The sequence below is a fragment of the Ahaetulla prasina genome, chromosome 4 (assembly GCF_028640845.1).
Source record: "Ahaetulla prasina isolate Xishuangbanna chromosome 4, ASM2864084v1, whole genome shotgun sequence".
Lineage (NCBI taxonomy): Eukaryota > Metazoa > Chordata > Lepidosauria > Squamata > Colubridae > Ahaetulla > Ahaetulla prasina.
The window spans coordinates 14942107-15052361 of record NC_080542.1 but is presented as its reverse complement, the minus strand read 5'-3'; the positions used below and the strand labels follow the sequence as shown (position 1 = coordinate 15052361).

The following is a 110255-nucleotide window of genomic DNA, read 5'->3' as shown; positions in this document are numbered from 1 at the left end:
GACTTGATGGGCATGGTGTGGCTTAATGGGCGTGGCTTGGTGGGCATGGCAGGGGAAGGATATTGCAAAATCCCCAATGCCACCCCACTCCAGCGGAAAGATATTGCAAAATCTCATTCCCACCCCACTCTGGGGCCTGCCAGAGGTGGTATTTGCCGGTTCTCCAAACTACTCAAAATTTCCACTACCGGTTCTTCAGAACCTGTCAGAACCTGCTGGATTTCACCCCTGGCTGAGTGCCCCCCCCATCCATCTCCAGCCTCTCTTGGGGATTGGACCTCTCAAGACACCATCAGGCTCCTCCACCCTTCATCCAGGGGTGGACTCCAAAAAGGGTCCATCCCAAATGTCACCTTCGACTCCTTTCAGGATCAGGGGTGAGGTTACCCATCTGCTGTGGGGGGGAAAAACCCCAGTGGAGCCAAGGCGGGCACCCTGTATCCAGCATAGGCATAGGTATTTGCCAGTTCTCTGAACTACTCAAAATTTCTACTGTGGTTTGGAAGGCATGGTGTGGCTTGGTGGGCGTGGCTTGGTGGGCATGGCAGGGGAAGCAAAATCTCCATTCCTGCCCCTCTCCAGGGGAAGGATACTACAAAATCTCCATTCCCGTCCTACTTCTGGGGGAAGGATATTGCAAAATCTTCATTCCCACCCCACTTTGGGGCCAGCCAAAGGTGGTATTTACCGGTTCTCCAAACTACTCAAAATTTCCGCTTCTGGTTCTCAGAACTGCTCAAAATTTCCGCTACCGGTTCTCCAGAACCTATCAGAACCTGCTGGATTTCATCCCTGTTTTACGGCATATAAGAGAGACTCTTCTTCACATCACCAGAGGTGGTAGTCAGCCAGTTTGGACCAGTTCGGGTGAACCAGTAGTGACAATCCGTGGGTGGGCCCACAATCCTGCCCTATATCACTGTGTTTTGACACTGCATCCATGTACAGACGGTGTGCATGAGTGAATTGCCGTGTTGTTTGACATCACACGCATATGCAGATGGCGTGCACGAGCAAATTGCTGTCTTTTGTGATGCTGCACACATGCGTGGATGGCATGCGCACAAGTAAAGCGAGCATGCGCGCATGTGCTCTCAAATTTCCGGTGTTGGGTGAACCGGTTGCTACAGTATGTAGAGTCTCTTTTGCACATCACCTAGGCTTTCATACCTAAGAGTTGATTAGAACGCATGGTTTTCCAGCTTCCAGACCAGTGATGAAATTCAGCCTGCTTTAACCGGATCGTGCAAATTTGCTCCCAGAAGCACGAACCTGAAGCCTGAAGATGACGAATGAGACTTCGTCAAAACGTCGCCAAGACACTTCCAATTTTACGTGGGAGAAAACCCAAATAACCAAAGACCTACATTTATATATATATATATATATATTGAAAAAGTTTTACAAAGTTTGCCCCACCTTTTCCCCCCTCCCCCCTCCCCCCCGACTTCCCGGAACAAACACAAGGTATAGTTAAAAATAAAACAAGCATATGCTAAAAAAAATTTCTCCTAACTCAATTATACTCCTACAATTCTCATCAAATCCTAACCTCCCCAAAACAATCAGAAATAATACATCCTAATCATTCAGAGGCAGCCTGATAACTCTTAGTCTGATATCTGTTTTGAATATAGTCATTCCATTTTTTCCCCATTCGTTTAAATATCTTTCTTGTGTATTGTCTTTCAAAAAAGCTGAGATTGTTGTCATCTCAGCCAAATTGGCAACTTTCAATATCCATTCTTCTATTGTGGGTACTTCTTTTTTCTTCCAATACTGTCCTATCAGTAATCTTGCTGCTGTTTTAGATTTAAAATCAGTTTAGTCTCAATTACTGTAGAGTCTGTAATAATTCCCAGCAGAAAAAATTGTGGCAGGAACTTTATCTTCTTTTTCAAAGCATTTTGTAAAATCCACCAAATTTTTATCCAAAAAGCCTTAATATTCTTACAAGTCCACCAAATATGGAAATATATAGCATCATCACAATTACATCTCCAACATTTTGCTTGCATATCTGGATACATACACAATAGTTTCTTAGGATCTAAATGCCATCTATAACCGTTATGTATATTAACTTGGTGTTCCAATATGATGCAAGGAGGAGACCCAAACACTGCCAAAATGTGAAAAGATGGAGACTGAGCTTCATTCAAGTTGTTAGGTAAAATTCAATTTTATTTCTTTGTTAGTTGCTTTTTTATATTCAGATCAGGCCTCAAAGTAATGATATAGCATTTAGGGGAAAAGATGCAACCCAGTAATCCAGCTGCTGAAGCCAAAATGGAGAAGATCTCCACAACCACCACATATTTTCCCTTGGTACTGAGATAGGTGGGAACAAATGACACCCAAACACTGCAAAACACCAACATACTGAAGGTGATAAATTTGGCTTCATTGAAGCTGTCTGGTAAATTCCTAGCTAGGAAAGCCACTTTAAAGCTGACAACAGTCAAGAACCCCATAAAGCCAAGCAGAGTATAAAACATAGTGGTTGAACCTTCATTACATTGCAGGACAATTTCTTCAGCCATGGAATGCAAGTCAGAATCTGGGAAGGGAGGAGAAATTGCGAGCCATAACATGCAAATGCAGAATTGTATCAGGGAGCAAGATAGGACAATAGAGATAGCCAGCTCTTTCCCCACCCATTTCCTGATTTTCGAACCTGGCTTGGTGGCCATGAAAGCAAGAACAACAATGGTTGTTTTACCCAAAATACAAGAAAGGGCTATAGAGAAAGTGATGCCAAATGCAGTTTGTCGCATGAGACATTTCACTTGGTCAGGTTGCCCAATGAAGAGCAGAGTGCAAAGGAAGGAGAGCAAGAGAGCAATGAGAAGAATATAGGTGAGGTTTCTGTTGTTGGCTTTGACAATGGGAGTATCCTGGTTTTTAATAAAGATCCCCAGCACCAAAATTGACATGACAGAAAAGAAGACTGCAATTATTGCCAAAGAACCACCCAAAGGATCTTGATAAGACAAGTAAGTTATCCTTTTAGGAAAACAACTATCCTGTTTTTTGTTTGGATATTGATTTTCTGGACATGAGCAACAATCATCCAAGTCTAGGGAAAAAGAAATAAAAACAAAACAAGTCATAAAACATTATTGCTTTTAAGCATTAATCATTAACCACACACTAGATATACCAAGCCAATTTAATTACATGGATATAAGGGTTTTTTTCCCCTTAATGTAATAGCAATAGCACTTCGACTTATATACCACTTCACAGTGCTTTACAGCCCTCTCTAACAGGTTTACAGATTAAGCATATTGCCCCCAAAAATCTGGCTCCTCATTTTACCCACCACGGAAGGATGGAAAGCTGAGTCAACCTTGAGCCGGTGAGATTAAATCTGCTGAACTGAAACTAGCAGTCAACTAGTCAGCTGAAGTAGCCTGCAGTACTGCACTCTAACTATTGTGCCACCTCGGCTCTTTTATATATAATTTTATATATATTGTATGTAATATATAATACAATCTGTACAATCTGCTGTAGTGCCCACTTTCAGTAAGCGCTGAGCTTTACATCTACCTCTAATGTTAATTACTTCATGTAACAGACAGAATGATTGATCTTAAGAGACAGGAGGAAGTCACTACTACTACTACTACAACAACAAAAATAGTAAGAGTAACAGTGATACCCATTGTCATCGGGGCACTTGGTACCATGTCCAAGAATTTTATAAAATACATCAAGAATTTGCAGCTTCCTGCAATAACAGCAGCAGAACTGCAAAAACCTGCGCTACTCAGAACATATTTTAAGTATATTTTAAGAAGATTCTTGGCTCGTACCTAGGATGCTAGCAACAACCCATATCAACCATTAGTGCCAGTCAATGATTTTGTGATACCATAATAATATTATTTACTTGCACGTAAAAATGCAAGTAGAAAAAATAGGGACCACCTTTGGTGGGAAGGTAATAGCGTTCTATGTGCCTTTGGCGTTGAGTCATGCAGGCCACATGACCACAGAGACGTCTTTGGACAGCGCTGGCTCTTCAGCTTTGAAACAGAGATGAGCACCGCCCCCTAGAGTCAGCCATGACGAGCATGTATGTGCGAGGTGAACCTTTACTTTTACCTAATAATATTATTATTGTTTTTGATGATGATGATGATGTTGATGATGATGGTATTTGTGATGCATTTTTGAATGTTCAGTTGACTGAGTCTCATGTTTAATGAATAAAGTATATAACGGTAGTAATAATATCCTGAATCTGGGACAATATTATTTGTGTCGCAAACATCTCCTACGGGACCTTCCTGAGGCAAACCGGTAGTAAAAAAAAAAGCAACTGGTTCAGGAAAACCGGTAGTTAGCTACCGGTTTGGCTGAACCAACAGTGAAAAAAGCTACTGGTTCAGTCAAACTGGTATTTAGCTACCAGTTCAGTCTAACCAGTAGTTAAAAAAAGCAACCAGTTCCTCTGAGCCAGTATTTCCGACAATCAGCTGTGCTGATTCCCCCTCACTGTTCTACTTACTTTCTCTTTTGGCATGTACTGCACATGTGTGTCCACAGCGCGCGGCCAGCAAACCGGTAGCAAACCAGTTCAGATTTCACGCCTGAGTCAATCCTTCTTCCCATCACATCTCCCATATGGATTACTGCATTGAGGCTGCCCTTGAAAACCATCAAAAACTGGACAAGTGGTCCAGACTACAGGAGCAAAGCATTTCTGGACACTCTACGGTTCGGCTGAGTTATATTACTTCTGTGTGAACTACACTGATCCCAGTCATTTCAACATTCAACTCAAGCTGCTGGTTGTTTATGTTTAAAGCCCTGTATCAACCAGTGCATTTGTGGGATCTGGCTCTTCTCCCAACCATTGGGGTAGGATGAAGATTGGTCTGGCACTTGATAGGAAATTGGTCACCCCACAAAGCTTGTAATGAAACTCCCAGGCTTAAGAAAGTAGCTGCATAAAAGCAGTTAACAAGAAATTTCCAAAAGTGATTAAAAAGGAAGTCTGCGAATATACTGCCCCTTTTAAAATGCTGAGTATGGTTTGAACAAGATAGCAATTCCCCCGCCTTCCAGAGCTCTAAACCTTCTGAAGACTGCTCTTGTGGTCTTGTCACCAGGACCATAAATCTGGAGCTCTCTTACTGTCCTCTTATTGTCTGGAGAGGAATTTTTTGAAAAGGTTTACTTGCCTAGCTCTTTATTCTGGCAGCTCTGCTTTTCTTCTGTCCGCCATTTCTTCTCTGGAAGCCCCAGTAATTTGTCCAAATTTTTCATTACTAAATTATATAATCTTAGCATGTTCAGGCACTGCAACATTTTGAGGCATTGCATCATTAATTGAAAATTCAGAGCCATTTATATTTATTTAAACATTGATATCTCAGTATGTTCCTTTGCTTACCCCTTTGGTCAGCTATCTTCCATTCCAGACACCGTCTGCAGTCATAGCAGCAGGATAATTTCCCTTCCACTTTTATCTTGCTATGGCCAAGAGGACATTTCTTGTTACAGATGGAAAGAGGCAATGTCTGTTGGACAAATTAAATCAGAATTCTGCTACATGACAAATTTATTTTGGGGGATTGTTTTTTTCATCGGTTAGACATACTCAAACTCTTCATGTTGAATCCAAAATTTGGTTTTTCAAATTTCTCTCTGGTTTAAATTCCCCTCTGAACCTCTCAACTACTCATAGCTCATACCTATTAGAATAGTTGTATGATTGTGCCCAATATAATAATCTTAAGATTTGTTCTGAGGAAATCAGTACCAGAAGGTATTGTGGAGAGCTTTTAATTCTGGAAATTTTAGAGCACAGATTCCTTAAGATTTCAATTTTGTGTTGGATTCCTAGTCTTCTTTGAGCTCTTTCTGTACTTGGTACAGTTCATATGTAGAATCCATGAAAATGTTGGCAGAGGTGCCAACTTTATACAGTAATTAGAGCTCATTTTCATTAAGCTTGTCCTATTTGTATATGCCTGATATGGAGCAAACTACACATAAAGACAGTTTAGAAGTATCAGAAGCTAAGAACTATGCTCTGATTTATACAGTATAATAAGCAGTTAGTGTGAGTATTAATACAGCATTTTTAGCTATATTCTCATTTTCCTTCCAAATACATTATTATTATGCACACTTCCATATTTATGTTCACATTGCACAAAAGGAAAAAAAGTACATACACTGGTTAGTAGCGAAAGATTTAATAAAAAGTGAAAATTGAACACACCTGGTTGAAATTAACTTAATCTCACAAACATAAACATTTGTCTATATAAATGATTTCATAATAGTGAAAAAAATATGTCACACCTGATTAAACATGTTGGGCCAAATAATGTCCTTGGTGGAAATGGTGAGAAGATTGTCTGGGTAAGCCATAGGTTCAATTTTTCCGATTTTAGCTCTTAGAAATGACTTATTTGGGAATGTCACCCAGTTGTAAACATCAAATCCAGTTACTAATTTTCCATTGGAGCCAAAAGAAATATGTTCCCCGGCAGTGTTATTAAAAGAGATCTGCTGCAAAAAATGATGGAGCTGTAAAGGAAAGAAAGAAAAGGAAGGAAGGAAAGAAGGAAGGAAGGAAGGAAGGGGGGAGGGAGGGAGGGAGGGAGGGAGGGAGGGAGGGAGGGAGAAGGGGGAGAGAGAGATCGAGGGAGAGAGAGAGAATGTGTGTTAATCGAATTCTTTGAAATGATTAGGAAATCTCAAATTTTTTACCCTTTCAAATTGACTTAAGGTCAATGGAAATTTATATTTTCATCATTATACTCCATTTAAAATGAGCAGAGAAATATGTTCTTTACCACACGCATTTTCTACCTTAGTGCCTAACTTTATTTACTTAACTCTATAACAAAATTGGGGAAAGAGAAATCTGATAGAGCACACTGTAAATTGAACAATCTAGGAATTAGAAATTCACTTTGCTTCCATAAAATGTAGATAAGATTAAAAACTTCAACAGAGAAAACTCTAGGCCATTTCTTCCAAATAAAAAAGGTCTTTAAAATAGAATAGAATAGAATAGAATAGAATAGAATAGAATAGAATAGAATAGAATAGAATAGAATAGAATAGAATAGAATTTTTTATCGGCCAAGTGTGATTCAAAATCTTGAAAAGATAATAAAAAAAATGTTTGCTTCATATGGTTCATTGGCAAATTTGCTATCAATGAAACTAATAATATTCTCATTTTCCCAAAATTTGCTTTTTCTCTCTCTTTCAATTTGCCTTATGGTGAGAATATTATGACGGGGGAATTGAAGTTGGAAAAGTATTAAAACTTTTATGGACACCTGGGAGATCATGGTAGCTAAGAGATTGTACTAAACATCAGGACAGTCCTAAACTGAATCTGGAGATTTAATTTACATTTCTCTAGGCATAAAAGTGCATGGGTTCATCTATAACTGCCTAGAAAATTTGTTCCCTCTGTATCTTAGTCTCTCTGAAATTAAGACAGTGAGAAATAATGCTGCTATCAAGTACATTTGAAAGTTTTACATGTCAACCTGGCAAATATCATGCATTAAATACGTACATCCACACAAACCATTTCAACCAAACTTAAAAGAGGCAACCTTTCCCCAATTTATATTTGTTGCACTAAGCATATCACCTGATTGATTACCTTTCAGAAGGTTTCATTAGCCAATATTACCTGCCATGGTGACTGAAGAAAAAACTTCCATCTCCTCTCATTAATTCTTTCCCCATATTTGAACTGGGAGGAATATAATTGCCTCAGAGCATGTGCCATAACATAGACTGCATTGTAGATGCTGTAGCTGTGGCCAGTTGTGCTCACTTCAAATATAGATTGAGAAAGAGATTCCAGCTTCTCTTCCCCAGTGCAGGTCCTGTCAGCGTTCCCATCTGTAATAGCAGTGGAAAAGGAACATTCAAATGCATCTTTCCAAAAGTCTCTAATAAAGCCATCTTCATTTTCTAAGTTTGGGTTTCTCTTCTGTATAAATTCTTGGAACCCTGTCAGTTCCTTTGAGTGAATTGCAAAAGAAAGAGCACCATGGAGAAAAGCAATGGGCAACTGTCTTTGAATCTGAATAGAGGTGAATTCCATCTGGGCTGTCATGATCCAGATTTTGGCTTTTCTTTGTTTTGGTATATCATCAGAATCTAAAACATAGATCATAAGTCTCAAAGTCACCAAGCCTGTGATTTCAGCATTCAAGATCACTGCAACGACTGTACTCCTCATGATGACTTTGTGTAATTTATCTGCCTCCTCCACCATTTCAGCAGCTAAATTACCATACATTATTTGTGGGATACTGTCTATAAAGTCAAAGCAGATTCCTCTCTCTGTAAACATGGAAAGGCTATTTTGAATGAATCTCTCTTTTTCTTCCTCAACAAAGCAAACTTTCCCAACCCAGGTCCATCCAAAATGCAACAGTAAATGTAGTATTCCATTAAACTGGTGCTCCTCAAAGGGGAACATCCATTTGACAAACAGTGCTGCTATTTCATCATTCATCAATGGAGCTGATCCATATGTGATCTAAATGGGAGTAAGAAATCAATAAAAGCAAAAAAGGAATTGTTCAAAAGAACATTGTGCAGTGCTCATGTGTTTGTTTAATCAAAATTTCTGTGCTTGAGTGCAATACAGAAAAGAAAACAATGCTACAGTTTTAGCAAACAGTTTTAGAGCTTAACATAGGGCTACTCATTGAGCAAAATAATATAGAAATTTTGATGATTTCCTTTTCATAAATTTGACCCATTCTTGTCTCAGTGTTTCAGGCTTCTGGGATCTTTCTAAAGAGAGTTATCATGAAGATCTCATACCTGAAATCATTCAAGAGCAAGGGAATTTAACATCTTGCTCCATATTTGTGTCTCACCTGGGGAAATTTGTAGTTACACAGGCTGGTTGCCATGTTCAGACAGGTCCTAGAACGGGGTCCTCCAATGACAGCTATCGTGTGGGTCTGGTCATTACATTTGTAGTTGGGGATAAATTTATCTTTTGTAGATAGAAATTCCATTGCTAATTGATAAGTGGTAGTTTCCTCATGATTGTCAGTAGCAATGTGGAAACCAAGGGTAATGTTGGGTAAGATTCCAGCATGTTCATTGATCTCATTAACAGCAAATGCCAGAGCCAAAGTGTGCTGGTAATTATGAGTGAGGAACCTTCAGTGAGAGTTATAAATTATGTCAATTCGTTTCTGCTTCAGAATCACATTTTAATTGTTATATACATTCATATACATCCAAAATGTTATGCTTATTATTTGCTCTTGATATATGTAATGTGGTCCTCAGCAAATAATAGCCCTAGGTTGTATTGCTTGGGAAGCACTAATACTGGGAATGGGTAGCCAAGATTGAACTGAGACAACATTTGTACGCATATTTCTTTTCTTCTTAAAAATGTTCTTCTAGAAGACAGTCAATCTGAGCCGGTTTGGTTTAGGATAAAAAGTGGGAGACTATGAGTTCAAGTCTCACCTTTTGGGTGACTTCAGCCAGTCATTCTCTTTCATCCCAACTCACCTCACAGAGTTGTTGTTATTGGGAAAATAACAGGAACAAGGTGAATTGGATATGTTTTTCCCCTTGAATGATTTTTATAAATAATAAATAGGATAAAAATAAATAGATGAATGAAAAAGCCATTGTACGTTCTTTCCTCATTTATGACTGCAGTATTAGTGCAGGCTAAGTGTCTTTTAACCCTGGAATTTATACATGACTAAGGACAATTTCAATGGGCTGTATGGTGAGCATTTTAATTTGAGCAGAAATGTAAAGAGAAAGAAAAAAAAAAGAACCTTTAGGTGGTGATGGAGATGAGGGTGAGAATGTAGGTGAGAGTAAAATACGACTCATATACTTTTAAAATACTTACAGGTATTGATCAAGCACATCATGAGAAGGAACACTTTGAAAAATGATCTGATTTGAAAGAAAGAAAACCTGATATATAATAGCAGCAACAATTATGTCTCCAGACTGATAGTACTTGTGAGAAATTGGAAGAGGACCTCTGAGGTTGCAGTTGTGAACAGAAGAACTGCACATCAATTTAGGAAAAAAGAATAAAATCAGTGTTGTGAACAGAAGCAACTCAGTATAAAATATGGGCATTGTAAATATCAAATTATAGTATGAATGTTACTTTTCAAATAATGATCTGGGTCATTATCGATCAGCTTTTCAGGAATATTATCTAAAACGAAGTAACACAGATTAAATATGCTTCTTTTTTGTTCTCTCTACTTGTAAACCTGTACTTCTCTGCCTGCATTAATGTAATACAGTATTTTAACCTGGGCTCATAGTTTTTTCCATCTTTACTGGGATTCCCTTGAGATAGAGAGAAAGGAACAAAGGTGGTACTTAATTTAATAAGTAATTTAGAAAATAATAGTTTACATGTAATAGTATTATTATTTTTTTGCTTTTGTGCAAAATGTCAAAATGAAACATATTGATTGAGAAAATGGGAGCAGCCCCATATGCACCAAAGAAGAAATGTTGGGACTTTTATTTTTTTCTAAAGGTGGTACCATTTTGGGCAGATACATATCTATAATCAGATTCCAAACTTTATTGATTTAAAACACAATTTTAAAAGAACCGAAGTTCATGGGTTACAGTCAATTTGTCAATCTTCTGCTTAATCTTCTGTCAATCTTAAAGCAAATTCTGCTATGAAAAGTGGCAGTTTAACGTAAGTGATTGAGATCAAAGATGGTTTGAAGGAGAGAAATAATGTTGGAATATTCCATAAGGCATGGATCCAAAGCAGGGTAGGTTCATCTTCTTGAGCCTGCCAAATATAGTTTAAAATGAGCCTTTCTAGTGAGTCTGATGGGACTTATGCTCACTTAAAACAACAGGTCTATTATTTATCTATCTACCCTGTTTCTCTGAAAATAAGACCTATCCTGAAAATAAGACCTAGCATGCTTTAAACTGTATGTTTAATCCCTCCCAAAAATAAGGCCTACTTAAGATCCTACGCAGCTGCCCACCCATCCACCCATTTCTTCTGGTTCCTCACAGCTATGGGGTATGGCGATGTGGTGGTGGAGTTACCCCATGCTCCCTGTGCAGCACGTCAGTGCCACTGCCAGGAGGTGGGGATTGGACCTGCCCTACCACCTTACGTCAGGGCCCCTGAAGCCAGGCCATCCATGCCCCAACACCTGCCTTCCGGCGACAGCACCAGGAGGCATGTGCAACAGGAGCCATGTGCAGCAGGAGCCCATGTAGCCTCCAACTCACTTCTGCTTAGTTGCGGCCACAACAGAGCAGGAGGCCGAGTGATGTGCTGGTTCTGCTGCTGTGAGGCAAGGCAGCTGTTGGGGCATGGATGGCTTGGCTACACGAGCCCTGAGGTAAGCTGGGGCAGGGCAGATGGGGCAGCTCCAACCCTCCACCTCACGGCAGTGGCACTGGTGTGCTGCACAGCTTCCTGCCTCCCCACAAGCAAGCTGAAGAAGTGGACCTCCCATACATGGGAAAAAATAAGACACCCCCATAACTAAGTCCTATGCTTATTTTGGGGCCCAAAAGAATATAAGACACGGTCTTATTTTCAAGGAAATACGGTTCTCTGTTTGTCTGTGTGTTCATCCGTCCTTCCATCCATCCATCTATCCATCTATCTATCTATCTATCTATCTATCTATCTATCTATCTATCTATCTATCTATCTATCTATCTATCTATCTCCCTCCCTCCCTCTCTCTCTCTCTCTCCCTCCCTCCCTCCCTCCCTCCCTTCCTCCTTCTTTCTCTCTCCTTTAGTTAGGATATTAGTGGAAATTTTCCTCTAAGTTTTTAAAGAATGGTTGTGAAGAATATTTGGAGGGTTTTTTCAGGGGGCAGGGGTGTTATGGCCTGTAAGAGAAAACAAAGCCTTCATTTTAAGATTATAAAATAAAAAAACCAATGCACACAACATTGCCTTCTTGAATAACAGTTCCTTTCCATCTAAAACATAAATGTCAAACTTGTGGGGTCACATTGCTGTTACGTGACATACGACAATGATTTTTCCCTTTGTGGACTTGGGGTGGGAGAGGCCTGAACAGGACACATCCAGCCTGCTTGCTGCCAGTTTGACACCCCTGATCTAAAATAATTATCTAACATTTCAAGCAAAAGATGAGGAGCAGCTTTCTAGGTTCTTATGTGAACTTGGAAGAGATCACATGCTTCTGCATTGTATGTCAACTTGATGCACAGACATGATTAAAGTATGTACAATTGCAAAGTGCAAGAAAACCAAATGGTAAAAGAACCCAATTCTGCTTCATTGAAGGGTCTGTTATAAAAACTGCTTTATCTCTTTATTAATTGTTCTTTCTTGTTCAAATTAGGTCTCAAAATAATAATGTAGCATTTGGGGTAAAAGATACAGCCAAGTAATCCAGCTGCTGAAGCCAAAATGGAGAAGATCTCTACAGCCACAATGTACTTTCCTTTGGTGCTTAGATAGGTTGGAACAAATGACACCCAAACACTGCAAAAGACCAACATGCTGAAGGTGATAAATTTGGCTTCATTGAAGCTGTCAGGTAAATTCCTAGCTAGGAAGGCCACCATGAAGCTGACAGCAGTCAAGAACCCCATAAAGCCAAACACAGCATAAAACATGGTGACTGAACCTTCATTACATTGCAGGAGAATTTCTTTAGCCATGGAATGCATGTCAGAATCTGGGAATGGGGGGAAAGTGGCCAACCAAACTACACAAATGGTGAATTGTACCAGGGAGCAAGGTAGGACAATAGAAATAGCCATCCTTTTCCCCACCCATTTCCTGATTTTCGAACCTGGCTTGGTGGCCATGAAAGCAAGAACCACAATGGTTGTTTTCCCCAATATACAAGAAAGAGCTACAGAGAAGATTAGGCCAAAAGCAGTTTGTCGCATGAGACATTTTACTTGGTCAGGTTGCCCTATGAAGAGCAAAGTGCAAAGGAAGGAAAGGAGGAGAGCAATGAGAAGAATGTAGGTGAGGTTCCTGTTGTTGGCTTTGACAATGGGGGTGTCTTGGTGTTTAATAAAGATCCCCAGTACTAAAGCTGAGATGAAAGATAAGGAGACTGCTATGACCAGCAAATAAATGCCCAAGGGCTCTTGATAAGTCAAGTAAGTTATTGCTTTTTGAAGACAACTATTTCGATCTGTGTTTGGATAATGATCTTCTGGACATGGAAAGCAATCATCTAAATCTGTGGGGAAAAAAGAAACAAACAAACAAAAAAGAAAACCATTTAAAGAAACAATATAGTTTTTCTTTAACCTCAATTAGTAATAACCCCACTAGATCCACTAAGGTTCTGTATCTTAAAGGTAAAGGTTCCCCTCGCACATATGTACTAGTTGTTGCCGACTCTAGGGGGCGGTGCTCATCTCCGTTTCAAAGCCGAAGAGCCAGTGCTGTCCAAAGACATCTCCATGGTCATGTGGCCAGCATGACTCAATGCCAAAGGCGCACGGAACGCTGTTACCTTCCCACCAAAGGTGGTCCCTATTTTTTCTGCTTGCATTTTTACATGCTTTCGAAACTGCTAGGTTGGCAGAAGCTGGGACAAGTAAGGGGAGCTTACCCCGTTACACGGCAATACTAGGGATTTGAACCATTGAGCTGCTGACCTTTCGATCGACAAGCTCAACGTCCTAGCCCCTGAGCCACCGCGTCTTTCTGTATCTTACAAAGGGATTATGTTTCCTCCTTTTTCTTAAAATAATTCATGACACAATTTACACGTATCATGAATGATACCTGTGGAATACTAGCTGCAATCTGAGCTTGGTTGTTTCCTATATATAGACAAACCTCATCAGCCCCTCATTGAGTAGTGACAAGACTAGTACTGATGATAAACCAAAAAGACAGAATACATTCTCTGAAATTTGTCTGGTTTTGTTTTTATGATTTTAAAAAAATGTTATTTGTGGGGAGGAGAGCACCCAGGGTCATTACATGTGATTGACAACTTTATAACTCGATAAGTTATAATGGGAGGATTAGGAAATAAAATAAAGCAAAAAGCCTAGGAGAATACATTGTCTTAAATGCAAATATTTTTAATTAGCTTTACTTCCAGAAAGAAGGTACAAAGGAAACATTTTGAATAGTCTATCGAGAAACTTTGGTTTTCCTGAAAAACATTTAGATTATGTTCCCAAATACCTAAGAAGGAGAATTCAAAGCTGGGAAATGGATGGATCAAGCTAGCTAGAGAAAACTCAACATCAAATACCTATGAAAATGAAATTATTTCATTTCTGAATTGTACAATATATTTTTTTTAATTTGCATTTATATCCCGCCCTTCTCCGAAGACTCAGGGCGGCTTACACTATGTCAAGCAATAGTCTTCATCCATTTGTATATTATATACAAAGTCAACTTATTGCCCCCAACAATCTGTGTCCTCATTTTACCTACCTTATAAAGGATGGAAGGCTGAGTCAACCTTGGGCCTGGTGGGGCTTGAACCTGCAGTAATTGCAGGCAGCTGCTGTTAATAACAGACTGTCTTAGCAGTCTGAGCCACAGAGCCCCTCTAATGACTTGAACCTCAAGATTTCCAACCGCCATAAGATGTTTTAAAAATTCAGCCCCATTTACGTTTATTAAATCATTGATATATTCAATACATTTCTTTGCTTACCCATTTGGTCAGCTATCTTCCCTTCCGGACACCGTCGACAGTCATAACAGCAAGATAATTTCCCTTCCACTTTTATCTTGCTGTGGCCAAGAGGACATTTCTCATTACAGATGGAAAGAGGCAACGTCTGTTCATAAATAAAGTGAGATTATTTTCAATTGAAGAATTTTTGCTTTGGGGTTGTTCTTTTCATGAGTTTCTGTAAGCAAATTCATTAACCTGAGGCTGCTAAAAATTTAATCCAAGTGTTATTGTTGTATTTAAATCATTTATTGATATGGGACAGTGACTAAAAATTTCCTAAAAAGTGGGAAAGGTGACACACCTGGTTAAATATGACGGGCCAAACAGCATCCTTGGCAGAAATGGTGAGAAACCTTTCTAGGGGAGCCATGGGGTCAATCTTGCCAATCTGGACTCTCAGAAAGGATTTGTTTGGAAATGTGATCCAATTTAGAATATCAAATCCAGTTAGTAACTCCCCATTGGGACCAAAAGAAACCTTTTCCCCAGCAGTGTTGTTAAAGGAGACCTGCTGCAGAAAATGGTGAAACTAAATTAAGAAGAAAATGAAGAAATGAGAAAGTTAATAGGTTTCCTCAAAGGGTGCTGTCAGGGTTCCAATGGATGCCCTAATTAAATCATGAGCTTTGAGCCAAGCTTCCAAAGAAATGTAGTTATTTATTAGGAGCTTCATGTCAACACATTCCAAGTGAAGCCAACGCTGACCCCATCTAATTTACACCCCAATCATGACCGTGTTTCCTCCCCTCCATCCCCCCAGGGTGTGTCATCAATCACATTCACCAATGGAGCAATTTCACAGGTTGTAGAAATCACTCCACTCTGGCCGTTGTGGGTAACCCTGGGAGACAGCCTTGAGAGAGAGATGTCTGGAATGTGCTTTTGTTTTTGGCTGCCATGTTGCTTCATTGGTTTCCCATCCACCTTGCCTATGGCAATCCGGGAGCAGGCCAGGGATGCCTTGTGAGTTGATGTATGAGGAAATCTCACTTAGTTCTTTTCAATTTGGCCTTTGCTTAATGAAAAGTAAGCTGTCACATTTTGCTTCAGTCTAGGTAAAGGTAAAGGTTCCCCTCGCACACACGTGCTAGTCATTGCCGAATCTAGGGGGCGGTGCTCATCTCCGTTTCAAAGCCGAAGAGCCAGCGCTATCTGAAGACATCTCCGTGGTCATGTGGCCAGCATGACTCTATGCCAAAGGCGCACGGAACGCTGTTACCTTCCCACCAAAGGTGGTCCCTATTTTTTCTACTTGCATTTTTACGTGCTTTCAAAACTGCTAGGTTGGCAGAAGCTGGGACAAGTAATGGGAGCTCACCCCATTACATGGCAGCACTAGGGATTCAAACCGCTGAGCTGCCAACCTTTCGATCGACAAGCTAAACGTCCTAGCCCCTGAGCCACCACGTCCCCCTTTTTGCTTTTTGTCACCATTTTGCTTCAGTCTACATACTGAAAATTGGAAGAGAATTATGCTCCTTTTCATGTGCATTATCTACTCTATTCCCTAACTAAAATATTATAATTGATATATATTTTTTTTAAAAAAAATGAGAATTCTGTCAATTCTCAATTCAAATTGAGAAAGTTAGAAACTCAACAGATAACTTTGGTCCAATCTATGGAACAAAGTAGTATAATTTACACAAACTGATGACATTCCTGAATTTTGCATTAGCAAACATTACCTGCCATGGTGATGGAAAGAATCTGTTCTCATCAATGATTCTAATTTTTTTTAGCTTGGAGAAGTGCATGGCCTTCAGAGCATGTGCCACAGCATAGACAGCATTGTAAATGCTGTAGCTGTGGCCAGTCATGCTCATTTCAAATACAGATTGAGACAGAGTGTCCAGCTTCTCTTCTCCTGTGCAGATCCTGTTAGCATTCCCATCTGTAATATCATTGGAGAGTGAACATTCAAATACATCTTTCCAAAAGTCTCTAATAAAGCCATCTCCTTTTTCTAGGTTAGGGTTTCTTTTCTGCATAAATTCACGGAACCCTGTCAGTTCCTTCGAGTGAATTGCAAAGGAAAGTGCACCATGGAGAAAATCGATGGGCAACGGTCTTTGCATAAGAATGGAGGTGAATGCCACCTGGGCTGTCATAATCCAAACTTTGGCTTTTCTCTCTTTTGGAATATCATCGGAATCCAAAACATAAATAATAGTTCTCAAAGTTACCACAGCTGTAATTTCAGCATTCAAGATCACTGCAATGGCTCTACTCTCTATTATGACTTTGTACAATTTATCTGCCTCTTTTACCATCTCAGCAGCTTTATTACCATACATTATTTTGGGTATGCTTTCTATAAAGCCAAAGCAGATTCCTCTCTCTGTAAAGATAGAAACACTGTTTTGAATAAACCTCTCTCTATCTTCTTCATACAGAGAAATCAACCCAACCCAGGTCCATCCAAAATGCAACAGTAAGTATAGTATTCCTTTAAGTTGGTGCATCTCATCTGGAAACATCCATTTGACAAAATGTGCTTCTATTTCCTTATTCATCAGTGGAGCTGACCCATATGTGATCTAAATGGGAGTAAGAAAACAACAGAGGCAAAATGGGTTTTTCCAGAGTAATCTGGGAAATATGCATGTTTGTTCATTGGTATCCTTGCTTAATTTTTGAAGATAGTCGCCAAGTCTTAATATAACCCAACTATTTGGTTTGGGTAGAAAAGACCCAAGAATTTTCTTTATTAGACTAATAACTTGGCCTCAGGAAGTTTTATACTGTATTAAAGAACAAGAATGGTTCTGATTTCCATGGCAGATTATGAATTGTTTCAGCGGTGGGATTCAAATTTTTTTTACTACCGGTTCTGTGGGCATGGCTTGGTGGGTGTGGCATGGCTTGGTGGGTGTGGCAGGGGAAGGATACTGTAAAATCTCCATTCCCACCCCACGCTAGGGGAAGGATACTGTAAAATCTCCATTCCCTCTTCACTTCAGGTAAAGGTTACTACAAAATCCCCATTTCCTCCTGATCAGCCGGGATTTGGGAGGCAGAGAATGGATGGGGGTAGGGCCAGTCAGAGGTGGTATTTACTGGTTCTCCAAACTACTCAAAATTTCCGCTACTGGTTCTCCAGAGCTGGTCAGAACCTTCTGAATCCACTTCTGAATTGTTTGCATTCTTGTCTGATGTTTTGGGATACCTCTTAGAAGAGTTATCGTGCAGATTCAATCTCTGAAAGTAATAAATAACTGTTGAACCTCAGGTCTTCTTCCAGTTTTGATCTTACCTGAGGAAATTTGTAATTACACAGAGCAGTTGCCATGTTAACACAGGTCTTTGTACGGGGTCCTCCAATGACTGCTAATGTATTGGTCTGGTCATTACATTTGTAATTGGGAATAAATTTATCTTTCGTAGATAGAAATTCCAGTGCTAAATGATAAGTTGTAATTTCCTCAAGATAGTCAGTAGCGATGTGGAAACCAAGGCTAACATTCGGTAAGATTGAGGACTGTTCATTGATCTCCTTTACAGCAAATGCCAGAGCCAAAGCGTGTTGGTAATTATGAGTGAGAAACCTTCAATGAGAGTTATAAATTATGTCCATATATTTCTACTTCAGAATTTGACAGTTGTTTTATTTTAGTTTTTTACAAACACACACACAATCTAAAGCATATTGATTGTTCTGGATATCTGTAATGTAATCTTTAGCAAACAATAGTCCGAGATTTTATGAATTAGGAATCACACTAACAAGCATTTGTAGTTTGCTTTCTTTTCTGTTTGAGATGTGTTTTCTAGAAAACTGTCAAAATTCATGATGAGATATCTCTTCTAGGATTAATTTAGAAGTTAGCAATAACAAGTCAGAGTGAACAGAAGGGGAAAGGAGTCCTAATAGCTCTATGTTTTCCCTCTTATGGACATAACATTTTACAATCAACTTGACATTTAGTCTTTGTATTCTGTGGAAACGGTCTTCCATTTCCATTTAGTTTATTTTTTATTTATTTATTTATTTTGTCAAGCGTATATAAGATAACAGGCAAAAGTATAAACATAATTAGAATACATGAAAATAGTAAGTAAGAAGGAACATTAGGACAGGGATGATAGGCATGCTGGTGCACTTATGAATGCCCCTTATAGACCTCTTAGGAATGGAGTGAGGTCAACAGTAGACAGTTTAACGTTAAAATTTTGAGGATTTTGGGATGAAACCACAGAGTCAGGTAGTGCATTCCAGGCATTGACCACTGTTGCTGAAGTCATATTTTCTGCAATCGAGTTTGGTGCAGTTTGCCTTGAGTTTGTATCTATTGTGTGCTCATGTATTGTTATGGTTGAAGCTGAAATAGTCATTGACAGGTAGGACATTGAGGCAGATAATTTTATGCACTATGCTTAGGTCAGACTGAAGTCGGCGTAGTTCTAAGTTGTGTAAGCCCAAAATTTGGGGTCTGGTGATGTAAGGTATTTTATTGTGGGTAGAGGAATGGAGGACTCTTCTTGTAAAACATTGTCCTATTACATTTCATTCCTCGGTAAGACGACAGGAAAGAAAATTTAAAAAGTACCAGAGTACGTGTAAACTATTTTCATGACAACCCCACAGTCTGGATGAGTCATGTTTTTCCTCTCAAGAAGCAGGGGGACAGTGAACGTTTGTGGAGAAAAAAGACTCATCTGTCGTTGCTGTTAAAAGGAACTGCTTCATTTCAGGAAGTCAAGGAAGGAAGGAAGGAAGGAAGGAAGGAAGGAAGGAAGGAAGGAAGGAAGGAAGGAAGGAAGGAAGGAAGGAAGGAAAGCATTTAGGTGGTGATAGGGATGCACCTGAGAACGAAGATACTTACAGGTATTGATCAAGCACATCATGAGAAGGAAAACTTTGAAAAGTATTCTCGTTTGAAAGAAAGAAGATCTGATATATAATAGCAGCAATGATTAAGTCCCCGGACTGATAATATTTGTGTAAAATCAGAAGAGGACCTCTGAGATTGCAATTGAGAACAGGAAAATTGCACATTATCTCAGGAAAAAAGAATAAAACCAGTGTTCTGAATAAAAGCAACTCAGGGTAAAATATGCTCATTGCAGACATCAAACTATAGCTCCACTTTTACCATTCCACTGATCAGCTGGGTCATAATCATAATAAGCTATTAAGAATGTTATTTAAAATGAAGTATCACAGATTAAATGTGCATCTTTCGTGTTCTCCATACATGTAACGTTGCACTTCTGAGCTAATATTAATATGACACATATTTTAATCTGTGCTCATAGTTTTCTCATGTTTATTGGGATTCCCTTGAGACAGGGAAAAAAGAACAATGATGATACCAAAGCTACAATCACTTGGTAGATAATAGCTTACTTGCAGTGCTATTATTCTTTTTTTTTAATTTGCATTTATATCCCACCCTTCTCCGAAGACTCAGGGCGGCTTACACTATGTCAAGAAATAGTCTTCATCCATTTGTATATTATATACAAAGTCAATTTATTGCCCCCAACAATCTGGGTCCTCATTTTACCTACCTTATAAAGGATGGAAGGCTGAGTCAACCTTGCGCCTGGTGGGATGTGAACCTGCAGTAATTGCAAGCAGCTGCTGTTAATAACAGACTGCATTAGTGTGTTGAGCCACCAGAGGCTTTATTGACTATCAAAAGGAAACATGTTGATTTTATCTTAGAATAGCTCTTAAAAATTTAGAACAGCTTTTAAAACTTTAAAACATGAAACATAAAATGAGGGACCAGTATATTCACAGAAGAAGAATATCTGGGGACATTTTGTTTCAAAGATGCTATTATGTTGGGAAGGTACATATCTATAATCAGGTTGATTGATTGATTGATTGATTGATTTCATTTATTTGCCACCCATCTCATCACAGGTGACTTTGGGCAGCTTACAATACTGAAAGCAATAAAACCGTATTTCTAATAAAATAAATAAATATTTCTAATAAGAATAAAAATACAACTTATAATTAAAGTTGGAGGGAGAGGGAGAAGGATGCCTTGGGAGATGTGTGATCTGTCAGCTTTGGAAGCCATACTAGGTTGGAAGCTCCCGCGCTACCACTTTCTCCTATGTGGGAAAGTAGGAGGGGGGATTTAATAGAGGGGCCCATTAGACATAATAACATTCTTCCTGCCAGTCAAGGTCAGGCTAGTCCTCCATCTGGAGAAGGAGTGGCCGGAGTAATGTCTCAAGATGGGACAGTTGGAGATTGGAGCATGTGATCGACAGAAGGGTCGGGGCGGTGTTGGAGTTTGTTTTACTGAGGGAAAAACCGGATCTCTCAGATTTGGATTTCCCCAGATGTGCCAGTTTACCTATCCTAGTAAAAGAACTTTGAAAGATGCTTGCTTCAGAGTCTTTAGTTGGCGAGGGGGTTTTCTGGAACGCTGACATGATTTTCTATTGGTATTACAGATGAGAATGCTGAAAGGATCTGCACAGGAGAAGAGAAGGTGGAGATTCTTTCTCAAACTGTGTTTGAAACCACCCTTACAGTATCTACAAGGCTGTCTATGCTTGTGACACATGCTCTGAGGACCATGCGCTCCTCCAAACTCAGAGAAGATCAAATAATTGATGAAAAGAAAGGGAAACTCTTCCTTCAATCACAGTGGCAGGTAAGGTTGATTAAAGCAAATTTCCGGAAGTTTGTGTAAAAACAAAGTGATCTGATGGATTTCTCCTTTTGTCAATATTTTTATGAAATTCTCATCTCAAAAATTTCCAACTGCATAAATTACCCCCAGCATTTAGCCTCATCTATCTCTACCCCACTTCATCTCCAAGCTGTGTCAAGCCTGAAATCCTGTGAAAAGAAATCCCAATAGAAAAAAAAAAACTACAGAAAAGAAAACAGCCACAGCCAAGTCAGCTTTGGGATTGTCAGAGAGGAGATGGAAGTGGTTACTTCAATCACCATGCATATATTGTTCACTAATCTTTGTAAGAATTAGTACCTTTGAACTGTGGTGCTGGCATAAATTATTGGGTATGCCATGTACAGCCAGAGTAACTAACAGAGAGGTGTCAAATCATATAAAAACCGAATGCTTAAATCATAAGACTACATCAGATTTACTTTGGCCATGTTATGCATGCAAATTCATTAGAAACTGCAGTGATGCTAGGAATCGTTTATGGAACAAGAAGGGGCAAGCAGAGAACGCTCTGGCTTGATAACATCAAACCTGATACAAAGTTAAAGAACTAACAATTGGAAGAAGCTGTGTGTTGTGCCTCGCTCGCCCCCCTCGCCGCAGCCAGGCCCTTCTCATCTCCTGCCAGACACTGATAATACAGGAGAATGTCCTGGCATGCCTCCAGCCCCCAGTCCTGGCACCATGCCCGGAGAAACTGAGCAAACAAACCTCCCTCCGATAGCATGTGCGCCTGAAGCCAGCCACGAGCTGGGATTACCAACAGCTGGGGATGAAATGATGCAGTGGACAGATCCTCGCTTCCGGAGAAGGGAGAGGTGATGTCAGCAAAAGGAAGGGAGGGGCAGGCCTGGATAAGTGCTGAGTCATGGAGCCACACCCCATGGCCTATATAAAGGATGTGCTTTCTGGCATTCTCTGAGTCAGGCAAAGTCTAATCTGGATTGCTGAAGTCACACCTTGGATTCCTGCCTGCCCTGAGGACTCTGATAGGACTTTGGCAGAGCTGCAGAGGCACGCTTGAAACGGACTTCCCCGCCCCGGCCGTCAGAGGAGGAGTGGGACACAACACTGTGCTTGATAGGGTAGCATGGAGACCACTTCCCTATAAAGTCACCAAGAGTCAGACACAACTAAATGGTTAAAACAACAACAATGTCACTGTTTTAATTTTGGAAGGACTGAGACTCACAGAGAATAACTTTTCTAGACAATCATAAATGGGCCCATTCACTGTTATTTCCTAGTGAAATGTAAACTAAATCTCAGGATCCAATGTAGGCTTTTCCTGAGTGATAATATTATCTCTTAGCTACTATAGTTTTCTAGGTCTCTATGAGAGTGTTAAGAATTACTGGCCGGATGCCCTTCCTGTCACCAATGCGGAGTTCGCAGCAGATATATTCTCATTGTGCCCAGAGAGAGAAATATTTGCCTTTACCTGGGATTGAACTCACAGCCTTCTGATTCTGAGGCCACTCTAGGCCACTGCACCATTCAAACTGTATGAAGGAAATGGACATATAAAATTGCTTGAAGTTATCCTTTTACTATCTTTTAAAGGAAAACCTCTGGTTTGACAGAAGGTCCACCTTGGCCTACATTTTTTTTGGTTTGTTGGAGGATTTTCTACTATTCACTTTTTATGCAAGCAGTATGAATTCACAATTCTTGGACTGATCAGAGCAAAGTGATTTGTTGGATTTCTCCCTTATTAGATTTTGTGATGGCATTTTTATCTGAAAACTTCAACTGAAAAAGTTAGGCAATAGAATAGAAAATACATGCCATAGAAATGTATTTCCCTTCCCAGTTTTAAACAGTGTAAATTAACAGCTTACTGGTTAAAATGGAAAAGACCAAACTGAGGGTTTTTTTAAAAAAAATAATTTTTAAAATAATGTTTATTTTATTTTATTTTTAAAAGACAAAAACAAAAATGAAATATTGACACTTTCTTCTTTCCAACAGTTTCGCGTTGATGATCAATACTTATACTTTTTCTCTCTCTTATCCTAATGTATCTTTTATACATATATTTCTAATAAATCATATATATATATCACTATAATAAATTATATTATTCTAATTATTTTATTTACATATATACTTAGATATACACGTGTACCCAATTTCCTTTCCACAATTTCTGTTTCTTCCTATTTGTTCTTCTATTTCTACTCCTAGTTTATCCGTTATTTAATCTTTCCTTGCACCTTTTCCTCCAAACATTTATACCATCTCTCCCATACTAAATAATATTCTGTTTCCTCTTTTTCTTATATCTCCTTTGTAAGCTTATCCATTTCTGCACATTCCATGATTTTTCTAATTACATTGTCTTCAGATAGTATATTATTTTTCCAGTTCTGTGTGTAGACTATTTGTGCTGCTGTAACTATGTGGATCATTAAATACCGTATTTCTGTTTCATGTGACCCTGGAATTATTCCCAGTAAAAATGTTTCTGGCCTCATTTCTATATGCTGATTTATAATTTCTTCTATTTGTTTTTTTTTCCCCAATATTGTTCCGCTTTATGACAGGACCACCACATATGATAATACGTTCCCTTTTGTTGTTTACATTTCCAACATAGTGGTGAAGTATTGGGGAAAATCTTTGCCAATCTAGCTGGTGGCAGGTGCCACCTATAAAACATTTTATACATGTTTTCTTTATAGGGTACAGACATTGTTAGTTTATAATTTGTATTCCATAATTTCTCCCACTTATCTAATTCAACATTATCGCCGAAATTTTTTGCCCAAATTATGTTTTCTTTGACTACCTCAGAATCAAACTAAGTTTTGATCATATAATTTAAGGAATCCTGTTAACTCATTGGTGTCTTTTGTTCTCTTCTTCATTTAGCTCCACCATTTTTTTCAGAAAGTTTCCTTTAACAACAACAACAGTGCCAGGGAAGAGATTTCCTTTGGCCCCAGTGGAGAATTAGTAACTGAATTTGATATTTTCAGTTGGGTCACATTCCCAAACAAATCCTTTCTGAGAGTCCAGGTTGGGAAAATCGACCCCATGGCTGCCCCAGACAAGTTCCCCACCCTTTCTGTCGCCATGAGGCAGGTGTTGGGGCATGGATGGCCTGGCTTCAGGGGTCCTGAAGTAAGGAGGTAGGGCAGGTCCAATCCCCACCTTCCAGCAGTGGCAATGACATGCTGCACAGGGAGCATGGGGTAACTCCACCACCACATCACCATACCCCATAGCTGTGAGGAACCAGAAGAAATGGGTGGATGAGTGGGCAGCTGCGTAGGATCTTAAGTAGGGCTTATTATTGAGGGGGGGATTAAGCATACAGATTAATGCATGCTAGGTCTTATTTTCAGGATAGGTTTTATTTTCAGAGAAACAGGGTAGCTAGATAGATATTAGACCTGTTCTTTTAAGTGAGCATAAGTCACATCATACTCTTTAGAAAGCAGAGCTGAAATGCTTCTGGTTTGGACAGGTTCGGCCGATCTGGAAGCAATAGTGGCGGGTAGTTCAGAGAACCGGTAGTGATGGTCGCCGTTAAACCTGTTTTTAACCCTCTGCACATGCGCAGAAGGGTTTCCGCACGCACAAAGGGTCCATAAATTATTAGATCTCTCAGCGGCTTTTGATACCATCAACCATGATATCTTGCTGCACCGGTTGGAGGGGTTGGGAGTGGGAGGCACCGTTTATCGGTGGTTCTCCTCCTATCTCTCCGACCGGTCGCAGACGGTGTTGACAGGGGGGCAGAGGTCGACCGCAAGGCACCTTACTTGTGGGGTGCCTCAGGGGTCGATTCTCTCGCCCCTCCTGTTCAACATCTACATGAAGCCGCTGGGTGAGGTCATCAGTGGTTTCGGGGTGAGTTATCATCTGTACGCTGATGACACTCAGCTGTACTTTTCCACCCTGGACCACCCCAACGAAGCTGTCGAAGTGCTGTCCCGGTGTCTGGAAGCCGTACGGGTCTGGATGGGGAGAAACAGACTCAAGCTCAATCCCTCCAAGACGGAGTGGCTGTGGATGCCGGCACCCCGGTACAGTCAGCTGCAGCTGCAGCTGGCTGTGGGGGGGCGAGTTATTGGCCCCAACGGAGAAGGTGCGCAACTTGGGTGTCCTCTTGGATGGGTGGCTGTCATTTGACGATCATTTGGCGGCCGTCTCCAAGAGGGCCTTCCACCAAGTACGCTTGGTGCGCCAGTTGCGCCCCTTCCTTGACCGGGATGCCTTATGCACGGTCACTCATGCCCTTGTCACTTCCCGCTTGGACTATTGCAATGCTCTCTACATGGGGCTGCCCTTGAAGTGCACCCGGAGGCTGAAGTTAGTCCAGAATGCAGCTGCGCAGGTAATAGTGAGAGCAACTCATTGCTCCCATGTAACACCAATCCTGCGCAGTTTGCACTGGCTTCCTGTGGTCTTTCGGGTGCGCTTCAAGATTCTGGTTACCACCTTTAAAGCACTCCATGGCTTAGGACCCGGGTACTTACGGGACCGCCTGCTGTTACCTTTTGCCTCCCACCGACCCGTACGCTCACACAGAGAGGGCCTTCTCAGGGTGCCGTCCGCCAAGCAATGTCGGTTGGCGGCCCCCAGGGGAAGGGCCTTCTCTGTTGGAGCTCCTACGCTTTGGAATGAACTTCCCCCTGGTTTACGTCAAGTGCCTGATCTTCGGACCTTTCGCCATGAGCTGAAAACGCACTTATTTATTCAAGCGGGACTGGACTGAAATTTTATAGGGTTATTTATATTTTAAGATTTTAAATTGTTTTAAAATTTTGGCCACATTATAATATGCTTTTTAATTTCTCTTAATGTTTATATATTGAATTTTACTTGGCTGTACACCGCCCTGAGTCCTTCGGGAGAAGGGCGGTATAAAAATCGAAATAAATAAATAAATAAATAAATAAATAAATAAATAAATAAATAAATAAATAAATAAATAAATAAATAAATAAATGCATATGATGTGCGCATGCACGTGATGCTCATGCGCACTTCTAAACCAATAGGGAAGAAAAGTGGATTTCACCACTAGAAAGACTCATTTTGAACTATATTTGGCAGACTCAAGGAGATGAACCTACTCTGCTTTGGATCCCTGTCTTATGGAATATTCCAACATTATTTCCCTCTTTCAAAGCATCTTTGATCTCAATCACTTATGTTAAACCGCCACTTTTCATAGCAGAATTTGCTTTAAGCAGAAGACTGAAAAAACTGACTGTAATCCATGAACTTCGGTTCTTTTAAAATTGTGTTTTAAATCAATAAAGTTTGGAATCTGATTATAGATATGTATCTGCCCAAAATGGCACCACCTTTAGAAAAAAATAAAAGTCCCAACATTTCTTCTTTGGTGCATATGGGGCTTCCCCCATTTTCTCAATCAATATGTTTCGTTTTGACATTTTGCACAGAAGCAAAAATAATAATAATACTATTACACATAAACTATTATCTTCTAAATTACTTATTAAATTAAGTACCATCTTTGTTCCTTTCTCCCTATCTCAAGGGAATCCCAGTAAAGATGGAAAAAACTATGAGCCCAGGTGAAAAAACTGTATTACATTAATACAGGCAATAAAATACAGGTTTACAAGTAGAGAGAACAAAATAGAAGCATGTTTAATCTGTGTTACTTCGTTTTAGATAATATTCCTGAAAGTCTGATCGATGATGACCCAGATCATTATTTGAAAAGTAACATTCATACTATACTTTGATATTTACAATGCCCATATTTTATACTGAGTTGCTTCTGTTCACAACACTGATTTTATTCTTTTTTCCTAAATTGATGTGCAGTTCTTCTGTTCACAACTGCAATCTCAGAGATCCTCTTCCGATTTCTCACAAGTACTATCAGTCTGGAGATATAATTGTTGCTGCTATTATATATCAGGTCTTCTTTCTTTCAAATCAGATCACTTTTCAAAGTGTTCCTTCTCATGATGTGCTTGATCAATACCTGTAAGTATTTTAAAAGTATATGAGTCGTATTTTACTCTCACCCTCATCCCTATCACCACCTAAAGGTTCTATTTTTTTTTCTTTCTCTTCACATTTCTGCTCAAATTAAAATGCTCACCATACAGCCCATTGAAATTGTCCTTAGTCATGTATAAATTCCAGGATTAAAAGACACTTAGCCTCCACTAATACTGCAGTCATAAATGAGGAAAGAATGCATCATGACTTTTTATTTATCTATTTTTATTTTTTTATTTTTATCCCACCTTTATTATTTATAAAAATTATTCAAGGGGAAAAACAAATCCAATTGACCTTCCTCCTGTTATTTCCCCAATAACAAAAACTCTGTGAGGTGAGTTGGGATGAAAGAGAATGACTGGCTGAAGTCATCCAAGAGGTGAGACTTGAACTCATAGTCTCCCACCTTTTACCCTAAACCAAACCGACTCAGATTGACTGTCTTCTAGAAGAATATTTTTAAGAAGAAAAGAAATAAGTATACAAATGTTGTCTCAGTTCAATCTTAGCTACCCGTTCCCAATATTAGTGCTTCCCAATCAATACAACCTACTGCTATTGTTTGCTAAAGACCACATTACATATATCAAGAGCAGATAATGTATATAAAATTAAAATGTCATTCTGAAGCAGAAACGTATTGACATAGTTTATAACTCTCACTGAAGGTACCTCATTCATAATTACCAACATACTTTGGCTCTGGCATTTGCTGTTAATGAGATCAATGAACATGCTGGAATCTTACCCAACATTACCCTTGGTTTCCACATTGCTACTGACAATCATGAGGAAACTACCACTTATCAATTAGCAATGGAATTTCTATCTACAAAAGATAAATTTATCCCCAACTACAAATGTAATGATCAGACCCACACGGTAGCTGTCATTGGAGGACCCCGTTCTAGGACCTGTCTGAACATGGCAACCAGTCTGTGCAACTACAAATTTCCGCAGGTGAGACATAAATATGGAGCAAGATGTTAAGTTCCCTTGCTCTTGAATGACTTCAGATATCAGATCTTCATGAAAACTCTCTTTACAAAGATCCCAGAAGCCTGAAACATTTGAGACAAGAAGGCATCAAATTTATGAAAAGGAAATCATCAAAATTGCTACCCTATTGAGTAGCCCTTAACATAAGGGCTACTCAATGAGTAGCCCTTATGTTAAGCTCTAAAACTGTTCGCTAAAACTGTAGCATTGTTTTCTTTTCTGTATTGCACCCAGGCACAGAAATGTTTATTAAACAAACACAAAAGCACTGCACAACGTTCTTTAGAATAATTCCTTTTTTCCTTTTATTGCTTTCTTACTCCCCATGCTGAGGAGTTTAACGGTTATCTATACGATAAAATCGTTCAGCTTCGGGATGGATTGGATCAAAATTGGGTAGATCCAGGCGAGAGTTCCGAGACCCGTCTTGTTGAGGTGGTTTGGGATAACTTTGACCCTGTGACTCCTGAGGACATGGACAGGTTGCTGGGTAGGTTGAATGCCACCACATGTTTACTGGATCCGTGCCCCTCCTGGTTGGTGCTGGCCACGCAGAAAGTGACACGAGGCTGGCTCCGGGGGATTACGAATGCTTCTTTGTGGGAGGGGGTCTTTCCCGCTGCCTTGAAAGAGGCGGTGGTGAGACCCCTCCTCAAGCCTTCCCTGGACCCAGCTGTTTTAGGAAATTACCGCCCAGTCTCCAATCTTCGCTTTACGGCAAAGGTTGTAGAGAGTGCGGTGGCATGTCAGTTACCCCAGTACCTGGATGAAACTGTCTATCTAGACCTGTTCCAGTCCGGCTTTTGGCCCGGATACAGTACGGAGATGGCTTTGGTCGCATTGGTGGATGATCTCTGGAGGGCCAGGGATAAGGGTTATTCCTCTGCCCTGGTCCTATTAGACCTCTCAGCGGCTTTTGATACCCTCGACCATGGTATCCTGCTGCGCCGGTTGGAGGGGTTGGGAGTGGGAGGTACCATTTATCAGTGGTTCTCCTCCTACCTCTCTGACCGGACGCAGATGGTGTTGACAGGGGGGCAGAGATCAACTCCAAGGTGCCTCATGTGTGGGGTGCCGCAGGGATCGATTCTCTCTCCCCTCCTGTTCAACATCTATATGAAGCCACTGGGTGAGATCATCAGTGGTTTTGGGGTGAGATACCAACTGTACGCTGATGACATGCAGCTGTACTTTTCCACCCCAGGCCACCCCAGCGAAGCTATCGAAGTACTGTCCTGGTATTTGGAAGCCGTACGGGTCTGGATGGGGAGGAACAGGCTCAAACTTAATCCCTCCAAGACGGAGTGGCTGTGGATGCCGGCACCCCGGTACAGTCAGCTGCAGATGCGGCTGTCCGTTGGGGGCGAGTTGTGGGCCCCGATGGAGAGGGTGCGCAACTTGGGCATACTCCTGGATGGGCAGTTGTCTTTTGAAGAACATTTGACGACCATCTCCAGGAGAGCTTTCTATCAGGTTCGCCTGATCCACCAGTTGCGTCCCTTCCTGGACCGGGATGCCCTATGCACGGTCACTCATGCTCTCGTTACCTCTCGCTTGGACTATTGCAATGCTCTCTACATGGGGTTCCCCTTGAAGAGCACTCGGAGACTCCAGCTAGTCCAGAATACGGCTGCGTGGGTTATCGAGGGAACGGTTCGGAACTCCCATGTAACACCTATCCTGCGCAGACTGCACTGGCTACCTGGTGCGCTTCAAGTTATTGGTTACCACCTTCAAAGCACTCCATGGCTTAGGACTGGGATACTTACGGGACCGTCTACTGCCGTCTTCTACGTCCCAGCGACCGGTGCGTTCCCACAGAGAGGGACTCCTTAGGGTGCCGTCAGCCAAACAATGTTGACTGGTGCCCCCAGGGGGAGGGCTTTCTCTGTGGGGGCTCCTACCCTGTGGAACGAGCTTCCCTCTGGACTTCGACAATTACCTGACCTTAGGACCTTTCGCCGCGAACTTAAAACCAATTTATTTCGCATGGCTGGACTGGCTTGATTGTTAAAATTTTAATTTAATTTAATGGATTTTAAATTTCTGTAATTTTATAGGGTGTAATTTGTATTTTAAATTTCTTTGGCCAATTGAATAAGTTTTTTAAGGGTTGTTCTTAATATTGTATGTGTTTGTGTTTGTATTTTATTTGGTTGTTCACTGCCCTGAGTCCTTCGGGAGAAGGGCGGTATACAAATTAAAATATTATTATTATTATTATTATTATTATTATTATTATTATTATTATTATTATTATTATTATTATTATTATTATTATTATTATTATTATTATTATTATTATTATTATTATTTAGATCACATATGGATCAGCTCCATTGATGAATGATGAAATAGCAGCACTGTTTGTCAAATGGATGTTCCCCGTTGAGGTGCACCAGTTTAATGGAATACTACAATTGCTGTTGCATTTTGGATGGACCTGGGTTGGGAAAGTTTGTTTAGTTGAGGAAGAAAAAGAGAGATTCATTCAAAATAGCCTTTCCATGTTTACAGAGAGAGGAATCTGCTTTGACTTTATAGACAGTATCCCACAAATAACCTATGGTAATTTAGCTGCTGAAATGGTGGAGGAGGGAGATAAATTATACAAAGTCATCATGAGGAGTACAGTCATTGCAGTGATCTTGAATGCTGAAATTACAGGCCTGATGTCTTTGAGAATAATGATCTATTTATTAGATTCTGAGGATATTCCCAAGGAGAAAAAAGCCAAAGTCTGGATCATGACAGCCCAGATGGAATTCACCTCCATTCTAATGCAAAGACCGTTGCCCATCATTTTTCTCCATGGTGCTCTTTCCTTTGCAATTCACTCAAAGGAACTGACAGGGTTCAAAGAATTTATACAGAAGAGAAATCCAAACTTAGAAAATGAAGATGGCTTTATTAGAGACTTTTGGAAAGATGCATTTGAATGTTCCTTTTCCACTGCTATTACAGATGGGAACGCTGACAGGACCTGCACTGGGGAAGAGAAGCTGGAATCTCTTTCTCAATCTATATTTGAAGTGAGCACAACTGGCCACAGCTACAGCATCTACAATGCAGTCTATGTTATGGCACATGCTCTGAGGCAATTATATTCCTCCCAGTTCAAATATGGGGAAAGAATTAATGAGAGGAGATGGAAGTTTTTTCTTCAGTCACCATGGCAGGTAATATTGGCTAATGAAACATTCTGAAAGGTAATCAATCAGGTGATATGCTTAGTGCAACAAATATAAATTGGGGAACGGTTGCCTCTTTTAAAGTTGGTGGAAATAGTCCATCTTAAGAAGTTACTTCTTGCTTTTTGTGGTTAATATGAAGGACAATTTGCAGAGTTCCAGAAAACCCCAACTCCAATTAAAAACTCTGAAGCAAGCATTTTTCAAAGTTTCATTTATTGAAATAGGTGTACTGGCACATCTGGGAAAAGCCGAATCTGAGAGTTCCGGATTTCCTCTCAGTAAATCAAAACCCCCAAAATCATCCCCTCACTCATCAGTCCATCACATGCTACAAACAGCATTTGTCCCATCTCGAGACATCATTCTAACCACTCCTTTTCCAGATGCAGGATTGTCCTGACCTTGATCAAAATATCCCTCCTCCTACTTTCCCACATAAGAGAAGTTGGCAGCGTGGAAGCTGCCGGGGTTAATATGGCTTCCAAAGCTGACACAGATTATTTTGACTGCTATCTGAAAATATTTTTTAAAAAAAACCATTAAGTTTTTGTAAAGTTATTTCAACATTCAGGTCAATTGTCCAGTAATGGATAGAATGGTATTCCTTCAAAGTAGATTATCTGTCTCTATCTCTCTCTGTCTCTCTGTCTCTCTCTCTGTGTCTCTGTCTTTCTCTCTGTCTCTGTCTCTGTCTCTGTCTCTTTCTCTCTCTCTCTCTCATCTCTATCTCTAATTATCAGCCTGCTTCCATTGAGGACCTGTATACTGCACAAGCCAGAAAGAGGGCTGAGAAAATATCCAGTTTACCTTGTACATAAACTTTTTTATATTCTCCCCTCAGGACATCACTATAGGAAATTGCATGCCAAAACAATCAGACATGAAAACAGGTTTTTCTCCCCATACCATCACTCTGCTAAACATATAATTCTCACAGTACTGTCTTAGAATAGAATAGAATAGAATTTTATTGGCCAAGTGTGATTGGACACACAAGGAATTTGTCTTGGTGCATATGCTCTCAGTGTACATAAAAGAAAAGATACGTTCATCAAGGTACAACATTTACAACACAATTGATGATAATATATCAATATAAATCATAAGGATTGCCAGCAACAAGTTATAGTCATACAGTCATAAGTGGAAAGAGATTGGTGATGGGAACTATGAAACGATTAATAGTAGTGCAGATTCAGTAAATAGTCTGACAGTGTTGAGGGAATTATTTGTTTAGCAGAGTGATGGCCTTGGGAAAAACTGTTCTTGTGTCTAGTTGTTCTGGTGTGCAGTGCTCTATAGCGTCGTTTTGAGGGTAGGAGTTGAAACAGTTTATGTCCAGGATGCGAGGGATCTGCAAATATTTTCACGGCCCTCTTCTTGATTCGTGCAGTATACAGGTCCTCAATGGAAGGCAAGTTGGTAGCAATTATTCTTTCTGCAGTTCTAATTATCCTCTGAAGTCTGTGTTTTTCTTGTTGGGTTGCAGAACCGAACCAGACAGTTATAGAGGTGCAAATGACAGACTCAATAATTCCTCTGTAGAATTGGATCAGCAGCTCCTTGGGCAGTTTGAGCTTACTGAGTTGGCGCAGAAAGAACATTCTTTGTTGTCCTTTTTAATGATGTTTTGATGTTAGCTGTCCATTTGAGATCTTGCGATATGATAGAACCCAGAAATTTGAAGGTTTCTACTGTTGATACTGTGTTGTCAAGTATTGTGAGAGGTGGAAGTATGGAAGGGTTTTTCCTAAAGTCTACCACCATTTCTACGGTTTTGAGTGTGTTCAGTTCCAGATTGTTTTGGTTGCACCACAAGGCTAGTCGTTCGACCTCTCGTCTATATGCGGATTCGTCATTGTCTCGAATGAGACCAATCACTGTTGTGTCATCTGCGAACTTCAGTAGCTTAACAAATGGATCATTGGAGATGCAGTCATTGGTATACAGAGAGAAGAGAAGTGGGGAGCACACAGCCTTGGGGGCCCTGTGCTAATTGTACAGGTATTTGATGTGATCTTGCTTAGCTTCACCTGCTGCTTCCTGTTTGTTAGGAAGCTTGTGATCCACTTACAAGTCTGTTCCGGTACCTGTAGCTGGTTTAGCTTAGTTAGAAGAATGTCTGGAATGATGGTATTGAATGCTGAACTAAAGTCTACAAAAGGACCCTTGCATAGGTCTTTGGAGACTCAAGATGTTGTAGGATGTAGTGCAGAGCCATATTAACAGCATCATCTGTTGATCTATTTGCTCGGTATGCAAATTGCAAGGGGTCTAAAAGCGGATTCGTGATGGTTTTCAGGTAGGAAAGCACTAGCCTTTCAAAGGTTTTCATGACTACAGATGTTAGAGCAACTGGTCTGTAGTCATTCAGTTCCTTGATGGTGGGCTTCTTGGCACTGGGATGATGGTAGAGCGTTTGAAGCAAGAAGGAACATAGCACATCTCTAGTGATTTATTGAAAATATGGGTGAAGATGGGGGCCAATTGGTCAGCACAGATTTTTAAGCAAGAAGGAGTTATCTTGTCTGGGCCTGGAGCTTTTCCTGGCTTTTGTCTGTGAAATAGGTCCTGCACTTCCTTTTCTGTGATAACTAGGGGTTGTGAACCCAATGAAATGGGGTCAGTTGTAGGAGGCTTGGCTGTTGTTGGTGTGTCTGAGATGGGGGTTGTGGAGATAGGTGGCTGTAGTTTCCTTTCAAACCTGCAGTAAAACTCATTCAGGTCATCTGCCAGTTGTTGATTACCTTCAGCCTGGGAAGGAGGTTTGCCATAGCCGGTGATATTTTTAAGAGTTTTCCACATGTTTGCTGGTTCATTTGCTGAAAATTGATTCTTTAGCTTTTCAGAGTAGCTTCTTTTTGCTGCTCTTATCTCCCTTGTTAGTGCATTTCTGGCCTGATTGTACAGCATTTTATCACCTTTTCTGTAGGCTTCCTCTTTGGAATGTCGTAGCTGCTTAAGTTTAGGTGTAAACCAAGGTTTGTTATTACTGTGTATTCGCAAGTTCCTTGTAGGTACACATAGGTCTTCACAGAAGCTGACATATGATGTTACAGTATCTGTGAGTTCATCCAGGTCTGCAGAGGTATCTTTAAAAATATTCCAATCAGTGCAGTCAAAACATGCCTGTAGCTTTAATTCTGATTCCTTTAGTCTTATGCCTAAAGATATCTAACTATGTAGTAGGACAGTATTACTATCATCTTTCTATTACCTACTCCTATTATCCTTTCCTATTACCTACTCCTACTCCTTGGTATCATGTGACTATAACTTTGCTGTTTTTATTTTATGAATTATGATCGTATCTTATGATTTATGATTTAGCAATTTGTTGCTTAATGTCTGTGGAGAGTCTAAGTCATCCAGGTCATGGTTGTCCCAAAGTTGCTTTTTCCAAGGACAACTGGATTTTGTTTTTCCTTGAAGACATTTTGCTTCCCATCATAGTCCTTTCAGCAGATCCAAGGAGGTTTCCCACCCATTTGTACTATTCATGTGACCCTGAGGGCACAGATAAACCTCCAAATGGCCTCAACTTCTCTCAAAATAAGTGCTAACAACCAAATGACTAAAAAAAAAATTATAAATCCTTCCATCCTCCACCATTCAGTCAGAACTGAAGAAGCTTCTTGGATAAGTAGGGAAACCTCTTCAAGGAAAAAAATAAAGTCCAGATGCCTTTGGAAAAGGCAGCTTTGGGATACTTCATTGTACACTTAGTATGTGCACTGAGAGCTTATTCACCAGAGACAAATTCCTTATGTGTCCAATCACCCTTGGCCAATATAGAATATTCTATAATGGGAACATGGAGAACTCTCCAAAGATATGAAATGGTTTGTGTGGATGTACATATTTAATGCATGATATTTGACAGGTTGACATGTAAAATTTTCAAATGTACTTGGTAGCAGCATTATTTCTCACTGTCTTAATTTCAGAGAGACTAAGATACAGAGGGAACAAATTTTCTAGGCAGTTATAGATGAACCCATGCACTTTTATGCCTAGAGAAATGTAAATTAAATCTCCAGATTCAGTTTAGGACTGTCCTGATGTTTGGTACAATCTCTTAGCTACCATGATCTCCCAGGTGTCCATAAAAGTTTGACTACTTTTCCAACTTCAATTCCCCCGTCATAATATTCTCACCATAAGGCAAATTGAAAGAGAGAGAAAAAGCAAATTTTGGGGAAAAGAGAATATTATTAGTTCCATTGATAGCAAATTTGCCAATGAATCATATGAAGCTTTTTTTTAAATTATCTTTTCAATATTTTAAAGTCCTTCTTTATTTGGAAGAAATGGCCTAGAGTTCTCTATGTTGATTTTTTTAATCTTATCTACATTTTATGGAAGCAAAGTGAATTCCTAATTCCTAGATTGTTCCATTCATCAAGACAGTGTAATCTATCAGATTTCTCTTTCTTAATTTTGTTTCAGTTGAAAATAAAGTTAGGCCGTAAGGTAGAAAATGCATGTGGTAAAGAACGTATTTCTCTACCCATTTTAAATGGAGCAGAATGATGAAAATACAAATTTCCATTGACCTTAAGTCAATGGAAGACTTAAGTGGACAAGAGCAGAAAACCTGGTTGAGTATTTTCAGACCTTTTATTTTTAATAAATGAACTTGAATTAAAGCAAAAAGTGATTGAATGAACTATTTTTATAAAACTTTTTCTATTCTCATTGATTAAAATGAGCTTCAGTGCCCCCTAGAGGCACTCATGGAAGGACAATGAATCGGACAAAGTAAATGAACAGAACGAAGAGTGACCTTGATAGTGTCTGCTGAATTGATAAGAAACTGTTTTGTCTCACAGACTGAGATAAACTGAAATTATTTTTAATACAAGCTGGAACAGTGTATTCTTTGAAGTTTGCAAAAGAAGAAGTACCATCTTCCATCTAATTGTGCTTTTGGGATATTTTCTATTTTTTTTTTCTTGTTGAGACAATAATGCCTAGATTTTATTTGCAAAATTTTAGTTATTTTTCTTTTCTCATCTTAAACTTTCTTTTTGGCATAAATAAGTGGCTGGATTGAGTTGTGGGTTTTTTTCTCTCCTTTTCTTCTTTGTTGTGATTTTTCTATTTTAACTTTTCATTAGAGGTAATGTGGATTAAGATAAGAAGAACCTGAAGTGTAAACAGCAAAGGTGAGAGTGGGACTGGGATTATAATATCTTTTTCAACTTTTCCTCACTAATTGTTTCCTTTTTTTGTATCCCCCCACATCCTTCTTTTCAGTTGGTTGGTCCCTTTTTAAATTTTTTTTAATCCTCCCAATGGGGGGAATAAATATTTGGATTACAAATTCAATTTGGATTACAAACCTGGTGGATTATAACACTAAGAAGATACAAGATGAAGAAAACAACAACGCAAATGTCCTCTACAGCTTTCCCAACACTTTTAGCTTGGCGGCACAGAGAACATTTGATACTATGGCTATGCAACTGGAATTAAAAAAAATATGATGCAGATGTTTCATGAAGATTTCAAAGAAAGAATAGGCAAAATAGATGAGAGAATGGAAAAGATAGAAGGAGATGATTGGAAAAAATGAACAAGAAATTCAAAAGGTGGAAGAAAACCCAGAATTGACAGAAAAAAAGTGGGAGAACTTGATGACAGACTTACAACATCTGATAAAAATCTGGAAAAAAATGATCTCCTTGGAGATGGATCGTGCAGATTATTATCTAAGATTTCAAAATGTAGAAGAAGGGGGAAAACCTAGCTGAGATAATGGCAGGAATATTGGAAGCAATGGAGGAGGCTAAAGAAAAGATATTAAATGAGATTTATGAGATATTCAGAGTACATACCAGATATGCTGGTTATAAATAAATTACCTACAGAGGTGTATGTAAGATTTACCAAGAAAGCAATAAAAACAGAAATATTACAGACAGCAATAAATACCCCAATAAAGTATAAAGGTAGAGAGACAAATACGTAGAAGAGTCAGAGATCTGAGAAAAGGATATCAGCTCCTGACAAAATGTTTAATTAAAAAAGGAGTGAATTTCAGGTGGTTAATACCAGAAGGAGTACTGGTGAACTGGCAGAATCAAAGACACAGACTAGACTCATTAGAAAAAGCGGAGTTATTTTATGAATAAAATTTGGGGTTTCAAGAGGAGAAACTGAGAGAGGAAAGAGAAATCAGATACCAGGAAGAAATGTCAAAAGAAAAAGAAGAACAAGTAAAGGAACAAGAAGAAAGAGCATTAAGAGAAGGGGCAAGACAGAAAGATGTCAAAGATCAAAGAGAGCCAAAAATGACAAGATCAATAAAAGCTATTAACAAGTAAATCACGGAAGAAGAAATAAAAGCAATATCGATAAACATAAATGGACTAAATTCATCAATAAAAAGGAAAAAAACTTTTAATAAATTGGATAAACTAAAAATGGACATAATTTGTTTACAAGAAGTTCATATTAGAAACCAACATAAAAAACTTATGCAACATTCAAAATTGGGAGAATTATCTACTGCATTGATGTATCAAAGTAGAGGTGTAGTATTATATATTAAAAAGACACTAGAACGTAAACAAATATTTGCTGATGAAGAAGGGAAATAACAATGAACTATAAACAAATACTTGTAGTAGTGATATAAGCTCCAAATGATAACCAATATGATTTTTATGGAAAATTATACAGGAAAATAATCAAATTTGAATATGAAAATAAAAGTATAATGGGTGATTTTAATGCAATAATAGAAGTTGATCTGGATTATAAAAATTACAAAGATGAATAAGAAAGCTAGGAAAACTCTTCCAAAAGCCTTTTTTACAATGGTGGAGGAATTAAGTATTCAAGATGTTTGGAGAGGAAGATATCCGAAAGGAAAGCAATATACTTTCTATCAAATAGACATATGTCATGGTCTAGAATAGACATTGTGTGGATGTCAGTTGATTTATTAGCTAACGTGCAAGATATAAACATTGAATATGGGCAGATCACAAACTGATTAAAATTAAATGGAAGGGACAAAAAAAAGAGGCTGAGATGGATATTGATTCAAACATATTAAACAAAAGAGTTTCAACAATATATGGAGAAAGAACTGAGCTTCTTCTGAGAAAATAAAAAAGACAGATACCTCATTACAATGTATGGGAAGTCAATTTGAAAGGAAAAAAACAACCTGAGATTGCTATTCCTTTCAAAGAATTCTATTAACTTTCTCCTTCCCTCCCTCTCTCTCTCTCTCCCTCTTCCTCCCTCCCTCCCTCCCTCCTTCTTTCTTTCTTTCTTTCTTTTTTTCTTTCTTTCTTTCTTTTCAGCTCCATCATTTTTTGCAGCAGATCTCTTTTAATAACACTGCCGGGGAACATATTTCTTTTGGCTCCAATGGAGAATTAGTAACTGGGTTTGATGTTTACAATTGGCTGACATTCCCAAATAAGTCATTTCTAAGAGCTAAAGTTGGAAAAATTGAGCCTATGGTTCACCCAAACAATCTTCTCACCATTTCCACAAAGGACATTATTTGGCCCCACATCTTTAATCAGGTGTGACATATTTTTTCACTATTGTGAAATCATTTCTATACACACATGTTTATGTTTAAGTTGATTTTAACTAGATGTGATCAATTTTCACTTTTTATTAAATCTTTCCACTACTAACCAATGTATGTACTTTTTTTCCTTATGTGCAATTTGAACATAAATAATATTTATAATATGGTATAATAATAACATATTTTGGGGGGATAGTGTGATAATATAGCCAAACATGCTTCTGCATTAATACTTACATTAACTGCTTATTATACTGTATAAATCAGAGCATAGTTCTTAGCTTCTGATACTTCCAAACTGTCTTTACGTGTAGCTTGCTCCATATCAGGCATGTACAAATAGGACAAGCTTAATGAAAATAAGCTCCAATTACTGTATAAAGTTGGCACCTCTGCCAATATTTTCATGGATTCTATATGAACTGTACCAAGTACAGAAAGAGCTCAAAGAAGACTAGGAATCCAAAATAAAATTGGAATCTTAAGGAATCTGTGCTCTAAAACTTCCAGAATTAAAAGCTCTCCACAATACCTTCTGCAGTGGTGGGTTGCTAACGGTAGGGTCCGGTTCTTGTAAACCGGTAGTAAGAATGGTGGGAGGCTCCACCACCCACCCAGACATCATCAAATGTGATCTACACATGTGCAGAAGCACACGCTCCCATTGCAAACCGGTAGCAAAGGTAAGTGGAACCCATCCCTGACCTTCTGGTACTGATTTCCTCAGAACAAATCTTAAGATTATTATATTGGGCACAATCATACAACTATTCTAATAGGTATGAGCTATGAGTAGTTGAGAGGTTCAGTGGGGAATTTAAACCAGGGGGAAATTTGGAACACCAAAGTTTAGGTATGTCTAACACCAAAGGTATGTGGAACACCAAAGAGTTTAGGTATGTCTAACCGATGAAAAAAACAATCCCCCAAAATAAATTTGTCATGTAGCAGAATTCTGATTTAATTTATCCAACAGACATTGCCTCTTTCCATCTGTAACAAGAAATGTCCTCTTGGCCATAGCAAGATAAAAGTGGAAGGGAAATTATCCTGCTGCTATGACTGCACACGGTGTCCGGAAGGGAAGATAGCTGACCAAAGGGGTAAGCCAAGGAACATATTGAGATATCAATGTTTAAATAAATATAAATGGCTCTGAATTTTCAATTAGTGATGCAATGCCTCAAAATGTTGCAGTGCCTGAACATGCTAAGATTGTATAATTTAGTAATGAAAAATTTGAACAAGTTACTGGGGTTTCCAGGGAAGAAATGGCGAACAGAAGAAAAGCAGAGCTGCTGTGCCAGAATAAAGAGCTAGGAAAGTAAACCTTTTCAAAAAATTCCTCTCCAAACAATAAGAGGAGAGAAAGAGAGCTCCAGATTTATGGTCCTGGTGATGACATCACAAGAGCAGTCTTCAGAAGGTTTAGAGCTCTGGAAGGTGCGGGAATTGCTATCTTGTTCAAACCACACTCAGCATTTTAAAAGGGGCAGTATATTTGCAGACTTCCTTTTTAATCACTTTTGGAAAATTCTTGTTAACTGTTTTTATGCAGCTACTTTCTTAAGTCTGGGAGTTTCATTACAAGCTTTGTGGGGTGATCAATTTCCTATCAAGTGCCAGACCAATCTTTATCCTACCCCAATGGTTGGGAGAAGAGCCAAATCCCACAAATGCACTGGTTGATACAGGGCTTTAAACATAAACAACCAGCAGCTTGAGTTGAATGTTGAAATGACTGGGATCTGTGTAGTTCACACAGAAGTAATATAACTCAGCCGAACCGTAGGGTGTCCAGAAATACTTTGCTCCTGTAGTCTGGACCACTTGCAAGTTTTTGATGGTTTTCAAGGGCAGCCTCAATGCAGTAATCCATATGGGAGATGTGATGGGAAGAAGGATTGACCCAGTCGTGAAATCTGAACCGGTTTGCTACCGGTTTGCTGGCTGTGCATGCATGCTGTGCACCAAACACGCGCTGTGGGCATGCACAGTACGTGCCAAAAGGAGGCTTGAAAAGATAAGTAAAACAGCAAGGGGGGGAATCAGCTGTGCCACGCAATTTAGTTTCATTAGAAAGCAGGCTTTCCTGCTTTCTAGCAAAGCTAAACCGTGCAACACAGCTGATCGTCGGAAATACTGGTTCGGAGGAACCGGTAGCTTTTTTTAAACTACCAGTTTGACCAAACTGGTAGCTTTTTAAACTACTGTTTCAGCCAAACTAGTAGCTAATTCCCGGTTTGCCCAAACCTGTAGCAATTTTTACTACCAGTTTGCCCGGACCAATAGTTTTTATCACTACCAGTTCACCCTAACCAGAGCAAACTGGTAGCATTTCACCCCTGGATTGACCTTGAGAGTGCCAAGGAAAAGCCACTACCAAGGCAATAGTTAGATAAAAGAAAAATGTGTCCAGGACAGAATTTCTATATTTTTAATCTAAAAGTGCATCTCTCATCCCTCCATTTATTTTTATGAGAACTAGGAAGGCCCTGTAGATGTTTGCTGCATAAATAATATTGCACCAGACTTAGGATATTATTATTATCAGTATATACTTTATTCATTAAACATGAGACTCAGTCAACCGAACATTCAAAAATGCAGCACAAATACTATTATTATTATTATTATTATTATTATTATTATTATTATTATTATTATTATTATTATTATTATTATTATTATTATTATTATTATTATTATTATTATTATTATTATTATTATTATTATTATTATTATTACTACTACTACTACTACTACTACTACTACTACTACTACTACTACAATGGCAATGGCAATGACAATGACAATGACAATGACAAAACAATAACAATAACAATAACAATAACAATAACAATAACATTGTTATTTTATCATAAATATCATTGACTGGCACTAATGGTTGATACGGGTTGCTGCCAGCGTCCTAGGTATGAACCAAGAATCTTCTTAAAATATACTTAAAATATGTTCTGAGTAGTGCAAACTTTTGCAGTTCTGCTGGTGTTATTGCAGGAAGCTGCAAATTCTTGATGTATTTTATAAAATTATTGGACAATATACCAAGTGCCCCGATGACAATGGTCATCACTGTTACTCTTACTGTTGTAGTTTTTGTTGTTGTTGTTATGACTTCCTCCTTTCTCTTAAGGTCAATCATTCTTTCTGTACATGAAGTAATTAACTTTGGAGGTAGATGTAAAGCTCAGAGCTTACTGAAAGTAGGCACTACAGAAGATTATATAGATTGTATTATATATTACATATAATATATAAAAAGTTATATATAAAAGAGCCAAGATGGCACAGTTGTTAGAGTGCAGTACTGCAGGCTACTTCAGCTGACTGCTAGTTTCAGTTCAGGAGACTGAATCTCACTGGCTCAAGGTTGACTCAGCCTTCCATCCTTCCGAGGTGGGTAAAATTAGGACCCAGATTGTTGGGGGTAATATGCTAACTCTGTAAACCTCTTAGAGAGGGCTGTAAAGCACTATGAAGTGGTTTATAAGTCTAAGTGCTATTGCTATTAAATTAAGGGGAAAAAAACCTTTTATCCATGTAATTAAAGTAGCTTGGTATATCTAGTTTGTGGTTCATGATTAATGCTTAAAAGCAATAATGTTTTATGACTTGTTTTGTTTTTATTTCTTTTTCCCTAGACTTGGATGACTGTTTTTCATGTCCAGAAAATCAATATCCGAACAAAGAACAGGATAGTTGCTTTCCTAAAAGGATAACTTACTTGTCTTATCAAGATCCTTTGGGTGGTTCTTTGGCAATAATTGCAGTCTTCTTTTCTGTCATGTCAATTTTGGTACTGGGGATCTTTATTAAAAACCAGGATACTCCCATAGTCAAAGCCAACAACAGAAACCTCACCTATATTCTTCTCATTGCTCTCTTGCTCTCCTTCCTTTGCACTCTGCTCTTCATTGGGCAACCTGACCAAGTGAAATGTCTCATGCGACAAACTGCATTTGGCATCATATTCTCTGTTGCTCTTTCTTGTATACTGGGGAAAACAACCATTGTTGTTCTTGCTTTCATGGCCACCAAGCCGGGTTCCAAAATCAGGAAATGGGTGGGGAAAGGGCTGGCTATCTCTATTGTCCTATCTTGCTCCCTCATGCAATTCTGCATTTGCGTGATGTGGCTCGAAATTTCTCCTCCATTCCCAGATTCTGACCTGCACTCCATGGCTGAAGAAATTGTCCTGCAATGTAATGAAGGTTCAACCGCTATGTTTTATACTCTGCTTGGCTTTATGGGGTTCTTGACTGCAGTCAGCTTTACAGTGGCCTTCTTAGCTAGGAATTTACCAGACAGCTTTAATGAAGCCAAATTTATCACCTTCAGCATGTTGGTCTTTTGCAGTGTTTGGGTGTCATTTGTTCCAACTTATCTGAGCACCAAAGGAAAATACATGGTGGCTGTGGAGATCTTCTCCATTTTGGCTTCAGCAGCTGGATTACTGGGTTGCATCTTTTCCCCCAAATGCTATATCATTATTCTGAGACCTGATTTAAATAAGAAGGGGCAACTAATAAAGAAATAAAACACTTTTTTTTAACCATGCCTCTTGAATGCAGCCAGATTGCTTACTTTCACCTATATATATTTGCCTATTTGGTAGTTCCACATTCTTTTCTACACCAGCAAATCAAACTGTTATGCAAGGCAGTAACTCTGACAATCACTTCCAAGTTCTCTTCAAAACCTGGATAATACCTGCTTACCTTTTCTTTCATATGTTAAATAATTATTCTGGGCTTCGTTCAGAGTAAAAGAGAATGCTTAAAACAATGGTGTGTGAGAATGAATTTTTAATCATTTAATGCACACTAATCTCAAAAGGAAAGGCTTCATATCTTGCAGATTATGAGTTTCATAATATGCCTTCTTCCCAAATATGATTGTTCACAATCATATTTTTAAAGGTTTTAAATTTTAAATGTGGAAGAAATCCAGATAAATATCCCCTGCATAAGCCTGAAAATTTGACAGCCATTTTGCTGTTGCAGGAAAGGTGCTCGATTAGAACTGGGAAAACATGAGTTTTAATCCTCCCTTAGGCTTTAGGTCTCAGCTAATACGTTGATGTGGGAAAACATATGAAGAACAGTTGCAGGAACATGGTATGGCTAGTCTAGAGAAAAGAAGGAGTAGGGATGACATGATAGCAGTATTCCAGTATTTGAGGGCTGCCACAAAGAGGAGGGGTAAATTTATTTTCCAAAACACCAGAAAGCAAGACAAGAAACAATGAATGGAAAATAATCTAGGAGAAAAGCAATCTGGAATTAAGGAGAAACTTCCAAACAGTGAGGTCAATTAACCAGAGGAATAGTTTGCTTTCAGAAGTTGTGGGTGTTTCATCCCTGGAATTTTTTAAGAAGAAACTGGACAGCCACTTGTCTCAAATTATATACCACCTCCTGCTTGAACAGAAGTTTAGACTAGAAGACCTTCCTTCCAACTCTATTCTGATTGATTGACGTATCTTGGAAGTAGGTAGTTTTGAAGAATTGCTTGTCTCTTCGCTTGATGTAATTCACCTTATTCATGATGAAAAATGTCTCACCTTTGGCAGTTTGTTTAATTATGATATTATTTGATGAGAATGTATTTACCAAATTTTTAGCCCCCACCCCGACTTCATGTCATTACACTGGATATCATACATAAAAGTATTGACTATATACATTTAAAAAAAAAACTAAATGCAATCAAATTAAGTTAGTGAAAAACAAAATGGTAAAAAAATACAAGAGAGTGAATTCCATTTAATTCTGCTTTAAACATCTAATAGGCCTAATTCTATCAAGATAGGCTTAATTCTATCTAATTCAATAGGCCTAATTCTATCTAATTCGCCAAGACACTTCCAATTTTATGCGGGAGAAAATCCGAATAACCAAAGACCTACCGTATATACTCGAGTATAAGCCGAGTTTTTCAGCACATTTTTTGTGCTGAAAAGCGCCCCCTCGGCTTATACTCGAGTCTACCCTTGCAGCTGGGCCGGCAGGACGAGCCCAAATGCTGCCGGCATACTTTGCCAGCTCGGCCGGCTCGTTTTGGGGCGGCGGCTGGCCTCCGGCGTTTTCTTCCGCCGCTTTTTGATGGCGGCGGCGGCGGTGGTCGGCGGAGGGGGCGGAGGGCGGAGGGGCGTTCGACATTTCGCCCCTCTCACTGCCCTCCTCTTGCCCGCGGTGGGGCAGAGGGGCGTTGTCACTCTCGCCTCCTCTCACTGCCTCCTCTCGCCTCGGAGGGGCGGAGGGGCGTTGTCACGAATACATCCCAATAAAATGCAAAGGTTTCAAAGCATGTTTTGGAAAAGCAGCGAGGATGGGGAGAATGCTGCCTTGAATGTGAAAGAAACGTGGAAAACTCCAACTACAGTATAAAAAAAAAACATTTGCACTCAGTACTTTTTATTTTATTTTATTTTTTGCCAAGTTTTCCCCAGGTTTTTTTTTTCCCCCTATGGAAATTGGTGAGGTGGGGAGAAAGAGGTGAAAAAGAAAAGCCTCTTGGAAAGCGGAGAAATACGGCAAGAACAAACGATTTCGCCCCTCCCGGCGCCGTCCTTCTCTCCCGCCAGTCACACGGTTCAGTTTTTTTTCAGGCTAACTATACTTTGCGTTTCACTCCCCCGAGTGAACATTGTAACCCAGATCACCCGAGACTTGCTCGTAAACAGCGAGCAAAATTACGGTAATCTCCTCTGCCAAATCTATTCCCAAACCCTCCCCCCCCCCAACACCTCCGCTCCGCAAAGGCAAGAAATGAACGCCGAATCTGAGAGGGGGGCAGGAGAGGAGGAGGAGGAGAGATGGGGGCATTGCAAGCTAGGGTGGGAAGGAGGAGGAGGAAGAAGAAGGAGGCAAAAGAAACCGACCCTCGCGCAGATCAGCAAATTAGCTTTCCTTCTCCAAACCAATTTTTTTAAAAACCTGTTCTACCCAGAGCAAATGGCAAATAAGCAGCCCGTTTGAGTCTGATTATTGTTTCATGGTGGTTGCCCTCTCTGATCTCCTTGTACATGACAAGGCACCTCTAACCCAGCGCTTTGTGTTTGTTATTGGTAATTCTCCTCTCCTTCTTCCATTGGAGTCCTCTCCTTCCTTTCCGAACGGGCGGGCGATTTACCTTCTCTGCCTCTTTTATTTTCCTGGAGGTGGAGGTGTATTCCTAAGGATGCCTTCAGTGCTGGGGAAGGAGCCGATCCATGGAGGGAGGGGGCGACGCTGCCGAGAAGCCGCTGCTTACAGAGAGCGAAAGAGCCAGGAGACCTTGGCATAGGTGGGCGGCTGGTGTAAGGAAGGAAAGAAAAGAAAAGGGGAGGAAAATAAGAGCAGTCCGAGCTCTGAACTGGGGAACGAGAAGGAAAGAAAGAGGGAGAGAGAGAGTAAGGACTGCCACTGGGGTCAGGAGCAGAGCACCAGGAAACAGGGCGCCAACGCGCATACTACACACACACAAACACAGAGCCAGCTCCTCCCTGCCGCTGTTGAATCTTACTTCACCGCACTGGGTCCTTCAGGAGAAGGGCGGTATAATAATAATAATAATAATAATAATAATAATAATAATAATAATAATAATAATAATAATAATGATAATGATAATGATAATGATAATGATAATGATAATGATAATGATAATGATAATGATGATGATGATGATGATAATGATAATAATGATAATGATAATAATAATAATAATAATGATGATGATGATGATAATGATAATAATGATAATAATAATAATAATGATGATGATGATGATGATGATAATGATAATAATGATAATGATAATAATAATAATAATAATGATGATGATGATGATGATGATAATGATAATAATGATAATGATAATAATAATAATAATAATGATGATGATGATGATGATGATGATGATAATGATGATAATGATAATGATAATGATAATGATAATGATAATGATAATGATAATAATAATAATAATAATAATAATAATAATAATAATAATAATAATAATAATAATAATATTCAGCCGTGCTTCGCTTTGATGGCAGCCTGACGAAATGGGGGCAGGGGATACATACACGTTAGGGAAAATAACAAAACAACGTTTTGGGCTCAATTGCAGTCTTAAATTGAGGACTACTTGCAATTTGAACCTTATTGGACACTTCATTCCTGGAGGGTTTTTAAAGAACAGACTGGACAATCCTTTGTCTGAAACAGTATAGGATCTCTTGCTTGAGGAGTGGGGACTGGACTAGAAGATCACTGTTAGTTTGGGATATGTTCAGAGCCCACACATCTGATGACATAAAAAAATTGGCAAAGTCATCTCAAGTCACTTTGGCCGTTATTCCAGGTGGGCTTACATCTGTATTGCAGCCCCTAGATGTCAGTTTAAATAAACCTTTCAAGGACCGTGCGAAGGATGTGGCATGAATGGATGACATCTGGTCAAGCTCGTCTGACAAAAGTTGGAAATCTGAGAAAGCCAGACATAGAACTAATAGCACAGTGGGTTCGTGATGCATGGGAAGATATTCCAGAGGACATGGTGCAACGTGCCTTCAAGAAATGTGGCATTAGTAATGCTATGGATGGCAGTGAAGACAGCGCATTGTATGAGAGTGACAGCAGTGATGATGACGACTGTGAACTCAGTGATGACGACAACGTATATGCGGATAACATCACAGAAGCTGAAGTAGCTGAAGCTCTGTTTGGACAAACAGATGATGAGGAGGAGAACTCCAGTTTTGAGGGATTTTAGCTCTCGTTAGCTTGGTTGCTGTTACTTTTAAAGATACTGTATTTTTGATACCATATTCTTTTTGGGGACCCCCTTTTGCACTTTTATTGTTTTTCGTTCAAATAAATATTCATGTTATTTTACTTGGCTCTATCTTTATTTTTTACATTGACCAGTAGCTGCCTCATTTCCCACCCTAGGCTTATTTTATTTATTTATTTATTTATTTATTAATTAGATTTCTAGACCGCCCTTCTCCCGAAGGACTCAGGGCGGTGTACAGCCTTATTAAAACACATAGGTACACAATAAATTTAAAATACATTTAAAATGAAATATTTAACCGGCCAATTTAAAACTAAAACGGTCAAACGACCGATATAAAACCCTAAACTATAAAATCACCATTAAAAACCCATAACTTAAAAAACTAACCCAGTCCAGCGCAGATAAATAAGTAAGTTTTGAGCTCATGCTAAAGGTCTGAGGTCCGGAAGTTGACGAAGTCCTGGGGAGTTCGTTCCAGAGGGCGGGAGCCCCACAGAGAAGGCCCTTCCTGGGTGTCGCCAGACGACACTGTCGCTACCGACGGCACCCTGAGGAGTCCCTCTGTGAGAGCGCACGGTCGGTGAGAGGTATTCGGTAGCAGCAGGCGGTCCCGTAAGTAACCCGGCCCTATGCCATGGAGCGCTTTAAAGACGCTCACCAACACCTTGAAGCGCACCCGAAGGCCACAGGTAGCCAGTGCAGCCTGCGCAGGATAGGTGTCACTGGGAGCCACGAGGGCTCCTCTATCACCCGCGCAGCTGCATTCTGACCAACTGCAGCCTCCGGATGCCCTTCAAGGGGAGCCCCATGTAGAGAGCATTGCAGTAGTCCAGGCGAGACGTCACAAGGGCGTGAGTGACTGTGCACAAGGCATCCCGGTCCAGAAAGGGCGCAACTGGCGCACCAGGCGAACCTGGTGGAAAGCTCTCCTGGAGACGGCCGTCAAATGATCTTCAAAAGACAGCCGCATCCAGGAGAACGCCCAAATTACGCACCCTTTCCATCGGGCCAATGACTCGCCCCGACAGTCAGCCGCGGACTCAGCTGACTGTACCGGGATGCCGCATCCACAGCCACTCCGCCTTGGAGGGATTGAGCTTGAGCCTGTTTCTCCCCATCCAGACCCGACGGCTTCCAGACACCGACAGCACTTGATAGCTTCATTGGGGTGGCCCGTGTGAAAAGTACAGCTGGGTGTCATCAGCGTACAGCTGGTACCTCACACAAGCCACTGATGATCTCACCCAGCGGTTCATAGATGTTGAACAGAAGGGGCGAGAGAATCGACCCCTGCGGCACCCCACAAGTGAGGCGCCGCGGGGTCGACCTCTGCCCCCCCGTCAACACCGTCTGCGACCGGGCGGGGGGATAGGGGGGGGACCACCGATAAAAGGGGCCTCCCACTCCCCAACCCCCCCACCCGCGCCGCCGGGTACCATGGTCGGTGGTATCAAAAGCCGCTGAGAGGTCTAATAGGACCAGGGCAGAGGAATAACCCTATCCCTGGCCCTCCAGAGATCATCCACCAACGCGACCAAAGCCGCCTCAGTGCTGTAACCGGTCGGAAGCCGGACTGAACGGGTCCAGATAGACAGTTTCCTCCAGGTGCAGGGGAAACTGATATGCCACCATACTCTCTACAACCTTCGCATGAGCGGGTTGGAGACCGACGATAATTACCTAAAACAGCCGGGTCCAGGAAGGCTTCTTGAGGAGGGCCTCACCACCGCCTCTTTCAAGGCGGCCGGAAAGACTCCTCCAACAAGGAAGCACTCGTAATCCCTGGAGCCAGTCTCGTGTCACCTCCTGAGTGGCCAGCACCAGCCAGGAGGGGCACGGGTCCAGTAAACACGTGGTGGCATTCAATCTACCCAGCAACCTGTCCATGTCCTCGGAGTCACAGGGTCAAACTCATCCCACACAACATCACCAAGACCGCCTCAGATACCCCGCCTGAATCGCCACAATTTTGGTCCAGACCGTCCCTAAGCTGAACGATTTTATCGTATAGATAACCGTTAAACTCCTCAGCACGTCCCTGCGGGTCATCCCGCTCCCCTGGTGAAGGAGGGAGCGGGTCACCAAACAGGGCAGCTGGGCGGTTATCTGTCGACGCAATGAGGGAGGAGGCGAGAACGCCTCGCTTCCTCAGTGCCACTAGGTAGGTCCTGGTATAGGATCTAACTAGTGTCCGATCAGCCTCTGAACGGCTGGACCTCCAGGAACTCTCTAGGCGCCTTCTCCGGCGTTTCATCCCCTCAGCTCCTCGGAGAACCAAGGAGCCGGTTGGGATCTGCGCCGGGTCAGAGGCAAAGGCATGACACGGTCTAAAGCCCCAGCCGCAGCCCGCTCCCAGGCTGCAGCTAGTTCCTCTGCCGTGCCGTGAGCCAGACCCTCAGGAAGTGGCCCAAGCTCCGTCCGAAAACCTCTCTGGGTCCATCAGGCGCCTGGGACGGTACCACCGTAATGGTTCCGCCACCCTGCGGTGTTGGGTAGCGGACAGAAAGTCCAGGCGAAGAAGAGAGTGATCTGACCATGACAAAGGTTCAGTGACTATTTCCTTTAAGTCCAGATCTCTCAACCACTGACCAGAGACAAAAATCAGGTCCAGTGTGCCTCCCCCGATGTGAGTGGGGCCATCCACTACTTGAGTCAGGTCCAAGGCCGTCATGGAGGCCAGGAACTCCCGGGCTACCGTCGATCTCGACCCGGCAGATGGCAGTTAAAGTCCCCATGACTAAAAGTCTGGGGGCCCCCACTGCCACCCCGGCAAGCACCTCCAGGAGCTCGGGCAGGGCAGCTGTCACGCAGCAAGGAGCCAGGTACGCGACCAGCAAGCCCATCTGACATCTATGACCCCACCTCACAAAGAGGGATTCACACCGCAATCTGAGGTACAGTGGTCTCCTCGGCTCTAGACTCTCTTTAATAGCAACCGCCACCCTCCACCCCTACCCTGGGCCTCGGCTGATGGAATGCACGGAAACCCGTGGGCACATCTCGACCAGGGCACACCCTTCAGTGCCCAACCAGGTCTCCGTCGCCTATAATATCCGTGGCACCCCCCTGAATCAGATCATGTATTAGGGGGGCCTTATTAGCCACGGACCGTGCGTTGCATAACATCAGACGAAGGCCCAGGCTCTGAGGGTCTTGACCATCCGGAAAACGGGAGAAGTCAGGGGGATCGGGGCACGCGATCGCCTGCAGACATCGAACGCGTGACCCCCTATGTCGATACGATCCCCTTCCGCCATATCTGCCCCTCCCACTTACCGTGCAAATAGACTCACCCTCACACAAAGGAACACACTCCCCCCCCATAACCTCCGAACCCATTTTATAGTCGCCACGAGCATGCGCTGGAACTGGTTTCCCTCCCGGGGAACTCGAGTCAATAGTTTTTCCCAGTTTTTTGTGGTAAAATTAGGTACCTCGGCTTATATTCGGGTCGGCTTATACTCGAGTATATACGGTACATACAAGCCCCCGCGAAAACCTCAGAATATATATATATATATATGTTAAATATATATATATAATGTTTTTATGTTGCAAGCCACCGACAGTCATTGTATATGAGATGAGCAGCAAATTTCATAATAAATAAAATATGATCCCTAGTTGTAAAACCATATTTTAAAACCCTTCTTGATGCCTACAGAATTGGAATGAGCTTTGCTTTCTGGGCAAGAATTTTTCATAGGGTGGGGCCAGGGTAGAAAAGGCTTTTCTTTATCTGACATGAGGTCATCTCCAACTGTCTTTACTTTTTCAAAATCACTCAAGAACTTGGCATAAAGACATGAGATTATCTGCAACCGTTTTAATTTTTTTCCCCAAGTCACTCAAAACTTGCCTTAGACCTGAAAGTATCAGGAAAATGGTAATATCTTGAAGTGCCTCCATGACTGATCAGAACTATTGTGTGTGGCTTTTTAAATATCACTTTATGATGCGTTTATTGTTTTTATACTTCTATTGATAAGCCACCCAAAGTTATTTCTAGCCAACTATGATCTCATAGACAATGAACTCTCATATCTTGATTGGCAAATTCTATTCTCTGTCTGTAATACTGCTGATGGCCATTACACCTTTTTCTTGTGTGAAGTCAAAAGAAACACTAAATTTTTTGTACCACTAATGTCCCACAGAACCACAAAAAATAAACTACCAATAACAATAAGGAAATTACAATCCAGAAAAAATCTCTTTGATGAAAGAACAAAATTAACTATGTAGCTAACTTCGAAAACTGCTACAAAAACCTATGCCAACAAATAAAGACTGAATGCACCAATTATCACATCAAGCAAGAAGAAAACCTTCTATGCACAAAATCCACCCATGCCTTCTATAGTTTTGTAAACAACAAACTAAAAGACTTGAGATCCATCCCACCCCCAAAACGACCAAACAACTGTATTGACGAAACCATTAAAGCCAATCTGTTTTGGAGCAGAACAATTCTGAAGCAGAATTGGGTTCTTTTACTATTTAGTTTCTTGCACTTTGGAATTGTACATACTTCAATCATATCTATGCATCAAGGTGACATACAATGCAGAAGCATGTGATCTCTTTTAAGTTCTCATAAGAACTGAGAGAGCTGCTCCTCAGCTGTTGTTTGAAATGTTAGATAATTATTTTAGATCAGGGGTGTCAAACTGGCAGCAAGCAGGCTGGATGTGTCCTGCACAAGCCACGCCCACCCCAACTCCACAAAGGGAAAAATCGTTGTGTTATGTCACATAGCAGCAAGGTGACTCCCACGAGTTTGACATTCATGTTTTAGATGGAAAAGAACTGTTATTCAAGAAGACAATGTTGTGTGAATTGGTTTTTTTTAATTTTATAATCTTAAAATGAAAGCTTTGTTTTCTCTTACAGGACAGAAGCTTCATAACACCCCTGCCCTTTGAAAAAACCCTCCAAATATTCTTCACAACCATTTTTAAAAACTTAGAGGAAAATTTCTACTAATAACCTAACTAAAGGAGACAGGGGGGGAAGGAAGGAGGGAGAGAGGGGAGAGAGAGAGAGAGAGAGAGAGAGAGAGAGAGATGAAAGATAGATAGTGTTAGATATTATGAAGAGACACGGACACAGCTCTTTCAGTAACAACAGCTCTTTATTAGTAGACCAGTACAACCCAACAACCTGCTTGACTGGCAGTGTCCCCTTTTATAGAGGGCTGCCAGACGGCTTAATCAATGAGTTTTAAGTATTTTACCACCTGTTCTGGAGGACCTGAGTGAAGCCTATAGCTCACTCCTTAACACCCCTCCCCTCCTAAAATACATTTACTTAAGTCAATATATGTACATATTTTCAGACATAATCACACAGGTAGGCAGGGCTGGTGCATGCCCTAGTTAACCTGTGGAATTCTGTTTGATCCTGGGTGTCAACTTGAGTGGGTGGATTAGTTGAAGTCTCTGGACCCGCCAATGGAAGTTCCTGGAACACGTCGCTGGGCGTGGTAGGAGTTGGAAGGCCCAACCCCTCTAGAAGTCTTGGTTCCACAGGTGGACAATCAAGCTGCACAATTGGGTTTGAGTTAGGGTTAGACATTGGATTTAACAGTTTAGGATAGTCAGGGTCTGGCCACTAGTCGGATTGAGTTTGGTGTGCAAAGCAGAAAGTTTGACATTCGGCCTCGGAGTTGGTCCAAATGCCTACACCATAATCTCCCGTCCTCTAGCTCAACCTTGTAGGAGCAAGGAGCAGATATTTCCACGACTTTGCCAGGAGTTCAGAGAGTGCCTCTGGCATAATTGTGGGTGTAGACCTTGTCCCCCATCTCAAATTTCCGAATTTCCCCAGTGGAATCTGGGGGAGGGATATCAGCAATCTAATTTGGATGCAATTGGTCCAATTGTGATTGGATTCTCCATCCCATGAGGAGCTATATTGGTGGCCCCCAAGGGGTGATGTGTTGGATCAGTAAAAACTTATCTGTTCAGGCCTGCCAATCCCCCGAACCTATTCAGGCCAATGTCTCTTTTGTAAATCTCACTAATCTTTCAGCCTGCCCATTACTGGCTGGATGAAACGGTGCCACAAGGCCATGTCTGATGCCCATGTCAGCCAAAAAGGTTTCGAAAGGGACAGCTGTTAATTGTGGGCCATTATCTGGGACTAGCCGTCAGGGAGGCTGTGCATAGTAAACAGTTTTCTAAGTGCCTTAATGACAGCCTCGGCAGTGATTGAAGTCATTAGGATTATCACCACTTAGAATAACCATCAACCACAATAAGAAATGTTTGCCCTTTTACTGGCCCTGCAAAGTCAATATGCACCCTGTCCCAAGGCACTTGGGGTGCTTCCCATGTTTCAGCTGGGGTAGCAGGGGGAGCTGGTCAGGATTCCTGGCACGGGGAACAGATGGCAACCCATTCTGCAATGTCCTAGTCCATTTTGGGCCACCAGATGTAGCTCCTGGCCAGCCCTTTTATCCTGACAATACCAGGATGCCCAGCATGCAAAACCTCCAGCACTTCTCTCTGTAATTTGGAGGGAATGACCACCCTTTCCCCCCATAACAGACAACCTTTTAAAACAGACAGTTCATTCCAGCATGAGAAGTAAGGCCGTGCCGATCCTGACATTGGGTTTCTGAGCCAACCTCGCCACAAATAGTTTAAAATTTGCATTAGTTCAGAGTCCTTAGCAGTATGCCAAGCAATCTCAGCTGTGGTGATGTGCTCCGAAGCCATGTCCTCTAGCAAGAGGACTTGGCAGACTGATGCAGGGTCTTCCACTAGAGTAGGAAGGGGGCAGTGGCTCAGTGCATCAGCATGGCTCAGGGACTTCCCAGGCCAGTGAATAATCCTGTAGTTGTAAGCTGCCAGGAATAGCAACCATCACACCATTCGAGGTGACATGACGGTTGGAGTCAGGCGGTCACCCGCCAACAAACCCAGCAATGATTTGTGGTCAGTCATATATATTAGTTATCTCATATATTAGTTTCACCCTTTAAGTTGCATTACTGAAATAAATGAACTTTTGCACGATATTTTAATTTTTCAAGTTTTACCTGTATCCTAACTAAGGGAGAGAGATGGAGAGGGGAGAGAGAGAGAGAGAGAGAGAGAGAGAGAGAGAGAGAGAGAGAGAGAGAGAGAGAGAGAGAGAGAGAAGGTAGAGGGATGGATGGATGGATGGATGGATGGAGGGATGGACGGAGGAACAGTCAAACACCCATGTTTCCTTGAAAATAAGACTGTGTCTTATATTCTTTTGGGTCCCCAAAAAAGCACTAGGGCTTATTTTTTTGGGGTGTCTTATTTTTTCCCATGTATGGGAAGCCCACTTCTGCTTGCATGTGGGGAGGCAGGAGGCTGCGCAGCACACCAGTGCTACTACCGTGAGATTGGGGTTTGGAGCTTCCCCACATGCCCTGCCCCAGCTTACCTCAGGGCCCCTGTAACCAGGCCATCCATGCCCCAACACCTGCCCCACCTCACAGCAGCAGAACCATCACATCCTGCTCTATCGTGGCCACAGCTAAGCAGAAGTGAGTTGGAGGCCACATGGGCTCCTGCTGCATATGGCTGCTGGTGTTGTCACCATGAGGCAGGTGTTGGGGCATGGATGGCCTGGTTGCAGGGGCCCTGAGGTAAGCTGGGGCAGAGAGCATGGGGCAGCTTCAACCCCACCACCATACCTTGATGAACGTATCTTTTCTTTTATGTACACTGAGAGCATATGCACCAAGACAAATTCCTTGTGTGTCCAATCACACTTGGCCAATAAAATTCTATTCTATTTTATTCTCATGACAGTGGCACTGGCATGATGCGCAACCTTCTGCGTGTTGTGCAGCCTACTGCCTCCCCTTGCCTTGTGGCCATGAGGAAGCAGAAGAAATGGATGGGTTGGCGGGCAGCTGCGTAGGCTCTTAGTAGGTCTTATTTGGGGGGGCTGGGCTTTTATTAAGCATACAGATTAAAACATGCTAGGTCTTATTTTCAGGATAGGTCTTATTTTCAGAGAAACAGGATAGATAATAGACCTGTTCTTTTAAGTGAGGATAAGTCACATCAGACTCACTCAAAAGCAGGGGTGAAATGCTTCTGGTTTGGACCGGTTCGGCCAAACTGGTAGCAATAATGGCGGGTAGTTCAGAGAACCGGTAGTGATGGTGGCATGAGGCTCTGCCCACCCGCTTGGTCATCATTAAACCCATTTTTAACCCTCTGCACATGAGCAGAAGGGCTGCCGCATTCACAGAGGGTCCATAAACGCATGTGATGTGCGCATGCACATGATACTCATGCGCACTTCCAAACCAGTAGGGAAAGAAAGTGGATTTCATCACTAGAAAGGCTCATTTTGAACTATATTTGGCAGGCTCAAGGAGATGAACCTACACTGCATGGATCCCTGCCTTATGGAACATTCCAACATTATTTACCTCTTTCAAACCATCTTTGATCTCAACCAATTATGTTAAACTGCCACTTTTCATAGCAGAAACTGCTTTAAGCAGAAGAGTGACAAATTGAATGTAACCCATGAACTTCGATTTTTTTAAAATTGTGTTTTAAATCAATAAAGTTTGGAATCTGACTATAGATATGTATCTGCCCAAAATGGCACCACCTTTAGAAAAAAATAAAAGTCCCAACATTTCTTCTTTGGTGCATATGGGGCTGCCCCCATTTTCTCAATCAATATGTTTCATTTTGACATTTTGCACAAAGCAAAAAAATACTATTACACGTAAACTATTACCTTCTAAGTAATGATTAAATTAAGTACCATCTTTGTTCTTTTCTCCCTATCTCAAGGGAATCCCAGTAAAGATGGAAAAAACTATGAGCCCAGGTAAAAAAACTGTATTACATTAATACAGGTACAGACGTACAGGCTTACAAGTAGAGAGAACAAAAAAGAAGCATATTTAATCTGTGTTACTTCGTTTTAGATAATATTCCTGAAAAGCTGATCGATGATGACCCAGATCATTATTTGAATAGTAACGTTCAAGCTGTACTTTGATATCTAGAATGGCCATATTTTATACAGTGTTCACAACACTGATTTTATTCTTTTTTCCTAAATTGATGTGCAGTTCTTCTGTTCACAACTGCAATCTCAGAGATCCTCTTCCAATTTCTCACAAGTACTATCAGTCTGGAGACATAATTGTTGCTGCTATTATATATCAGGTCTTCTTTCTTTCAAATCAGATCACTTTTCAAAGTGTTCCTTCTCACGATGTGCTTGATCAATACCTGTAAGTATTTTAAAAGTATATGAGTCATATTTTACTCTCACCCTCATCCCTATCACCACCTAAAGGTTCCATTTTTTTTCTTTCTCTTCACGTTTCTGCTCAAATTAAAATGCTCACCATACAGCCCATTGAAATTGTCCTTAGTCATGTATAAATTCCAGGATTAAAAGACACTTAGCCTCCACTAATACTGCAGTCATAAATGAAGAAAGAATGCATCATGACTTTTTATTTATCTATTTTTTTATTTTTTATTTTTATCCCACCTTTATTATTTATAAAAATCATTCAAGGGGAAAAACATATCCAATTGACCTTCCATCTGTTATTTTCCCAATAACAAAAACTCTGTGAGGTGAGTTGGGATGAAAGAGAATGACTGTCTGAAGTCACCCAAGAGATGAGACTTGAACTCATAGTCTCCCTCTTTTTACCCTAAACCAAACTGGCTCAGATTGATTGTCTTCTAGAAGAACATGTTTAAATAGAAAAGAAATAAGCATACAAATGTTGTCTCAGTTCAATCTTGGCTACCCATTCCCAGTATTAGTGCTTCCCAATCAATACAACCTAGGGCTATTATTTGCTAAAGACCACATTACATATATCAAGAGCAAATAATAAGCACAATATTTTGGATGTGTATGAATGTATATAACAATTAAAATGTCATTCTGAAGCAGAAATGTATTGACATAGTTTATAACCCTCACTGAAGGTTCCTCACTCATAATTACCAGCACACTTTGGCTCTTGCATTTGCTGTTAATGAGATCAATGAATATGCTGGAATTTTACCCAACATTACCCTTGGTTTCCACATTGCTACTGACAATCATGAGGAAACTACCACTTATCAATTAGCAATAGAATTTCTATCTACAAAAGATAAATTTATCCCCAACTACAAATGTAATGACCAAACCCACACGGTAGCTGTCATTGGAGGACCCCGTTCTAGGACCTGTCTCAACATGGCAACTACTCTATGTAACTACAAATTTCCCCAGGTGAGCATAAATATGGAGCAAGATGTTAAGTTCCCTTGTTCTTGAATGACTTCAGATATGAGATCTTCATGATAACTCTTTTTACAAAGATTTCTTTACAAAGAAATATTTGAGACAAGAAGGTGTCAAATTTATGAAAAGGAAATTATCAAAATTGCTACACTATTTTGCTCAGTGAGTAGCCCTTATGTTTAGCTCTAAAACTGTGCAGTAAAACTGTAGCATTGGTTTTTTTCTGTATTGCACTCAAGCACAGAAATTTTGATTAAACAAACACATGAGCACTGCACAACATTCTTTAGAAGAATTCCTTTTTTGCTTGTATTGCTTTCTTACTCCCCATTTAGATCACATATGGATCAGCTCCACTGGTGAATGATGAAATAGCAGCACTGTTTGTCAAATGGATGTTCCCCATTGAGGAGCACCAGTTTAATGGAATACTGCATTTACTGTTGCATTTTAGATGGACCTGGGTTGGGAAAGTTTGCTTTGTTGAGGAAGATAAAGAGAGATTCATTCAGAATAACCTTTCCATGTTTACAGAGAAAGGAATCTGCTTTGACTTTATAGACAGTATCCCACAAATAATGTATGGTAATTTAGCTGCTGAAATGGTGGAGGAGGCAGATAAATTATACAAAGTCATCATGAAGAGTACAGTCATTGCAGTGATCTTGAATGCTGAAATTACAGGCCTGGTGGCTTTGAGACTTATGATCTATGTTTTAGATTCTGATGATATACCAAAACAAAGAAAAGCCAAGGTCTGGATCATGACAGCCCAGATGGAATTCACCTCCATTCTGATGCAAAGAGAATTACCCATTGCTTTTCTCCATGGTGCTCTTTCCTTTGCAATTCAGTCAAAGGAGCTGACGGGGTTCCAAGAATTTATACAGAAGAGAAACCCAAACTTAGAAAATGAAGACAACTTTATTAGAGACTTTTGGAAAGATGCATTTGAATGTTCCTTCTCCAGCGGTATTACAGATGGGAATGCTGGCAAGACCTGCACTGGGGAAGAGAAGCTGGAATCTCTTTCTCAATCTATATTTGAAATGAGCATGAACGGCCACAGCTACAGCATCTACAATGCGGTCTATGCTGTGGCACATGCTCTGAGGCAATTGTACTCCTCCCAGTTCAAATATGGGAAAAGAATTAAGGAGAGGAGATGGAAGCTTCTTCTTCAGTCACCATGGCAGGTAGGTTTGGCTAATGGAAAATTCAGGAAGGGTACCAAGTAATTTGCTTAATACCAGAGGGGGAATAGTGGAGAATTTGCTTTCTTAAAATATCTGAAAGTGGCTCAGTGGCTAACATGCTGAGCTTGTCGATTGAAAGGTTGGCAGTTCCGTGGTTCGAATCCTTAGTGCTGCGTAATGGGGTGAGCTCCCATTACTTGTCCCAGATTCTGCCAACCTAGCAGTTCAAAGCATATAAAAAATAATAGAAAAATAAGGACCATCTTTGGTGGGAAGGTAACAGGGTTCCTTTGGCACTTAGTCATGCTGGCCACATGGCCATGGAGACGTCTTTGGAAAGCACTGGCTCTTTGGCTTTGAAACAGAGATGAGCATCAATCCCTAGAGTCGGGAATGACTAGCACATGTCTGCGAGGGGAACTTTTACCTTTACCTTACTAAAACACCTGAAGGTTTGTCTACCTTAATTAATAATGGTGTGAGTTTGTGTGTTCATAGCAATAGCAAAAGCACTTAGACTTATTTAATGCTTTACAATGCTTTACAGCCCTCTCTAAGCAGTTTACAAAGTCAGCATATTGGCCCCCAACAATCTGGAAGGATTGAATGTAGGAATGTATTATGTATGTATATGTATTTAATGCACATTTGATGTGTTAAACCTTGTCGGATACTTGAGTAGCATTAGCATTAGCATTTCTCTTGTCTTAATTTTGTTGAGTAAGATTTAAAGGGAAAAACTTTTCTTAAGCAGTTACAGATGGACTCATACATTGTTATTCCTAGAGAAATATAAATTACATGTCTCAATCCATTGGATGGCTTTCCTGATTTTTAGTACAGTACAATCTCTTACCTACAATGATTTTCCAGATATCCATGAACATTTGGATACTATTCTCTACCTCCATCATAAAATTCTCATCGTAAGGCAAAATGAAAAGAGAGGAAGGACAAATCTTGTGGAAATGAGAATATTATTAATTACAGTGATAGCACATTTGCCAATCAACTGTATAAAGTTCATTTTTTTATTATATTATATTTTCAAATTTTTAAAGGCCATCCTTATTTGGAAGGAAAGTCTTAATATTTTCTATGATAGAGATTATTTTATATTCATTTTATGAAAACACTGTGAATTCATTATTTCCTGGATTGTTCGATTAACCAATGGCAAGTGATCTATGAAATTCCCGTTCAAAAAATTCTGTTTACTCCCTCCCTCCCTCCCTCCCTCCCTCCCTTCCCTCCCTCCTCCCTCCCTCCCTCCTTCCTTCCTTCCTTCCTTCCTCCCTCCCTCCCTCCCTCCCTCCACTCCATGAAGGTTTCATGGTAACTGAAATAATAAGGAAGAAACTAAGATTTGTTTAACTCTTTCAAAGAATTCTGTTAATCCTTCCTCCCCTCCCCCTCTTTCTTTCTTTCTCACTCAGCTCCACTCTTTTCTACAGCAGCTCTCCTTTAATAACACTGCTGGGGAACATATTTCTTTTGGCTCCAATGGGGAATTAATAACTGGATTTGATATATCCAATTGGCTGACATTCCCAAACAAGTCATTTCTAAGAGTTAAAGTTGGAAAAGTTGAGCCTATGACTACTTCAGGCAGTCTTCTTGCCATTTCTACCAAGGACATTATTTGGCCACACAGGTTTAATCAGGTGTGTCTCAATTTTCACAATTATGAAGTCAATGTCTGTGTCTTATATATACACACGTATATATAAGTGTATGTATGTATCAGTCTATTCTCCCCGCCTTTCGGATATGATATTTATCTTTTTTTTATTTCTGTGTCAGTCATCTCACTAATACAGTGACTTTAGGTGGTTTACAATATAATAAAGTATTATAGAATACTAAAAAAATAATAATATTAGAGTACAAAGATTAAATGTTAAGAAACAATATGAGGGGAGTGAGTATTTTCCTGGAGGAAAGAATTTTTTTCTAGTGTCAGCAGTGGTGGGTTGCCACCATTTCACCCCAGTTTATATTAGGGATAAGAGAAGTTGAGAGGTTTAGTAGACAATTTAAACCAGCAACAATTCTGAAAAATGGACCACCAAGTTTCAGATTTGATAGAAAGATTTTGAGTATTTGTAACTGATCAAAAGTTATGATTTATAATAAAAAGTTATAAATCATGAAACATAACTTCTTTATCCTAAAGGTGCTATTTTCTTTTCTTTTTTTTTTCAAGGCGCAATGGACTTTCTGGTTTTTCTTTAAAGATGTTTCATGCAGGGGTGGGATTTAAAATTTTTAGCAACCATTTCTCTGCCTGATTACTGGGTGGGAATGGCCATGGTGGGTGGGGCCTACTTGGCCTTCTGCACCACGGTGGGGGGGCCCGCATTTTTGTTCTCCCCAAGCTCCAGAGGCATTCCTTGAGGACAGAAACGGGCCCGTTTCCAGACATCCAGAACTTCTGTTTGGCCTGTTTTTTGCCCTTTCAGAGCTGCCACATGGGCCCTGCATTTATCTGGCATCCAAAATGGGCTGCGTGGAGACTCTTTGGAGGGGCAGGGTGGGGTAGGAGGGGCCAGCCAGTCCTTGCAACTACCAGTTCGGTGAACCAGATGTAAAATTAGCATCCGGTTCTTCTGAACCGGCTGAATCCTACCCCTGGTTTCACTTCTCATCCAAGAAGCTTCTTCAGCTCATAAACTTCTTTATGTGAAAGAATTCTGATTTTATTTATCAACAGACATTACCTCTTTCCATCTGTAACAAGAAATGTCCCCTTGGCTATAGCAAGATAAAAGTGGAAGGGAAATCATCTTGCTGCTATGACTGTAGACGCTGTCCAGAAGGGAAGATAGCTGACCAAATGGGTAAGCAAAGGAATATATTAAATATATCAATGATTTAATAGTGTAAATTGGGGGGGATTTTAATAATATTGTTGTGCCTGAAAATCTTGAACTTTACTTCAGGTTGTATAGTTTAGCAATGAAAATTTTGAACTAATTGTTGGGGCTTCCAGGGAAGAAATTGTGAACTGAAGATGGCTCCATCAAAATAGAAATGACTGTGGCAGAATACACCAGCAAGCAGACTGACTCTTCAATAATTCCTCTTCAGACAATTCCTCTTGAGATCTCCCACAGAAGGTCTCCAGACAGCTGCTTCTTGTGCAGAGACCACAAAACAGAGGTCTCCAAAAGGTTTAGTGCTCTAGTAGACAAGGGAAAACCCATCTTGCTCAGACATTGGTTGGCAATTTAGAAGGGACTCTACATTTGCAAACTTCCTTTCTAATCCCTTTTGGATAATAATATCCAAATATAACATAATAATAATCCTTCACTGAATTGATATAAGAAGGGAAAATCTGAACTAATTTTTCATGATTCAGTGAAATATTGATCACAAAAGCCAAAACCACAAAATCAGTTCAATTTAAATAGCATCATTTTTCTTAAGCACCAGTAAGTTCCCCAAATTTCAGTTGTGCCTTTTTATGTCTCCTTGAAAAAAATTATAAACACTATTGAAGAAAGCATTATTTGTTGATAAACTATCCAGGATTCTTCCTTTGTATCTTCTTTTGATAGTAAAGGTAAATTGACAGTGGTAATTCTTTTTCCACAGGTTTCTGGCTGGTTTTACATCCTATTCTATCTAGATGTAATGATTGTTTGATTTGATTGACAAACCTATAGAACTTATATCATTACCATTCTCATATTCTCATTTTAGATGGCTGACAATCACCAATAAAAATAGGAATAAAACTAATATCGTCCTTCACTAGGCACCAAACCAATCTCCATCCTACACCAATGGTTGGAGAAGAGCCAAGTTCCACAAATATCTTGGCTGCAATGCAGGAATTTAAAGCTGATAATAGCCACCTTAAAATGTACCCAGGAAACAAATGGGTCCAGAGCAGCTAGCCCAACAGTAAGGTAACTCAGGTGAATAATGTGGTACCCAGAAATGCTTTGCTGCTGTATTCTGGACTAGTGCATAAACCAGATAGTCTTCCAGGGCAGCTTCGTTGCAATAATTCAATTGGGAGGTGTGATGAGAAGATGGGTAGATCTTGAGAGAGTGAGGGAAGGGCCTCTACCAAGGCAATGATCAGATAAAAGAAAGCTGTGTCCAAGATAGACAGTGAGATTTTGGTCAGTCCTTCAAGGTAGAGCATATTAGGGAACCAAACTCATGCAAGACATACTACATTTAGTATAAGGTTATAGTAATGAACTCCTGAAAATCTAAATGTGCTTCTCTCTTCCCTCCATTTATTTGCATGAGAACTAGGGAGGGCTTATCCTATAAACCCAGATTCAGCTTTCTTTTATGTGGCAGTGGCACTTCCTCCGCCCCTCAATGTCAATCCTTCTGTCCATTACATGAAGTGATTAAGAGCAGAGGTAGCTGTAAAACTCAGGGCTTACTGAAAATGAGCACTGCAACAGATTATAGATTATATTATAAAATTTTACTCTATGTTTGGTTTATGTATAACAATACCTTGTGATTGACCCGGGAAGTCGGGGGGGGGGGAAGGGGGTCTTGTGGGGGGGAGGGGGGGAAAGGGGGAAAAATGCTTTTGTTTGTTAAAACTTTTTAAATAAAAAATAAATAAAAAATAAAGATTATATTATAAACTTTAAGAAAAAAAACCCAATCCAAATACCCATGTCAGTCATTATACCTTGGTGTAACTAGTCTGTGATATTCATGCTTAAGAACAATAATGTTTTTTGACCTATTTTGTTTTTCTTTCTTTTTTTTAGACTTGGATGATTGTTTTGCATGTCCAGAAGATCAATATCCAAACAAAGATCAGGATAGTTGCCTTCAAAAAATTGTAGTTTACTTGTCATACCAAGAGCCTATGGGCAGTTCTTTGGCAATAATTGCAATCTTCTTTTCTATGATGTCAGCTTTGGTGCTGGGGATCTTCATTAAACACCAGGACACTCCCATTGTCAAAGCCAACAACAGAAACCTCACCTATATTCTTCTCATTGCTCTCCTGCTCTCCTTCCTTTGCACTCTGCTCTTCATAGGGCAACCTGACCAAGTGAAATGTCTCATGCGACAAACTGCATTTAGCATCATGTTCTCTATAGCTCTTTCTTGCATATTGGGGAAAACAACTATTGTTGTTCTTGCTTTCATGGCCACCAAGCCAAGCTCCAAAATGAGGAAATGGGTGGGGAAAGGGCCAGCTATCTCTATTGTTCTATCTTGCTCCCTGGCACAATTCTCCATTTGTGTGATGTGGCTCGCAATTTCTCCTCCCTTCCCCGATTCTGACATGCACTCCATGGCTGAAGAAATTGTCCTGCAATGTAATGAAGGTTCAACCACTATGTTTTATACTGCCCTAGGCTTTATGGGGTTCTTGACTGCAGTCAGCTTCACAGTGGCCTTCCTAGCTAGGAATTTACCTGACAGTTTTAACGAAGCCAAATTTATCACCTTCAGCATGTTGGTCTTTTGCAGTGTTTGGGTATCATTTGTTCCCACCTATTTGAGTACCAAGGGAAAATACATGGTGGCTGTGGAGATCTTCTCCATTTTGGCTTCAGCAGCTGGATTACTGCTCTGCATATTTTCTCCCAAATGTTATATCATTGTTCTTAGACCTAATCTGAATACAAAGGAACAAATAACAAAGAAATGAAATTGAATTTTTAGCAAACAATGTGATTGAAATCCGGTTTGTGACCTCCATCTTTTTAATTTTGTTGTAGTGTTTGGGTCTTCTGTACTGTACTGTTGTAGTGTTTGGGTCTTCTGTACTGTGTCATATTGGAACACACACATGATGTTAACTATGAGATGTCTTCTGTGTAATCTCATGAACCTAGATATCTGCTCTGAATCTGCTCTTTCAAAAATTAAATAATATTGCTGATCACTCATATGACTAAAAGAAAATCAAGATAGAATGATGAGAATTGTAGGGAAAAGGTGATAACAAATCTACAGGCAGGGAAACGAAAGTGACATCTGGAGATTGCAAGCAATTAAAAGCAGACAAGAGGTTTATTACACAACTGCCAGGACCTTAAGCTACATTAAGCAGCAAACCTTGGTAAGGGTCATACCTGACCATGACCTTTGCTCGGAGTTTCAAAGCAACTAGCAACTAGCAAAGGAGCAACCACACTGCAACAGCGCCTCATTACAACTAATGCAAACACTGTTGGAAAAAGACAATGTTGCATGCTACTGTGTAAACTTCCTTGGGAAGCCACATTCTGATCATTCAGAATTGCTTCTAATTTGCTTCATTATACTTGATTCTCAGGATGTTGGGAGAGGGACAAATAAAACAGAGCCAACACAGGGGAAATTTTTTGCTTCCCTCTATTATGCCTGCCTACTTTTTTCTCTTCTGCCTCTATTTCATTCCTCCTTTTTATGAACCTCTCAGCATTGAAGGGATACATTTCTTTATGGCAGAGGTAGCACTAGGACTAAAGTTGAAGACTGGGGGTGGTAGCAGCTGGCTGAGAGTGCTGAAGGTCCCAGACCTCTACTTAGCCCCAGCAATTTTGCTGGGACAGAAAATAATTGTAAGGATAATTCCCACTAATATTGACTGTCTACCATGAACCACACCCCATTCCTAAGAGGTCTGTACATAAGCACACCAGCGTGCCTACTATCCCTGTCTTACTGTCCCCATTTATCTTCCTTTGTTTATGTTTATGTTTATGTTTATGTTTATACCTATACCTGCTATTTTGTACATGTTTGACAAACTAACAAACAAACAAATAAAAGATTCAGACATTTCTCTCCTAATTTAACACCCCTTCTTTCCCTAATGATAAGGACATGTAGATAGCTAGACATCTAGAGAAACATCTAAATGATGGTGGGTAATAGATGGTAAGGGGACGCGGTGGCTCAGGGGCTAGGACGTTGAGCTTGTCGATCAAAAGGTTGGCAGCTCAGCGGTTCAAATCCCTAGTGCTGCCGTGTAATGGGGTGAGCTCATGTTACTTGTCCCAGCGTCTGCCAACCTAGCAGCTTCGAAAGCACGTAAAAATGCAAGTAGAAAAAATAGGGACCACCCTGGTGGGAAGGTAACAGCATTCCGTGCACCTTTGGCATTGAGTCATGCCAGCCACATGACCACGGAGACATTTTCTGATAGCGCTGGCTCTTTGGCTTTGAAACGGAGATGAGCACCACCCCCTAGAGTCGGGAATGACTAGCACATATGTGCGAGGGGAACCTTTACCTTTTTAATAGATGGTAAGTAGATGGGGGGGAAGGGAGGGGGAGGGGGAGAGGGAGAAAGGAAGGGAGAAGGAGAGAGAGAAAAAGATGATATAGGCCTTCTCCTTAAGGAGACCATAGGTATGCCATAATTCATTGAGTCATATCATGACTTCCCTGTTTCAAACCATCCTTGACCTGAAGCAATCATTACACTGCCATTCTTCATAGCAGATCCTGCACTAAGCAGCAGCAGCAGCAGCAGAACAAGCTTCATGGATGAGAAGCAAAAGTTATTCAGTAAAAAACAAAGTCCAGTTGCCTTTTGAAAAGTCACCTTTGGGATAAGCAGAGAATTGACAAAATGACCACAGCAAATAAACTTCAGCTCTTTTAAAACTGTACTTTGGGTCAAGAAACTTTGGAAGAAAAATCTCCCAAGGTTTTCTTTTGTGTCCATCTGTCTGGATATGGTGTTCCCCACCAATTTCATGTCTAAGCTATACAATTTCACAGCAGTGCAGCTGTTTTAGGGAGATTGATTGAATATTTCCTTTTGACAGTCTGCAAAGAAGCAAAGAAAATACTATTGAAAGTAAGCCATTATTTCCAAAGTAATAATCAAATTAAGTATCAGCATAATTCTGTCTTCTCCATGTCTCAAGAGAATCCCAACAGACACAGAAAAACCTGATGACTGCAGGTTAAAACATTAAATTAAATATATTAATATAATTGTAGAACTGCATGTAGGGAGAACAAGGAGAATGGGTGTTTTAGGTATGATACCTCATTGTCTTCATATTAATCAGAGGCTTATTAATTCCACCTCATTTTCTCTTTTGAATGGTTACACTGGAGCTACACTTTTATATATACAACAACCATATTACATACTAAGTTGGTTCTACTTGCAACAGTGGGTGTCTTCTTTTCTCCTAAAACAATGTGCATTATTCCTGTTTTAAGCTGTAACCTCAGAAGTCCTCTTCCAATTGTTCACAAGTATTATCAGTCAGGAGACTTGAACTACCATGAACTACCTCCAGCATGATACTCCCTGTTGGGGCCCCAAGACAACTGTCAGGCCTTCAGGTTCTTACAGAAGCCCAGGAATGTGGGAACAGATCTCATCTCGGGAATGGTGGGAAGATATTCCAAAGCAGGGGTCTCCAACCTTGGCAACTTTAAGACTTGTGGACTTCAACTCCTAGAGTTCATCAGCCAGAAAAGCTGGCTGAGGAACTCTGGGAGTTGAAATCCACAAGTCTTGAAGTTGTCAAGGTTGGAGACTCCTGTTCCAAAGGACAGGAGCCATGGCAGAGAAGGCCCACCAGCCTTTTTCTGGACCTACCAGCCAGAATACCTTGACTAATGGAGTCCACAGCATCCCTCCTCTGCTGGCAGGCCAGTCCCATTGAAATGAGACAGTTCCTCGGGTTCCAAACATTGTTGATTTAAATCACAATTTAAAAAGAATGGAAGTTCTTAAGGGGCATGCATAAAAGCATAAGGGGCATGCATAAGAGCACCAACCTACCTACCGTTCCTGTCCTAACGTTCCCCTTGATTGTATCCAATTTCATATAGTTATTACATACTTATAATTATATTTATGCTTATATATTGTATAGTTATTTCATGCTTATGCTTATATATACTGTTGCGGCAAAAATGAAAAAATGAAAAAATAAAAAGTTTATTTGATGCAGTCATTTTGTCCATCTTCTGCTGAATGTAGGATCTACTTTGAAGAATGGGGGCATATTGGGGTATGGTGGCACAGCTACTTCTGCTGACTGCCGGCTGCCTGCAATTTGGCAGTTCAAATTTCACCAGGCTCAAGGTTTGACTCAGCTTTCCATCCTTCCAAGGTGGGTAAAATGAGGACCCAGATTGTTGGGGGCAATAGGCTGACTCTGTAAACCGCTTAGAGAGGCCTGTAAAACACTGTAAAGCGATATATAAGCCTAAGTCTAAGTGCTATATTATGATTGCTTGAAGTCAAGGATGGTTTGATAGATGGATATAATCCTGAAGTCATGTATAGGTCAATGTTAAGGTGTAGCTATTGATTTATGAAATTTAGATGGCTCCCCCTCTCACAAGAAATAACTTACTATTTTAAAAAACCCACACACAATAGATTAGATCAGCCTCAAATCTGGAGGCACCTCAAAATATCATCAGTTCCCTGAGATTTTCAGGCCTAAACCAAGACCTATTCTTGAATACAGCTCATTCGTCTGGAACCCATACCACATCTCTGACATTAATACAATCAAACGCGTCCAGAAATATTTTACTAGAAGAGTTCTTCGCTCCTCCGAAAACAACAAAATACCTTATACCACCAGGCTTGAAATCCTGGGATTAGAAAACTTAGAACTCCACCGACTTCGACATGACCTGTGTTTAACACACAGAATCATCTATTGCAATATCCTTCCTATAAAAGATTACTTCAGCTTCAATCGCAATAATACAAGAGCAAACAATAGATTCAAACTTAATGTCAACCGCTTCAAACTTGATTGCAGAAAATATGACTTCTGTAACAGAGTTGTTAATGCTTGAAACTCATTACCTGACTCCATAGTCTCTACTCAAAATCCCAAAAACTTCAACCAAAAACTGTCTACTATTGACCTCACCCCATTCGTAAGAGGACTATAAGGGGCCTGCATAAGAGCACAAAAGTGCCTACCGTTCCTGTCCTATTGTTCCTTTGATTATATCAAATTAACATAGCTGTTACATACTTTTGCTTATATATATATATATATATATATATATTTGTTTTCTGAGGTTTTCACGGGTGTTTGTATATAGGTCTTTGGTTGTTCGGGTTTTCTCCCGTGTAAAATTGGAAGTGTCTTGGCTTCATCAAGTCTCATTCGTCATCTTCAGGCTTCAGCTTCGTGCTTCTGGGAGCAATGTGTGATCGCAGCTGTTTCTTCCTTTTAACTGCTAGTGGGGGTTTGAACTGATTGGGTGGGAGCTTGGCTGTGCTCTGATTGGATGGGGGTTTTTCTGTGCTCTGATTGGATGGGGGTGTGTCCTGTGTTGGTGGGGGCTTGGTTGTGCTCAGTCTAATCTGTGCTGCAGGGGGATTTGAGCTGGTGAGCTGCACTGCTGCTGTTTGGCTTCGTGTTCGTGGTCGTGCTACATCTTCGTAGTGGGTGTCAGTCTGCTGCATGTATGGATTGGAGGGGTTTGAAGTGGCTAGTGTTGCAGCTGCGGTCTGGCTTCTGGTCCTTGGTCGTGCTTCCTGATCAGTGTGGGTTTGGGTGTGCTTTCTGGGTGGATGTGTGGTGGTGACATCCTGTGTGGACCTCGTGAGTGTGGGTCTGGTGTCATTCCTCGTGTTAGGGACATGTTTGTCAATAAGGGCAGGTTTCCAAATGGCTGGTAGGTGGGAGGTATCATCTCGTTTGTTCATGCTGTGTGGGCGTTTTTCTATCTCGATGGCTTCTCTGATTATTCTGTTGTTAAAGTGTTCAGTTTAACACTTTAACAACAGTGTTAAACCCAAGCACTAGAAAAATCTGATCACAAACCCAAACTCTGGCTCAGATACGTAGACGACACCTTCATAATCTGGCCACACAGGAAAGAAAAACTTGAAAACTTCCTCACACACCTCAATAGCCTACACCCCAAAATACAGTTCACCATGGAAACAGAAGTTAACAACCAACTTCCCTTCCTAGATGTCTTAGTCTACAAGAAACCCAATGGCTCCCTAGGACACACCATCTACCAGAAGAAAACACACACAAACCGCTATCTGCATGCACTCTCACACCACCACCCAGCACAGATCAACTCCGTAGCCAAGACACTCATCTCTAGAACAAAATGCTTAGCTGACGAACAACACCTAAAAACCGAACTACACACTCTCACAAACGTACTAACATCCAATGGATTCCAGAGAAATAAGATTACCAAACTAATCCATAAAGAACCCCCACTAAAACCCAAGACAGAGAGCAAGAAAATGGCACAGCCCTCCTCCCATATATAAAGGCACCACAGACAGAATCAGCAAGATCCTCCACAAACATAACATCAAGACAGCATTCTGCACAAACCAAAAATATCCACCATCCTAAGAAACCCCAAAGACAAAATTGAGTTAGAAAATCAAGGAGTATATGAAATCCCATGCACCGCCTGCCCCACCACATACATTGGACAAACCAACAGAAGAATAAGTGCACGATTGAAGAACACAAGAACTCATTCAAAAAGAGGAACCAACTTCTTCCTGGTCCAACACTTTAAAGTCACAGGACACGATATTGACTTTAAAAAGACCAGAACTATCGCCAAAACTGAACACTTTAACAACAGAATAATCAGAGAAGCCATCGAGATAGAAAAACGCCCACACAGCATGAACAAACGAGATGATACCTCCCGCCTACCAGCCATTTGGAAACCTGCCCTTATTGACAAACGTGTCCCTAACACGAGGAATGACACCAGACCCACACTCACGAGGTCCACACAGGATGTCACCACCACACATCCACCCAGAAAGCACACCCAAACCCACACTGATCAGGAAGCACGACCAAGGACCAGAAGCCAGACCGCAGCTGCAACACTAGCCACTTCAAACCCCTCCAATCCATACATGCAGCAGACTGACACCCACTATGAAGTTGTCAGGTTGGAGACTCCTGTTCCAAAGGACAGGAGCCATGGCAGAGAAGGCCCACCAGCCTTTTTCTGGACCTACCAGCCAGAATACCTTGACTAATGGAGTCCACAGCATCCCTCCTCTGCTGGCAGGCCAGTCCCATTGAAATGAGACAGTTCCTCGGGTTCCAAACATTGTTGATTTAAATCACAATTTAAAAAGAATGGAAGTTCTTAAGGGGCATGCATAAAAGCATAAGGGGCATGCATAAGAGCACCAACGTACCTACCGTTCCTGTCCTAACGTTCCCTTTGATTGTATCCAATTTCATATAGTTATTACATACTTATAATTATATTTATGCTTATATATTGTATAGTTATTTCATGCTTATGCTTATATATACTGTTGCGGCAAAAATGAAAAAATGAAAAAATAAAAAGTTTATTTGATGCAGTCATTTTGTCCATCTTCTGCTGAATGTAGGATCTACTTTGAAGAATGGGGGCATATTGGGGTATATTGAGCCATGGTGGCACAGCTACTTCTGCTGCCTGCCGGCTGCCTGCAATTTGGCAGTTCAAATTTCACCAGGCTCAAGGTTTGACTCAGCTTTCCATCCTTCCAAGGTGGGTAAAATGAGGACCCAGATTGTTGGGGGCAATAGGCTGACTCTGTAAACCGCTTAGAGAGGGCTGTAAAACACTGTAAAGCGATATATAAGCCTAAGTCTAAGTGCTATATTATGATTGCTTGAAGTCAAGGATGGTTTGATAGATGGATATAATCCTGAAGTCATGTATAGGTCAATGTTAAGGTGTAGCTATTGATTTATGAAATTTAGATGGCTCCCCCTCTCACAAGAAATAACTTACTATTTTAAAAAACCCACACACAATAGATTAGATCAGCCTCAAATCTGGAGGCACCTCAAAATATCATCAGTTCCCTGAGATTTTCAGGCCTAAACCAAGACCTATTCTTGAATACAGCTCATTCGTCTGGAACCCATACCACATCTCTGACATTAATACAATCAAACGCGTCCAGAAATATTTTACTAGAAGAGTTCTTCGCTCCTCCGAAAACAACAAAATACCTTATACCACCAGGCTTGAAATCCTGGGATTAGAAAACTTAGAACTCCACCGACTTTGACATGACCTGTGTTTAACACACAGAATCATCTATTGCAATATCCTTCCTATAAAAGATTACTTCAGCTTCAATCGCAATAATACAAGAGCAAACAATAGATTCAAACTTAATGTCAACCGCTTCAAACTTGATTGCAGAAAATATGACTTCTGTAACAGAGTTGTTAATGCTTGAAACTCATTACCTGACTCCATAGTCTCTACTCAAAATCCCAAAAACTTCAACCAAAAACTGTCTACTATTGACCTCACCCCATTCGTAAGAGGACTATAAGGGGCCTGCATAAGAGCACAAAAGTGCCTACCGTTCCTGTCCTATTGTTCCTTTCATTATATCAAATTAACATAGCTGTTACATACTTTTGCTTATACATATATATATATATATATATATATATATATATATATATATATTTCTTTTATGATGTGTTTTTTATGTCGATGTTTGTGTATACTGTTGTGACAAAACGAAATTAAAAAAAAGTCTTGAGTAACTTAGAAAAAAAATAAACACAGTTGAAGATAATCTCATGTCTTCATGTTCTTGAGTGACTTTGAAAAAGTAAAGACGGTTGGAGATGACCTCATGTCAGAGAAAGAAAAATCTTTTCTATACTGGCCCCACCCTATGAAAAATTCTTGCCCAGAAAGCAAAGTTCATTCCAATTCTGTAGGCATCAAGAAGGGTTTTAAAAAATGGCTTTACAACTGGCTTAGGGATCATATTTATTTATTTATTTTATTTATTTATTTATTGATCATATTTATATACCGCCCTATCTCCCGAAGGACTCAGGGCGGTTTACAGGCACTTAAAAAACACATAAATACAATATAAAAAACAATTAAAAAACTTATTCTAAAAGCCCAATAATTAAAAAATATAAAAAATAAAACCCAATTAAAAACCCATAAATTTAAAATCTAGCTCAGTCCTGCGCAATTAAATAAGTATGTTTTAAGCTCGCGGCGGAAGGTCCGAAGGTCCGGAAGCTGACGGAGTCCGGGGGGTAGTTCGTTCCAGAGGGTGGGAGCCCCCACAGAGAAGGCCCTTCCCCTGGGCGTCGCCAGACGACATTGCCTCGCTGACGGCACCCTGAGGAGTCCCTCTCTATGAGAGCGCACGGGTCGGTGAGAGGTATTCGGTAGCAGTAGGCGGTCCCGTAAATAACCCGGCCCTATGCCATGGAGCGCTTTAAAGATGGTCACCAAAACCTTGAAGCGCACCCGGAAGGCCACAGGTAGCCAGTGCAGTCTGCGCAGGATAGGTGTTATGCGGGAGCCACGAGGGGCTCCGTCTATCACCCGCGCAGCCGCATTCTGGACTAACTGTAGCCTCCGGATGCCCTTCAAGGGGAGCCCCATGTAGAGAGCATTGCAGTAATCCAGGCGAGACGTCACGAGTGCGTGAGTGACCGTGCACAGGGCATCCCGGTCCAGAAAGGGGCGCAACTGGCGCACCAGGCGAACCTGGTAGAACGCTCTCCTGGAGACGGCCGTCAAATGATCTTCTAAGGACAGCCGTTCATCCAGGAGGACGCCTAAGTTGCGCACCCTCTCCATCGGGGCCAATGACTCGCCACCGATGGTCAGCCGCGGATTTAGCTGACTGTACCGGGATGCCGGCATCCACAGCCACTCTGTCTTGGAGGGATTGAGCTTGAGCCTGTTTCTCCCCATCCAGACCCGTACGGCCTCCAGACACCGGGACAGCACTTCGATAGCTTCGTTGGGGTGGTCCGGTGTAGAAAAGTACAGCTGGGTGTCATCCGCATACAGCTGGTACTTCACACCGAAACCACTGATGATCTCACCCAGCGGCTTCATGTAGATGTTAAACAGAAGGGGCGAGAGGATCGACCCCTGCGGCACCCCACAAGTGAGGCGCCTCGGGGCCGACCTCTGCCCCCCTGTCAACACCGACTGCGACCGGTCGGAGAGATAGGAGGAGAACCACCGATGAACGGTGCCTCCCACTCCCAATCCCTCCAACCGGCGCAGCAGGATACCATGGTCGATGGTATCAAAAGCCGCTGAGAGGTCTAATAGGACCAGGGCAGAGGAACAACCCCTATCCCTGGCCCTCCAGAGATCATCCATCAACGCGACCAAAGCCATCTCCGTGCTGTAACCGGGCCGGAAACCGGACTGGAACGGGTCTAGATAGACAGTTTCATCCAGGTGTAAGGGAAACTGATATGCCACCATACTCTCTACAACCTTCGCCGCGAAGCGAAGGTTGGAGACCGGACAATAATTACCTAAAACAGCTGCGTCCAGCTGCATATTTATTATTTATTACAAAATTTGCTGTCCATTTCATATCCAATGACTGTAGGTGGCTTGTAACATAAAAACATCAAAAATATATATTAATGTTCTATGAAAGATTTAGGCCCATTAGATGTTTAGAGCATAAATAAACGGAATTCACCCTCTTGTATTTTTTTTTCACCATTTTGTTTTTAACTAACTTAATTTGATTGCATTTTTAAAAAAATCTATATAGTCAATCCTTTTATGTATGCTATCCAGTGTCATGGTATGAGGTGTGTGTGTGTGTGTCTGGGCTATAAAATTTGGTAAATAAATTCTCATCAAATAATATCATAATTAAGAAAACTGACAAAAATGGGACACTTGTCATCAGGAATAAAGTGAATTACATCAGGCAAGGTGAGAATCAATTCTCCAACACTACCTTCTTCCAATATACATCAATCAATCACAATAGAGCTGGAAGGAAGGTCTTCTTGTCCCATGATGGTGAACCTGTGTCATGCATGCCAGAGGTGGCATGCAGAACCCTCTCTTTGGGCATGCGCCACCATCACCCCAGTCCAGCTCCATTGTGTTTCTCCATCGTGTTTCCCTCCATTGTTTGCAAAAGTTTGTGTGACTAAAAAAAATAATCACTGAATAGAATAGAATAGAATAGAATAGAATAGAATAGAATAGAATAGAATAGAATAGAATAGAATAGGATTTTATTGGCCAAGTGTGATTGGACACACAAAGAATTTGTCTTGATGCATATGCTCTCAGTGTACATAAAAGAAAAGATACGTTCATCAAGGTACAACATTTACAACACAATTGATGATCAATATATCAATATAAATCATAAGGATTGCCAGCAACAAGTTATAGTCATACAGTCATAAGTGGAAAGAGATTGGTGATGGGAACTATGAAACGATTAATAGTAGTGCAGATTCAGTAAATAGTCTGACAGTGTTGAGGGAATTATTTGTTTAGCAGAGTGATGGCCTTCGGGAAAAAACTGTTCTTGTGTCTAGTTGTTCTGGTGTGCAGTGCTCTATAGCATCGTTTTGAGGGTAGGAGTTGAAACAGTTTATGTCCAGGATGCGAGGATCTGCAAATATTTTCACGGCCCTCTTCTTGATTCGTGCAGTATACAGGTCCTCAACGGAAGGCAAGTTGGTAGCAATTATTTTTTCTGCAGTTCTAATTATCCTCTGAAGTCTGTGTTTTTCTTGTTGGGTTGCAGAACCGAACCAGACAGTTATAGAGGTGCAAATGACAGACTCAATAATTCCTCTGTAGAATTGGATCAGCAGCTCCTTGGGCAGTTTGAGCTTACTGAGTTGGCGCAGAAAGAACATTCTTTGTTGTCCTTTTTAATGATGTTTTTGATGTTAGTTGTCCATTTGAGATCTTGCGATATGATAGAACCCAGAAATTTGAAGGTTTCTACTGTTGATACTGTGTTGTCAAGTATTGTGAGAGGTGGAAGTATGGAAGGGTTTTTCCTAAAGTCTACCACCATTTCTATGGTTTTGAGTGTGTTCAGTTCCAGATTGTTTTGGTTGCACCACAAGGCTAGTCGTTCGACCTCTCGTCTATATGCGGATTCGTCATTGTCTCGAATGAGACCAATCACTGTTGTGTCATCTGCGAACTTCAGTAGCTTAACAAATGGATCATTGGAGATGCAGTCATTGGTATACAGAGAGAAGAGAAGTGGGGAGAGCACACAGCCTTGGGGGGCCCCTGTGCTAATTGTACAGGTATTTGATGTGATCTTGCTTAGCTTCACCTGCTGCTTCCTGTTTGTTAGGAAGCTTGTGATCCACTTACAAGTCTGTTCCGGTACTTGTAGCTGGTTTAGCTTAGTTAGAAGAATGTCTGGAATGATGGTATTGAATGCTGAACTAAAGTCTACAAAAAGGACCCTTGCATAGGTCTTTGGAGACTCAAGATGTTGATTACAATCAGTTGTAATTGGCTGACCAACCACACTCAACATGTAGTCCTCAATGGAACTACATCCACATGGAGGGAAGTATGCAGTGGAGTACCCCAAGGCTCTGTTTTAGGCCCAGTACTCTTCAACATCTTCACCAATGACTTGGACAAGGAGATAGATGGGGAACTCATCAAATTTGCAGATGACACCAAGCTGGTAGGAATAGCCAACCCTCCAGAAGATAGGCTCAAGATACAGAAGGATCTTGACAGACTTGAACTTTGGGCGCTATCTAACAAAATGAAATTCAACAGTGGAAAAAGTAAGGTTCTAGATTTAGGCCAAAAAACCAAAATGCACAGGTACCGTATATGTGGTATCTTGCTCAATAGTAGTACCTGTGAGAGGGATTTTGGAGTCCTAGTGGACAACCATTTAGATATGAGCCAGCAGTGTGCAGCAGCTGCCAAAAAAGCCAACACAGTTCTGGGCTGCATAAAGAGAGGGATAGAATCAAGATCACATGAAGTGTTAATACCACTTTATAATGCCTTGGTAAGGTCACACTTGGAATACATTCAGTTTTGGTCGCCACAATGTAAAAAAGATGTTGAGACTCTAGAAAGAGTGCAGAGAAGAGCAACAAAGATGATTAAACATAAAACATATGAAGAACGGTTGCAGGAACTGGGTATGCCTAATTTAATGAAAAGAAGGATTAGGGGAGACATGATAGCAGTGTTCCAATATCTCAGGGGTTGTCACAAAGAAGAGGGAGTCAAACTATTCTCCAAAGCACCTGAGGGTAGAACAAAAAGTAATGGGTGGAAACTGATCAAGGAAAGAAGCAACTTAGAACTAAGGATAAATTTCCTGACAGTTAGAGCAATTAATAAGTGGAACAACTTGCCTGCAGAAGTTGTAAATGCCCCAACACTGGAAATTTTAAAGAAAATGTTGGATAGCCATTTGTCTGAAATGGTGTAGGGTTTCCTGCCTGGGCAGGACTAGAAGACCTCCAAGGTCCCTTCCAACTCTGTTATTATGTTATGTTAATTCCAACTTCTCACAAAAGAAAAAGAACTTGTGAAGTTGGAATTTATTGAGTGAACTGTTTCACTCACTTGTTCACAATGGGGAAGATGGGGTCCCCTCCTCCTGAAGCCCATTACGACGAAGAACCACAATGCGACCCTGCATCACCTAGGCTTGGCAAAAAAAGAAAGCAGTTTCTTTTCCTGCAGAGCTGCCTGTGTTGGGATGCTCCGTCGCTCTGCTGGCCAGCTGAGCTTCAATGTACTGCTCCTGGGCTCATCAGCCTATGGACCCTACAGACGTCATTCCCACCACCCAGTACCAGTTCAGAGGTTTGTTTATTTATTTGTCACAATAGTATATGTAAGCGTAAGCATGAAATAACTATACGATATATGAGCATATATATAAGCATAAGTATAAAAAAAGAAAAACTATACGATTTGGATACAATCAAAGGGAACATTAGGACAGGAACGGTAGGCACGTTTGTGCTCTTATGCACAAATAAATAAATAAACGAACAAACAAACAAACAAATAAATAAATAAATAAATAATTATATAATTAATCTCTCTCCGGGGGCGGGGGAGAGAAACAAAGGGAAGCAGAAAGAAAGATAGAGAGGGAGGGAGGGAGGGAAAGAGAGAGAAAGAGAGGAAGGGAGGGAAAGAGAGAGAGGGAGGGAGAAAGAGAGAGAGAGTGGGAGGGAAAGAGAAAAGATATTACAAAGGTTTTCCTTTTTTATTGTCGCTAAACATAATATTTCAAAGGCAGGAAAAAATGAAGTGGCATAAAAGTGCATTTATCACATTTTTCTTAGAACAAGTAGCTGAACTCTGCTTTGTTTATCATTATTTTAGGTAGTAAAACGTGAGTATTTAGGTTTAATTGCCATATTGGCACTTAGCGACAAATAAGTGGGTTTTAAGTTGCAGTTTGGGCACTCAGTCTCTAAAAGGTTTGCCATCACTGTTCTAATCTAAACCCCTGCTCAAGCAGGAGGCGGTATGCAATTTGAGTCAAGTGGCTGTCCAGGTTTTTTTTTAGGGGCCTCTGGTGGCTCAGGCTGGTAAGACAGTCTGTTATAAACACAGCTGCTTGCCATTACTTGCAGGTTCAAGTCCCACCAGGCCCAAGGTTGACTCAGACTTCCATCCTTTATAAGGTAGGTAAAATGAGGACCCAGATTGTTGGGGGCAATAAGTTGACTTTGTATATAATATACAAATGGATGAAGACTATTGCTTAACATAGTGTAAGCCGCCCTGAGTCTTCGGAGAAGGGCGGGATATAAATGCAAATAAAAAATAAAAAAATTCCAGGGATGAAGCACCCATAACTTCTGAAAGCAAACTGTTCCTCTGATTAATTGTCCTCACTATTAGGAAGTTTCTCCTTAAATTCCAGGGTGCTTCTCTCCTAGATTATTTCCCATTCGTTGTTTCTTGTCTTGCTTTCTGGTGCTTTGGAAAATAAGTTGACCCCCTTTTGTTTGTGGCAGCCCTCAAGTACTGGAATACTGCTATCATGTCACCCCTAGTCCTTCTTTTCTCTAGACTAGCATACCATGTTCCTGCAACTGTTCTTCATATGTTTTCCCACATCAACATATTATCCGAGGCCTAAAGCCTAAGGGAGGATTAAAACTCATGATTTCCCAGTTCTAATCCAGCACCTTTCCTGCAACGACAAAATGGCTGTCAAATCTGCATGGGATATTTATCTGGATTTTCTTCCACATTTAAAAATATGATTGTGGAAAATATTTGGAAGACTTTTCTTTTTTGGGAAGAAGGGGTATTTTGAAACTCATAATCTGCAAGATATGAAGCCTTTCATTTTGAGAGTAAAGGTAAAGGTTAAGATTCCCCTCGCACATATGTGCTAGTCATTCCCAACTCTAGGGGGTGGTGCTCATCTCCGTTTCAAAGCCGAAGAGCCAGCGCTGTCCGAAGACATCTTCATGGTCATGTGGCCAGCATGACTCAATGCCAAAGGCACACGGAACGCTGTTATCTTCCCACCAAAGGTGATCCCTATTTTTTCTACTTGCATTTTTACGTGCTTTCGAAACTGCTAGGTTGGCAGAAGCTGGGACAAGTAACAGGAGCTCACCCCATTACACGGCAGCACTAGGGATTCAAACTACTGAGCTGCAGACCTTTCGATCGACAAACTCAACATCCTAGCCCCTGAGCAACCGCGTCCCTTTATTTTGAGAGTAGTGTGCATTAAATGATTAAAAATTGATTCTTACACACTTTTGTTTTAAGCATTTTCCTTTACTCTGAACCAGGCCTAGAATAATTGTTTAACATATGAAAGAAGGTGCTATCCAGGTTTTGAAGAGAACTTGGAAGTGATTATCAGAATTTCTGCCAAAATGCATATCAGTTTTATTTGCTGGTGGAGGAAAGAATGCAAAACTACCAAATTGCAAAAAAACCAAGGTGAAAGTAAGCAATCTGGCTGAATTCAAGAGGCAAATAAAGTTTTATTTCTTTATTAATTGCCCCTTTTTATTTAGATCAGGTCTCAGAATAATGATATAGCATTTGGGGGAAAAGATGCAACCCAGTAATCCAGCTGCTGAAGCCAAGATGGAGAAGATCTCCACAGCCACCATGTATTTTCCTTTGGTGCTCAAATAAGTTGGAACAAATGATACCCAAACACTGCAAAAGACCAACATGCTGAAGGTGATAAATTTGGCTTCATTAAAGCTGTCTGGTAAATTCCTAGCTAAGAAGGCCACTGTAAAGCTGACTGCAGTCAAGAACCCCATAAAGCCAAACACAGCATAAAACATAGTGGTTGAACCTTCATTACATTGCAGGACAATTTCTTCAGTCATTGAGTGCATGTCAGAATCTGGGAAAGGGGGGAAATTTGCTAACCACATTGCACAAATGGAGAATTGTACCATGGAGCAAGATAGGACAATAGAGATAGCCATCCTTTTCCCCACCCATTTCCTCATTTTGGAACCAGGCTTGGTGGCCATGAAAGCAAGAACCACAATGGTTGTTTTCCCCAATATACAAGAAAGGGCTATAGAGAAAATGATGCCAAAAACAGTTTGTCGCATGAGACATTTCACTTGGTCAGGTTGCCCAATGAAGAGAAAAGTGCAAAGGAAGGAGAGGAGGAGAGCAATGAGAAGAATGTAGGTGAGGTTCCTATTGTTGGCTTTGACAATGGGGGTGTCCTGGTGTTTAATGAAGATCCCCAGGACTAAAACTGAGATGAAAGATAAGGAGACTGCTATGCCTACCAAAGAAATCCCCAAAGGCTCTTGATAAGTCAAGTAAGTTATGCTTTTGTGAATACAACTATTCCGATCTTTGTTTGGGTATTGATCTTCTGGACATGGGAAACAATCATCTAAGTCTAAAAGAAACAAAAAAGAAAAAACATTCACAGGAATATTATTATTTTTTTCAGCAACAACTAACAGACAAGATTCATTAAGATAGCAATAGCACTTAGACTCATATACCGCTTTACAGTGCTTTACAGCCCTCTCTAAGCGGTTTACAAAGTCAGCATATTGCCCCCAACAATTTGGGTCCTCATTTTACCCATCTCGGAAGAAATGAAAGCTGAGTCAACTTTGAGCCTGGTGGGATTTTAAGTGCCAAATTGCAGGCAGCCAGAAGAAGTAGCCTGCAGTACTGCACTCTAACCACTGTGGCACTGCGGCTCATAAAATAGTATGATTTACATACCAGTTCTTTTTTTGTTTTTTTGTTAAAATAATTCATAATACAATTAACAATGTGCTACAGTAGTATCCCAGGTACATTCTGCAAATCAGCAACCAATCATCTCCCTCAGGAGAGGTGACACATATGCACACTGAGGTCAGCACAAAACCAGATGGGCCGCTGCTTTTAGAAGCAATTGGAGTGTCTGGATGCTTTTTAAGGGTAGCCCTATATAGAACATTGCAATAGTCAAGACAGGAGGTGACTAGGGCATGAGTGACCATGGGTAGGGATTGTTGGTCCAGGAAAGGGTGTAAATGGCACACAACCCACAGTTGTGCAAAGGCTCTTAAATTTCAACCAACTCTGATTTTTACAACCTTATCTAGCTTTAATTATATCCCAACCTGATTACTGGAATGCCTCATATGGGGCTTCCATTGAAGACCATTTGGAAAAAGTAACTGGTCCCCAATGAAGCAATATATGTAGGTTTGAATGCCTTATAGCTTGGCTGAGTTAAATGATCCATTGTGGCTCCCAGTTGTTTCCAAGTACAATTGAAATTGCTGGGTATCACCTTGAAGCCTGGAATGTCACGAGGCCTAGTTATTTGTGAAACAATCTCCCTCTCTTACAGTTTCCGTCTCTTTCAGTTGTCAGCTGGGTGGGAATGCTCCAGATCTCCTACATTAAATGCTGTCATTTGATGGGAATATGGAGGCTTATCTTCTATTGAGAAGGTAACCCTCCAAACTCCCATTAAATGCTGTCATTTGATGGGAATATGGAGGCTTATCTTCTATTGAGAAGGTAACCCTCCAAACTCCCATCAAATGACAACATCAGAATTCAAACTGAATCCATCTGAATTCTGAGGCATCCCTACTCATTTATTTTTGTAGTAGACTAGAAAGACTTGGCTCTTCTTGAAAATTTCTTCTAGCATGTGGGGGAGACAATTGGCTCATTCACCTGATAATGATGAGAAGACTATTTTTGTTTTTGTAATTTACCAGGAAACTTTTGTTCCCTGAAAAATATTTAGAACACATTTCCCTAAGAAGGGAAAATTCAAATCTGAGAAATCTAACTTAGCAAGTTAGAGTGAATTGATTAGTGATTATCATCAAATACATGGCTGAGCTATGAAAATTCAGTTCAAACATTTCATTGCTGAACTGTACAGTATGACGTGTGGCTCAAGATTTTCAGTCACTATAATACTGATTAAAAATTAGGTCATTGATAAAGTCAATATATTCCTTTGCTTACCCATTTGATCAGCTATCTTCCCTTCTGGACACAGCCTACAGTCGTAACAGCAAGACAATTTCCCTTCCAATTTTATCTTGCTATGGCCAAGAGGACATTTCTTGTTACAGATGGAAAGAGGTAATGTCTGTTCACAAATAAAATTAGATTTCCTTCAACTGAAAAATTATATTTCAGGATTGTTCTTTTTATCAATTAAAAATACACAAACTTTTCATATCCAATCCTGTTCTCCAGATTTCTTTCTGGTTTAAATTCCTACACTGAATCCCTCAGTTGCTCCTTATTGCACATCTATTATTTTCAGAAACAGAGTAACAGAGTTGGAAGGGACCTTGTGGGTCATCTAGTACAACCCCCGGCCCAAGCAGGAGACATGACATCTGGTCTCTAACTAGGATTGAACTCACAACCTCCTGTTTGAGAGGCAAGAGCTCCACCTCTAGACCACAGCAGCTTCTAATTATTATTATTATTATTATTATTATTATTATTATTATTATTATTATTATTATTATTATTATTATTATTATTATTATTATTCACATTTGTATACCGCCCTATCTCCCGAAGGACTCAGGGCGGTTCACAGGCAAGTAAAAACATATAAATACAAATTAAAATAACAATTAAAAAACTGATAATAATAATAATAATAATTGATTTACTATTTGACTTACCATTATATACACTAATTAACTTACCATTTTCAAGATTATTATTCCAGAGATTGGTTCTGAAGAAATCAGAACTAGAAGCTGGTGTGGAACAACTGTGAGGTATCACATTTCAGGCTGGGGTCCCACTTTTACTATAGCACCTCAACATTAGCTTGATTTTCCACGGACTCTGTAAGCCATCTTTTAAGCAAACTTTTATGATCTTTCCATAATAGAAATCTGAGTTTCAAAATAAAATTATTTTCAATCTGCCTTTTTAGAGAAGAGACTTTTTGGGACATTCTTTGTTTAATTATTTGAAACGTGGAGCAGATTGAAGACAGATGGAGTTTAATCTTCCCTTTAATGATTTGCCGATAATACTGAACATTACTTAACTGTTTACAAAAGATGTTTAGCTGAGGCACATCCGCCAAAGATGAAAATAGTTCCTTTTTGACCCCAGATTAAAGAAATTGAGGAGGATATGTTTCTCTGAAATTATATCACGGAACTGGGATGTAATGTTTTTTTCTAGATCAGCTTTTGAATTTTGTTTTACAGATGTAGAAAGTTGTACAAAAGAACACTCTCTCTCTCTCTCCCCCCCCCTCTCTCTCCCTCTCTCAAATTTATTCACTGCCCATCTTGCTGCAAGGTGATTTTTTGTGTATGTCATATTACTTCCCTCATCAATTGCTTTATGTTTTATTGCCACCCATTTAATGAACTTTATAGCTAGCATGCAGTCATATATGAAATTAGTGCTACACTTTGGAGAGATAGATAAGGTGTTTGTGTGTGTGTTTGTGTGTGTGTGTGTGAGAGAGAGAGAGACAGAGAGACACAGAGAGACATACAGAGAGAGAGATGAAATTCTTGTTTTTGAATCATATATTTCAATATTTTTAATTTTGATATATATTCAGTATAATTGAAAGATATCTCTAAAGCAGTTTCTTTAGACAGTTTCATCTATGCGAGGCTGCTAAATAGCTCAATCCAAATATTGTTGTTGTTGTTGTTTTATCATTTATGTCTCTGGATCAGAGATTAACTGAATTCCTAAAAATTGAAAAATGTGACACACCTGATTAAATATGAAAGGCCAAACAGCATCTTTGGCAGAAATGGCAAGGAACTTGTCTGGGGCAGCCATGGGTTCGATTTTCCCAACCGGGACTCTCAGAAAGGATTTGTTTGGGAATGTGACCCAATTGAAAATATCAAATCCAGTTACTAATTCTCCATTGGGACCAAATGAAATTTCTTCCCCAGCACTGTTGTTAAAGGAGACTTTCTGCAAAAAATGGTGGAGCTAAATGAAGAAGAAACAGAAAAGAAACCAGTAAGTTAACAGGATTCCTTAAAGGATATGAGCAAATGTCAGTTTGGTCCTTTCCATTTTAACCAGTAAGCTGTTAATTTACACTGTTTAAAACTGGAAGGGAAATATATTTCTATGGCATGTGTTTTCTGTCTACCTTTTTTTCAGCTGAAAAGTTTTCACATAAAAATGCCATCACAAAATCTAGTAAGGGAGAAATCCAACAAATCATTTTGCTCTGATCAATAGAGCAATCCAAGAATTATAAATTCATATTGCTTGCATAAAAGGTAAAGAATAGAAAATCTTCCAACACACAAAAAAAATTTAGGCCAAGGTGGCCCTTCTGTCAAACCAGAGGTTTGCCTTTAAAATATATTAAAAGGATTACTTTAAACAATTTTATATGGAAATTTCCTTCATACAGTTTAATGGCAAATTTTCTATCCCCTTGAGTTAATAATGCTATTTACATTTTAACATGATTTGTTAACAACTTTTTCCACTTGTCTATGTTGACAATTTTAGTATGGAATGTGTTCAGGAATTCTTGACACTTTCATAGAGACCTAGAAAACTGTAGTAGCTAAGAGATAATGTTTTCAGTCAGGGAAGCCTTACATTGGATCCTGAGATTTAGTTCACATTTCTCTAGAAAATGACAGCGGATGGGTCCATTTATGATTGTTTAAAAAAGTTATTGTCTATGAGTCTCAGTCCTTCCAAAATTAAAACAGTAGCATTGATTATTGTTGCTTTAACCATTTTGTTGTGTCTTGCATTAGTCAACATTACCTGCCATGATGATTGAAGGAAGTCCTTCCATCTCCTTTCATCAATGATTCGATCTTCTTTGAGTTTGGAGGAGCGCATGGCCCTCATAGCGTGTGCCACAGCATAGACAGCATTGTAGATACTGTAACTTTGTCCACCCATGGTGGTTTCAAACACAGTTTGGGAAAGAATCTCCAGCTTTTCTTCTCCAGTGCAGATCCTTTCAGCATTCCCATCGGTAATATCACTGGAGAATGAGCATTCAAATGCATCTTTCCAGAAATCCCTAATGAACCCATCGTCTTTGTCTAAATTTGGGTTTCTCTTCTGCACAAATTGTTGGAATCCAGTCAGATCCTTTGAATGAATGGCAAAGGAAAGAGCACCATGGAGAAAATCAATGGGCAACTGTCTTTGGATCAGAATGGAGGTGAATTCCATCTGGGCTGTCATGATCCAAACTTTAGCTTTTCTTTCCTTTGCAATGTCATCAGAACCAAAACCATAGATAATGATTCTCAAAGTTACAATGGCTGTACTTTCAGCATTTAAGATCACTGCAATGACTGTACTCTTCATAATGACGTGATATAATTTACGTGCTTCTTCCACCATCTCAGTAGCTAAATTGCCATACATCATTTGAGGGATACTTTCTATAAAGTCAAAGCAGATTCCTCTCTCTGTAAACATGGAAAGGCTATTCTGAATGAACCTCTCTCTATCTTCCTTATACAGAGAAATCAACCCAACCCAGGTCCATCTGAAGTGCAGCAATAAGTATAGTATTCCTTTAAGCTGGTGCTTCTCATCTGGAAACATCCATTTGACAAAATGTGCTGCTGTTTCCCAATTCATCAGTGGAGCTGATCCATATGTGATCTACGTGGGAAAAGAAGAATAAAGGAAAAAGAATAAAAAAAGATTTTTCCAAAGATTGTGTGATGTGTATGTTTCTTAATTGTCACCTTTGTTTAATTTTTGAAGACAACGATGCAATTTAGCATAAGCCAACCTTCTGGCTTGGCTAGGAAAGACATAAATGCCTTCCTTAACTGAGGTTTAACAACCTCAGTTTGGTTTCAGAAAGGTTCATAATGTGTTTAAGAACAGCAAGGGTGGTGATTTTGATAGCAGATTATGAATTAGTTTGCCTTCTTGTCTGATGTTTTGGGGTACCTCTTACAAGAGTTATCATGAGAACTCAAAATCTGAAAGTAATAAATCCTGAACTTCCCATCTTGCCCCATTTTTTTAAAAAATCTCACCTGAGGAAATTTGTAGGTGCACAGAGTAGCTGCCATGTTGAGACAAGTTTTAGAACGGGGTCCTCCAATGACAGCTACTGTACTGGTCTGGTCATTACATTTGTAGTTAGGGATAAATTTATCTTTTGCAGATAGAAATTCCATTGCTAAATGATAAGTTGTAATGTCATCAAAATAGTCAGAAGCAATGTGGAAACCCAGGGTAACATTGGGTAAAATCCCAGAGTGTTCATTAATCTCCTTTACAGTAAATGCCAGAGCCAAGGTGTGTTGGTAATTATGGGTGAGGAACCTTAAATGAAAGTTATAAATTATACCATATATTTCTGCTTCAGACAGTTAATAAGTTAATATTTTTAATCATTAGGTAAAGGTAAAGGTTCCCCTCGCACATACGTGCTAGTCGTTGCCGACTCTAGGGGGCGGTGCTCATCTCCATTTCAAAGCCGAAAAGCCAGCGCTGTCAGAAGATGTCTCCGTCATCATGTGGCCGGCATGACTCAATGCCAAAGGAGCACGGAACGCTGTTACCTTCCCACCAAAGGTGGTCCCTATTTTTTCTACTTGCATTTTTATGTGGTTTCGAAACTGCTAGGTGGGCAGAAGCTGGGACAAGTAACGGGAGTTCACTCCGTTACATGGCAGCACTAGGGATTCGAACTGCTGAGCTGCCGACCTTTCGATAGACAAGCTCAACATCCTATAGCCCCTGAGCCACCGCGTCCCCTTTTTAATCATTACATATATTTAATCATTACATATATGTGGTGCTTATTCTTTATTCTAGACAACTGTAATATAGTCTTTAGCCAATTATAAACTATTGCATACATCGGGAAGCACTGATGTGGGGATAGAGTAGGCTAATATTGTACTGAGAAGGCATTTGTAGCCTGCTTTTTCTCTGCTGAAGTCTCTTCACCTGGAAAATTGTCAAATTCATGATGAGATGTCTCTTCCAGGATTAATTTGGATGTTTGCGATAGCATTCTAATTCAGAATTAATGAAAGGGGAGAATGCATATCATTTCAAGCTTATGCTGATAACATTGTTCAGGCGTGCTTTTTCAGAAGGCAATTCTGAACACTCAGAAGCAACTGTCTTTTAAGGAAGAAAAAGATCAAAAAAAAATTACTGGACAAAAAGACATACATGGCTGGAAAAGATGATAAAGCAGCACCTTGATTTAAATCAGGAAATATTTTTTGTTGGGGATATTGTCAGAAACTTATAGTAAAGAGAATGCATATTTAATTATCCATGTATTAACTGAAGCTAGAATTGTATTTGCACAAAATTAGAAAAGTGAAGAGATACCTACTGATGAGAATGTGATTAGGAAAAGATTAGAATGTGTAGAAATGAATAGATTAATGCTTGCAATTAAGGAGACGGAACAAACTGAATATTACATGATATGGGAATTATTTTATCAATGGCTAGAGAATAAAACGAAGTTGGAAATAAAAGAAGATTATTGAAGAGTAGAAAATATGTTAAGGTAGAGATGTAAACAATAGAATAGAATAGAATAGTACCTTGATGAACGTATCTTTTCTTTTATGTACACTGAGAGCATATGCACCAAGACAAATTCCTTGTGTGTCCAATCACACTTGGCCAATAAAATTCTATTCTATTCTAAACAATAGAATGATTGTTAATTTTATGACTATTAGGATAATTAGGATTAATATTAGTATTATATTTTTACCAGGGGGAGAAATGAATAAATTCACTATGTTCAATACATTGTAAGATCAGAGAATTAATATCAATTTAATGACTACTGTTGTAAATTTTGATGGTTATTGCAGAGATATTTGTACCAGATCACACACTGTTGAAGGGAAGATGGAATGTTTATATTTAAAAAAATTGGGGGGGAGGGGAAAGACCCAAGCTTCTTTGATGAGAAGTAAAGTTTTTCTTCCTCAAAAACAACCCAGTTGCCTTTTGAAAAAGCACATTTGAGACAACTACAACCTGGATGACTGAGAATCTCTACAGGCGAGTAACATTTGGGCTTTGTTTTCTCTAAAAATTGTAATTCCAAATTCCATTGGCACACCACAGACAGTTTCATTCCATGGTGAGATGAAAAGGAAGAAAATGCAGACAGTAGAAGATATAAGTAGACTATTTTCAGAGTAATCTTGCAGCCATTTCTCCTCATGAAACATTTTTTTAATGGGAAATAACCCATCTAGTATTAAAATTTCAAGTAATTGTATTGGCCTCATTGGAGACTTCAATATTTGGGGAGCTCAAGTCTTGTTGAGTCCAGATTTTAGACATAGTTAAGGGCCAGTACAGTCAGGAATATGGCAACCATTTTATGGATGGATGGATGGATGGATGGATGGATGGAAGGAAGGAAGGAAGGAAGGAAGGAAGGAAGGAAGGAAGGAAGGAAGGAAAGCACTTGATGAGAATGAGTTTAGGAATGAGGGTACTTACAGGTACTGATCAAACACATCACGAGAAGGAACACTTTGAAAAGTGATCTCGTTTGAAAGAAATAATACCTGATATAGAATACCGGCAATGATTAAGTCTCCTGATTGATAGTACTTGTGAACAATTGGAAGAGGACTTCTGAGGTTACAGTTTAAGTCAGGAGAAATGCACATTGTTTTAGGAGAAAAATAGATACCCCAAAGTAGAGAATAGAACCAACTTAGTATATAATATGGACAGTGAATACATAAAAATGTAGCTCCAGTGTTACCATTCAACAGATAAACCGTGTTGGAATTAATCTGATGAATGTGAGGACAGTGAGGTATCATACCTAAAACACCTATTCTTCTTCTCCCTACATGCAGTCTTACAATTATATTAATATATTGTAATTTAACATTTTAACCTGCAGTCATTGGGTTTTTTAGTGTCTGTTGGGATTCTCTTGAGACATGGAGAAGACAGCATCATGCTGATACTTAATTTGATAATTACTTTGGAGATAATGGCTTACTTTCAATAGTACTTTGCTTGCTTGCAGACTGTCAAAAAGAAACATTCAAGCGATCTCCAGCTGCACTGCTGGGAAATTGTATAGCTTAGACATGAAATTGGTGGGGAACACCATATCCAGACAGATAGACCCAAAAGAAAACTGTGGGACATTTTTATTCCAAAGTTTCTTGACCCAAAGTACAGTTTAAAAAGAACTGAAGTTTATTTGCCATGGTCATTTTGTCAATCCTCTGTTTATCCCAAAGGTGATTTTTCAAAAAGCAACTGGACTTCGTTTTTCTTTTTTAAACAATAATTTTTATTAATTTATTTATTTATTTATTTATTTATTTATTTTATTTGATTTTTATACCGCCCTTCTCCCGAAGGACTCAGGGCGGTGTACAGGCATAATAAAACCGACAATACAATATACAAATTTAAAATACGATTTAAAAAACTTATTTTAAATTAGCCCAATAATTAAAATTTACCATACTAAGAAAACCCCGTTTAAAATTAATGAATTTAAACATTAAAATCCCAATTTAAGCCAGCCCTGCGCGGATAAAAAGATGAGTCTTGAGTTCGCGACGAAATGTCCGAAGGTCGGGTATTTGGCGTAAACCCGGGGAAGTTCGTTCCAGAGTGTGGAGCCCCACAGAAGGCCCTTCCTGGGGCCGCCAGCCGACATTGTTTGGCGGACGGCACCCTGAGAAGTCCCTCTCTATGGGAGCGTACGGGTCGGTGGGAGGCGTGTGGTAACAGCAGGCGGTCCCGTAAGTACCCAGGTCCTAAGCCATGGAGCGATTTAAAGGTCATAACCAACACCTTAAAGTGCACCCGGAAGGCCACAGGTAGCCAGTGCAGTCTGCGCAGGAGCGGTGTTATAACCCGCGCAGCTGCATTCTGGACTAACTGAAGCCTCCGAGCGCACTTCAAGGGGAGCCCCATGTAGAGAGCATTACAGTAATCCAAGCGAGAGGTAACGAGCGCATGAGTGACTGTGCATAAGGCATCCCGATCAAGGAAGGGGCACAACTGCCGAACCAGGCAAACCTGGTGGAAGGCCCTCCTGGAGACGGCCGTCAAATGGTCTTCAAACGACAGCCGATCATCCAGGAGGACACCCAAGTTGCGCACCCTATCCTTTGGGACCAATAACTCGCCTCCAACAGCCAGCCGCGGCTGCAGCTGACTGAATCGGGGTGCCGGCATCCACAGCCACTCCGTCTTGGAGGGATTAAGCTTGAGCCTGTTTCTCCCCATCCAGACCCGTACAGCTTCCAAACACCGGGACAGCACTTCGACAACTTCATTGGGGTGGTCTGGGGTGGAAAAGTACAGCTGAGTGTCGTCAGCGTACTGCTGGTATCTCACCCCAAAACCACTGATGATCTCACCCAACGGCTTCATGTAGATGTTGAACAGCAGGCGAGAGAATCGACCCTGTGGGACCCCACAAGTGAGGCCCCTCGCGGTCGACCTCTGCCCCCTGTCAACACCGTCTGCGACCGGTCAGAGAGATAGGAGGAGAACCACCGATATACGGTGCCTCCACTCCCAATCCCCCAACCGGCGCAGCAGATACCATGATCGATGGTATCGAGCGCGCTGAGAGGTCTAATAGGACCAGGGCAGAGGAATATCCCCTGTCCCTGGCCCTCCAGAGATCATCCACCAATGCGACCAAAGCTGTCTCCGTGCTGTATCCGGGTCGGAAGCCGGACTGGAACGGGTCTAGATAGACATCTTCATCCAGGTGTTGGGGCAGCTGTCGCGCCACGGCACTCTCTACAACCTTCGCAACAAAGCGAAGGTTGGAGACTGGACGATAATTACCCAAAATAGCTGGGTCCAAAGAGGGCTTCTTAAGGAGGGGTCTCACCACCGCCTCTTTCAAGGCGGCAGGGAAAACCCCATCCAACAAAGAAGCGTTGATAATCCTCTGGAGCCAGCCTCGTGTCACCGCCTGAGTGGCCAGTACCAGCCAGGAAGGACACAGGTCCAGTAAACATGTCGTGCCGTGAAGCCTCCCCAACAGCCTGTCCACGTCCTCGGGAGCCACAGGGTCAAACTCATCCCAAATGTGCTCAACAAGACGTGCCTCCTCTCCCTCGCTTGGATCATCCCAAATTCGGTCCAGACCGTCCCTCAGCTGAGCGATTTTATCGTATAGATAACCACTAAACTCCTCGGCTCGTCCCTGCAAAGGGTCATCCCGCACCTCCTGATGTAGGAGAGAGCGGGTCACCCGAAACAGGGCGGCCGGGCGGTTATCTGCCGGCGCAATGAGGGTGGGCGTGGGGCGCCTCGCTTCCCTCATTGCCACTAGGTAGGTCCTAGAATAGGTCCTAACTAGTGTCCGATCAACTTCGGAGCGACTGGACCTCCAGGTGCTCTCTAGGCGTCTTCTCCGGCGTTTCATCTCCCTCAGCCCCTCGGAGAACCAAGGGGCCGGACGAGATCTACGCCGGGTCAGAGGCCGCAAAGGCGCGACACGGTCCAGGGCCCCGGCCGTGGCCTGCTCCCAGGCCACGACCAGTTCCTCAGTCGTGCCGTGGGCCAGATCCTCAGGGAATGGCCCAAGCTCCGTCTGGAACCTCTCAGGGTCCATCAGGCGCCTGGGACGGAACCACCGTATAGGTTCCGTCTCCCTGCGGTGGTGAATGGCGGTTCGGAAGTCTAGGCGAAGGAGAAAATGATCCGACCATGACATTGGTTCTGTTACTAAATCGTCTAATACCAGATCATTTAACCACTGTCCAGAGATATAAATCAGATCCAGCATGCCTCCCCCCATGTGCGTAGGGCCATCATTTACTCGAATCAGGTCCAAGGCCGTCATGGAAGCCTGGAACTCCCGAGCTGCCGTCGATGCCAAGCCAACTGATGGCAAGTTGAAATCCCCCATGACTATAAGTCTGGGGGTCTCAACCGCCACAGCAGCGAGTACCTCCAACAGCTCGGGCAGGGCTGTGGTCACGCAGCAAGGAGCCAGGTACGCGATCAACAAGCCCAACTGATTCCTATGGCCCCACCTCACATAGAGGGATTCACAGCCGGCAATCTGAGGAACAGTGGCCTCCCTCGGCTCTAGATCTTCCTTAATAACAACCGCCACCCCCCCACCCCTACCTTGGGCCCTCGGCTGATGAAATGCTCGGAAACCTGGAGGGCACAACTCAACAAGGGGCACCCCCCCCTCCGGGCCCAACCAGGTCTCCGTAATGCCCATAAGGTCCGCGGACTCCCCCTGAATAAGATCACAGATCAGGGGAGCTTTATTAACCACGGACCGGGCATTACATAACATCAGCCGAAGATCCAAGCTCTGAGGATCATGGCCTCCTGAGGAACGGGTAGGAACTGAGGGGCCGGAGCACGTGATCGCCTTCAGACATCGAACACGTGCTCCCAGGTCTCGATACGGCCCCCCCCCTCCGCAGTTTTTTTTAAAAAAACTAAAAAAACTAAAAAAGAATTTTTACAATTTTCTTCTTTTCAACAATTTCGTATCAGTAAATATTTCTTACATATCCATTTTTCTCCCTTACTTCAATTTGCTATATATACATATAGTTTTAATATTGGTTTATATACATAAAGATAACAGTGTACTCAATTTCGATCATACATTTTGCGTCCGTTCCATTTCCACTTGTATGTTATTGCATTTCAACTCCTATATCTTCTTCATTTACTCTTTCCTTGCCTTTTATCCCTCTCCTCTAACCATTCATACCATTTCTCCCATACCATATTGTTATATACCATATAAGGAGTGTGCAATAGTTTTCACTCAGGTCCTGAGTGAAAAAGGCAGGAAAGTACTTGAATCTCATTGGTTAAACTGTCTGGCAACCCTCTATAAAAGAGGACACTGCCGGACTAGCACTCTGTTGGGTTGTACTGGTCTACTAATGTTACTGAAAGAGCTGTGTCCCTCTCTTCCATCATTGGATCTAACACTGGCGACAAAGGTGGGATTGGGAGATTAAGGACAAGTAGACCAGGTCGAACCCTTACATAGGCTTCTTGGAAAGAAGGCTTCCTGGATCTGGGGCCCGGCTGAAGTGGCTGCTTTTGCCGCCGTAAAGAACTTGCTGACATCTGACAGTGTGTTGGTCCATTACAGTGACTCCCTGCCCCTAGTCCTGACTGGGTGGGGGCTGTCCTCAGCCATCAGCTTCCTAGTGGCCAGGAGGCTCCTTTTGCTTTTTATTCCCACACTTTGCTGCCGAGCACAACTACAGCCAATTGGACAGAGAGGCGCTGGCTGCAGTCGCTGGGGTCCGGCAGTTCCATGATTATTTGTATGACAGACAATTCACCCTAGTTATGGACCACAAGCCTTTGCTGGGGTTGTTGGCAGGCGACCGTTTGACTCCAGCTGTCATATCACCTCGAATGGTGCGATGGTCACTATTCCTAGCAGCCTACAGCTACTGGTTAATTCACTGGCCCGGAAAGTCTTTTTTTCCCTTTTTGCTTCGCACCAATGTTCTTTTACACTTCCAATTTATAAAGTTATAACAGTCCTTCAGTTCTCTCCAATTATAAAGATTGTGTCCTTCTCCAAATTATCCAATTGTGACAGCTTTAATCACCGATCTTGTTGTTTTCTGCTTCTATTCCTTCTAGATAGCCTGTAAATCCACCGCGCCCCCGAGTCACCGCTCAATTTACAATTTACACAGTTAGATATTCCGACACTTTCAGTCCTTGAAATCTTCAGAAAACTTTAGACTTATTAATAGGTGAATAAATGAGGTTTATAATCACCAATCCACACAGTCTCAGGTTGTATCCAATCAGAGTTTCTTTCCTCTTCTCTTCTGCTACTTCACCTCTTTGCGCTGCCACTGCTTAACAGTTTATTTCCTTCTTTCCTCTCTGTCTTCCTAGTCATCACTGCTATTTGGCAGTGTTCCTGCCTCGGATTTTAGAGTCTCAATATTTCAGCTCCACTATTTGACACCATTCGACACCATTCAACACTATAATTATACCTGATTTTTGGGATCTTCTCTCATACCCTTTTTGCTTTGCACCAATGTTCTTGAAGTCCTTGTGGACAACTATTTAGATACGAGCCAGAGGGATACAGAGGGATCTTGGAGTCCTAGTGAACAACCATTTAGATATGAGCCAGCAGTTTGCAGCAGCTGCCAAAAAAGCCAACACAGTTCTGGGCTGCATAAACAGAGGGATAGAATCAAGATCACGTGAAGTGTTAATACCACTTTATAATGCCTTGGTAAGGCCACACTTGGAATATTGCATTTAGTTTTGGTCGCCATGATGTAAAAAAGATGTTGAGACTCTAGAAAGAGTGCAGAGAAGAGCAACGAAGATGATTAGGGGACTGGAGGCTAAAACATATGAAGAACGGTTGCAGGAACTCGGTATGCCTAGCTTAATGAAAAGAAGGACTAGGGGAGACATGATAGCAGTGTTCCAATATCTCAGGGGTTGTCACAAAGAAGAGGGAGTCGGGCTGTTCTCCAAAGTACCTGAGGGTAGAACAAGAAGCAATTGGTGGAAACTAATCAAGGAGAGATGCAACTTAGAACTAAGGAGAAATTTCCTGACAGTTAGAACAATTAATCAGTGGAACAACTTGCCTGCAGAAGTTGTAAATGCTCCAACACTGGAAATTTTTAAGAAAATTGGATAACCATTTGTCTGAAATGGTGTAGGGTTTCCTGCCTGGGCAGGGGGTTGGACTAGAAGACCTACAAGGTCCCTTCCAACTCTATTGTTGTTGTTGTTGTTGTTGTTGTTGTTGTTGTTGTTGTTGTTATAATTATTATTATTATTATTATTATTATTATTATTATTATTATTATTATTATTATTATTATTATTATTATTATTATTATTATTATTATTATTATACCAATGTTGTAATGTTGCTTTCTCAATCTTCGCTTCCTACTTTGCAGCTGTCAGCATTTTGAGCTAGCCAAGATGGCTGATTACTTCCCTGCTGGAATCAAGAGTTCTCCTGAACCTTCAGTTCCCCTTTCACCTTGACATTTCCTCTTTTTTTCTATCAACCTGTGTGGGATTGATAGTGCCTTTTTAAGGCTTCCTGGATGGGAAACTCGGGCTTCGGGAACAGAGCCCTTTTTTATTCACTCCAATTCATGCTGACATCACCGCTGAAAGTCTGGACTTTGTTTTTCACTGAAGACATTTTGCTTCTCATCCAAGAAGCTTGTTCGGCTGCTGCTGCTTAGTGCAGGATCTGCTAAGAGGAATGGCAGTGTAATGATTGCTTCAGGTTAAGGATGGTTTGAAACAGGGAAACAATGATGAAGTCATGATATGGCTCAATTAATTATGACATACTTATGGTCTCCTTAGGGAGAAGTCCTCTATCTCTCTGTGTCCCCTACTTACCATCTATTACCCACCATCATTTAGATTTTTCTCTATATCTCTAGTTAATGTCCTTATCATTAGGGAAGGAAAGAGTGTTAATTTAGGAAAAAAATTTCTGAATTTTGAAAGAGAGATTCTTTCAATGGGTCTTTGAGAGATTCTTTCAATCACACGGGTCTCTATATGTTTACATTCTTGGTACTGTCTAACATGCCATATTATTTGTCATGTTGTCATAGAGCAAGAGTAAGTTATCTACATATATCCTTTTCCATCATGTCATAACTTACTTTTTTTATTATATTTTCAGTATTTGCAGAATAGCGTAACATCATACCTTAATGGTCATTTGATATCTAAAGACCGTGACTGAATTAGATGTCATCCAAGACTCAGGAATAACAGTGACATCATAATTAAACAACTTGACAAAGGCAAGACAGTTGTCATCATAACTAAGATAAATTACATCACAGAAACTGAGAAAACAGTTCTCCAATACCATCTTCTTCCAGTGTCTCTCTTCAATAAAAGATGCTTATCGGTCTTTACCACGTGCAGCTGTAGGACACTCTGATCATTGCATGATTCACTTTGTACCTGCTTACAGGCAAAGACTTAAAGCCACAAAACCAATAATTAAATCAATGAAGACCTGGACAGAGGAATCAAAACTAAAGCTACAGGCATGTTTTGACTGCACTGATTGGAATATTTTTAAAGATACCTCTGCAGACCTGGATGAACTCACAGATACTGTAACATCATATGTCAGCTTCTGTGAAGACCTATGTGTACCTACAAGGAACTTGCAAATATACAGTAACAACATCCTTGGTTCACACCTAAACTTAAGCAGCTACGACATTCCAAAGAGGAAGCCTACAGAAAAGGTGATAAAATGCTGTACAATCAGGCCAGAAATGCACTAACAAGGGAGATCAGAGCAGCAAAAAGAAGCTACTCTGAAAAGCTAAAGAATCAGTTTTCAGCAAATGAACCAGCAAACATGTGGAAAACTCTTAAAAATATCACCGGCTATGGCAAACCTCCTTCCCAGGCTGAAGGTAATCAACAACTGGCAGATGACCTGAATGAGTTTTACTGCAGGTTTGAAAGGAAACTACAGCCACCTATCTCCACAACCCCCATCTCAGACACACCAACAACAGCCAAGCCTCCTACAACTGACCCCATTTCATTGGGTTCACAACCCCAAGTGATCACAGAAAAAGAAGTGCAGGACCTATTTCACAGACAAAAGCCAGGAAAAGCTCCAGGCCCAGACAAGATAACTCCTTCTTGCTTAAAAGTCTGTGCTGACCAATTGGCCCCCATCTTCACCCATATTTTCAATAAATCACTAGAGATGTGTTATGTTCCTTCTTGCTTCAAACGTTCTACCATCATCCCAGTGCCGAAGAAGCCCACCATCAGGGAACTGAATGACTACAGACCAGTTGCTATAACATCTGTAGTCATGAAAACCTTTGAAAGGCTAGTGCTTTCCTACTTGAAAACCACCACGAATCCGCTGTTAGACCCCTTCCAATTTGCATACCGAGCAAACAGATCAACAGATGATGCTGTTAATATGGCTCTGCACTACATCCTACAACATCTTGAGTCTCCAAAGACCTATGCAAGGGTCCTTTTTGTAGACTTTAGTTCAGCATTCAATACCATCATTCCAGACATTCTTCTAACTAAGCTAAACCAGCTACAGGTACCGGAACAGACTTGTAAGTGGATCACAAGCTTCCAAACAAACAGGAAGCAGCAGGTGAAGCTATTAGCACAGGGGCCCCCCAAGGCTGTGTGCTCTCCCCACTTCTCTTCTCTCTGTATACCAATGACTGCATCTCCAATGATCCATCTGTTAAGCTACTGAAGTTTGCAAATGACACAACAGTGATTGGTCTCATTCGAGACAATGACAAATCCGCATATAGACGAGAGGTCGAACGACTAGCCTTGTGGTGCAACCAAAACAATCTGGAACTGAACACACTCAAAACCATAGAAATGGTGGTAGACTTTAGGAGAAACCCTTCCATACTTCCACCTCTCACAATACTAGACAACACAGTATCAACAATAGAAACCTTCAAATTTCTAGGTTCTATCATATCGCAAGATCTAAAATGGACAGCTAACATCAAAACCATAATTAAAAAAGGACAGCAAAGAATCTTCTTTCTGCGCCAACTCAGTAAGTTCAAACTGCCCAAGGAGCTGCTGATTCAGTTCTATAGAGGAATTATTGAGTCTGTCATTTGCACCTCTTTAACTGTCTGGTTCAGTTCTGCAACCCAACAAGAAAAACACAGACTTCAGAGGATAATTAGAACTGCAGAAAAAATAATTGCTACCAACCTGCCTTCCATTGAGGACTTGTATACTGCACAAATCAAGAAGAGGGCTGTGAAAATATTTACAGACCCCTCGCATCCTGGACATAAACTGTTTTAACTCCTACCCTCAAAACGATGCTATAGAGCACTGCACATCAGAACAACTAGACACAAGAGCAGTTTTTTCCCAAAGGCCATCATTCTGCTAAACAAATAATTCCATCAACACTGTCAAACTATTTACTGAATCTGCACTACTATTAATCTTCTCATAGTTCCCATCACCAATCTCTTTCCATTTATGACTGTATGACTATAACTTGTTGCTGGCAATCCTTATGATTTATATTGATATATTGACCATCAACTGTGTTGTAAATTTTGTACCTTGATGAACGTATCTTTTCTTTTATGTACACTGAGAGCATATGCACCAAGACAAATTCCTTGTGTGTCCAATCACACTTGGCCAATAAAAAATCTATTCTATTCTATTCTTTTCTATTCTATTCTATTCTATTCTATTTTATTCTCTTCTCTTCTCTTCTATTCTATTCCCACAAAAGCATATCATAAGAACAGGAAACAGGTCTCCCAGTTTCATGTCAAGTGCACCTTTCTTTCTAAACCAAAGTGGCTGCCCAATTTTCAGAATTTGGGTAGGCAATATTAATGGGAATTATTCTATACAATTATTTTCTGTCCCAGTGCTGGGGCTAAGTAGAGGTCTGGGACCTTCAGCACTCATAGCAGGCTGCTACCACCTCCAGGCTTCAACTTTAGTCCTACTGCTATCTCTGCCATAAAGAAATGTAGCCCTTCGATGCTGAGAGGTTCATAAAAAGGAGGAATGCAATAGAGGCAAAAGACAAAAAACTAGGCAGGCACAATAGAGGGAAGCAAAAGGTTTCCCCTGTGTTGGCTCTGTTTTATTTGCCAACATTCCAAGAATAAAGTATAATGAAGCATATTAGAAGCAATTCTGAATGACAGAATGTGGCTTCCTAAGGAAGTTTACACAGTGTCATGCAACATTTTCTTTTTCCAAAAGAGTTTGCATTAGTTGTAATGAGTGTTGTTGCAGTGTGGTTGCTCCTTTGCTAGTTGCTTTGGAACTCCAAGCAGAGGGCATGGTCAAACCTTACCAAGGTTTGCTGCTTAATGTAGCTTAAGGTCCTGGCAGTTGTGTAATAAACCTCTTGTCTGCTTGTAATTGCTTGCAATCTTCAGATGTCACTTTTGGTTCCCTGCCTGTAGATTTGTTATCACCTTTCCCCTACAATTCTCATCATTCCATCTTAGCATTTGCTTCTGTAACTAACAGGCTGGGTGGGGTTTGGCTGCCTCTGGATGTCAACACATCTTGAAAATGGCAGGGTATAGCTCATTTATCATGGAAGGTGAAACACCTTCTTGGATGCCTGGGAATAAAATTATGTGGAGTGTTTAAATGTATGAGGTAAATAGAGGTGGGAAGCCTTTCTGAGATGTTGCACCTGAATCCAAATAGAAACCCCAAATTCCCTCCCTCGTAGAGGTATAAAGTTTATGTGCTGGAGGATACCAATAGCGTTGTTTTCACATTATAAAAGTACCCAGAGATTTTAATTCCCCCTTGATTTTCCTTTATTCATATGAGTGGTCAGCAATATTATCTAATTTTTGAAAGAGCAGATTCAGAGCAGATATCTAGGTTCATGAGATTACTCAGAAAACATCTCATAGTTAACATCATGTATATTAATTTGGTGTTCCAATATGACACAGTACAGAAGATCCAAATACTACAACAAAAATGAAAAGATGGAGGTCACAAACTGGACTTCATTCACATTGTTTGCTAAAAATTCAATTTCATTTCTTTGTTATTTGTTCCTTTGTATTCAGATTAGGTCTAAGAACAATGATGTAGCATTTGGGAGAAAATATGCAGAACAGTAATCCAGCTGCTGAAGCCAAAATGGAGAAGATCTCCACAGCCACCATGTATTTTCCCTTGGTACTCAAATAGGTGGGAACAAATGACACCCAGACACTGCAAAAGACCAACATGCTGAAGGTGATAAATTTGGCTTCATTAAAGGTGTCAGGCAAATTCCTAGCTAGGAATGCCACTGTGAAGCTGACTGCAGTCAAGAACCCCATAAAACCTAGGACAGTATAAAACATAGTGGTTGAACCTTCATTACATTGCAGGACAATTTCTTCAGCCATGGAGTGCATGTCAGAATCGGGGAAGGGAGGAGAAATTGCAAGCCACATCACACAAATGGAGAATTGTGCCAGGGAGCAAGATAGAACAATAGAGATGGCCGGCCCTTTCCCCACCCATTTCCTCATTTTGGAGCTTGGCTTGGTGGCCATGAAAGCAAGAACAACAATGGTTGTTTTCCCCAATATGCAAGAAAGAGCTACAGAGAACATGATGCTAAATGCAGTTTGTCGCATGAAACATTTCACTTGATCAGGTTGCCCAATGAAGAGCAGAGTGCAAAGGAAGGAAAGCAGGAGAGCAATGAGAAGAATATAGGTGAGGTTTCTGTTGTTGGCTTTGACAATGGGAGTGTCCTGGTGTTTAATGAAGATCCCCAGCACCAAAGCTGACATTACAGAAAAGAAAATTGCAATTATTGCCAAAGAACTGCCCATAGGCTCTTGGTATGACAAGTAAACGACAATTTTTTGAAGGCAATTATCCTGATCTTTGTTTGGATATTGATCTTCTGGACATGCAAAACAATCATCCAAGTCTAAAAAAAAGAAAGAAAAACAAAATAGTTCATAAAAACATTATTGTTCTTAAGCATGAATATCATAGACTAGTTACACCAAGGTATAATGGCTGAGATGGGGATTTAGATATTTTTCCACTTAAAGTAGTTTATAATATAATCTATAATCTGTTGCAGTGCTCATGTTCAATAAGCCCTGAGTTTTACAGCTACCTCTGCTCTTAATCACTTCATGTAATGGACAGAAGGATTGACATTGAGGGGCAGGAGGAAGAGCCACTGCCACATAAAAGAAAGCTGAATCTGGGTTTATAGGATAAGCCCTCCCTAGTTCTCATGCAAATAAATGGAGGGAGGAGAGAAGCACATTTAGATTTGCAGGAGTTCATTACTATAACCTTATACTAAATGTAGTACGTCTTGCATGAGTTTGGTTCCCTAATATGCTCTACCTTGAAGGACTGACCAAAATCTCACTGTCTATCTTGGACACAGCTTTCTTTTATCTGATCATTGTCTTGGTAGAGGCCCTTCCCTCACTCCCTCAAGATCTACCCATCTTCTCATCACACCTCCCAATTGAACTATTGCAAGGAAGCTGCCCTGGAAGATGATCTGGTTTATGCAACTAGTCCAGAATACAGCAGCAAAGCATTTCTGGGTACCACGTTATTCACCTGAGTTACCTTACTGCTGGGTTAGCTGCTCTGGACCCATTTGCTTCCTGGGTACATTTTAAGGTGGCTATTATCAGCTTTAAATTCCTGCATTGCAGCCAAGATATTTGTGGAACTTGGCTCTTCTCCAACCATTGGTATAGGATGGAGATTGGTTTGGTGCCTAGTGGGGGGCAATATTAGTTTTATTCCTATTTTTATTGGTGATTGTCAGCCATGTAAGATGAGAATATGAGGTTGGTAATGATATAAATTCTATAGGTTTGTCAATCAAATCAAACAATCATTACATCTAGATAGAATAGGATGTAAAACCAGCCAGAAACCTGTGGAAAAAGAATTACCACTGTCAATTTACCTTTACTATCAAAAGAAGATACAAAGGAAGAATCCTGGATAGTTTATCAACAAGTAATGCTTTCTTCAATAGAGTTCATAATTTTTTTCAAGGAGACATAAAAAGGCACAATTGAAATTTGGGGAACTTACTGGTGCTTAAGAAAAATGATGCTATTTAAATTGAACTGATTTTGTGGTTTTGACTTTTGTGATCAATTTTTCACTGAATCATGAAAAATTAGTTCAGATTTTCCCTTCTCATATTAATTCAGTGAAGAATTATTATTATGTTATATTTGGATATTATTATCCAAAAGGGATTAGAAAGGAAGTTTGCAAATTTAGAGTCCCTTCTAAAGTGCCAACCAATGTCTGAGCAAGATGGGTTTTCCCTTGTCTACTAGAGCACTAAACCTTTTGGAGACCTCTTTTTTGTGGTCTCCTCACAAGAAGCAACTGTCTGGAGACCTTCTGTGGGAGATCTCAATAGGAATTGTCTGAAGAAAAAATATTGAAGAGTCAGTCTGCTTGCTGGTGTATTCTGCCACAGTCATTTCTATTTTGATGGAGCCATCTTCAGTTCACAATTTCTTCCTTGGAAGCCCCAATAATTAGTTCAAAATTTTCATTGCTAAACTATACAACCTTAAGTAAAGTTCAAGATTTTCAGGAACTACAATATTATTAAAATCCCCCCCAATTTACACTATTAAATCATTGATATATTTAATATATTCCTTTGCTTACCCATTTGGTCAGCTATCTTCCCTTCTGGACAGCGTCTACAGTCATAGCAGCAAGATGATTTCCCTTCCACTTTTATCTTGCTATAGCCAAGGGGACATTTCTTGTTACAGATGGAAAGAGGTAATGTCTGTTGATAAATAAAATCAGAATTCTTTCACATAAAGAAGTTTATGAGCTGAAGAAGCTTCTTGGATGAGAAGTGAAACCAGGGGTGGGATTCAGCTGGTTCAGAAGAACCGGATGCTAATTTTACATCTGGTTCACTGAACCGATAATTGCAAGGACTGGCTGGCCCCTCCCACCCCACCCTGCCCCTCCAAGGAGTCTCCACACAGCCCATTTTGGATGCCAGATAAATGCAGGGCCCATGTGGCGGCTCTGAAAGGGCAAAAAACATAGGAAGAAGTTCCGATTGTCTGGAAACGGGCCTGTTTCTGTCCTCGAGGAATGCCTCTGGAGCTTGGGGAGAACAAAAATGCTCCCCCCCCCCCGTGGTGCAGGAGGCTGAGTAAGCCCCACCCACCATGGCCATTCCCACCCAGTAACCAGGCAGAGAAATGGTTGCTAAAAAAATTAAATCCCACCCCTGCATGAAAAATCTTTAAAGAGAAATCAGAAAGTCCAGTTGCTTCTTGAAAAAAAGAAAAGAAAATAGCACCTTTGGGATAAAGAAGTTATGTTTCATGATTTCTAACTTTTTATTATAAATCATAACTTTTGATCAGTTACAAATACTCAAAATCTTTCTATCAAATCTGAAACTTGGTGGTCCATTTTTCAGAATTGTTGCTGGTTTAAATTGTCCACTAAACCTCTCAACTTCTCTTATCCCTAATATAAACTGGGGTGAAATGGTGGCAACCCACCACTGCTGATAGTAGAAAAAAATTCTTTCCTCCAGGAAAATACTCACTCCCCTCATATTGTTTCTTAACATTTAATCTTTGTACTCTAATATTATTATTTTTTTAGTATTCTATAACATTTTATTATATTGTAAACCACCTAAAGTCACTGTATTAGTGAGATGACTGACACAGAAATAAAAAAAAGATAAATATCATATCCGAAAGGCGGGGGGAATAGACTGATACATACATATACTTATATATACGTGTGTATATATAAGACACAGACATTGACTTTATAATTGTGAAAATTGAGACACACCTGATTAAACCTGTGTGGCCAAATAATGTCCTTGGTAGAAATGGCAAGAAGACTGCCTGGAGTAGTCATAGGCTCAACTTTTCCAACTTTAACTCTTAGAAATGACTTGTTTGGGAATGTCAGCCAATTGGATATATCAAATCCAGTTATTAATTCCCCATCGGAGCCAAAAGAAATATGTTCCCCAGCAGTGTTATTAAAGGAGAGCTGCTGTAGAAAAGAGTGGAGCTGAGTGAGAAAGAAAGAAAGAGGGGGAGGGGAGGAAGGATTAACAGAATTCTTTGAAAGAGTTAAACAAATCTTAGTTTCTTCCTTATTATTTCAGTTACCATGAAACCTTCATGGAGAGGAGGGAGGGAGGGAGGGAGGAAGGAAGGAAGGAAGGAAGGAAGGAAGGAGGGAGGGAGGGAGGGAGGGAGGGAGGGGAGGGAGGGAGGGAGGGAGGGAGGAAGGGAGTAAACAGAATTTTTTGAACGGGAATTTCATAGATCACTTGCCATTGGTTAATCGAACAATCCAGGAAATAATGAATTCACATTGTTTTCATAAAATGAATATAAAATAATCTTTATCATAGAAAATATTAAGACTTTCCTTCCAAATAAGGATGGCCTTTAAAAATTTGAAAATATAATATAATAAAAAAATGAACTTTAAACAGTTGATTGGCAAATGTGCTATCACTGTAATTAATAATATTCTCATTTCCACAAGATTTGTCCTTCCTCTCTTTTCATTTTGCCTTACGATGAGAATTTTATGATGGAGGTAGAGAATAGTATCCAAATGTTAATGGATATCTGGAAAATCATTGTAGGTAAGAGATTGTACTGTACTAAAAATCAGGAAAGCCATCCAATGGATCGAGACATGTAATTTATATTTCTCTAGGAATAACAATGCATGAGTCCATCTGTAACTGCTTAAGAAAAGTTTTTCCCTTTAAATCTTATTCAACAAAATTAAGACAAGAGAAATGCTAATGCTAATGCTACTCAAGTATCCGACAAGGTTTAACACATCAAATGTGCATTAAATACATATACATACATAATACATTCCTACATTCAATCCTTCCAGATTGTTGGGGGCCAATATGCTGACTTTGTAAACTGCTTAGAGAGGGCTGTAAAGCATTGTAAAGCATTCAATAAGTCTAAGTGCTTTTGCAATTGCTATGAACACACAAACTCACACCATTATTAATTAAGGTAGACAAACCTTCAGGTGTTTTAGTAAGGTAAAGGTAAAGGTTCCCCTCGCAGACATGTGCTAGTCATTCCCGACTCTAGGAGTCGATGCTCATCTCTGTTTCAAAGCCGAAGAGCCAGTGCTTTCCAAAGACGTCTCCATGGCCATGTGGCCAGCATGACTAAGTGCCAAAGGAACCCTGTTACCTTCCCACCAAAGATGGTCCCTATTTTTCTATCTATTATAGGAGAGCTGCTGTAGAAAAAAGTGGAGCTGAGTGAGAAAGAAAGAAAGGAAGGAAGGAAGAAAGAAAGAAAGAAAGAAAGAAAGAAAGAAAGAAAGAAAGAAAGAAAGAAAGAAAGAAAGGATTAACAGAATTATTTGAAGGGGTTAAACAAATCTCAGTTTCTTCCTTGTTATTTCAGTTACCATAAAACCAGTGGTGAAATTCATTTTTTTTTTACTACCGGTTCTGTGGGTGTGGCTTGATGGGCATGGTAGGTGAAGGATACTGCAAAATCTCCATTCCCACCCCACTTCAGGGGAAGGATACTGCAAAATCTCCATTTTCGCCCCCCTTTGGGGCCAGTCAGAGGTGGTATTGGCTGCTTCTCTGAACTACTCATAATTTCCGCTACCGGTTCTCCAAACTAGTCAAAATTTCTGTTACCGGTTCTCCAGAAGCTGTCAGAACCTGCTGGATTTCACCCCTGCATGAAACCTTCATGGAGAGGGAGGGATGGAGGGAGAAAAGGAAGGAAGGAAGGAAGGAAGGAAGGAAGGAAGGAAGGAAGGAAGGAAGGAAGGAAGGAAGTTAACAGAATTTTTTGAAGGAAATTGGCAATTTGTCTTGGACTTAATGGAAAATTGAATTATCACCACTCTACACCAACTTCTAAAACTGGAAGAGAAATATGTAAAAAACACACACATATTTTTAATAACAACAATAACAACAACAACAACAATAACAGAGTTGGAAGGGACCTTGGAGGTCTTGTAGTCCAACCCCCTGCCCAGGCAGAAAACCCTACACCATTTCAGTCAAGTGGTTATCCAACATTTTCTTAAAAATTTCCAGTGCTGGAGCATTCACAACTTCTGCAGGCAAGTTGATCCACTGATTAATTTTTCTAACTGTCAGGAAATTTATCCTTAGTTCTAAGTTGCTTCTCTCCTTGATTAATTTCTACCCATTGCTTCTTGTTCTACCCTCAGGTGCTTTGGAGAATAGTTTGACTCCCTCTTCTTTGTGGCAACCCCTGAGATATTGGAACACTGCTATCATGTCTCCCCTAGTCCTTCTTTTCATTAAACTAGGCATACCGAGTTCCTGCAACCGTTCTTCATACGTTTTAGTCTCCAGTTCCTAATCATCTTTGTTGTTCTTCTCTGCACTCTTTCTAGAGTCTCAACATCTTTTTTACATCGTGGCGACCAAAACTGAATGCAATATTCCAAGTGTGGCCTTACCAAGGCATTATAAAGTGGTATTAACACGTCACGTGATCTTGATTCTATCCCTCCGTTTATGCAGCCCAGAACTGTGTTGGCTTTTTTGGCAGCTGCTGCACACTGCTGGCTCATATCTAAATAGTTGTCCACTAGGACTCCAAGATCCCTCTGACAGGTACTCCTATTGAGCATGGTACCACATATATGGTACCTCTGCATTTTGTTTTTTTGGCCTAAATGTAGAACCTTACTTTTTTCACTGTTGAATTTCATAGCGCCCAATGTTCTAGTCTGTCAAGATCTTTCTGTATCTTGAGCCTATCTTCTGGAGTGTTGGCTATTCCTGACAGCTTGGTGTCATCTGCAAATTTGATGAGTTCCCCATCTATTCCCTTGTCCAAATCATTGATTTTATTTATTTATTTATTTATTTATTATTTAAATTTGTATACCGCCCTTCTCCCGAAGGACTCAGGGCGGTTCACAGCCAAGTAAAATGCACAATACATACAATTAAAATACTAATAAAAAACTTATTTAAATTGGCCATAATTAAAATTTGGAAGTAAAACCCATTTAAAAACCCATAACTTAAAAAACTAACCCAGTCCAGCGCAGATAAATAAGTAAGTTTTGAGCTCGCGGCGAAAGGTCCGGAGGTCCGGAAGTTGACGAAGTCCTGGGGGGAGCTCGTTCCAGAGGGCGGGAGCCCCCACAGAGAAGGCCCTTCCCCTGGGTGTCGCCAGACGACACTGTCGCGCCGACGGCACCCTGAGGAGTCCCTCTCTGTGAGAGCGCACGGGTCGGTGAGAGGTATTCGGTAGCAGCAGGCGGTCCCGTAAGTAACCCGGCCCTATGCCATGGAGCGCTTTAAAGACGTTCACCAACACCTTGAAGCGCACCCGGAAGGCCACAGGTAGCCAGTGCAGTCTGCGCAGGATAGGTGTCACTCGGGAGCCACGAGGGCTCCTCTATCACGCGCGGAGCTGCATTCTGGACCAACTGCAGCCTCCGGATGCCCTTCAAGGGGAGCCCCATGTAGAGAGCATTGCAGTAGTCCAGACGAGACGTCACAAGGGCGTGAGTGACTGTGCACAAGGCATCCCGGTCTAGAAAGGGGCGCAACTGGCGCACCAGGCGAACCTGGTGGAAAGCTCTCCTGGAGACGGCCGTCAAATGATCTTCAAAAGACAGCCGTGCATCCAGGAGAACGCCCAAATTACGCACCCTCTCCATCGGGGCCAATGACCCCCCCCCGACAGTCACCCGCGGACTCAGCTGACTGTACCGGGATGCCGGCATCCACAGCCACTCCGTCTTGGAGGGATTGAGCTTGAGCCTGTTTCTCCCCATCCAGACCCGTACGGCTTCCAAACACCGGGACAGCACTTCGGAAGCTTCATTGGGGTGGCCCGTGTGGAAAAGTACAGCTGGGTGTCATCAGCGACAGCTGGTACCTCACACAAGCCACTGATGATCTCACCCAGCGGCTTCATATAGATGTTGAACAGAAGGCGAGAGAATCGACCCCGCGGCACCCCACAAGTGAGGCGCGGGCCGACCTCTGCCCCCATCAACACCGTCTGCGACCGGTCGGAGAGATAGGAGGAGAACCACTGATAAACGGTGCCACCCCCTCCCAACCCCCCCAACCGGCGCAGCAGGATACCATGGTCGATGGTATCAAAAGCCGCTGAGAGGTCTAATAGGACCAGGGCAGAGGAATAACCCCTATCCCTGGCCCTCCAGAGATCATCCACCAACGCGACCAAAGCCGCCTCAGTGCTGTAACCGGTCGGAAGCCGGACTGAACGGGTCCAGATAGACAGTTTCCTCCAGGTGCAGGGGAAACTGATATGCCACCATATTTCTACAACCTTCGCCGGGCCAAGGTTGGAGACCGGACGATAATTACCTAAAACAGCCGGGTCCAGGGAAGGCTTCTTGAGGAGGGGCCTCACCACCGCCTCTTTCAAGGCGGCCGGAAAGACTCCCTCCAACAAGGAAGCACTCGTAATCCCCTGGAGCCAGCCTCGTGTCACCTCCTGAGTGGCCAGCACCAGCCAGGAGGGGCACGGGTCCAGTAAACACGTGGTGGCATTCAATCTACCCAGCAACCTGTCCATGTCCTCGGGAGTCACAGGGTCAAACTCATCCCACACAACATCACCAAGACCGCCCTCAGATACCTCGTCTGAATCGCCACAATTTTGGTCCAGACCGTCCCTAAGCTGAACGATTTTATCGTATAGATAACCGTTAACCCCCCCAGCCCGCCCCCGCACCGGGCCACCCCGCCCCCCCTGGTGAAGGAGGGAGCGGGTCACCCGAAACAGGGCAGCTGGGCGGTTATCTGCCGACGCAATGAGGGAGGAGGCGTAGGAACGCCTCGCTTCCCTCAGTGCCACTAGGTAGGTCCTGGTATAGGATCTAACTAGTGTCCGATCAGCCTCTGAACGGCTGGACCTCCAGGAACTCTCTAGGCGCCTTCTCCGGCGTTTCATCCCCTCAGCTCCTCGGAGAACCAAGGAGCCGGTTGGGATCTGCGCCGGGTCAGAGGTCGCAAAGGCACGACACGGTCTAGACCCCCAGCCGCAGCCCGCTCCCAGGCTGCAGCTAGTTCCTCTGCCGTGCCGTGAGCCAGACCCTCAGGAAGTGGCCCAAGCTCCGTCCGAAACCTCTCTGGGTCCATCAGGCGCCTGGGACGGTACCACCGTAATGGTTCCGTCTCCCGCGGTGTTGGGTAGCGGTCAGAAAGTCCAGGCGAAGGAGAGAGTGATCTGACCATGACAAAGGTTCAATGACTATTTCCTTTAAGTCCAGATCTCTCAACCACTGACCAGAGACAAAATCAGGTCCAGTGTGCCTCCCCCGATGTGAGTGGGGCCATCCACTACTTGAGTCAGGTCCAAGGCCGTCATGGAGGCCAGGAACTCCCGAGCTACTGTCGATGACGAGCCGGCAGATGGCAAGTTAAAGTCCCCCATGACTAAAAGTCTGGGGTCTCCACTGCCACCCCGCAAGCACCTCCAGGAGCTCGGGCAGGGCAGCTGTCACGCAGCAAGGAGCCAGGTACGCCACCAGCAAGCCCATCTGACATCTATGACCCCACCTCACAAAGAGGGATTCACACCCGGCAATCTGAGGTACAGTGGTCTCCTCGGCTCTAGACTCTCTTTAATAGCAACCGCCACCCTCCACCCCTACCCTGGGCCTCGGCTGATGGAATGCACGGAAACCCGTGGGCACATCTCGACCAGGGCACACCCCTTCAGTGCCCAACCAGGTCTCCGTAACGCCTATAATATCCGCGGCACCCCTGAATCAGATCATGTATTAGGGGCCTTATTGGCCACGGACCGTGCGTTGCATAACATCAGACGAAGGCCCAGGCTCTGAGGGTCTTGGCCATCCGGGAACGGGAGAAGTCAGATCGGGCACGCGATCGCCTGCAAACATCGAACGCGTGACCCCTATGTCGATACGATCCCCCTTCCGCCATATCTGCCCCTCCCACTTACCGTGCAAATAGACTCACCTCACACAAAGGAACACACTCCCCCATAACCTCCGAAC

General features: G+C 41.1%; 4 protein-coding genes across 4 annotated transcripts; 2 read left to right on the top strand and 2 right to left on the bottom strand.

The window, feature by feature from the left end:
* Positions 1 to 2183: 2183 nt before the first annotated feature.
* On the bottom strand, positions 2184 to 11510 carry LOC131197977 (vomeronasal type-2 receptor 116-like). Its single transcript, XM_058182485.1, has 5 exons — positions 11281 to 11510; positions 8889 to 9180; positions 7682 to 8542; positions 5196 to 5313; positions 2184 to 3079 (listed from the first exon to the last, which is right to left on the bottom strand). Exons 1-5 carry the CDS (start codon positions 11508 to 11510, stop codon positions 2184 to 2186), a joined length of 2397 nt encoding a protein of 798 aa, XP_058038468.1.
* Positions 11511 to 12341: 831 nt separating this feature from the next.
* On the bottom strand, positions 12342 to 18002 carry LOC131197976 (vomeronasal type-2 receptor 26-like). Its single transcript, XM_058182483.1, has 5 exons — positions 17967 to 18002; positions 16399 to 17250; positions 15012 to 15239; positions 14687 to 14813; positions 12342 to 13237 (listed from the first exon to the last, which is right to left on the bottom strand). The coding sequence occupies exons 1-5, from the start codon at positions 18000 to 18002 to the stop codon at positions 12342 to 12344; spliced, it is 2139 nt and encodes a 712-aa protein (XP_058038466.1).
* A 151-nt stretch (positions 18003 to 18153) lies between these two features.
* Positions 18154 to 43681, top strand: LOC131197975 (vomeronasal type-2 receptor 26-like). The gene is made up of 7 exons (XM_058182482.1): positions 18154 to 18178; positions 21131 to 21333; positions 24247 to 24506; positions 28038 to 28329; positions 30762 to 31547; positions 40097 to 40223; positions 42786 to 43681. Exons 1-7 carry the CDS (start codon positions 18154 to 18156, stop codon positions 43679 to 43681), a joined length of 2589 nt encoding a protein of 862 aa, XP_058038465.1.
* Positions 43682 to 55334: 11653 nt separating this feature from the next.
* Positions 55335 to 65049, top strand: LOC131197974 (vomeronasal type-2 receptor 26-like). Its single transcript, XM_058182481.1, has 5 exons — positions 55335 to 55456; positions 57900 to 58191; positions 58539 to 59399; positions 62113 to 62239; positions 64154 to 65049. The coding sequence occupies exons 1-5, from the start codon at positions 55335 to 55337 to the stop codon at positions 65047 to 65049; spliced, it is 2298 nt and encodes a 765-aa protein (XP_058038464.1).
* The last annotated feature ends 45206 nt before the right edge of the window (positions 65050 to 110255 follow it).

Bases quoted from the DNA above. Each gene is read 5' to 3' on its own strand.
- LOC131197977 (XM_058182485.1), bottom strand. From the start codon at position 11,510: ATGGGAGGTCCACTTCTTCAGCTTGCTTGTGGGGAGGCAGGAAGCTGT. The intron at 9,181-11,280 runs GTGAGTTGGAGG...CTCTCACTGAAG, and splicing joins GTGGCCGCAACTAAGCAGAA to GTTCCTCACTCATAATTACC. The intron at 3,080-5,195 runs GCAAGTAAACCT...CTTTTTCCCTAG, and splicing joins CTGCCAGAATAAAGAGCTAG to ACTTGGATGATTGTTGCTCA.
- LOC131197976 (XM_058182483.1), bottom strand. From the start codon at position 18,002: ATGGCAACTGCTCTGTGTAATTACAAATTTCCTCAG. The intron at 14,814-15,011 runs GTGTGTCACCTT...ATTTATGAACAG, and splicing joins GGCCCGTCATATTTAACCAG to ACGTTGCCTCTTTCCATCTG. The intron at 13,238-14,686 runs GTAAGCAAAGAA...TTTTCCCCACAG, and splicing joins GAAGATAGCTGACCAAATGG to ATTTAGATGATTGCTTTCCA.
- LOC131197975 (XM_058182482.1), top strand. From the start codon at position 18,154: ATGTGGAAACCAAGGCTAACATTCG. The intron at 28,330-30,761 runs GTGAGACATAAA...TTCCCCGTTGAG, and splicing joins GCAACTACAAATTTCCGCAG to GTGCACCAGTTTAATGGAAT. The intron at 31,548-40,096 runs GTAATATTGGCT...TTTATCCAACAG, and splicing joins TTCTTCAGTCACCATGGCAG to ACATTGCCTCTTTCCATCTG.
- LOC131197974 (XM_058182481.1), top strand. From the start codon at position 55,335: ATGCCCTGCCCCAGCTTACCTCAGGGCCCCTGTAACCAGGCCATCCAT. The intron at 55,457-57,899 runs GTGAGTTGGAGG...CCCTCACTGAAG, and splicing joins GTGGCCACAGCTAAGCAGAA to GTTCCTCACTCATAATTACC. The intron at 59,400-62,112 runs GTAGGTTTGGCT...ATTTATCAACAG, and splicing joins TTCTTCAGTCACCATGGCAG to ACATTACCTCTTTCCATCTG.